Genomic DNA, 144,179 nt, shown 5'->3' on the forward strand with positions numbered 1-144,179 from the left:
TCAAAAAACAAATCATAAAAACAAACCAGGAATCTTTGTTAGGGTGTCAATTGTACTGTGCAGAAAAACAGATTGCTTCCAGGCACATCCGGGCCATCAGCTAAGGGGCATGAATGAAAGTGGGTGTTATTCCGTGTGATGTAGTTTAACACTGTTTCAACCAGCAATAACATAGGCCCTATTGGTGTAATTGTTACATTAAAACTAACAATGACACAAATAGAATTTAAACAACCCCTTGAAACCTTTGAAAATTGAACAAATACTGCTCGATATCCAATATCGTGCTTGAGGTCTCGATATGCGAATTGACCCCTTAATGTGTTGCCCAAACTGTGTCGCTAGAACTAACAGACTAGAGGTAAACATATTGGGTATACACAATAAGTGCTTAATATTTAACTTGCGTACAAATAACCGTGTGTCGTTGCACAATTTTGACAGAAGCTTGGTTTTCGACTTTGTCTTACAACGATAGCTGTTTATTACTTGTGTTTCTGTCGGTGCAAAACAATTCTAAAGTGAAGCGGAAATTATGAATCCCCTTATTGCGAAAATGTAATTATGATTACCACTCTTAAACTGAGTTATTTTTCATTATTCAAACCTTATTGAATTAATAAATTGGGGAATGCGATAACACGTCAAAATATTATTGTCCTCTTCATCAAAAATTAAATAATTGCCACTTTACAAGATGTAGTCGCTATATTCAATATGCCCCAGAGGACAGATTTTCGCGAGAGCTCGTACGTTCTCGAGTTCATCTTGAGTTCAGTATTGAGTTAGGTCTGAAAGCAAACGCTTTCTGTGTAACGAGCTGGGTCATGAAAACAACGCGGTGTCTATTTAATAAACGCTTCTTCCAATCAGGAAAACGTGACTGCCGTTCTGGTATAGCAATTGACCCTGCGATTCGTACATCGCGTAAGAGCTACGCGCTTTCCCAGTGTGTGGAACACTATGTAGGGCTAACACAAGACAGGCACAACTTTCTGTTTAAAACTAACACTGCACTGGTGCTGGGAAGTACGAAACAGCAACTGTGTCAATTTGAACCAAACCCGTGTTAAACTGACTTTGTCTTTATTAGGCAAACGGAAAAAACGGAAAAAAAGAAAATAACAAACAAGAAAAGAAATAAACAAAGACAATACATTTTTTTATGCGATTTTATGTTTACTTTTAATATTTTAATTTGTTTGCAGGGCCCAAATGGAAGTCAGTTATCTTTTACTTAGTTGGCTTACCCTTGGTAAATAAAGGAAATAAATTAATAACCAGGATGATCGAAAGTTACGGGGGGCCGAATTCACAAAGCATCACATTCATCGCCATACAGATTGTCAGTAATACCCTAGTGATTTGTATTGTGACATCACACTTTACTTAGCAACAACGATTGATTTGCTGTCGAAGAAAAACAGTAGATAATCTTAGCTAGTTGTGAAATCGGCCGCAGGGTTAAGTTTTAATTTTACTCAGAGCTGACTCACACTGACTTTGATTCCGAGTCAAGATCCAACTGTTGCCAGCTCGGTCATCCTGATCAACAACAAACAAACAACTATTAGCCTAAAGAAGGGTCAAAATCCTGGATTAGTGTGAATCTGCGTCAACCTGACTCTAAACTGTGTTAAACTATATGCAATCCGACCAATAAGCCTGATTTAGAAACGCAGTGGGATCGGGCCTTTGGGCCACAAATCCTGGTCGATGTTTACCGGGTGTTCTGTGAGTGTATGCTTACGCAAACAAAACTTGTTAGCGTAGCTGCCTGCTTGCTTATGGTAGGTAAGCAGTTTCTAGCAGATGTACAACTTTAACTATTTTCTTGGGTGAAAACAAGTAATAGCATAGCAACAACTCAAAAAGCTAAATAATTACTTAACGTGTATACATTGTTGATAACTATAATAAAACATTAACAATTTTAATCTGACAGTTGTACAGTACATGAACCTGTTTTGGTACATCAAATGAGAAACCATGGCCCAAGGGAAACTGACTGGAAAGTTATAAATGATTTAGCGTTGCACATTAAACCAATTACACGAAAATTTAACAAATAATTACTCGATGGGTCTTAAAACAAAATCAACAGCTAAAACCGAGTCTTACCAGAATTAAGGACAATGCTAAACACTGGGCATGGTACTTCGTTGTGATCCAACCAGTATAGTTTCAAATAGTTTGTTCTAAGATTAATGTTTTGTTTTGACAAGTTCTGTCAATGTTCTATACAGTGTGTTGAAACAACCAGTAGCTGCTTATTGTCCTATAGGCACTTTTAGAGATTCCATGCACATTTTGTTTTACAACAGTATCAGCCTTTTCTTTGAGGGACTGGTATAAAAGTCAGATTTTTGTCGGCTGATAGCTAAAAATTATGTATCAGATCCATACAGACCCATAGTCGGTTCATGAACGACCAAGGAGACCTACAAACATCAGTCGGCTCATTTCAGCATGCAAGGAATTATAGGACCTAGAAAGACCCAGTCGGCTCATTGCAGAACCAAGTCGGCTTAGATCAGAAAGCACTCAAACGATCTAGAAAGACCCAGTCGTCTGGAAGCAGAAATGACTGTGACATAATTATAAAAGGTCGGCTCAAAGCAAAAAATATGTCATACCTTTGCTGTGTGTGTCATATTACATAATAAACTGCACTTAGGCAACGATTTCTACATTGGTAAGTTATAGTCATCCCGATGTTTGAATTTTGCGTTCTCACGAAGCGATTGGGTTGCATCACTAGTTCTGTACCAAATATTATAATTGAATCTAAATGGACGTTCAATGTCAAGACAACTTGATATAATGTGTTTAGGAACAAGCCCTTCAACGCGCACTGTAATCGACAGTCACTGTGTAAAGAAACAAACACTTAAATGCAGTGGACACTATTGGTAACTACTCAGAATAATTATCAGCATAAAACCTCACTTGGTAACGAGTAATGGGGAGAGGTTGATGGTATAAAACATTGTGGGAAACGGCTCCCTCTGAAGTGACGTAGTTTTCGAGAAAGAAGTAATAATTTCCACGATTTTGATTTCGAGACCTCAAGTTAAGAATTTGAGGTCTCGATATCAAGCATCTGAAAGCACACAACTTCGTGTGACAAGGGTGTTTCTTCGTTCATTATTATCTCGCAACTTCAACGACCGATTAAGCTCAAATTTTCACAGGTTTGTTATGTTATGCATGTTGGGATACACAAAGTTTGAAGACTAATCTTGACAATTACCAATAGTGTCCACTACATTTAATACTATACTAACTTGTACAATTGACCGTCCATATATTCGTTATCTATGTTATTTTCGTTCATATCTCGCAACTTCGACGACCAATTGAGCTCAAATTTTCACAGGTTTGTTATTTTATTGATATATTTAGATACACCAAGTGAGAAGACTGGTCTTTAACAATTACTAATAGTGCCCACTGTCTTTACAGAGGGAGTCCACGGACATATCCAGTGTTTGTACCCACTCATTTTACCTATAGTGAGTCGTTTATGAAACGGGGTAGGTATGCAAGTATGTAACCTATTGCAGAAGTGGTATAACATGCCTACAAAGGTGTTCGGCATACAAAAGCTTTTGATGGCGTCATCTTATTTTAAAAAGTCATGTATGATTTTGTTTATATAATTTTCTACACTTAACTTAAGTTCAATCCTGAATAATTATAATATTGAAAAAAACTTTAACCTTTGACTTTAAACTTTTCACACTGCCATCTCCCCCAAAAAAATAAAAATAATAATAATAATAATAATAATAATAAATCAATAAACAAATAAATCAAAACAAAAATAGTTTTTTGACTATAACAATGTTGTTTACTGTCGGATGACACCGTTTGTTTAGTTCGCTCTGCGACAATAAAGACACGAAATATCAATTTACACATCTTGTTTAAATATTAAGGCTATTTTTAACACTTGTATTTCGTATTTTTTTTAAGAAGATTGGAAAAGGTGCAATGCAAACTTAATAATTTAGCTGTGACCGAGAGTCAAACAAAAAAACGCTGTTTTTACTGATCAAATTCTACCATTTATTTTTTACATACTATTTTAAACAAATACAATAAAAAATGTATGTATTATAATTTGTTATCAAATATTAAACCAAATATTGTATTAAATAAACCTGCATTGGGTTCAATTAATTACACAGCTGACCAGGCTAAACGAAGTTTCTCAGATAAGTGAATTTGTCTTTATTGATTGTTATTGTTTTTTTATACGTTTTGGGCTAACTAGTGATTATGTTTGGTCAGATTATCAGGTAGGTTGTTGATGCACTCGGTAACTTGTGAAAATTAATCAGTTTCAACTGAGCCTTTGGCAGTTGACGATTATTAAAAACTCTTATTTATTTAAAAGGCAACTTGCGAAATTAGTCTTGGCATGTCCGTCCCTTCGTGCATGCATTTACAATTTAGGCAACCATCTAAAGATATGATGAAATATATTGTTTGCTGGAACCCGTGCTAGATTGACACTCTTATCATCAGAGACTGTAAGCTTACAATGTGATAAGTATTAATGCAAACACACTTTGCTTAATTCTAGTCTAAATAAAAGCTTACCGAATAATAACTTGTAACCACAATTATTTTTATTTTTTTTTTTCGATGAAATGTTTTCCTCCAGAATAAAGCGATATTATTCGGGGAAATGTATACAGCCAGAATTTAAAACATTGACTTAAACAACAAAATAAGCCCTTTTTTCCATTCGTTTGTTAAAGGCAGTGGACACTAATGGTAATTGCTCAAAAAAGCACACAACTTCGTGTGACCATGGTGCGACAAGGGTGTTTTTTTTTTCTTTCATTCATATCTCGCAATTTCGAAGACCGATTGAGCTCAAACTTCCACAGGTTTGTTGTGTTTTGCATATGTTGAGAAGACTGGCCGTTGACAAATAGTGTCCAGTGTCTTTAAATAATGATAAAAATGTCTGTTATACACTCCTATATCAGACATGTATGGAAACAAACCATCTACACGTTGGGTTTCCTTTATGCAATCGTTACAATCAGTCATGCTCAACACCCTCCATATTTAAGCCCCGCCCATCCCAAAGTTTGGATCTCAAGAACACACCTAGGTATATCTTTGTCAATTAGTATCTGGGTTATTGGTGGTCTTGAAAGCTTTCACGTTAACTTCTAGCGGGTAATTTAATAAACACCAAAACCATCATTCGTACAAATTAAATTAAGTTTATTTTTCTACCGCTCTGTGGACAAAGCTGGTGATTCTTAACCCATTTTTAGCGGTGGACATAAAAACACTCCGGAATCAATACATGATCTAGAAGAAGAGAAAGGGCACTTATAGAACAAGTTAACCTTTTGTAAAAGCAAAAACCACCAAAAATGAATAAATGATTTTAAAAAGACAAGTATAAGAGAGGCCTTCAATTATCGTGAGTTGTTTTCAGCAAACTATAATATTAAAAAGGGGAACAGCTTGAGATTTAGGGAAATTATATGTTGAATTAAAAATTTAACCATCCACAATGACCCTACTAGCTGGTAGAGCAGAATAAATTACATTCCTAGCTGTTTTCGATTGAACTTCGGTTAGGAACATTGCTCAAGGACACACATGTCATAACCGGGGTTTGTACACGCAATCTTCCGCTGAAGACATCATACAGTTTGTGTCCAATGTACTTGACCGGTCACCTACGTCTTTTAATACATAAACGTTTTCTTTAAACTGTTTTGACAAAACAGAAAGTAACTTCATAAAACCACGTTTTATCAACTGCGACTTTCCTTTGATTAACTTATACAAGAATCAGAAATAGAGTCCCTCTCAAAGGAAGATAATGCTCAATAAAAAAAGTCAACAACGGCGATGGTTGTAAAAAAACAGCGCTGTTGTGTTTAGAATGGTTTATTAAATTTTAAGAGGACTTCAATAAATTTGATCAGTGCAGAACCAAAAGTGTGATCGAATTTCAAGAAGGAAAAGTAAGAAAAACTGTCCGGTGTTATGAAACAGGAAAACGAGGGACTTGCATTTCAGCAAATAGAGTTTATATTAGGTTTAGAATTGAAGGCGAAAGACCTTGACGATCGAAGTTCAAAACGTATTGGATATAAAAAAGAGAAGGGTTTCTTTTGAAAAAAAAAGTATTTAGAAGTTTCCGACCATGGGTAATTATTTGGATTACTAAGTCTCATGGGATGTTTAAGTGTTTGAAAAATGCTGTTTACATTGGGGAGGTCTGGACGGTCAATTGTATAAGTTAGTTTGGTATTAAAGGTACACGTTGCCTTGGATCGGTCGAGTTGGTCTTTGTAAAAGGGTTTGTAACCGTTTGTTATCAAATGCATATGGATAGATGTATGTCGTAAAAGTAGAATACAATGATCCACACAAACATGCCTCGAAATTGCACGGTTTTCCTTATAGCTCGTCAACTAACACGGTCGGCCATTTATGGGAGTCAAATAAATGGCCGACTACTTCGCACAGTAAATGGAAAACCACGCAACTTCGAGGCAAATTTGTGTGGATCATTGTATTCTACTTTTAAAACATCTTTCCAACCATGTGCATTTAAAAAAAAAAAAATGGTTACAAACGGTTTTTTATAGACCAACTCGTCCGATCCAAGGCAACGTGTCCCTTTAAAGGCAGTGGACACTATTGGTAATTGTCAAAGATTAGACTTCACAGTTGTTGTATCTCATCATATGCATAAAATAACTAACCTGTGAAAATTTGAGAACAATCGGTCGTCGAAGTTGCGAGGTAATAATGCAAGAAAAAACAACCTTGTCACACGGAGGATGCTTGATTTCTATAATGATTTTGAGTAAGTACCAATAGTGTACACTGCCTTTAAGTCAGAACATCAATTAGTTAATGGTCGCTCGCTCGGTTTATTTGACTGTTTCAGGCAACAAAGCCTGTAAGTGTTTCCTTCTAGCAGTGCATCGTTTCACCGTTAAATTGCGATTGACTTGGTGAATATATTAATTGAAATTAATCCTCAAACTTGGTGTACAATAATGTAACTAGGGGAAAGGTGAACGCCCCCGGCCCCCACCCATAACCAGTGCCTCCCCAGCCCCCCCCCCCCCATGAGATCGAGTGAGAAATTAGAAGAGAGGAATGTTGTTCATATTATTTTTACGGCAAAACCAGTCAGATGTCATTCTTTCGCAAGACCAATATCGCAAGACCAATGTCTCCTGCACCAATTTACTCGAAAAATCTCACCATCACATCCTACCTATCACTTGCTTTAAGTCGAACAAAATTTCCTCCCTAAAAACCTTAGTCTATTTGCGTTTATATACATATGCTAGCTTAGAACGTATGCTAAGTACCTAACTTATGTTTTAATGTTATCATAATGGACACTATACTCGTTTATGTAATAAACTTTGTAAATCGCTTACAGGTTATTATGGCTGTATTTAAGTCGAATAAAATAATTATAATGTAAATATATAATTGTCATTTGTGTTTTAAAGATGGACTATAATGGTACTCCTACATTAAAATCACTATCAGAACTTGTTTATGTTGTGTTCAGCTATCAATTCATTGTTGTGGTCATGTTTTTCTCCAAATAATTTTGCTACAATTTGACCGAAAAAATTTGACCTCGATTCTTCGATTTTGAAATTTCCCGCCCTGTACTGGTTCCCGGCTATTAAACCAACACTGAAATCCAAGCGGATTTGTAAACCAGCGGACGTCATGAACGCGGTCAAAAAATGGTGATGTCATACCCATGAAGCAACGAGAGTAAACAAAGATTACGCCATGTTACTCCGTGTGTTGTGTATGCGTTTTCATCCACACTATAGGCGTGCGTGTGTGCTACGAAGTTTTTTGTTTCTAATGTATCAGCTATAAATACTGCCGACTATTTGGTTGGTTGTGGATGCACTAGAAGTTTCAAAGTTTGTGTAAGAAGCCTGGATCGATTCCGAAATTTAAACCTCTAAGCACTGAGAGAATTCAGGGGGATCTTCTACAACCAGGCCCCAGCCAGTGCTGCTTGTGCATGCTACGACGTCGGCGGGGTCCCTCTGCCGTGGCCCTGGTCGCAAGTGGCCGTGGAACAGCAAAAGAATCAAGTGGCATTACAGAAAAGAGAGGGAGAAAAGCCTGGTAAGTACTTGTAAATAATTTTTACAAATCTACTACTGAGAAACTATCTCCATTATTAATTCAGGCCCAATACATGTACATGTAATTGTAATAAGAAAAATAGTAAACAATCTCTACCCTTTTCATGCAAGGAACAATCATCTTGTTGTCAAATGACACGATGTCATGCTCTGAATCTGACCCGACTACCATAAAATAGCTACATAGTGTATTTTAGAGCTTTAGGCATGTTTATGCCCTGGTTAACACTTTCTGGCATGTTCATGCTCAACCATGTGTGAACACTATATTAATCCATTTAAAAAGTTGATTGTTACAGTTAACAGTTTATTGGTCTCGCTGACATGTATTTATAATGGTCTATACTGGATTGCTGGACATGTATTTATATTGGTCGATACTGGATTGCTGGACATTGTTTTTGCCAAAGCTGCCTAAGAATTGTTCGCTTTTTTTTTTTAAGGCACAGCTCAAAAATATGTTCAAACTCCCATCCATATAATTGCCCATCCATGGTCATTCAGAATTTTTCCCTCCTAATTCAGGAATTACCAATTCCAGAGAAGTTTAGTCTGAAGTTTTCCTATAGCTGTGTTTATTGGCTTGGCACGGTTAATTATGGAGTGTTTACTATATTTGCATTTGTAAAATAAGGCCAGTTCTTTTTCAGCACTAGTTTTTTTATTTATTTATTTATTTTTTGTTTTTATATTTTTTTGTACAGAAATAACTCGCAGCTCTACACTACAATGAGAATGCAGGACGAAGACAATGCAGTACGGAGACATGCTAGCCAGAACTAGAAATGGAGACCTAAGATTCTCAATAGCACTTTAGGTAAGTAGTAGGCCTATGCATGCAAATTTTCAGAGGATCAGATGATTTCTTCATTTTTAGTTTTTCAGCTGCCCCTTTGAAAACTGTTCACGGTGGAGGGGGGGGGGGGGGGGGGGGGGGGTGGGGTGGGGAGGGGATGGGGTGTTAAATCGCCAAGAACAACCCCCCCCCCCCCCCCCACCTGATCTGTACCTGAACAATTTTTGTACTAGGTGTAGATCTGGGGGAGGGGGGTGGTTGGAGGTCATGTTTTCTATTTGACATAAAGAAAACCTGCCCCCTTGGTTTTGTTGCATGTGGACTCCTTTTGTACTGGTTTTGCGTTAACTCCTGTAAGGTTCTTTTCAAAACTACGCCAACTCAGTACATGTCAGTACATGGTGTTACGTCAAACCTTCCGAGATTGTATTTCTGCCTTGTAAATTTTCAAGAAATCCCACATAACGGTTATTTGGTTTTGTTTTTTATTTTTCATTAAACAGATACGCATAGAATGCATGCACAATGCACTTGTTCATTGTCAGCAGGGTGACAAGACATGAAAACTCCTCCATCCGCAGCTGATGTGTAACCCCCGTGTCATTGACATCAACCTTCACCAACCGGAAAAGGATGCAACAGCTTTTTTTTGGGGGGGGGGGTGGGGGTTCAAAGGTAGTGGGTTCAACTTTGTTTGAAGAAAGAATGACCTGTGCCCAATTTCATGGATCTGTTCACCACCAAAATGTGCGCTATGATCACGGTTCTCTGCTTACGTCCAAAAGCTAAATTTCTGCGCTTAATACTTTGTAAGCGTAGAATGCCTGGTATAAACCAAGTATGCACCCATGACCTGCAAAAGGCAAAATTTGCTGGTAACCTGTGAAACACGCTTGACGTAAGCACAGAATTTCCTGCTTCCGCAAGTGTCGATTCTTTGTTTACAGTAAGCAGATCCATGAAATTGGGCCCTAGCTTGTACACATTGATGTGGGTTTTTATTTTATTTTTTATATATATATTTTTTTTTTTTGGGGGGGGGGTAACCAGGGTAGTACAATCAACTTTGTTTAAAAACAGAATGACATGGTCTGTACACAATGATTTTATTATATTCTTTTAATGTACAACTTAATTTACAATTTACAAAGAGAACCACAGCTAACTAGGTACATAACATGGCTTAGGTTTTCTTTTTTTTGGGGGGGAGGGGCGTTGACAGGGTTGTATAGTTAACTTTTTGTGATGATGGAATGTTCAGATGATTTCGCTATCACTAGGCAATCTTTTTTCAATTTTGATATTTTAAACTCAAAAATAAACTATTGTCGTTTGCAAATACATACAGTTTTAGTGTTGTCGTTATTATGGAGGTGTACATGGCTTCTGTTTTTTTGTTTTGTTTTTATATTTCTGCTAACCAAGTTGAATGTTGTTACCATGTTAATCATAGTGTATTGTTGACAACAGGGGACAAGTTTATTGCACATAAGTGCTAAATTAATCAATTTGAACCACACACCTAATTTTATAAGTCATAGTAATTTACATTTTGTGTCTTTCAGAGGGGTGGGTGGTTCAAATTTAATTAATCAATTTGAACCACCCACCCATCTGAAAGGAACACAATGAAATAATATACATGTACATTTATACGTAAATTATTATGGCTTATCAAATTATTTCTCACTCCCTCCGGATCATTATAACTTGGAAAATTGTTACAACTGACGACAAATAAACCAAAGCAAAGCTGCCTAATCCGTTGGTGGATACGAAAATCCTTCCACTGTACTGTACACGAGGGTTTGGAAACGTCCTTCGTGTTGCTGCCATCAAACATGATGTCAGTGGCAGCGGTTGAACGGACAAGATAGTCCTAAGCTCACCACTTGCTGATAATCATCATTGCAGTGTTTTCTGTAAAACAAAACAAAAGAATTCATACAAAATTATTAACAAAAGAATTCATACAAAATTATTAACAACAGATTTGTGGTTTGCATGGTGAAGTGTTAATATTGCATGTGTGTACCTGAATTGCTTTAAAACTATACCCATGCCAGAAGGCAATCATAATCCAAAGTAGCAGTTACATACATGTACATGAGATATTTGTGTAGATGCACATGTGTCAACCACCACGCAGTTACTTGGTGGAGAAAAACAACAACATAGGTTATCTACAATATCAGTTTAAATTGATAATGTATGAATTTTGCCAACAAAGTATAAAACGCAAGACAAAAATTACCCCTCCCCTCACATTTCTACTGCCTAAGTCAGTGCATGTGTTGTTCACATACATGTATTATAACGTGAATGGAGGTAAACAATAAACCTTGTCCATCATGTTCGTTCATGTTTTAATTTAGTCAAGGATAGCCTTCAACTATTTTTGGGAGCAGAAATAAACTGATCAAACGAAGCATCATTCAGTATAATTCATGAAACGTTTTGTGGCCTTACCAGTCTGTCTTTAGCCGTCGATCATCAGGGTTTGGCTCATCGTCTTCGGCCTGACGATCATCGTCCCCGGGCTGGTTAACTACATGTACTCATAACACGTCTTCGGCTTCTCTCTCGTCCGGTGAGCTCCCCTTATCGCTAGAGCCCTCACTTTCCTCTGAAGTGCCTCCCTGAAATGCCTTTTCCTCATCTATACTGTGGTTTTCCCAAGACCCGCTGCCGTCGGACAGTTTCGCTGTTTTTTGTGTCAAAAAAATGCAGCCTATAGTGTCCGATGTTATTCCACATTCAATGTACATGTAAAATGCACGCACACGATCGACCTGACACACTGTGTACAGAGCTTCGGTACGTGGTGTGACGTCACACACTGTGTATGAATGGTTCGTGGGTCACCGGCTTTTGCCGAAACTGAGTTTTCTGGGTCGGAGTACGCCGCGCGAATTTGTGTTTTTTTTTGCATGAAGGTAAAGGTTTTATTGAATACTACTAAAATATCAGTCCTTATTTTACATTTCTTGTACAAAAATAGTAATATTGGCTATATCAATAATCTGTTATAGTCCACCTTTAACTATTTTGATGTAAGGTCTTTTCGCCATTTTAATGATGTCTCGTTTAACTGTTTAAGTAATTTATTGTGCATTTTTTGTAATTATGTTTGTATCCATCTTGTCATTAGTGTTTGCGCTGTTTGATGTGCTGAAATAAAATAAATGACACCGATAGGCAATGATCACATCTCAGTATACATAATACCAGCCAATTCGCACACCCCGCTCCAGCTCAGATACAAGGATTCTCACTAAACCTCAAACCAGATACACACCTAATCATCCAAAGGTTTGTATGCAGCAGCACCAAACCTTTGGAACACTCTTCCTTATCAAATACGTCTTGCTAATTCACTTTCAGATTTCAAAATATCACTCAAAACAGACCTTTTCCATACTTATTACGCTCTTTAGACTATTTATTTTGTTTCACATAGCTTTGTACAAGTATTGTTAATATTTAATTGCTTGTTACGTTGTTGTAAAGCGTTGTGGTTCCTTTTTGTGTAAGAACGCTGAATGGTTTATTCAATGGTTTATTAAAAGTCTATTCAATTCGCTGCCAGCAGCAGAATTACATGAACAGTTACATAGTTAAAAACTTGGAGTAAAACATTACATTACTATTTAAAATTGCCTAAATCTTACACAGAAAAACTGAGAGGGAGAAGTACTGTACACTCATATAGGGAGGAGAACAGGAATATAAATGTTTAGATTAGTATAATAACCCGAGAGGAGGCATCAACGGGGTCGTCTTTTGATAAACAAGTGAACGTTAAGTTTACAGGTTCCCAGGGTTGACAGAAAATACAAGCATGACTCAATTATAGTGACCCATGTTATGTTTGTCAATAGACGATAACTGACATTTGGGTTTATGTCAATCAGGCACGAAGTCTGAATCAACCACTTAACAATGGCTGGTACCTATTAATAGGGATCAAAGAGAAACGTCCTTGACTATATAAAACGGGGGAGTACATCAAAACGTTCGCTCGTGCATAACATGCCATTGTGTTGGCCTGTGTGTATGGAAGTGTAATACAAACTGGTATATCTTTGGAACTCCTTGCCTGGTGCATGTTTCCCTTCATCCTACTAAGAGGAATGCTAATTCCTACTTTCAGCTCCACTGAGTTTCTGCATTTCTATGTTTTCTTCCTTGCAGCCCATTACCTAGAGTTGCTTTCAGCCTTGTTTTGGGCAAACTTGCATAAAAAAAATTAAAAAAAAGGACTTTTAGTATTAGTTTGCAGTATTGCTACTCTTATGCAATCAAGTACATGTATTCTATTCCTATTCAATCAACGTGATCACTGTTAGCACACAATCATAAGGAAACCTAAGTATTGTTTGAAGATTTGTATGTTGTGGAGAAACTAGAAGAAACTATAAATAAATAATGAACTTGCGGGTACAACCAGGTGTAAATCTCTTTGAGTGTTCGCTCTAAGAAAAGCCTGTTTGGTCTCGACGTTTCGAACAGTATACTCTGCTCGTCTTATAGTTTATTTTTATAAAGAAACATGTATAAACAAGGGTGTTTTCTGTGTGAACTTGGAACACCGGGTTTAAAGGCAGTGGACACTAAAAACTCCAAATAATAACTCAAAATAATTATCAGCATACAATCTCACTTGGTTACAAGTAATGGGGAGATGTTGATAGTATAAAACATTGTAAGAAAAAACGGCTTCCTCTGAAGTGACATAGTTTTTGAGAAAGAAATAATTTTCCACGAATTTGATTTTGAGACCGCAAGTTTAGAATTTGAAGTCTCGAAATCAAGCATCTGAAAGCACACAAGTTCTTGTGACAAGGGTGTTTTTGCTTTCTAAATTTAGTTATCTCGCAACTCCGACGGCCAATCGAGCTCAAATGTTCACGTTTTTTTGTAATTTAATGCACATACTGGGATACACCAAGTGAGAAGACTGGTCTTTGACAATTACCAATATTGTCCATTGTCTTTAACCGTTATTCGTCCTCTTAAGTAGACAACACCCGGTTCAGACAGTTGTCCAGAGTCGCTTTTTGACAGTTTGACGTTTTGGAGAAATAAATGAGCGACTGGACGCGTTGCAAGTCCAAAGACTGACTGTTGTAATCATTCAGAACGACTAGTTATAAGTTAATGTGTGGGGTTTGGGAAAAGCTTGCTTTATAGACCAGGAGACTGTTTGTCAAAGACCAGTCTTCTCACTTGGTGTGTCTTAACATAAATATGCTTAAAACAACAAACCTGTGAAATTTGAACTCAATTGGTCGTCGAAGTTGCGAAAAAAAAGTATTGTCACACGAAGTTGTGTGCTTTCAGATGCAAGTTGATTTTGATACATCAATTAATTCCGAGGTCTCGAAATCAGCATCGTGGAAAATTAATTTGTTTTCCTCGAAAACGACGTATCTTCAGAGGGAGCCGTTTCTCGCATAATGTATACTATCAACAGCTCCCCATTATACTTGTATTCAAGTAAGGTGTTATGCCTATAAATATTTTGAGTAATTACCAATAGTGTCAACTAACCAAAAATAAATGTTAAATTTCTCTTTTCTTCTCCGTTCACCTAATATAGCATGCAGGTTTTTTTTGTTTGTTTGTTTGTTTTTTTTTTTTTCTTCATGCGGGTCCCTACATTACTAGCAACACGTTTCGTTTGTTTGTTAACTCTTTCAGGCCGACCTGTAGTTGCTCTTAATTGGTTCTATCCGACTTTGGATCGCCTGTCATACCATCCAGTGCAAATCCCATGACACGGCACCCAAGGAAGTACAAACAAATTAAAGTTTATAGTATCTTGCTCAATGACACAAGTGCCAATATTATGATTAAAACACACACTCAGCAGACCAGAAACACCGGAGCTTGAGTCCAAAGATTCATAACCCGTCGTCCATTACAAGCTGACGTGTCATTCAAATGTAAAACTACTGAGATATTTGTGTTGGTTTTTTTTCCGTCTTACCGACGTGTGTTTGCCCTTCACGTTCAGTATACTTTCCTTAGTTCTGTAAAAGGATATATACATCACAGCCATTATTACTGGGGTCGGATTCGAGCCCATCACGGCCTTTTCCACAGAGCTCGGGCAACTGAGTCTGCTTACACACATCAGTATATCTTTGGGTAAAAAACAACATTTATATCTTTAGTTTTAACCCCGATGCAGTTAATGTCCATCTATTAAAGGCATTGGACACTATCGGTAATTGTAAAAGACAAGGATTTGGTGTATCTTTATGCATAAAATAACAAACCTGTGGAAATTTTAACTCAATTGGTAGTCGAAGTTGCGAGATTAAATTAAAGAAAAAAAAAACATTGTCACATGAAACTGTGTGCTTTCAGATGTCTGGTTTCGAGACCTCACAATTTAATTGTGAGGTTTCGATATCAAATTCGTGTAAAATTATGTCTTGCTCGAAAACTACGTTACTTCCGAGGAAGCCGTTTCTCACAATGTTTTATACTACCAACAGCTCCCCATTACCCATTATCAAATAATGTGTTGTGCTAATAACCATTTTGAGTAAAAAATACCAATAGTGTCTACTTCCTTCAAATGCTGAAGTATTTTTTTTCCCAGTGTTTTGGAACAATAGCTGTTCTCAAAATAGGAAGATCTCCGTTTGTCTCCGAGTGCATTTCGCAATTTTCAAAACCTTGTTGTCATTTAAAATGGAATTTCCCTCAACTTCACCGTCTCTTTTGTATAAATTAGTTCTAACAAATAAACATAGTTTTCTTTTGTTTCTTTAGTACACGGTTGATTTACTGTACGTAAATAAACTCAAAGTCAATAAGGCTAGAATGGTTCCATTTAAAGTTTCACGTCCAAGGCTTCTCTGTTAAAATAAAAACTTTGACCAAAGACTCCACATCAGCCTTCGAAGAACAGTGATTGATCGATCTGTACACTTTCTAAATCTTTAGGGAAATATTAGAACAGCTTTGAAGATTTGATTATAAACTTGACAACGAAAGAACGTACGATGAGTTCGAGCGAGCGAATTCATTTCATTGCTCTGATTGTGTGTACCTTAATGCACTTTTCGTGGTGCGTGGGTAAGTCAATACGTGTTTGTTTCATTGTAAATAACAGAATTGTGGGGGTTGGTGTTGGACTTTTTTGACATCCATTTTGGTTCGTACAAAGCCATTGCTATTATTGTTCGATATAAGACACGCGGTTTTGCACTCTTCATCGAATACTTTTCATTTAGAATTTGAATATTTAATAAGGGAACCAATGTGTAGTGAAGAGGTTTTCAACTAGTCATTTAATCCCAACGAGGCCTGGTTCTTGATAATTTTTACCGAGACGAAGTCGAAGTAAATTATAATATAGAACCAGGCCTCGGCGGGTTTAAACCACTAGTTGAAAACCGATTCAACACACTTTGAATCCCATTCATAAATACATTTTCGGTCAAAAACAATATCACTTTTTGGTCAAAAGGTAAAATAAGTGCAAAAAATATAATTGTTAAATGATTTCTTTCAACACAACACCCCTCCAGCTATGAAATGGTAAAGCCCTCCGCCGCTTTCGGGTAAACAACTCCTTATCAGGCAATACTGTGCGCGTCGCGCGTATCGCGAGATGTGGCACATCTGTTTCAGCCGTTGCTCTCGACCAACAGGAATGAAGAAATTGTCTTAAAAGAACAGGTGCAAGGTCGCGTGTCACGCCCATGAATTAACACTTGGTACCGGTCATAAACACATGTTTATACACACCCACGTGATGCGCTCTCCACCAATAGGAATAGCGAAACTGTCTGAGGTATTTATGAATTAATGTGTGTATAATATGTGTCTACTTTCTTTTCCTCTATTCAATTTGAGATATTTGACATCGAAAGTCAACTTTTTATTTGGATATTTTTGAAATTCGCTCGGGTTTTCACAATAAGGGTCTACTTTGCCTTTTTGATGTTAGACAAATGGCATCCACTATGTCTATTAGAAACTCGACATTTACTCATGTATTTGAAGGGTGAATGTCTATCTTTATTTGTGAAATTGGACTCCGCGCGATAATTGTCTACTTTTTGTAAGTGAATGTTCCAAAGTCCAATATCGAAAGCGAATAAAGACATTTGCTATACAGATGTGAATGTCAAGCGTCCAATATCAAACAAACTCTTAATGACATTAGTCCCTCACTGCATTCATCGTCTCTCCCCAAAAACTGACGCTGTTTCGTGCAACCTCTGTCATTTAAGATGAAGTCAATATTGGTATTGTTGGTGGGTAACTAAAATAAAAATAAAAAGCATTCGTGGAGTTGTGTTGTCTATGAAAGAAAATACATGTGAAGTGCAGTTAGTATGCGGGAATGGGGGAATACATAGCAGGCTCACCACAGCGTTTTAAGTGCATAAATGAAAAGGTTAACTGTATCATATTACATCGATTGTTTTGTTGTTACTCAAAACAGGAAACTACATTTCGAATGTTTGAAAGTTGCTAATGTCCTTGCTTTTAACTATCCTAGTATAATATACTCTGGGAACTTGTTTTGTTTGCAAAGAATCAGGTGCCTCGACGTTTTTGTTACTCGGTCCCCACCTTACCGTGTATTCTTAGAAAAATATGAATAATATAAAAAACAACAAGAAGTCCCCACAACAAATTGTGCAGAAATTTGACTCGACTTTTAATTATAAAAGATCGACAGAAATCATTAGCAACCATGACCACATTGGCATCTACTCCTCGTGCGGAAATCGGGATACCCCAACCTCGTCCCCATGGTTTACTTTATTTTCAACGATGTTTATCATAGTAAACCCTGGGATGGAAACTCCTGACTTGGACCCTGATTGGACAACGACTTTACAATATTAGAATATGTTACATATTCATAGGTACAGACAGCCGCCGGCAACCAAGACTGTACAAACAAGCTAAATCTGGTACCGTACTACGAGATTATGACGAAGATGTGAATTTTTGAAAAGTAGCCAGACTATTTGCATATTGCATACATTTCCCAAAACAAATGTGGATTTGCAAATGATCCAATACCTGGTTGAGAGAGCGGTCAACCTTGTAACCGCTCGACACACCCTGGGGACGAGGTTGGGGATACCCCTTCATTATCATTAATGATAGGCATTTATATCATCCACTAAGAGCTTGGCTGTTAGAGCAGCAGAATGCAAGAGGTTCCCGATCGTTTGTGAAGCAATCTTGGTTGAATTGCACAAAGTGTCAAAAACAGGATTGGACCCACACTCTGATGCTGACAATACTATAGCTGCTTTGGTCCGATCGACCCAGACCGGTCGGTCAGGACGTAGAACTGTTGTAATAGGATATGAGAGTGTTGCTTTAACGTCAACCGTTTCTCGTGTAGATAACAACATAACACTACAACTTAATTACCGAGCGCTTATTTCATCAACTTGAATAAACGATCCAGCGTGTGAAATGTCTGCATGGTTGCTATTTCCCCGTGGTATGTCGGCAGTACAAGCTGACAAGTTGTTTTTGCTTATTGAGTTACCGGTATGATTTGTTTGCATGTCGGTGTTGTTTACAGGTCCAACAGTTGCATTGGTTAAAATAAACTTAGTGTTAGTAAATCAAGTTGTAAAAATTAGTTTATTTCAAAGGAATATTATATTATTGTTTTTGTTTTGGGGTTGTTGTTTTTTTTCTCCATATTTTCATGAATAATTGTAAACAATTTTTAAATGTGGTTCAGCAAATTAGCTTTTCTACGGCTTCAAGTCTGGAAGTAAAACTAGCTCGGAAGGTCAAGTGATTATTCAAACCACTTTATGGTACAAACTATCACGCAACTCAATTTATTTATTTTTGTAATGCTCAAAAACGGCTAAATTTGATGACTTTTCTTTTAAGGACTGCTCTTCTCCATTCCTGGAAGACCTTTAAAGTCATACTTTGGTATATTATTTAGCCAAATTAGCCGAATTCAGCCGGTTTGCCCCTGTTACATATTATTCAAGTTTTATTATTCATTTAATTGTTGTTTTTTTGTAAAACAGCGCCATTAGCGGCGGACACTGGCGTTATAAAGGTTCCATTCATATGTGTTTGTACTACATCAAATCATTTCAATAATTTATATTGTTGTCCCTTTGTTTATGATCTTCCGTAGAATTGCCTCCTGCGTCAATAGACTCATCGACAGCCTCGTCATTCAAGATAAAGTGGCTGTCCGCACCCAACCCAGCGTACTCCATCAAGCAGTATGAAGTAACACTACAGTCCCCACCGGGCATGACAACTGATGGGACCCCGGTTCGCATCACGGCCTCTGCCGGGGCATCTTATACATTCAGTAATCTGGACTCTGCTACGGAGTATGAGGTGATTGTGGATGCTATCAAACAAGATGATACGTCTGCTGAATTAAATATCCATACCTCTGTATGGACGTGTGAGTATTCTCAAGACTGGGTTAATTGATGGTACATTTTCTTTATCGGGATAAAGGTAATCTCTTTGTTATCGGGATAGAAATAACACACTAGTTTTGTACTGTATTTTCGTCAGAATGTTTTCTTTGTTGGGGTAGAGGGTTCGGGTTTATTTAATTCACCCTTACATAAACGTGTGACAACAACAACAATAACAAAAATTACAACGGCAGCGAAAGCGACAGCGAAAGCGACAGCGACAACAACAACAACAACAACAACAACAACAGCAACAAAAGCAGCAACAACAACAAGAACAGCAACAACAACGACAGCGACAGCGACTTCACAAAGAATAACAACAACAACAACAACAACAACAACAACAACAACAACAACAACAACAACAACGACAGTGACAGCGACTTCAACAACAATAACAACAACAACAAAAACAACAACAACATCAACAACGACCACGTACTGATGTACAAATTAATTAATTGTTTTGTCACATGTGTTAGATCATAGGGCTATGTAGCTCAGTTGGTAAAGCGCTAGCACAATACTTCGGAGGTCGTTGGTTCGATTCCTATTTTAGTAAATTTGTCGAAGTTAAGCCACTGATCAGAACATGTTTAAAAGTCTTTATAGGTTTTCTCGGCCAATTTCAATTTAACCATTAAGCTATTCTATTTCGCGCGAAATCGAATGCTACTGAAAAGAGTTATTCGATTTCGTTTTATGATTAGTCAAATGTAACGTTGCGTCATTCGATTTAACAAAATAAACATTCAATTTAACAATTCATCAAAGCAGCATTCAAATCGTAGTCGCTTCATGAGGCGTGTGTGTCTCGAAAAAGAATGACGATACGCTAAATTGAACAGAGTGCCAAATGAGTTTGACTTGACTCAAAACGAAATTGAATGGCCGAATTCTGAATTTGAAACGCAGAACAACTGGAGAGGCAAAACAGCTTTAATTTGAAGGCAGGAAAATGAAACTGGCTGCTCATTTGCCGAATTTGACCGAGAAAACCTAAAATAGAATCACGATAGTTATCTTCTTTTAGATTGTTCGATATTTACTTTCGTCTGGTATCGTTACAGTACCATACCCACCAACTAATGTAGTCTACCATCGCGTAAGTGACGACAACGGCACTCTGACGTGGACTGCAGCAGCGCCCCCATTCGACGAATATGAGCTAGTCGTAACCCCAGCGGGCAGACTGGGGCAAGTGCACAGCATCCCTAAACAAGCCACTGGCATAGCGCTACCCAATTTGCTAGCTGGACTATCATATGATTTACAGTTTACTTCTGTTGTACACACCCCGAATCGAGTAATCAGGAGTGAAGCAGCAACGGTGCAAATAGGTGAGAATAAATTTATATTTTGACATTTGCATATTGGATTTGATTTGATTTAATTATCTAAACGTGTTTTTCCTAGGTGGGGTATACAACAATTGTAGACAAAAACAATTTGTTTTATAACGCCCCGAACATTTATAAATACTGTACTATATTAGACGACGCGAATACAGATTGCGAAAAATTTTACTGTGCTGCATGTAGTGTCATATCCGAAATGGTTACAGACTATTAATTTATCACCCTCGTACACGCAACGGACGTCTGGAACTGCACGCCTTGTGACAGTAATAGAAATTACCTCCCCCTCGAAGACTACGTTACTTCAGAGGGAGCCTTTCTCACAATACGATTATACTGTCAAGAGCTCCCCATTACACTTTACCAAGTAAGATTTTTTTGCCAATAATGATTTTGAGTGATTATAATAAGTGTCCACTGAATTTAAATGTACTAAACTAATTGTGTCAATATTATTCCAATCTGATTGCAGCGGTTTACACATTAACAGTCACCACGATTACTGATTCAACTCTGCTTCTTCGATGGGAATTCAGTCCAGATGTTGGCATCCCTGAAAATTACAGATTTACTGTAGTGGACGCATTGGGTTTATTTCCTGCAAAGGTGAGACATTGATTAATTGATTGATTGACTGGGTGGTTGTTTGATCAAGTAACTGATTTAATTTAATCTGACAAAAATACAGCAAAAACTTGGCAAACAATACATACACAACATCAACAGATTAAACAAAGTAACACCAAAAATACAAAAAAGGGTTACAATTCACATCAATGAACACTGTTTTCTGCAAATTAATTATCAAAGGTGTTTGTCAACAACACCTTCAACCACACATGTTTATGATAACATGTCGGTAGTGTCATTGTAATTGTTTTCGTCAAAGTCAATGTAATTAGTATTGCCGTTGCCATCGTTAGTATCAACGTTACTTTGTTTTCCTTGTTTTCTGACAATACTTAAACAACCATTAAAGGATGATCTCAAATAACAAACATTACAGTTTTCTTATAGCTGCAGTCCATAGGCAACATAAAAAAATACAACGAGTCTCTTACCTCACGTTAAAACATGGTAAAATGGATGTTTCGGAGTGTTCAAACCCAATTACTGGAAAATCGTCAGTGGCGTCAATGGGTCATTATAATAGATAAGCCGTTTTTGACTCTCGGCTGAAAAAGCCGCGCGGCTGAGTGCATTTTTGACTCGAGTTTCATTACTGAATGGTGTCTACGATGTCTATTTGGCCATAAAAAGTTAATAGTTGAAATAATATTGAGATCATCCTTTATTGGCTATTTAAGGTACTGATGTTGTTGTTGTTTGTCAGTAGTTGTTGTAATTTTCATTGCCAATAATATTAGTGCCGTTTTGTTAGTTTAAAACTCAAATTTATTCCGTTCCTATGGTTGTTCATTACACTCTCTTCGTACATTTTTTGTTTCATTTTAAAACCGTCACTGTTTTGTCACTTATCCTTTTCGTTTATGTATTATATCAGACGTCCTCGTGGACGTTGTCAGAGTTTCCTGGCAGGCTTGTTGTTGGCTTAATCCCCGGCACTGAGTACGCTGTATCGGTAGCAAGCATATCTAGGGGAGTCACAACCACTGTTGCTTCGCTGAGCCAATCAACAAGTAAGTAAATATAATATTAATATTAATAATAATAATAATAATACTAATAATAATAACCTTACTTATATAGCACTTTTTACAAAAGCGGCACAAAGCGCTTACGAAATACAGCAGCAGTTAAACAAAAAGTATGGTTATACAAACATGATCTCAAATATACTCGCAAAGCTTTACTTTAATTTTGTTCATAAAATTAGTGTACACATATTGACTGGCAATGAGGTAAATAGTGTACGTGTATTCTACCGAGAGACTTTGAGTGACAAGAAGCGGGAACTGTATTTGGGCCTCTCTAACTGGTCACTCACAGGCCCGAGGGGGAATAGACGTACACACCGAATTATGTCAGTCAATATGTGTTTTAGAACACAGCTCGGTTTTAAATATGAAATAAGAACATAAATCTGAAAAATAAAGGAAGTCTCAGTTGCTGTTCACGGTTCAAGACAAAAGAGGGCGCTGTAACCAGGCACTATTGTCAAAGACTAGTTAATGTTCCCCGCTTCCATTAAAGTAATGCATGCTGACATTCATTGCGCTGACATGGCACCAGACTATTATTTCGTCCATCCTCAGTTTGGTTACAATGAGTTGGAATGGAGTAAAATCAAAATGGCCAAACTGTGATAAAGGTATACTGTCTAAAAAGTTATTGTTTGCAACTCAATCATTACAACAAATATAAAGTTTAACCATCAAAAATAACCAAATCCTGTCCGTCTCCCCTTTTAGTACATCTTTTATTTATTTACATTTAGGGCCTCGACCGCCCTTTCGTATCACACTCGAAGAGAATAACGATGGCAGTCTAGCCCTCGACTGGTCCCTATCAACGCATGGCAATGTGGACAACTTCGTTATTGAGTACGGGCCATACGGCATAGAGGACTCATTGCAACGGGTCGTCCTGGCGTCAGATGTGGTCCATTATGAAACGCCACCAATAGTTGATGAAACACTTCAGTATACGGTCAGGTTGTATTCGTCCATTGGACCGAACCAAGAGCTACTGAGCGTTGAGGGCAACATCACTGCGACTGGTAACTTCTCGTTGGTTGTCATTCAATGTAAGTTAAAATGAAGAAAGTCCAATAAAACTAAAACGAGATTCGCTCCAGTCTTAAAGATGCTATGTCAGATTTGTTGTCCCAACCATTAAAAAATAGATTTCTTTGAGTGAATGGTATTTCAACGATTATCTCCCGCTCTAACGAAAAAAAAGTTTAACTTTTACGTGTAATGGTCAGGAACCATGACAAAAATTTAAAACGTTTCTTATAAAACACATAAGAAATGGTCACGTGATATATTGTCGGGATCCCGACAAAAACTAATTTTGAGCACTTTATTTCACTGCTACTAATAATTGGCGGACTTTTTCGAGCAATGGCTCAAATGAAAGCTTGTAACTTTCTCGACCCCCATCAAAACATCTATTGAATTTTAAGTCAAAATTTTGGGGTCAAATCGTCCAAAAATCTGACATAGCATCTTTAATTCTGAGAAGCGCTACTGTGGTGATGTTTCTCAAACGGTGTTTTCGTATAATATAGGGGGTTTTTCTCTTTGCGTGGTAAAGATTCACTCCAGTCTTAAGGCGATATTTTAAACGCGACAGTTTTTATAAAGGTATTCTCGACAGTATTGGCCACAGTCTACATGTTTTGTCCACGTATCAGTTACTGTGTCTATTGACAGTAATTTTTCAAACAAGGTAAAAGTGATATCCAAAATTGATTGGGCCACTTAACTGAAACAAGCTTCCTTCTTACACAACTTCATGCTAAAATACCAGTTGCCTTTCAAAGGAAACTCAAAGCCAGTTCAAACCCTTCTCCAATCCACAAAGCGTTCTTTTTACAATTAATTTCAACTGTGACACAGGTGTAACATGTATAATTAATGTTTGTCTGCCTCGAATTTGAAAAAAATAAAATAAATCACATTTATGTTTAAAATTGCAAGCTACACAGTGATCAATGTTGACTTGTTGTAATTATATAAGCTATTAAAAGAGCACAAAGATCATGCCACATAGTTTAATGTTCGGTATTGTTTTCATGTTTGTTAACAGCTTGTCGTTTCCGTCCGTGTTTGAATGGCGGTTGGTGTACTGCAACTCCAAGCGCAGATTACAGATGCGCATGTCGGTCAGGCTTCACGGGATTAGAGTGCGAGATAGTAGGTAGGTATAATTGTACGTCTTAAAGCCACCTGACACTATTGGTAAATGTCAAAGACCAGTCCTCTCACTTGGTGTATCTCAACATGCATAAAATACCAAACCTTTGAAAATTAGAACTCAATGTGAGACTTTTGGGACGCTTGGTGGCAGCAGACCTCCAGGTAAAATCCATTGTTCTCGGTAATGTGCACATGCTCAGAACTACGTAAACAATGGAAATTTACCTGGTGAGTCTGCTGCCATCTAGCGTTCCAAAGTCTCCAATTGGTCGTCGAAGTTACGAAAGAATAATGTAATAAAAAAACACCCTTGTTGCACAAGTTGTGTGGTTTCAGATGCTTGATTTCGAGACCTCAGAAACAAATGATAAGGTCTCAATTTCATACTCAAATATTTACGTGATAAAATTACTTCTTTCTTAGCTGTTTCTCACAATGTTTTATGCTATCAACACATCTCCATTACTCGTTACCAAGTAAGGTTTGATGCTAATTATATTTTGAGTAATTACCAATAGTGTCCACTGCCTTTAATTACCCCTAAGATGAGTCATGCAGTTAACCTTTTTGTTTGTGTGTGTATAGCTTTCCTCGTAATCAAGAGGATTGCAATGCAGTTCGGTCAGGTAGGCTATAACAAACCAGGAACCTTTAATAAATTAGGACATTTTATGGTCCAGGGTTCGGGACAGGTCATTGGTTAAAAAAAACGTGTACAAAACCAACGGAAGCTGTTGAGAGTTAAGAGTATAAACAAATACGGACAATAGGGTACACAGTTCGGGAAAGGTTCACGTTTTGGAAAGCGTGTACAAAACCAGTGGGATATTTAAAAAAAACAAAAACAAACAAACAAACAACATAACAGGAACAATATGAAATCCACGATTGCATGCGAATGCAAACCTGTCAGCGTGTAGTTGTGGTGGGGTGTGGCAGAAGATAATGCCCCCCCCCCCCCCGGCCCGGAGAATATGTCAACCTAGACGGAGAACTATGTACAAACTGCTTCTGACAACGCCGTCTTTTAAATCATCCTCTTTCTGCCCATTATAGTTACCCAATATTGGGGACACAAGAGATGAAAGAGATTGGTGGTGCGTTTGTGGATGGAAGGTTGTTATTGATGGCAGGATTAATGAAGTTTGGAATTATATCGACATTTGGGGCGAGTGGGGAGAGAAGAGATGGTCAAGCTAATGCTAAGCTTTTGCAAATACTACAGCTTTGCTCACTCGGGTGAGCCCCTGACAAGAGCTAATCGAACAATCACTGACCCTCTCGCGGTGACGTTATGCACCTCGGGCCAGCCCCAAGGGACCCGTTCCACAAGCACAGCACTGCGGGCTGACCCGGGTGAGACCCTGGAATGACGTGGATAGAGCGCACCCACTTGCTCAATGTTGAACAGTACAGCTTGTCTTATCAGTTTTACTTATCTTGAATTTAATTGTCTTTTTCAGTAATAGACCCCTGCGATACTTACCATTGTGAAAACGGTGGACATTGTGTTATAGTCACAAACGAGGACCATTCTAAAACCCCTGAGTGCAACTGCCATCCTGAGTTGAAAGGCAAACGCTGTGAAAAAGGTAAGTGTTTGTGCAGATGATTATCAAGAAATGGAATACGAGCAGAGTTTACTTTTCGAAACGTCCGAGACCAAGCGGCTCTTTTCAGAGCCAACACTCCCTCACATGGTTGTACCCGCAAGTTTGTTATTCATATGTGTACACTTATTATCCACACCATGCAAAGCTTCAAACGCTTTTTAAGAAAGTGAAGCACTTGTTATCCTTATTTGGCAAATAGCTGTTTAAACTCCATGGTCAAAAGTTATCTTGCCCGGCTTGGTCTTCACGTTCTCGTCATAAAGAAACCGCCTTCGGCCGGACTTTCGTTGTTCAATGCTGCAGGGTTTGCCTGGTCGTGGTTTTCCCATCTTCGTTTTGTAATGCTAGTAATTTTTGAAATCATAAAGGGAAGGTACACTTTTGGTTACTCAAAACAAATATTATTTTAAAAACTGACTTGGTATGCATTGGAGAGCTGATGATAGTATATAAAACATTGTGGGAAACGACTCCCTCTGAAGTAACGTAGTTTTTTGAGAAAGAGGTAATTTCTCACTAAAATAATAAAAGACCTCCAGCTAGAAGTCTTTTATTCCTATCTGAAAGCACAACAATTCGTCCAACAAGGGTGTTTTTTTCTTTCAAATTGAGCCCAAATTTTCACAGGCTTGGTTTTTTTTTGCTTATGGTGGGATACACTAAGTGAGAACACTGGTCTTTGACAATTACCAAACATGTACAGTGCATTTAATATTAAAGGAACACGTTGCCTTGGATCGGACGAGTTGGTCAAAACAAAAGCGTTTGTAACCGTTTTTTATAAAATGCATATGGTTGGAAAGATGTTTTAAAAGTAGAATACAATGATCCACACAAGTTTGCCTCGAAATTGCGTGGTTTTCCTTCTACTGTGCGAACTAACATGGTCGGCCATTTATGGGAGTCAAAATTTTGACCCCCATAAATGGCCGACGTGTTAGTCGACAAGGTAAAAGGAAAACCACGCATTTTCGAGGCATGTTTGTGTGGACCATTGTATTCTACTCTTACAACATCTTTCTACCCATATGCATTTTATAAAAAACGGTTACAAACGCTTTTCAAAGACCAACTCGACCGATCCAAGGCAACGTGTTCCTTTAAGAGAGTTTGATGTAAAGGCCGTGTCCGAAATAGCGTCGAGGTATAGGACATCCTTAGCAACACTCTTAGCAACGGTCCTAGCCGAAGCTGTAGCCGCCAATTCGGATAGAGTCTATCAATAATGTTCTGTTGTTTTTGTTTTTCTTTCTTTCATATCACAGGAAGTGAAGACAACTCCGATGGTTTGGTTATATGGATCGTAGTGTTCAGTGTATTAGGCACATTGCTTCTCGTTGTGGTTATCTTTGCCCTCGTCACCGCCTTCAAGAAGAAAAGGAAATCTAATACTCCACAGCTCATCAGTCCATACTAAAATGTTTTGATACCCTCTTTGGATCAAGTTTAGGCCATGAAACGGATCTTTATACTCAGTGTGAATGAAGATAATTTGTAATATTTTTCTGTAGAAAATTTAGTTTAAGCTTTTTAGACCAAAGAGTGAAAGTCACAGAGCATTAATAATAATGATTTCGAAGTCTTGTATTACACACGTATCTACCAAACAAGGTACTCAAGGCGCGGAGTATATACAAACTTTCAGAAAGATAGGTTATTGCAGTGATGATTTAAGAGACCCAATTATGTAGCACCTTACAAGGGTGTACTATGTGCTACGGCGCATGAAGCAGCCACAACCAGGAACACGGGGCGAACCCCTTCTCTTTTCGATAAGTTCACTGGGTTGTTTTACATGCGTCCATTGGCGCCAACGGCTTAACGTCCCATCTGAAGGACGAAGAATGGTTAAGTGTCTTGCTTAATGACACAAGTGTCACGGCAGGGGATTCGAACCCACACTCTGCTGATCAGGAAAACCAGAGTTTGAATTCGGTGCTCTTTAGGCAGTGGACACTATTGGTAATTCCCAAAATAATTATTAGCATAAAACCTTTCTTGGTGATGAGTAATGGGGAGAGGTTGACGATATAGAACATTGTGAGAAACGGCTCCTTCTGAAGTGCCATAGTTTTCGAGAAAGAAGTAATTTTCCACAAATTTGATTTCGAGACCTCAGATTTAGAAATTGAGGCCTCGAAATCAACCATCTAAACGCACACAACTTCGTGTGCGGGGGTGTTTTTTTTATTGAATTATTATCTCGCAACTTCGACGACCGATTGAACTCAAATTTTCACAGGTTTGTTATTGTATGCATATGTTGAGATACACCAACTGTGAAAGCTAGTATTTGACAATTACCAATAGTGTCCACTTCCTTTAACCGCTCGGCCAGGACATTTCCATATTGTGTCACGTAAATCTGTTGTTCATCCTTAAATAATGTTCGTCTCCTGAGACAAATATTTTTTTTAGTGACATTGTTTTACTCTCTTTTCAAAACTACATCACCTCGCGTTGGCGCACTTGATTTTGCGAAAAGGTCAACTGCATTTGACTTGCAAAACTTGAACAGCGCCCTCTTTAGGTCAAAAGAGTATATCAATGGTTTGGTCTTATGCGAAGGGCAAGCACTGGTGGTTTGTTCAACCAGCGAGCGCGGCTATTGCTAGAGATATATCGGCAAAAGATTAAAATTTACTGTATAACCAAATGTAAACCAAGAACTAATTGAACTTCAGAATCGTTCCTTTAAAATATTAAAGGCAGTGGACACTATTGGTAGTTACTAAAAAATAATTATTATCATAAAACCTTTCTTGATTACGAGTAATGGGGAGAGGTAGATAGTATAAATCATTGTGAGAAATGGCTCCCTCTGAAGTGACATAATTGTCTAGAAAGAAGACATTTTCCATGAATTTAATTTCGAAAACTCAGTTTTAGGGTTTGAGGTTTCGAAATCAAGCATCTAAAAGCACACAACTTCGTGTGACAAGGGTGTTTTTTCTTTTCTTATATCTCGCAACTTCGATGACCAGTTGAGCTCAAAATTTCACAGGTTTGTTATTTTATGCATATGTTGAGATACAGCAAGTGAGAAGACTTGTCTTTGACAATTGCCATCTGTGTCCAGTGTCTTTAAAGTAGGGAAAGCATTCATTTTTAATAACATCAATGTACGTTGATACCATACTAACACAGTGTAGGTTTGTGCTTGCAAAAATAAAAAGAAAGAACACATGACATATAGAAACAGTTTAAGTCTTCAAATGAAAAAAATAAATAAAATGTACTGACCAAGCTGCTGGGTATACTTATAGCATGAGCTCCTACAGCAGTTTGTTGAGTGTGTTTATGTATTAACAATTATCTTTGTTTTTTTAGTGAAAAAAAAAAGAAATAATATAAACCAGAATGACACGTTCGCCACGTTCGACACGTCCGAAACGATGACAGAATAGCCAGTTAATTGTACCTTGCTTGTGTCATTAAACTGTGTGCATTGCAATCCCCGGTCGACGCTACAGTATAAATTAGTTCATGTCGAGTGTACGTGATAGACGTGTGCTCTTAAAAGTGAACTTTAGCTCAATTTATGATTTTAACGGTGACGGTCGATCAAAGCATAGAGTAATCCCCCCTTGTTCCAATTTATTTCAGTTCATGTAGAAGCTGCTTTCACCTAGTTATACCACATTCAAGTCCACAGTGGGAAAAGTACACAGCATAAAAGCATGACTTGTGCCCTGGGGAGATTGGTAACGAACCATGCATGACTTTCAATAACATTTCGAAACTGGTTGCTATTGTACATTCTCCATGCCTGCCGTACAACTCTCTGTTAAATGTGGCGGCTTCTTAAGGTTCTGTATCCAATAACTCACAGAAAAGCCAACTTTAATAGTCCGTGTACTAGCGAAGTATTCTGTATTAACACGTTAATAAGGGAATCAGTGTGTGGTGAAGAGGTTTTCAACTATTGCTTTAAAGGAACACGTTGCCTTGGATGGGTCGAGTTGGTCTTTGAAAAGTGTTTGTTATAATATGCATATGGGTAGAAAGATGCTGTAAAAGTAGAATACAATGATCCACACAAACATGCCTCGAAATTGCACGGTTTTCCTCAAACCTCGTTGACTAACACGGTCAGCCATTTATGGGAGTCAAATTTTTGACTCCCATAAATGGCTGACCGTGTTAGTTCGCACAGTAAAAGGAAAACCACGCAATTTCGAGGCACACTTGTGTGGATCATTGTATTCTACTTTTAAATTATCTTTCCATCCATATGCATTTTATAACAAACGGTTACAAACGCTTTTTTATAGACCAACTCGTCCGATCCAAGGCAAAGTGTTCCTTTAATCTCAACGAGGCCTGGTTCTTGATAATTTTACCGAGACGAAGTCGAGGTAAATTTTCAAGAACCAGGCCTCGACGGGTTTAAACCACTAGTTGAAAACTGATTCAACACACTTTAATTCCCATTCATAAATACCTTTTTGGTCAAAATCATCAACACTTTTTGGTCAAAAAGTAAAATAAATGCAGGAGTTAAAATTGTTCCATGGTTTCTTGCAACACAACACCCCCCCCCCCCCTCCAGCTATGAAATGGCAAAGCCCTCCGCCGCCCTCGGGTAAAAAACTCATTATAATGGAATGTTGTGCGCGTCGCGCGTATCGCGTGATGTGGCACAACTATTTCAGCCGTTGCTCTCGACCAATAGGAATGAAGAAACTGTCTTATAAGAACAGGTGCAAGCTCGCGAGTCACGCCCATGTTTCAACATTTTTTACCGGTCATAAACAAAGGTTTATACACACCCACGTGACGCGCTCTCCATCAATAGGAATAGCGAAACTGTCCGAGGTATTTATGAATATGTGTTGAAATGAAAATCTCAGCAGTCAGGTAGGGACTGAAACCCAATTACCCTGAATCACAACAGTCTGAATCCGACGCACTTGAACATCACCAGTAGTTGTCAAATGAGAAAATGTGGTAGACAACAAAAGTAACACTGGTAAACACTCGTGACACAAAGACTGATTGACCTAAACTTTCATAGGTTTGTTATTTATTGTACTTGTTGTGCGTCACATGAAGTGTGACATACTCGTAATTGACAATCACGATCCAGGTGTGCTTAAAGGCACTGGACACCTTTGGTTATTGTCAAAGATTAGTGTTCTCCCTTGGTGTATATTAATATTAGCTGTATCCAATCATACGCACAGAGAAAAAACTTTGAAAGTTTGAACTCAATTGTTCGACGTCGAAGTTGCAAGAAACAATAAAGAAAAGAAAATAGGCGAACAAGTTGTGCGCTTTCAGATGTCTCGAATTCGAGACCTCAGCTGGGGTCTGGAACTCATTTCAAATATTTCAGTGAGAAATTACTTCGTCCTCAAAACTACGTTACTTCAGAGGGAGCCGTTTCTCTCAATATGTTATACTATCAACATCTCTCCATTGCGTGTTATCAAGTAAGTTTTTATGCTAACAATTATTTTACATAATTACCAATGGGATGCAGTGCCTTTAAAGTCGGAACTCTCAGTACCAACCATTCTTGTTGCCGCTTCTATAATTTATGACACACATCAACGAGCTTTGGAAATAGTATTGTATATTTTTAATGAGCTGGCTGCATAACCCTTTTCCATATTCAAAATTCTTGAACACAAGGCATTGATCTAGTTGTGCTCATTGTACAACGTAGTTCGTGTGAGCTTGTGAGGGAAAAATGCACCATACGACTGGCATTTTGAAAAAGGGGTTAAGGTAACCTGCTCGTTAGCCTCCAGCGTTTTCTCATACTTTTGAAGCCTTTAAAGGAACGTGTTGCCTTGGATCGGACGAGTTGGTCTATCAAAAGCGTTTTGTAACCATTTGTTATAAAATGCATATGGTTGGAAAGATGTTTTAAAAGTAGAATTCAATGATCCACACATATTTGCCTCGAAATTGCATGTTTGTCCTTTAACTTTGCGAACTAACACGGTCGGCCATTTATGGGAGTCAAAAATTTGACTCCCATAATAGGCGGACCGTGTTTGACGACGAGGTAAAAGGAAAAACACGCAAGTTCGAGTGATACTTGTGTGGATCATTATATTCTACTTTTGAAATATCTTTCTAATCATGTGCATTTTATAACAAACGGTAACAAACGCTTTTCAAAGACCAACTCGACCTATCCAAGGCAACGTGTTCCTTTAAAGGCAGTGAACACTATTGGTAACTACTCAAAATCCCCATGCTGGACCCACACTCTGGAATGACTTGCCTCTACAAATCCGCAATATTTCTAACATCAATACTTTCAAGGTTAAGTTGAAAACCACTTTGTTTAATCTCGCCTATATGTAACTGGTATATTTGTCTTATTGTCCTTGCTGTGTGTGGTTCCCCCTCCTGTGCGCCTTGAGCACCTCATTTTGGTGGATTTTGGCGCCCTATAAATATTCTTTATTATTATTATTATTAAAATAATTGTTAGCATAAAGCCTTACTCAGTCACAAATAATGTGGAGCTGTTGATAACATAACACGTTGTGAGAAACGGTTCCCTCTGAAGTTACATAGTTCGAAGAGAAGTAATTTTCAACGAATTCGATTTCAAAACCTCGAGATCTTAGAATTTGATTTTGAAGTCTTGAAATCAAGCATCTGAAAACACACAACTTTGTTATCTCGCAACTTCGATGATCATCTGAGCTCAAATTTACACAGGTTTGTTATTGTATGCATATGTTGAGATACACCAAGTGAGAAAACCGGTCTTTGACAATTACCGATAGTGTCTTTAAAAGCTTCCTGTAATTTAAGTTTACCTCTACACATGTTACGTTGCTTAGGTATGTGGGACTAAGTTTGAATAATGAAAACTAATCATTGTACATAGCACCATGATGGTTTACAATGTGTTGTCGCGCAAAATGCTATCAATGCTGTCACCCCTTCTGGTTCCGATAACTGCAGACGGAGTTCTTCTACTTTGGCGTTACACAACACACGGGACCAACGGCTTTACACGCATCCGAAGGACGAAGCATCATGGTTATAAGTGTTTTACTTGCGGACGCAGGTGTAAAAACTGATGTTCGAAACCACACTCTGCTGAACAGAAAAAAAAACAGAGTTTGAATCCAGTGCTCTTAACCGCTAGGTTATGACACGCCAGATATGTAGAGATTCTGTTGCGCTGAAACTTTTACATGTGACTTTGTTTGTATACTTCTTAACAACCTTTATAAGTACGCTGCCAACCATCAATTGACCCCACTGCAATCAACGGTTTTGAGACAGGAACAAATTTTATCGGGGGTTCAAACCTGAAATGGAAAGGCAGTTAGAACACTGTTAACGCTACTGTGTTAGTTGACTTGGTTATTTGTAAAAGAAATTGTCAATCTTTTATTTATATATATAAATATTGTTTTTTAAATTGGTGTTATTGTTGAGGTGTTTAAGCTATGCATACGAAGTGTGGACCTGTGATAAAAAAGATCTACATTGTAGACACTTAAAAACACAATTGATGGAGTTTACAAACTTCCATGACTTTTGTTCATGTGTTTAAATAGCTCTTATTGTTTTATATTTTTTTCTCAAGTTAGCAAATCGAAGGATTTCCACAACGAGTGTGTTCAAAACAGAATAATTGTGTGTGTTTTTTAGAAGTGCGATTATCATTTATTGTGTCTACCTCACATAATTATGTTGTTATGCTATACATTATACTTGTTGATCAGGTCGTGAACCATAGGCTACATAAAACACCAATACTTGTTTACACTTCTGTTCTTCGATAACCTATAATGTTTTATCCGAGTGCTCTAAGTTTATATTAGAACATGACGTCATTGTCATGGTCCAGTGAAGTTCATTGTTATTGTTACATCAAAAGGGGAAGTGTGGAGGGAAAGTCCCTTGTATTCAGACCTTGGTAAACAATACCCAGTCAACCATGACGTTCCTTTATGCCGTTCTTTGCTCGCAGCAATGGTCCTTTGTTGGTCCATCAACCAAGTTCACATAACTTTACTATGGTTCTCTTGCGAGAGAGAGAGAGAGAGCGAGGTTGTGACGGTGTTACATTGGGTGTAAGTGTGAACTGTACATTTTATCAGTACATTCTACAGCCATCAGTTTGTGCGATCCAATGCTCAAAGACCTTCGCTTTATGGAGCCAAGGATTATAGCTGAATCCATGTGACCTTACAAACCAACTTTCCTTCAACTACAGTTGTAGTTGTGCACTCCAAAATTAACCAAAGTTTCGTCAGTTGATTTGTATTCATGTTAAGCATATCTAATGATACATTATGGAGAACTACACTTTTAAGTGCATGTGACATGGTTATTCTTCAATGGCGTCATCGATAGTGAACTCCATTCTTCTTTTGCTTGTGGTCGTTGTGCGCATGTCATGGTGTAATGCGCAGGACAGCAACTCTGGTAAGCCTTCTGAAAACAGTGTATAACCATTGGGTTAGGTCATGATTTAAAATATTTTCGAAAGAATTAAGTTTCCGGGAGCTTGTATATGTAACGAATCGTCTCCATCTGGTGGCGTGATGTGTTCTTCCTTTATATCGATTAATGTACCGCTTAATTAGTTTAGATAAATATCAGAGTTTGATACAGAAGAGGGTTCATGGATATTTACTCGGTCTGCTGTCACTGAACATGGAATTTCTCGAGTTTCACAACAAACAGTAATTAAAGGCAGTGGACACTATTGGTAATTGCTCAAATTAATTATTGGCATAAAACCTTACTTGGTAAAGAGTAATGGGGAGAGGTTGATAGTATAAAACATTGTGAGAAACGGCTCCATCTGAAGTGACGTAGTTTGGGAGAAAGAAGTAATTTTCCACGAATTTGATTTCGAGACCTCAAGTTTAGAACTTGAGGTCTCCAAATCAAGCATCTATGCATATGTTGAGATACACCAAGTGAGGAGACTGGTCTTTGACAATTACCAATAGTGTCCACTGGCTTTAAAACTTACAGACCCAAAGAAACTTTATATAATAATTGTTGGATTGATGTTAAAATAAATAGTTCGGTGGCTTTCATGTTTAGACTTTGTCCTAACAATATATTATAATGACAAGAGTGGAGTGAACATAATCTTTACGTGCACCCTTGTTTCCACTGAACAGAAACATGTTTAAGTGACTGGATAGTTGTTTGATATGACCGATGTCAAATAAAGTTTTTCAATATAGGTTTTCTCGGCCAATTTCGGAAAATGAGCAGCCAATTTAACCATCAAACTATTCTATTTCGCGCGAAAACGAATGCTACCGAAAAGGGCCATTCGATTTCGTTTTATGATTAGTCAAATGTAATGTTGCGTCATTCGATTTAATAAAATAATCATTCAATTTCACAATTCATCAAAGCAGCATTCAAGTTCGCATCAGTCGCTTCTTGAGGCGTTTGTGTCTCGAAACAGAATGACGATATGCTAAATTGAACAGAGTGCTAAAGGAATTTGAATCTACTCAAAACGAAATTGAATGGCCGAATTCTGAATTTGAAACGCAGTAACAACTGGAGAGGCAACACAGCTTTAACTCAAACGCATGAAAATGTAATTGGCTGCTCATTTTCTGAATTTGACCGAGAAAACCTTTAATAACAATAATAATAATATTTAAAATTTATATTGCGCCCTTACATACAAAATGATCAGAGGCGCAGAACACTTGTTAAAAAGCACAGAGTGGAAGAAAAAGACAAAGAAAAAAGACTGGTCACCAGGCCAGTGCCCAAACAAAAGTATGGGGATACGTCTGTCCCGCCAACAGAGAACTAATTAATTACTTATTGCATAGGCCTATCTCTGCTGGCATCGGTAATGTTTTGGCCTTATCAGGAGACAGACGCCTCTAACCCTATCTATGCTAAATTTCTAAACTAACTGGCAAGGTGACCATAGAAGAAGACATAAAAAAGCTAAAAAGTGCTATTAAAAAGATTGTCCAAAATCGAAATAGCAGAGTACACTACGTGAATGTCCAATAAAGCAATACAATAACAATAAGCATTTGGTGTGCACACCGTTATGAATGTCAAATGTTGAACAGGAAGATATAAAGGAGACTTTGGCTTTTGGGTGTTTTACACTTTTATAAAAGGCAGTGGACACTAATTACCCTAACAAATTATAACATAAAACCTTACTTGGTAACGAGTAGTGTGGAGCTGTTGATAGTATAAAACAATGTGAGATATGGCTCCCTCTGAAGTAACATAGTTTTCGAGAAAGAAGTAATTTCGAGACCTCAGAACTAGATTTTGAGGTTTCGAAATCAAGCTTTTGAAAGCACACAACTTACTGTGACAATGACGGTTTTTTTTTTCTTCTTTCATTATTATATTGCAACTACGACGACCAATTGAGCTCAAATTTTCACATGTTTGTTATTTTGTCTGCGTATTTGAATGCTGCTATGATGAATTGCTAAAATTGAATGACTATTTTGTTAAGTCGAATGACGAAACATACATTTGAATAGTCAAAATCGAATGACCCTTTTCAGTTGCATTCGATTTCGCGCGAAATAGAATAGCTTGGAGGTTATTAATGGGCTGCTCATTTTCCTATAAAAAAAAAATCACAAACAAACAGCAAGTAATGTGTTTACACAATGGTTATATATATATTTTTTTATTTTATTTTTTTACTTTTTATCCTGACTCGCACAATGGATTAAGGTCACGTTTCCACACATTTAATTTTCCCTGTATAGGCATGTATGATTGATCTATGATTGATCAAACAAAACACGACTACTCACAGTGGCTTTATATAATGTTTCGTTATTTATCACCGTTGCTTTTGCTGTTGCAGATCCAGTTCCCAACCCGCCGTATGTAATAGGACTCCCGGTCGGTCTTGTGTTGTTACTGGTTGCAGTGGTGGTCTTATTTTTGGTGTGGAAGAAATGCTGCCGTACAACGGTGAGTCACTCAGATTACCCTTTCGCCCAAAACTGCTTACTGAAAAAAAAAAGTTGTTTGAAATTGTTGTTAATAAATCATGGGCGCATGGACCGGACCACTTTGCAAACTTACCCCATCTTTAATTTTTTTTTGCTGCATCCAGCAACAATACACCTGGTCGGCATTGCCGGAAAAGTGCAAGAAACGTGCAAACTCACGACTAGGACGTTCGATGCTCGATCGAGGCAAACGCTGCCTCGATTGACGTCAGAAAAGGGGTTGGCGGAGTCACCACCACCCTAAACAACTTTAGCTATTTTTGTTTACATATAAATCGTGACAAACAATTGCTAAAACAGAATATTTTCTTGTTTATCAACTGTTATGTTTGGAGAAAAAAATATATATATTTCCAGGTGACTATAGAGCTTGTTTCAGCCCAATAGCTAGGTGACACTATGCCCCATGTGGTAGTTGATTTAGGTCAATAGCCAAAGTCAGTTTTAAAGGCAGTGGGCACTATTGGTAATTGTCAAAGACTAGCCTTCACAGTTGGTGTATCTCAACATATGCATAAAATAACGAACATTTGAAAATTGGAGCTCAATCGGTCATCGAACTTGTGAGATATGAATGAAAGAAAAAAACACCCTTGTCACACGAAGGTGTGTGCGTTTTGATGGTTGATTTCGATACCTCAATTTCTAAATCTGAGGTCTCGAAATCAAATTCGTGGAAAATTACTTCTTTCTCGGAAACTAAGTCACTTCAGAGGGAGCCGTTTCTCACAATGTTTTATACTATCAACCTCTCCACATTACTCTTTACAAAGTAAGGTTTTATGCTAATAATTATTTGGAGTAATTACCAATAGTGTCCACTGCCTTTAAACTGATTGTGTATACCTTACCCTGAATTGACGTTCTGACCTGCATTTGGGCGATGTCTCATAAACAAAACTTAAAAAAAAAAAAACGTTGCGGTAGGGGACATTAATAAAACGCACCCTGAGCGATAAACTCGAAACGCGAAGTTAGACTATTTAGTTCTCATCAAATCTGACATTTCAGAGAGAATTATTTCAATGGTATTTTCTACTATCATCATTTTTAGACCGTGTAGTTAAATGTAATTATGTGATCTTTACGTTTTTTGTTGTTTATCAATTCTGTAACGTTCCTTTAATAAATGTTGTTAAAATGTATATTTTAGTTCCGTGTCTAACCATTTAAAGATGACTGTCCAACTTTAGAGCTTTGATAGCGTTTATAGAGCATTGCAACTTTATGATAACTATTTCTGAAACCTGTTAATTCTGATTTTCGTTTTACAGACCAATGTTGAGTCGTCACGGATGGCTGATAGGCATGCGAGATTTCGTAGTCTCCCACATATTTACGCTGACGTAAGTTGTTCAGAAAAAAATAATAATAATAATAATTGTAGAGGCACGGTAGAAGACCATTATTTAAGTAAAAACATTTTCCTACATTCTTCACGTCAATTTGTCGTTTGTTTCTATTTAAAAGTTATTTCATTTCAAGTATCATTTGGGCCGAATTTGCAGGTGATATGTTTTGCTTAAAGTCACCTGGAAGTGGTATTTTGTCAAAATAAAGCTTTGGTCACTAAAACATGTGTTTTGATTAGTGGAATATGAACAAACAATTAACTAATTTTGAACCAAATTAGTTTCCATGTTATTTACAATAATTTGAAAGAAAGCCCGACCCGAGAGAGCGCTGTTCGTGACGTCAATCGAGGCGCGATGAATCGCATGCAGTGCCAACACAGGATAGTGACGCTTCGCGCAAGCTAAAAGCATGCCGTCAAAGTTGAAACAATACCTGACTTTTTTTCACGTTAGGCAAATGCTCATTTAGGTTCGTCACGTCTTTCAGGTACCTTTTTTGACTTCCCCACTAGCTGGAAAATTTGTTGGGATGGCGTCATGTTTTAGAAAAGAACGTTTTCTCTTCATGTCAAAATGTGTAGTGTATTCCGGAATCTCGAAGCGATACGGCTCGAAGTGTTTGCTGCACAGCGCTGGAAAGACGTCGGACCGAACCACTTTGCAAACTGACCCCATATTTAGTTGTTTTGGTGCATCCAACAGCAGTACACCTGGTCGACATTGCCGGAAAAATGCAATAAGGACTTGATTGTACTTGCACGTACGTGTGTTCGATGTTCGAGGCAAAGTCTGCCTCGAATGCCGTCACAAAAGGGGTAGACGGAGTCCCCCCCCCCCCCCCCCACACCAACTTTGTTTATCTTTTTAAACATTCAAATCGTTAAAAGCAACTACTCAAAAATATATTTTATTGTTTAGAAACATATACTCTAATGTTTGAAGAAAAATTATATATATTTCCAGGTGACTTTAAGGGCTCTACACTCTACCCACACTCTGCCGATCAGAAACACCAGTGTCCTGTATCTTTTATTTTGTCTTTTTGTCAAACAGCCTTTAACACTCACCGATGACCCAGCATACGATTCTACAATAACCGTAAGTCGACGCAAATTATAGTTGACATTTCTACATTTTGAGTTCACCCGGATCCAGGGTGACAGGGGACCTGCGCTCGTTCTCGCAAAGAGCTCAGATTTATATTAATTGCAAACCAATCTTGGTCGCATAGGATTTTATCCAACATCTCGAAATTAAATGTTTTCTTATGCTCTTCTTGTGGTGCTGAATGCGTACTCAAATAAAAATCTTATTTTAGTTTTATCTTTCATTCAAAAATGAAATTGATTAACTTTTCAATGACTTTACCTTTGAACAAAAAACTCGATGGTTGACTTGGCCACACAAAAAAAGAGGGCACATCTTTTTTTGGGACAATTTGTTTTAAATGTTTGTCTATCCCTGACGGCCTCTGCTCGTACTTTGTATTGACATAACATACAAACGAAAATACAGATAAATTAAAACAATTAATAATATTGAACGCTAGTGTTGTAAACACAACTCAAATTATTGTATTGTTTATGATTATGATAGAAAGGAAACGGCTCGCAAAACGCAGGATATCAAGTTGAGAACGAGGTAAGTTGAGTAATATTTAAAATATTTCTTAGCATAAAACCTTATTAGGTAACGAGTAATAGAGAGCTGTTGACACGGCTCCCTCTGAAGTATGTAGTTTTCGAGAAAGAAGTAATTTTCCACGAATTTGATTTCGAGACCTCAGAATTAGATTTCAAGGTCTCGAAATCAACCATCTAAACGCACACAACTTCGTGTGACAAGGGTGCTTTTTCTTTCATTATTATATCTCGCAACTTCGACGACCGATTGAGCTCAAATTTTCGCAGGTTTGTTATATTACGCATTTGTTAAAATACACCAAGAGAGAATAGTCTCTCTTAATTACCAATAATGTCCACGATCTTTAATACGCAAAATAATTCCTGTACAAGTAACACCAACAACCAATATGGCGCTGATTCTAAGCAATGCGATACACATACACAAAGATAGGCATTATTATACGTTGGCGGCCATCTTGGCTGTTTAGATTAATATGAAATTGTGCCCAGAGTTTCCCAAATGCAGTGGTGGATTTTTGTAATTATGGCACTGGAAATGGTGCCCATTTGACCATGTGACCCGAAATCCGGCTCAGATCGACTCGTAATCCGGGTGAAACGTTCCCTTGGATTCCGAATCATGTTACCTGCAAACTCGCAAGCCGGCTCAGATTGAACCATTGACTCGAAATCAATCCAAAATCCCCTGACTCCGATTCCAGCTGAAACTGACTCGGAATCGGGCCCAAAGATTGTGTCAGCCTGACCCCATGCTCAAAATACGGCTCAGGTTAACCCTGGATCTCGAAGTTAGGGGATTCGGACTTCAAGTCAGTTCCGACCCCTGGAGATTCACAATACAGTTTTAGCTTGTGTAAAACATTATCACTTCGAATTGTCACGCAAGTGTTTTTTTTTCTTCTTCTTCTTTCTTTCAATTTCAGACTGAAAATCCATATTCCACCAATTTGCCCGTGCTTGAGCCTGGTAACAAAACACCACAACTGTCAGACCTGATGCGTAAACGACCCAGTCAGCCAAACGTGTATACCATTGAACAAGGGGTATGTATACATTTCACAAGACTTCTCATACAGAATGCTCCGAAAAAGTTATCACATTTTTGGTAGTATTGTATGCAGTCCCTAGGAAGCAAGAAACAATTATAACAAATCTCTTACCTCAAGTTTAAACACTCTAAGGCAAAATTCTTAAAACGAACAAACTTATGCGACAAAGGATTCGTGAAGTCATCGGCGGCTATTTGATGTGGAAAATAGCGCCCTCAATTGGACAAAGCTGGAAATTGCGCCAATGACGTCAACGGGTCATTGCATATTATTATCATAGATAAGCAGTTTTTACCCTCGGCTGATAATGCCGAGCGGAGTTTGAGCAGAGGGGGCGCTGCAGTTTAACAAGCACGCAACATTCGCGGACTGTACGACCATGCGTTTGGTGTGAATTATATTGACATACTACGTCCACAGGTTAAATCCTTCTGCAAACCTTACCTCAAATCAATACCAATTTTCTTAAAATTATACCATGCAACTGTCTTGCTAAGATGTTGTTCCCGAACCGGTGGGCCCCACGTGCCTCTGAGATGTTCTGCAGGCTTTAAAATCTACAAATTATTACCAAGTGGCAGCAGCCAGGGTATGTTTGTCTTGACTTAATTTATAAAGACTTCATTTCCATAACCTAGTCAATCTGCTGCTACCCAGCGTCCAGAAATGTTTCTCGTTGATACCAAAGACATAGGTAGAAGTTTGTTGTAGTATAAAATGATACTTTCTGTGAACCTTAAAATTATTTTTTTTACCAAGTACGCGGCTGCCCATCCGCCCGACTCAATTGTTTAAAGTAGAGATCACTCGAATTATGAAGTTTGTTTGTATGATTTATATGTACATTGCAACTATGCATAATGTATAAGGAGTAAAACCATGCACTAAATTGAAGCTTAGGCAACGTTTAAATACACTCTTTCTTGATTAAAAATTGTGCAAGTTCACCAAAGACTGTTATCGCCAAAAAATGCGCCGTGTTGTTGACCGCATGAGGGCGCTCTCAGTATATTTGTTTCACTTTCGGGGGGTACACGCGAATCGTCCTGCACACTTTTAATTGGCGTTCTGTCACTTTTGTGGCGCCGTTGTTTAGTTGCTTTAGAGGTTGATTATAACGGCTTCTTTAAATAGTAGACCAGCCGAACTTTAAAAAAATAATGCTCTAGAAAAAAAAAACGGCATAGTTTGTTAGTGGCTGGCATCCATGCTAGATGTATGGATCATGGGCTCGGGAAGACGATGAGGGTGGATGCCCAGCTTGATTTGGAATTTTAAGGTCATTTTGGGGTAAAAAGGTCAAATTTTATGTCAAATTTATTCACATTTGATAGATCTATCCATAAAATGAATTTTTAACTTTTTGTTGATACTACAAACCTATGTAATTTACGTATAAACTTTGACATTGTGCACAAATGTATAGCAAAACGAAGTGTCAAAGTGTGATTTGGCATGTCAATTTCATGATGAAACTATATTAAATGGATAGATCTGCCGCCTGGGGTAAAATTAGGCGCAAAATATAAAAAAAAGGCACTTTTTGACCTTAAAATGATCTTACACGAAGTTGGTATTTGATTTTTTTTTTTTTTTTTTCAAAACTGCCTGGGTACATTCACCTTTCCAAAAAAAGGTGTTTGAAACATATAATATCCACCAATGAGCTGGGGAGTGCAAAAAATGCTGGTCTACTAAAAATGTACACTTTTCAAGATAATCACACTTTTACGTTTTGCTTTTCTATACGTTTGTTTACAAGGTCAAAGTTAATCCGTTAATTACATACGTTTATCATATCAACATTAACGTACAAATACATTTTATTGATAGATCTTTCACTTGGGGTCAAGTTTTGTGAAAATTTCAAAAATGCAAAATTTTGGCCTTAAAATGAGTCGTTACGACCCCCACATGAAGGTGGTATTTGAATTATTTTTTTTCTTCTCAAAAACTGCCTGGGTATATTTACATTTCAAAAAAAGTTGTTTGAAACCAATATATGCACTAATGAGGATGGGGAATGCAAAAACAACTCAAAATGTACCCTTTTCAAGATAATCACACTTTTACACTTCGTTTTGCTATACATTTGTGCACGAGGTCAAAGTTTATACGTTAATTACGTAGGTTTGTAGTATCAACATAAAATTAAAAATACATTTTATGGATAGATCTATCAAATGTGAATACATTTGACACAAATTTTGAAAATATTGACTTTGACCTTTTTTGACCTTTTTACCCCAAAATGACCTTGAAATTTAAAATCAAGCTGGGCATCCACTCTAATCGTCTTCCCGAGCCCATGATCCATACATCTAGCATGGATGCCAGCCATTAACAAACTATGCCGTCCAAAGTGTAATTTCACACTTTGGCTGGCCTTCTAATAGTATTTCCTGTCCGTGAAGGGTTGATGTATAAGGTAGTACTGTATTCCATTCGTTAATAATTGTTTTGGGTATGAATTATTAAAACCATCGGAATTGGCTCGTCCCCAGCGCCTTGCTTTAACCAAAGGCGCTGGGATGAGCAAACGTATCATGCATTCATTGGTTTTATAGTGCGCAGTCCCATCATGCATTACACTCACACTGCACCATAAAAATTATTTCTATGCACTGTACGCATGACGTACTTCCTGAACAAGAATCTGTGCAAGCGATTACCACCGGAAGTGATACAAATTAAGTCTAAGGCCGCCCTCACGCAGTCGAAAATGCGTCGCATTCTACATTATTTACAATTATACCTTATAGTTTGCATGAAGCATTACCGTAGTTGTACACCAGCGTTGTACACCAGCAACAATGTTTTGTCCGTTGTGGTTTGAAACAATTGCGTTCTGTTGCTTTAGTTTTATATGCAATGATTGGTAAGGTTTTATTGCATATTTCATATAGCTGTAACACCTTGTGTATGCTGTGTTTATGTTTTTTTCTTGGAGAAATTGTCTTGCGAATTGTTTCGCTTGGTTGTTCTTTTTGTTGATGTATTTGTCTGTTCTTTGCACCTCTGCCTGGGCACTGCTGGTTTTTCGTAGACCTTTTGTGCCGATCCGACAATAATGGAAGAACCATTGGACGCCGAGAACTCATTCCAAATAGAGGGCGCTACCGTGGATGACTCAGCTACTGACCGGAAATCTCTTGCTATTTCTGGTTTGGTAGACAAATCACACGAAACAGTCGTAGATGCAACACCACGCTCTGTAGAGGTAAAAGTAGTGTGCTACTTGCTAATATGCATTGTTTCTTAGCGATCCTGTTGTAAATGCTTATCTTTGTGTCTTTGTATTTTACTGTACTTTTCTTTTGTATTGTTGCGTTAAAAGATCAAAGTTGAGTTGGGGGGTTGACGCAAAATGAAAAATCAATATAACTTGAAAAAGGAGATCCATTTTTCCCCCTATCATGTAAGGTTATCATCGTTTTGAAGTGATGTTTAATGCTTTGTATAGTATGAAGAAAGAGAACAAACTATAACAAGAAATAATGAAAAAATAGGGTACTACCACGTTACAAATCTTATTTGAGTCAGAGTTGACTCTGAAATAAGTCAATTTGGTATCGACGTTTCAAACAGTGTGCTCGTCTTCTGTTTTCCCCCTGAAGACGAGCTGAGTATACACTTCGAAACGTCGAGTCGAAGTGGCTCCTTTTCAGAGCCAACACTTCATATCAAAAACAGATTAATGCATGGTTGTACCCGCAAGTTTAGTAACATTTATAGTTCATTCTTACCTTTTAAAGTGCATCTGTTTTTAGCATACTCGGCTTATTCTCGCCGCCGTTGTTTCCTTCTAGATAGCACACAGTGCCACACTAGAATCTATTCCGGATTCGGAACCTACTCAAGGTGAAATTTTGCAACAATTCCCCTCACGCACGTGTCCTGTTATCGACACAAACGATACTACACACCGAACAGACAATCTGGCTCGGGGCTCGGTTCCTGGCGTCAGTCAACATTTCGAACATGATCAGGACCCTGAGCAAGACCGGAATCTTAATCCGGTTCCGGAACAGGAGACCGATGCCTTAACCATCATCGTTCCTGATGTGTCGTCAGTCAGCCAGGAACCATTGAAAAAGGTTAATAAAAGTCTGACCAACAATAGTCCGGAATGCAGCTACGAAATAAATGTCAATGCGGTTGATTCAAAATAAAATACACTAGTTAAGCATTGCACATCCAATTGTCAAAAACAACAGTCCTGAAAGCGGCTACGAAATAAAAATTAATGTGGTTGATTCAAAACAAAATACACTAGTTTAAAACTGCACATCCAGTATGTCACTTTATAAAAGACGAAAACTACAAAGAACAAGAGAAACTGCTATTGAAAGCCGTAGTAAAAAAATAAATAAAAAAATAAAGAAATTATGTACAATTGCCTTCTACTTGCTTACTACCAGACCCCAACTCCTCGTGAATTTTGACTGGCCTTAATTAAAGTTCGTTCTCGACAGACTGCGCTTTTCGCTACTAAAGATCTTGCTGGGGAAATGGCTGTAGAACCAATCTTTTTCATTGGGGGAACCGGATTCTTGTTTTGTTTTTACCCTTTTTTTCCCCCTTTTTTTTTTCAAAGATGCTCCTACTTTGTATTCGCTATTTTGTAGTCGCTAATTCGTAGCAGGGTTAGAAATACATTTCTTGAAATCACAGCTCAGTGTTATTTTTTATTTTTATTTTGTTTTCCCTCAACCTTTACACGGTTTTTTGCTTTAAATTGTGTCAACAATGCAAGCATTGTTTACCAATAGGCAGAATTGTGCACTGATCTTCTTTGTAGAGAGCCATCATGTATAATTATTATCCGATCCAAATTAACAATAGGCCTACATAGGGTAATAATGACTAACATTGCTCAGAAGAAAATTTATTCTCAGTTTCAAATGTTTTGTGTAAAAATGTATCTAACCTATTTGCCTTTGAAGGCAGTCCTTTGCAGTTTTCTTATCAGAAGTTGGTTTTATGGCCTATAATCTTAATACAGATTAAATAAAATAAACAACTTTCCGCCACTGCACTAACACTACGTTCTGAATTCTCTTGTTAAACAACATAGCCAACTCCAGTGCCGAAGCCAAGGAACTCAATTACAGGAAACAACGTGAGTTAAAAACTAAAGTTACAAATTAGAGGTGGGGGTATCGAATGATGTTGCGATCTTTGCATGGATGTTGATAATAAGAAGGAACTAATCAATAACTAATAAATGTGTGGGTAAAATCATTTTTAAAGATGCTATGTCAGATTTTTGGCAGATTTGACCCAAAAATTTTGATTTCAAATTCAATAGGTATTTTGATGGGGGTCGAGAAAGGTACAAGCTTCATTTGAGCCATTGCTCGAAAAAGTCCGCCTCGAAATTAGTTTTTGTCGGGATCCCGACAAATATATCACAAGACCAATTCTTATGTGTTTTATAAGAAACGTTTAAAATTTTTGTCATGGTTCCTGACCATGAAAAGTAAAAGTTAAACTTGTTTTCGTTAGAGCGGGTGATAATCTTTGAAACAAAATCACTCAAAACAAAATCTATTTTTTAAAGTTTGGGGCCAAACAATCTTACATAGCATCTTTAATGTGCCGTTTGGTCTCGAGGTTTTCGAATAGTATACTCTACTCGTCTTAAAATAAACACTCATAAATACCTCGGACCGTTTCGCTATTCCTATTGGCGGGGAGCGCGTCACGTGGGTGTGTATAAACTTTCGTTTATGACCGGTAACAAGTGTTGAAACATGGGCGTGACACGCGAGCTTGCACATGTGCTTATAACAAAGTGTCTTCATTCCTATTGGTCGAAAGCAACGGCTTAAACAGTTGTGTCATATCACGCGATACGCGCGACGCCCACAGCATTCCCTTTGAAGGAGTTGTTTACCCGAGGGCGGCGGAGGGCCTTACCATTTCACACCTGGAGGGGTGTTGTAATGACAGAAATCATTGAACACATTTATAATGTTTGCATTTATTTCATTTTTCGACCAAAAGTGTTGATGTTTTTTGACCGAAATGGTATAATGAATGGGAACAAAGTGTGTTGAATCGGTTTTCAACTAGTGGTTCAAACCCGCCGATGCCTGGTTCTTGATTAAATTTACCTCGACTTCGTCTCGGTAAAATTATCAAGAACAAGGGGTGGATTTCACAAAGGTAGTCCTAACTTAGGACTAGTCCTAGGCAATGCTAAGAGATAGGACTTGTCCTAAGTTAGGACCATCCTAACTTAGGTAACTTAGGACCAGTCCTATCTCTTAGCATTGCCTAGGACTAGTGCTAAGAGATAGGACTGGTCCTAGGTTAGGACCATCCTAACTTAGGTAACTTAGGACCAGTCCTATCTCTTAGCATTGCCTAGGACTAGTCCTAAGTTAGGACTACCTTTGTGAAATCCACCCAGGCCTCGTTGGGATTAAACTACTAGTTGAAAACCTCTTCACCACACATTGATTCCCTTACTGAAACGAGCAGAGTATTAGGTTTGAAACGTCGTGACCACACTGGCTATATTCAGAGCCGACACTCACACTTACGATATTTAATACATTTTTGCACTTGCATGTGTCTTTATGTGTATTTTGTTCTTAAAGGCATGAGTGGACACTGTATTTTATTGGTATTTGTCAAAGACTATCCTTCACAGTTGGTGTATCTCAACATATGCATAAAATAACAAACCTTTGAAAATATGAGCTCAATCTGTCATCGAACTTGCGAGATAATAATGAAAGAAAAAAACACCATTGTCACATGAAGGTCTGGCGTTTAGATGGTTGATTTCGAGACCTCAAGTTCTAAATCTGAGGTCTCGAAATCAAATTTGTGGAAAATTACTTCTCTCTCGAAAACTATGGCACTTCAGAGGGAGCCGTTTCTCACAATGTTTTATACCATCAACCTCTCCCCATAACTGGTCACCAAGAAAGGTTTTATGCTAATAATTATTTTGAGTAATTACCAATAGTGTCCACTGCCTTTAATGGCAACAAAAATAAGACGTCGAAATGATCAAGTTCGAAAGTGCGCCTAGACTTGACTGGCCCGACTAGACTGCACAGAAATCATAGAGCACAGGGAGACTGGTTCGAGAGCTTCACAGTTTCTGAGCCCAATTTCATAGAGCTGCTTAGCATAACAAAATTGCTTAACATGAAATTTCTTCCATGATAATAACAGGATTACCAACCAAATTTCCACGTGATTTTCAGGATAAGCAAACAACAGCTGAGTACCAGCAACAAGCAATGAGCAACAAATGGAAATTTGGTTGGTAATCCTGATTCTATCAAGGAAGAAATTTCATGCTAAGCAAATTTTTGTGCTTAGCAGCTCTTTGAAATTGGGCCCTGGTCAGGCCACCCGAACTTGCTCATGGTAATCTTGCTGTCGCCGTAGTTGCTGATGTTGCTGCTGTTGTTGGTTTTATTTGTCTTTGGTAGGGGTTAGGGTTGAATGAAGCAAAGACAAACCTCAATTGAGAACATTAAAGGCAGTGGACACTATTGGTAATTACTCCAAATAATTATTAGCATAGAACCTTACTTGGTAACAAGTAAAGGGGAGAGATTGATGATACAAAACATTGTGAGAAACGGCTCCCTCTGAAGAAACGTATTCGAGAATGAAGTAATTTTCTACGAATTTGATTTTGAGACCTCAGATTTTGAAATTGAGGTCTCGCAATCAAGCATGTGAAAGCAAAAAACTCCGTGTGACAAGGTTTTGTTTTTCTTTCATTATTATCTCGCAACTTCGATGACCGACTAAGCTTACATTTTCGCAGGTTTGTTATTTTGTGCATGTTGAAATACACCAAGTGAGAAGAGTGGACTTTGACAATTACCAACAGTGTCCAGTGTCTTTAATTTGTGCAAATATTGCTGCAGCTGCTTTGTTGTTTTATTTTAGTTGTTAATTGTTATATAATTATTTTGTTCGTTACTTGAAAACAAAAATTAGTTCTAAATCATTGATTTAGTTTTTATTTTCGCAGCCTGATGTCAGTAGTGAAGACCACCGAGCTAAAACTGAGGAGCCGATCCAATACTCTGACAATGTAAGTAGTAATAAGAATAATAATAATAATGGAGTCCTATATAGCGCCGGTATCCGCCACAAAAAAGGTGATCGTATCTGTCTGTAATTTGGCGGTGAACTTTAATACTAAGAAATCAAGAAAGCATCACTAGTTTATGCATTGCTTCGAATTATTTGCTCAGTTTTGTTTTGTGCTTTTTTGTAAGGGGTGGTGATTGGGGGCTGAAGGAATATGTATGTAGAGGAAAATTCACAACATATGTAGCGGTGTGATAGCAAACCATGGCATAATACCTAGTGGGACCACCAAGAAAACATCTGGATGACTCGATAGTTTGCATGATGAAGAATTTTCTTTTAAGGACATGCAAAAGAGAGAAGCAGGGCCGAAACGCATACAAGTTGTTTAAAAAAAACTAAAATATTATAGCCTGTCTCCGTGTCGAGTAAGAATCCTGTTTTAAAAGCAAGCTTTGAAAACGTCGGATGCCGCAAGTACATATATATATATATTTTGTTGTGGCATCAGCCCGGGTGTGGAACCAAATCCCACTGACTGTCAAATCGTCTCCATCCATCACAACATTCAAAACAAACTTAAAATCTTACCTGTTTAGTTAAGCATACTCACACAATCCTCGGTCTTAATTTAGGCGGATACCGGCGCTCTCCGAAGTGTTCTTTGTTATTATTTATTATTAGTTAAGAAGGGGAACGAATTTTTAAAGGCAGTGGACACTATTGGTAATTACTCAAAATAATTATTGGCATAAAACCTTTCTTGGTGACGAGTAATGGGGAGAGGTTGATGGTGTTAAACATTGTGAGAAACGGCTCCCTCTGAAGTGCCATAGTTTTCGAGAGAGAAGTAATTTTCCACGAATTTGATTTCGAGGCCTCAAGTTTAGAACTTGAGGTCTCGAAATCAACCATCTAAACGCACACAACTTTGTTTTGCAAGGATTATTTTTTCCATTGTTATCTCGCAACTTCGATGACCGATTGAGCTCAAATTTTCACAGGTTTGTTATTTTATGCATATGTTGAGATACACCAACTGTTAAGGCTAGTCTTTGACAATGACCAATAGTGTCCACGGTCTTTAAGGGATAACAACAAGAACAGCTTTATTTGGACAAAAACGCAAGACGGATTTGAGGGAAGTCGTGAGAAACAAAGAAACCGAGTGCCTAAAGACAGTGCTTGGCCCAGTTAATATTTAGCAAAATAGCGATGTGTTTTTGGAAGTGCGGAGGCCAAGTCACAAGAGCAAATTTGTAGACACATAAATGATCTCAAAATAAAGTTGTGCATGTCACGATATTTTGATTCCTCTATATGAAGCCCAAAATGAAACTTATTCATTTTTTGCTGAAATTAAGTTGTTTAGTTAGTTTCTAAAACATGTTTGTGTTTTTCTTTTATTATAGCCTTATCTCCCGCCAAAACCAAAGGTAAGTTTACACTTAATAACCATGTTGAACATGTAAGCAAACGTTAAAATGAAGGAACTGAAAAGTTTGTAAAATCCTTAAAGTTTATTTCAACTGTTTTAACTTAACAGTTTAAAGGTATTATGAAATGCATATGTTAACTGTAACAAAACTTGTGGGTTTTTTGTTTAACTCTATGGTGTTTTTTTTCCCTCGACTTCGTTTTTATAACCATAAGAACCTTTAACAATCTCAACAAAACTTGTGTTTTCCTAAGGAAATGTTTTAATAGTAGGACTAACTTAAAGTACATTTTGTAGTTTCATTGTTGCTGCTGCTGCTGCTGCTGCTGCTGCTGCTGCTGCTGCTGCTGCTGCTGCTGCTGTGGTTGTTTTTGTTGCTTTTAAATCGTTGTTTCGTAGATTTCGGTATGTTTATTGGCTGCTTGTTTAACATATTTGTTGTCCGTAAAGCGTATTGAGCGTATTTTGAGGCGGATTTTGTCGATACATAAAAGTTTGTATTGGTATTATTTTGTTGTTATATCATTCATAATTAAAGATGCTATGTCAGATTTTTGGCCCCAACCATTAAAAAATAAGATTTGTTTAAGTAAATGCTATTTCAAAGAGTATCTCCCGCTCTAACGAAAACAAGTTTAACTTTTGCTTTTTATGGTCAGGAACCATGACAAAAATTTAAAACGTTTCTAATAAAACACATAAGAATTGGTCACGTGATGTATTGTCGGGATCCCGACAAAAAAAAACTAATTTTGAGCACTTTATTTCACTGCTACTAATAATTGGCGGACTTTTTCGAGCAATGGCTCAAATGAAAGTTTGTAACTTTCTCGACGCCCATCAAAATACAAAAGTTTGGGTCAAATCGGCCAAAAATCTGACATAGCATCTTTAATAATATCATTCTCCTGAAGACGAGCAGAGTATACCATTCGAAACGTCGAGACCAAACCAGCTGTTTTCAGAGTCAACACCTACTTAAATAAGATTTACACATGGCTGTGCCCGCAAATTTAATATTTGTTTATAGTTTCTTCATATTCTTCTCACATTAAAGGCAGTGGACACTATTGGTAATTGTCAAAGACTACCCTTCACAGTTGGTGTATCTCAACATACGCATAAAATAACAAACCTGTGAAAATAATATGAGCTCAATGGGTCATCGAAAATGCGAGATAATAATGAAAGAAAAATTATCCTTGTCACACGAAGTTATGTGCGTTTAGATGGTTGATTTTGAGACCTCAAGTTCTAAATCTGAGGTCTCGAAATAAAATTCGTGGAAAATTACTTCTTTCTCGAAAACTATGGCACTTCAGAGGGAGCCGTTTCTCACAATGTTTTATACCATCAACCTCTCGCCATTACTCGTCACCAAGAAAGGTTTTATGCCAATAATTATTTCGAGTAATTGCCAATAGTGTCCACTGCCTTTAATAATCTTTGTTTCATTGTTTTGTTGTTTATTTCTTTATTTGCATATTAGTTGTCAGCCCGTCCCAAAGCGACTGCGAAGCCCCGACTATTTTCGCCTCGTATTGACATAGACGAACCGAACGTAAGTTAATTTGGTCGAAATTCTCTATGAACCAAGCATCCTTATGTTATTTTGACTGTAAAACCATAATTAGTGCAATAATTGTGAAATGGTCTAAACAACAACACTTCACCTTCTTGGTACATTTCCTTTCTGGCACATTACACTCCTCCACTATTTTTTTCGGTCCTCACTTATAACATCAATCGCTTGAATGTTCCCCGAGCAAACAAAGTTCCGGGTCAAAAAACGTTCACTGTGGCTAAGCCAATGATTCGGAACACCTCCACATTGCCCTCCATATAACTGCAATTCGTGAAGCCATAAAGTTTTACCTTTTCTCATGTTAATTTCTTGCTTGTTCGCTTTGATCCTGTGGAATAGCGCTTTTTTTTAAATGTTGTTCTTATGTCTTGATATTCTTTTTATTGTAAACCACAATGGAAAATGACTGGGTAAATGTTTTAATGATTAATGGGGTTGAACACAGAATTGACTAGATAGAGTAGGATTCGAACCAACGACCCCCGGATTAACGATCTATTAATGTTTTTATAAGCATATTTTTATATTAAAGAAACACGTTGCCTTGGATCGGACGAGTTGGTCTTTGAAAAGCGTTGTAACCGTTTTTTATAAAATGCATATGGGTAGAAAAGTGTTGTTAAAGTAGAATACAATGATCCACACAAACATGCCTCGAAATTGCGTGGTTTTCCTTTTACCTCGTCGACTAACACGTCGGCCATTTATGGGGGTCAAAATTTTGACTCCCATAAATGGCCGACCGTGTTAGTTCGCACAGTAGAAGGAAAACTACGCAATTTCGAGGCAAACTTGTGTGGATCATTGTATTCTACTTTTAAAACATCTTTCCAACCATATGCATTTTATAAAAAACGGTTACAGACGCTTTTGTTTTTACCAACTCGTCCGTTTCAAGGCAACGTGTTCCTTTAATACAATTTTAAAATTGTTATGTGTATGTAGTTGCTGGGCACCTCTGAAAAACAGTGTTTCACTGAGAGGTTTCCCCAGGGTAAAGAAAAAATAAATAACGTGCCGGCGCTAGCAACTGAGCTATCTAGCCCTATGTTGGCGGTGTCACTATTTTGTCAATATATTTATTCTTTTTAAAGGCAGTGGACACTATTGGTAATTACTCAAAATAATTATTAGCATAAAAACCTTACTTGGTGACGAGTAATGGGGAGAGGTTGATGGTATAAAACATTGTGGAAAACGGTTTTCTCTCAAGTACCATAGTTTTCGAGAAAGAAATAATTGTCCACGAATTTGATTTCGATACCTCAGATTTAGAACTTGAGGTCTCGAAATCAACCATCTAAACGCACACAACTTCGTGTGACACGGGTGTTTTTCTTTCATTATTTTCTCGCAACTTCGACGACCCACTGAGCTCAAATTTTCGCAGGTTTGTTAGTTTGTGCATATGTTTAGATACACCAAGTGAGAAGACTGGTCTTTGACAATTACCAATAGTGTCCACTGCCTTTAAGCAGACTTAAAAACAAAGTTGGCCAGGGGAATTACCCAAAGAGGAGTCTACAGTTGACTCTATCATGACCGTTCTATTATATTTTGGGGTTGTTGTTCACTTTTATACTTTCTTTCCGTTACTGATGGCGTTAGAATGACACGTTGACTTCAGATGATTAGATTGTCTTCTTTGGGCTTAAAATAAGTTTTCTAAACAAGACAGTTGAAATAAAAGGGTAGCGACGAGTTCTTAAACGGCCGTTTAAAACCGGCAGGGTCGTTGCCGTGTGATAAAGCCCCGAGCAACGAGCCTGCAAAATTTTAAACGGCAGTTTAAGAACGAGTCACTACTCTTTTATTCCCATTCATGAATGCATTTTTCGTTTAAAGGCGTAATAAAGTAAGAAACTGTGTAAAACTTATCCGTTTTCCGACGTTCCTGAGCTCTGTACGTCCGCATTGTTATAACTGATACGACAGTTTTCGGATCAGTTCGTGCACGTAGTTTTGGTGCAAGGCGTTCTCGTTTTCCTTTCACACACAGCGTAGCCAACTCACCGACAGCGCCCGCATCGCCCGTAACGAGAAACGTCTTGCACCAAGACTAGCCCGTAGTATCCGAAAACAACCGGTTATAAACAGAGCTCCAGCTGGTCATTATCAACTGTTTAAACATCCCCACGTGACGCGCTCTCCACCAATAGGAATAGCGAAACTGTCTGAGGTATTTATGAATGATATTTTAAAAGTAGAGCATAACAGTTCACTAACATATTCTCCCAAGTGTTGTGTTTTGTGTAGTTTTATTACAGAACCCTATCTGCCATTGAACTTTTAAGAGCCCATTATTTTGACTCGACCTTATGGCGACCATTTCCGCTGCTTGTTATTCAATGTGATTCTGTAATCGCTACTGTTTGTGTGTTCAAAAATTACGCCTATTTTAATTCGAGACCGTGGTCACTCAGGAATAAACTCAAAATAGTAAACAAGCATGCACAGTTTCAGGAAAAAAAATCCAATAACCGAAATCGGCAGGGTTTTTACAAAATCAGTTATAGTTTTTAAAATACAACTTCATCTTAAAGGGGAAAATTCGTTAAAAAAACGAATAAACATGAGTATATTAATAATAAGAAGAACGAGTCTTATAAAGCACACGTATCTACCAAACAAGGTACTCGAGGCGCCGAGTATATACAAACTTTGAGATAAGATTATTGCAGTGGTGAATTCTGAGACCCAATTAATTAGCACCTTATAAGGGTTTACACGGTGCTACGGCGCATACAGCAGCCACAGCCAGGAACACCGGGGCAAACCCCTTCTCTTTTCGATAAGTGCACTAGGTATTTTCACATGCGTTACACATCACATGGGACCAACGGCTTTACGTCCCATCCGCAAGACGAAGCAATGGTTAAGTGTCTTGCTGGGGATTCGAACCCGCACTCTGCTGATCAGAAACACCAGAGTTTGAATTCGGTGCTCTTAACCGCTCGACCACGCCACAGTATGAACGTTCTAACCAGTAATCTTACAGACTGAAATAAAACACTGATCTTGTTATCATTTACATCCTCAGCCTCCACCACGACCAGCAAGATCCAGCATCGGAATAGTAGGTTACAACTAATTAAACTTGTTACACAATTCCCCAGTGTTTAAATATTTTGCATAATAACAATAACAATAATATTATAGGTATTTATAAAGCGCCTTTAACAAAGATCAAAGCGCTGAACAATTAAAGACAGTGGACAATATTGGTAATATTATCAAAGACTACTCTTCACAATTGGTGTGTCTCAACATATGCATAAAATAACAATCCTGTAAAAATTTGCACTCAATCGGTCGTCGAAGTTGCGAGATAATAATGAAAGAAAAAAACACCCTTGTCACACGAAGTTGTGTGCTTTCAGATGCTTGATTTCGATACCTCAAATTCTAAATCTGAGGTATCGAAATCAAATTCGTGGAAAATTACTTCCTTCTCGAAAACTACATTACTTCAGAGAGAGCCGTTTCTCACAATGTTTTATACTATCAACCTCTCCGACTCGTAATCAAGTAAGGTTTTATGATAATAATTATTTTGAGTAATCACCAATAGTGTCCACTGCCTTTAAACAAGAACAATGCAAAGAAACAAGAAAAACAAATTAACAATGGATTAATGACGAGGCTGACTGAATAAGCAGGTTTTGATGTTTTTCTTGAAAATGGCAGTAGAAGATGATTCCCTGGTTAGTTTAGGTAACTTGCATTTAAAGGCAGTGGACACTATTGGTAATTGTCAAAGACTAGCCTTCACAGTTGGTGTATCTCAACATATGCATACAATAACAAACCTGTGAAAATTTGAGCTGAATCGGTCATCAAAGTTGCGAGATAATAATGAAAGAAGAAAACACCCTTGTCACACGAAGTTGTGTGCGTTTAGATGGTTGATTTCGAGACCTCAAGTTCTAAACTTGAGGTCTCGATATCAAATTCGTGGAAAATCACTTCTTTCTCCAAAACTAAGGCACTTCAGAGGGAAATGTTTCTCACAATGTTTTATGCCACCAACCTCTCCCCATTATTATCACCAAGAAAGGTTTTATGCGAATAATTATTTTGAGTAGTTACCACTAGTGTCCACTGCCTTTAATATTTTTTTCCCGCATACAAGCACATACGAAATACTTACATGAACAAAAGAAACCAACAGCCAGGATACGCCCGAAATTTAAAAGGCTTGGCGAAAAACTTTAATATTGATACCACCGGTTCTTTTCAGAACCACCTCTACTCATTTAGAGAGTATCATTACTTGATGTTACCATTCTACCCGCAGCCCATGCGTTAATAAGGATAATAGCCTAGCATTTTGTGTGTTTTTTCATGCGTGACCTCGGTTTGAATATATTAGTCCAAAGGGCTTCTGAAATTCAGTCTTTTTTCGGCCTTATCTGAAAAGAATTGACAGAAATTACGTGACCCTCATTCAGCTCATAGTAGACGGGCTCTTTTGTTATTGACTAACGCTGGCCTTGCGGTCGGGGCACCGTACCCACGAAAAACAGCAAGCTGCCACATCAATGGATGATGTCATCGTCAGCCAATCACCGTGCAGGAAAACCATCCTGTTTACTGGGTTTTTTTTTTTTTTCGTAATGTGGGTTTTGGACAATACCGGTGGAAATCGCTGTATCCTGACTGGACTAACTACGATCCGGTCTCGCTTTTACATTTCCGGGGAGAATATGAAATAATCTATCCATGGGGACTATTGCCGACATTCATATTGTGAAAAATTTGCCGTGTTTTTGTGTCTTGTTTTCTCTCTTTTTGAATCCATTTTTTACGTACAATTTTCTCTTTTTAAAATTTGAGTTGCACCGATTTCTTTCATACATAACGACAGATATGCTCTTCGTTTCAATTTACTGGTACATTATTTGGGTTGAGACTTTCAGAAAAGGCCGAATATGACCGAATTCCAGAAGCCCTTTTGAATAATCACACAGAGGTCACGCACGAAAAACGATGCATAATTTGCAGATAAAAGGAAAGAAATTTAGTGGCTTGCGGGTAGAATGTTACTGCAAACTCTGAGTATACCTTATTACCACGATGCAAAGTTTCAAATCGTCTTTAAATTATATTGTTCTTCTCATGGTAATTGAGTTTTAAATGACCAAAAGATTCAAGGCGAGCTTTGTCTGTCTTGAAAATGTTTTTGTTTTGTTTTGGGGGGTTTTCTTGGTAATATAGTCACCATCGAAAGTGGACCAGGTCGTGCTGAAAGACGCCGTTATTGAGGCAGTCAAGGGAATGAAACAACAGGTAATAATAACAATTCCGAAGTCTTATAGCACACGTATGTACCAACAATGTTCTCACGGCACTTAGTAGATACATTTTTTTTACAGAAAGATTTGATTGAAGTTATGAATTATGAAATCCAAATTAGCATTTTTTAAGGGTTTACACGGTGATATGGCACATTTTGCAGCCACAGCCAGGAACACCGGGGCGAACCCCTTATTTGTTTGATGTGCACTGGGTTTGTTTAATGCGTTATTCAACGCACGGGACCAAGGCTTGTTCGGTCCATCCGAAGGACGAAACAACTAATGCAACCATTATTTGTTTTATATAACGCAAAACACGGTACAATATTGTGTTTGGGCCACTGTAGTTGGATTTCCCATGTTGTGGTACAATTGCAGTCTTGTGTGACTTTTGTTCAGTGTTAGGAGATCAGTGCATTCTGTTTGATGATTGTGTTGTTTACTTTTTGACCACAGTCGGTCTCTGGAATTAAAACTCCCGTCCACCTACGAGCTGAGGATATTGAACCAACTGCAAAAACGCTGGACCCAAGCAATCCCGTAAGTTAAATAATTCAGCTTATTGTAATAAATTATTTTACTAAGTTCTAAATTATAATCACTTTATTATATAAATCAAAAATTAATATTCTTTACATCTTTTACATCGTTGCGGTATCCGCTGCCAAAATATAGGATTCGAACTGCCTCTTGCTAACGGGCAATCTCGGTAGCCTAGTTGGTAAGACACTGCTCTAGAATCGCAAGGGTCATGGGTTCGAATCCCCCCCCGGATAATATTCTTGTGATATATTTTTTTTCCACATGACTCGGGAAAGTACTGAGTATACAGTGCTAACACACATCGGTGTATATGGGTAAAAACAAATTAAAACACTTGATTATAATTACAATGAACTTTAAGGGGGAAATCGGTAATCGAAAATTTATTTGCTTCCGATCAGGGCAATCAAATGTTCGTAACTTTCATGAAAGCGTCTTCAAGCATCTTTAATTAAAAGCAGTTGACACTATTGGTAATTACTCAAAATAATTATCAGCATAAAACCTTTCTTGGTAACGAGTAATGGGGAGAGGTTGATAGTATAAAACAATGTGAGAAACGGCTCCATCTGAAGTAATGTAGTTTTCGAGAAAGAACTAATTTTCCGCGAATTTGATTTCGAGACCTCAGATTTAGAATTTGAGGTCGCAAAATCAAGCATCTGAAAGCACACAACTTCGTGTGGTAAGGGTGTTTTTTATTTCATGCTTATCTCGCAACTCCGACGACCAATCGAACACAAATTTTCACAGGTTTATTATTTTGTTGCATATGTTGAGATACACCAAGTGGGAAGGCTGGTCTTTGACAATTACCAATAGTGTCCAGCCGTCTATTTCACAAAACTCTTACTAACTTAAGACTAATCTTAGGACTTAGGACGAGTCCCAACCCTGCACTGTAGCATGCAGACCTTAAGATTGATCCTAAGTTAGGAAGAGTTACTCGTCCTAACTCGAGATAAGACGAGTCGTAACTCTGTGTTCTTCTCCCATTTGACTTGGTTTAGGATTTCATCGACGCTGTCATGCAGAACTACCTATCACTCATGTACGAAGTGTCCAGAGAGGAAGAGGAGTATCAAACACAAATGAAAAGGGTAAGTAATATTGTAACCGTTTTCACACTTTTGGGAAATAATAATAATATTTTGAGAAAAACAAGTTAATGAAGTTGAACTATTCTTAAAGTTATTGTTTCGGACACGGTTTGTCATTTAAATGTAATTTGACATCCTAAACCATGCAAGTTATTTGGGTTTGTCTGTGTAAATTTAATTATAGAGTTAAAACATCCCTAATACCTCTGTCTGAAATGTCATATTTATGAGAAATAAATGGTATAATTTCGTGTTAGGAGTTTATCGCTCTGTGAGCGTTTTATTAATTTTATTTGTTGGCAATGATGTCATGCAAGTGTAATCGGTTTAATAACCCAGATGGCCGGTCAATCTCAAACTTCTACAGGTTTGTCAGTTTATATTATGTATAATATACATAATGGTGGATTACATAAAGTGCTTACACTTCAAGCATCTGGGCCCAATGTCATGGCTCTGCTTACCGTAAGCACAGAATCGGCGCTTACGGAAGCAGGGAATTCTGTGCTTACGGCAAGCCTATTTCACGGGCTAGCGGCGAATTTTGGCGTCTGCGCGTGCGTATACTCCACGTTACTATGCATTTTACGCTTACAAGGCTAGCGCAGAAATTCGGCGCTTGCACGTAAGCTGGGAATCGTGATGGTAAGCGCAGAGTTCGGCGGTAAGCAGAGCCATGAAATTGGGCCCAGTTCCGTTAGCAAAAACCAGTTATGTAGTGTTCCTTTAACTAATTTTCTCATACAAGTAAAAGTGTTACTTCAACCATATGTTCCCGATTAGTAGTTGGGTTCCTAAAGGTGAACCATACAACTCCTGATTCACGGCTCTCAAGCCTTTAAAATCTTAAAGGGAAGGTACACTATTGGTAACTGTCAAAGAACAGTGTTCTCACTTGGTGTATCCCAACATGAGCATAAATAACAAGCCTGTGAAAATTTGAGCTTAATTGGTCATCGAAGTTGCGAGAAAATGATGAGAGAAAAAACACTCATGCTGGACGAATTTGTGTGCTTTCAGATAGGAATAAAAGACTTCTAGCTAGAAGTATTTTATTATTTTAGTGAGGAATTACTTCTTTCCCAAATCTATGCTATTTCAGAGGGGGCCTTTTTACACAGTTTTTTTATACTATCAGCAGCTCTCCAATGCTTGTTACAAAGTCAGTTTTTAAGTCAATACTGTTTTGAGTAATTACCAAACGTGTACCTTCCCTTTAATGCCACCATCAATGGAAAAGGGAACAATTGTTAATTGAACAATTGATCGCAAGTCTCAAGACCGGGACTCGAACCCACCACGCCCTTATGTGAGGTTTTTTGATAGGATATTTTTGTTTACCAACAGCACATACAAAGATTTCCTGTAAACTTACTTTTGAACCTCCTCCTTAAAAATCGCACTTTCAAATATTGGCACAAATCCAGTGGATGCGTAATATTACCATATAATTTGCATTCTTTAACAGGAACTGGAGAGGATTGAATCTAATACACTGACTGTTGAACCCCAATTGGAATATCGGCGTAAGTCTCTCTCAGCCCAGTTGACTCTGAACATGAGTAGAAAGGTAAGAATAATGATGCAATGGCCCTTTTCGAAACCACAGCTTTGGCTTTGGATTCAGCTTCAGGCTCCTTTCCCTCTCGTTTGGAACCCTGAGCGCGTACGCAAAGCACGCACATTTTGTCAAAACAACCGCGGGGCCAAGCCAACCTGAGCCATAGCCAAATCCGAAGCCGTGGTTCCGAAAAGGGCCTATGTATACCGAGCATGAACATCTGACGTCACATTTCGAGGCTGGTGAATAACGCCATAGACCTGCCTCCAAACACCGGCGTGTATAATCACATTTGAGCTACATTCGTTTCACAGAGAAACGCGATCAAATTTTATTGCGTACGTGACATCAGTCTGTTGGAGATCATGTAAACTGCATGTTCATCAAATTATATCATTGTATCCAATGGAATCACATGATTTGAGGAGCAGGGACCTGTCTTTCTCAATGCGACTAAAGACAGGGACTCAGTCTGTGTATACCCTTCACCGATCATGAACTCTCACTGCGGTTTTAATAATATTAATAATAATGATAAGACTTGTATGCGCACATATCCACCCTGCTGGGTGTTCAAGGCGCAGTCAAACCAAAAAACAAAACAAAAACAAAAACATAACACAAAGAAAAACAGACACAACAAAATTAATCCTTGAAAACCTGTGACATAAGATAAGTTTTAAGAAGAGACTTGAATTTTGCGGTACAAAGACAAGATCGAAGATTAAGTGGTAGAGAGTTCCACATGCGTGTTTGTTAAACACGCGTCACGTGTCATCCTTTACGTTGTAAGTGTGTGATGCCGCGACTATCCATAGGTAAGGACAACCCAGAAATAAACAATATTGATTTGGAAGGAAAGAGTTAGGGAGGCCAAAACAGAGTTTCAAGTCATAAAAAGAAGTTTCGAAAAATATGTTATCATGTAAAAACGTACTATAACCAGTTAAGAGAAAATACCATCACTGGTAAATACCTTTTACAAACTTAGACAAAAATCGTGACATTATTTTACTTTTTTCTGAAAAACGACAGCACCTCAGCAGTTAATATTTTAAGGAAAGCTTTCTACTATCATTGTCTTTAAACTGTGTGAGTTTAATGTGAACTTGTGGACAATGTGTTTTGTGTTACAAAAAGTACACAAGCGTCGATTTGACAAAACTCTTCCTAACTTAGGATTAATCTTAAGACCTGGGACGAGCTTATAGTTTCGTACCAAAATGAGTTGAACCCATTTAACTCATCCTAAGTTAGTTATTCTTCGTATAGCTCGAGATAGCACATTTCGTGAAATCGGCTGTTGATCCTTTTTGACGCAAACCAACTCACCATGCATTGCATCAAATCCTATACGCACCTACGTTATTCTATTTTCATAGACACATCGTGACTCTGATGTCTACGTGAACCAGTGGAATAAGTCGTGGGAGTTTAAGCGAGATTACCTGGATGTGGATATGACCACGCCCCTTGGGGAGGGGCAGTTTGGAAAGGTGTACAAGGGCAAGGCAACAATGTTTCAAGGTTGTATGTGCGACTTGGATGTGGCGGTAAAGGTCATGAAAGGTCAGTTCTTGAGAATCAATTTGTAATTTAGATTTTTTTGTCATCCCATATTTCTTCACTTCACCGCAACAACTTTGGTGTTCGAACTGACAGCATGCCACAAAGGCTCTGCTTTCTGCAAAAACAATTACATTTTTTTGTGTTATACTAATTTATGTTAATTTTCCAAATCGATACAAAATTATTTCCCTACTGTTGAAAAAAAAGCATTACCGAATGCATGTAGAAAAAGCAAAATAGAGTACTAGGAACAAAATAGGAAACATTTTGTCTTTATTGGATTTGCAGTTGTTTGTATTTTGTACGAAAAATTTACTCTTTTGTCGCCAAAATAATTCATTTTTAACATTTTCACCGACAAATTCTACACTTTGTGGAAATGTTTTAATGATTCTTATTTTTTTATCAATCCAAAACTCGATGTAGCTCTACGAGCACAGTTTTTGCATTACCAAAACGTACCTTTTTCGAAAACTTCCACTTTTCCTTCAAAATCGAAACATGAAAATAATAATGTAACTAAGGTCTGTGTTTCTCTATCTCAGTTATTTTTACTAAAAGTTACAATTCAACAAATCAACATTTAAAGCCATTATACACTTTCGGTTAAAATTTTTGTCCAAGTCCCACACTTCGTGTATCACAACTTATATATAAAATAACAAACCTGTGAAAATTTAGGTTCAATCGGTCATCGGAGTCGGGAGAAAATAACGGGAAAACCCATTCTTGTTTCCGCGCGTTTCGCCGTGTCATGACATGTGTTTAAAATAAATCCGTAATTCTCGCTAACGAGAATCTATATTGTTTTAATGTTTTTCTCAAAAAGTAAAGCATTTCATGGAACAATATTTCAAGAGAAGTCTTTCACCATTACCTTCTGTAAACCCTATAAATTATTTGTAAATCTGTGATTTTTTTTTTTTTTTTTCTTTCTTTTCTGTACCGAAAGTGTACAATGGCTCTAAGTTGTTCATTTCATGACACTCATTCTTTTAGCTTCAAAAAAAAGTGTATACACTCAAAGAAAAAGAACTGGTGGAGGTCGATCTGATAAGCCGAGGCTTGTAGTTATCAGCATGTGTCCATACGGAGACAAGATACATTTATTTATGTATTCGATCAGGCTTAAACATCAAAAACACACATCATTAATGAAGAAACCGGAGGATTTAAAAACACTAGAAATACAATTACAGACAGAAAAAAAAGATGGAAACAAAACAAGCAAACAGATTGCCCAAAGGTGAACCAAGTCACGGTCCAAAGGGGCAATCCCCTTAGGTTTGTAATTATAACATCAAGGAGACATGAACAATAAAATAAAATTACCATTGAAAACATAAGCAAGAGGAGGGCATTTAAACAAATTAAAAGTTACAAACAGAAGGACAAACAGAGCAGGTACGAGTATAAAACAACTTTCAACAACAACAAAGCTTAAAGGCACTGGACACTTTTGGTAATTACTCAAAAAAATTAGCATCTTAAAACCTCATTTGGTAATGAGTAATGGGGAGAGGTTGATAGTATAAAACAATGTGAGAAACGGCTCCCTCTGAAGTGACGTAGTTTTCGAGAAAGAAGAAATTTTCCACGAATTTGATTTCGAGACCTCAAGTTTAGAATTTGAGGTCTCGAAGTCAAGCATCCGAAAGCACACAACTTCGTGTGACAAGGGTGTTTTTTCCCATTAATATCTCGCATCTTCGACGACCAATTGAGCTCAAATTTTCACAGCTTTGTTATGGTATGCATATGTTGAGATACACCAGCTGTGAAAACTAGTCTTTGACATTTACCAATAGTGTCCACTGGCTTTAATAAACTAAAATGACAATTTTATTATGTATAGTATAAATGAAATAAAATAATCAATATTTATCTTTTTCATTATTTACTTATTTAAAAAGAACAATGATGACATACCTGGAGTTTTATTCTCTCTTCGGTATCAATATGTGAAAACACACATGGTATTAATTTTTACACCCCTACCTGTTACACTGTTCCATCCTACTATCTCAGTTGCTCTTTTTCCTTCTAGATGATGTTGGCAATGATGCTAAGGATGAATTCTTGAAGGAGTTGGCCATTCATACAATCCTCAAACCCAACCCTCACGTGGTGCAGCTTATTGGCTGTTGTATTCGAGATGGTAAGTTAGTCTAACTGGTTATTACATTTTTACATGCAAAATAATTTCCGCCTCCCTGAGAGTGGGACATACATCGTTCTTATGACTTGTTTTAGTACTCATTTCTCAAATACTACTTCCCTCAGCAGGTAACATTTTTAAGTGAAGCTTTCTACTACCATTATCCTCAAACTAAGTAAGTTTAGTGTAAATATGTGAACAACAAGCACACAAAATCCTTTAATTATATCCATGTAGGGCATACAGATCAAATTTTACCCATCATTAATTGCCATAATTGTCATTGTACAGATCCTATTTTCATCATAACCGAGTACCTCTCTGGTGGAAACCTCCTGCAATACCTCCGGGATCGACCATCCCATCTGACCGGGCGAAAGTTTGTCCAACACTACGTCGCTAAGTTTGGTCTTCATATCGCACGTGGGATGGAATACGTAGCCAGCATGAAAGTAAGTTGATGTGTGTTAACTGATACTTGACACTTGCTATCATTAACTGTTTTGTACAGCACTATATTGACAATCTAGTGCGGTAAATAGTTGTATTAGTAGGGTCATATCTTTGGATTCCGTGACCATTTTTTTGCTACCTTTTTTTCTCGATGGATTTGGCTTCAGGAACCATTTAAAAGGAAAATTAGCTCCTATGAACCTCTGAAATGTGATAGGAACTTTTTTTATTGCGCAATATTCAAAATGGCCGCCGACGCCATCTTGAAAAACATAAATTGTAATAGCTCTGGCACCAGATGACCTAGATGGACAAAGGAGATGTCCTTTTCCACTATATCTGACATGACAAATACACTGGAGTGGTAATTGTAAGGTTTGGGGGCCATCTTGACTTCTAAATCCAATATGGCCGCCGACGCCATCTTGAAAAACATAAATTGTAATAGCTCTGGCACCAGATGACCTAGATGGACAAAGGAGATGTCCTTTTCCACTATATCTGGCATGACAAATACACTGGAGTGGTTATTGTTAGGTTTAGGGACCCCCTTGACCTCTAAATCCAATATGGCCGCCGGACGCCATCTTGAAAACCATAACTTTTATTAGCTCTGGCACCAGATGACCTAGACGGACAAAGGAGATATCCTTTTCCACTATATCTGGCATGGCAAAGACACTGGAGTGGTTATTGTAAGGTTTGGGGACCATCTTGACCTCGAAATCCAATATGGCCGTCGGATGGCATCTTAAAAAACATAACTTTCATTAGCTATCGCACCAGATGACCTAGACTGACAAAAGATATGTCATTTTCCACTAAATTTGGCATTACAAGTCTACTGGAACGGTTATTGTAGAGAGTGGGGATCATCCTAAACCCCAAATCCAAGATGGCCGCTGTCACCATCTTACAAATTATGAATTGTAATAGCTGAGGCACAAGAAGAGCTGTACAAACAAATATGGTGTAATTGTCCACTATTTCTGGCATTACAACTGATTTTAACTGATTCAAGCACTCTCGATACATACGGGCAAAGGACTCGCTGTGTAATCCTTGCATTGGCCCAGGGCCAAAGATGACCAAGTGAGACCTAAACCAGAAGAACAGACTGTGCCAGGGTTTTCAGGGCTTCAGCCAACATGTCAAAACCAGAGGAAAGTCGAGCAATTTCATACGACTTACCCCAACCCACTTGATAAGACGATTTATTTGATGTGATGTGTAAACTTGGAAAGCCAATCAAAGAGAAAAATATGCCTTTCGCAATAATTGTTGGTGACCATCCTGTAAACTTTCCACAAAATCATACCTTTCACGGGACCTTTCCACATCAATGTCACTCATCTACGCTATATTCAAGAGGTTTAAAGGGATCTGGCATCTTAGATGTTTTGGTTGCAGCGGGTGTCATTGCAGATTGTTCTGTTATTCGGGCCCTTCGTGGGAAAAGAGCGGGTTCGTGCCTGTATAACTCTACTACGAGACTGTTCCGTCATGCCAGGACAAAAACACATGACTTGAAGCGTATTTGCTAAGCGTATTGAGGCTTTCTTGCTAAGCTCCGACTTTCAAACAGTGTTCAAGAACTTTCAGATTCACATGATGAACTTAAGTACAATGCTGATCTGATTGACCTACATGATTGTAGTTGACACTCTCTTCAAGGACTTTGAGGGTTCCCAACAAGCAGAATACTGGATTTCCTTCATGGAAATGGTGGAGATTCTGACTCAAAACGAGCAACTGGACAGAGTTCAAGTCTTCACTCGACCTCATGCTTCCATGGATGTGAATCTATGACAATGACACGTATGGTCGGCATCTTCCCGATTTTACGAGTTCAAGTCTTCACTCAACCTCATGCTTCCATGGATGTGAATCTATGACAATGACACGTATGGTCGGCATCTTCTCGATTTTACGGCAGTACTTGATACCCTTCCTGAAGACCAGGCTGCATTCAAGGAATATGGTATGTTGCGCACTCAATGATTGGAAAACCTTTCATGTGTCGCCCTTGACATTTGGATAGAGCCAACAATGAATAAGGGCTCTAAGCTGATATCTAAGCTGAAATCTGGATGACTGGCAATTCCAAACAATGAAAAGCAACTCCTTTCAAAGACTCGAAATAGCAAGCATCAGAACTTTTCAACTCGAGAATTGCAGTAAGGATGGAGGAAATGGAGTGTAAAGCTTTGGCCTCTGTTCTCTGGCTGGTCGAAACGAGTGGTGCCCAATCTTGAAGACATCCTGCAGCATCGTGTTGTGCCTTGCAATCTTCAACGTCATGCCATGCGTAAGACACAGAAAAGCAAGCTCCCGCAAAAATCTCACTTCGATTGCCTTTCCAGAGCCTGATGTATTCACATAGATCATCGATATGGGCCTCATATGGCGCTTGACCATTCCTACCACTGAAGACAAACTGCCAATCAGCAATTTTTTCATGAAATCAGAAGATTTCCATGCTCTCCTGAGCACACGTGAGAACAAGGCAAGATCCGCCTTCAAGTTTTCCTCCAAGAAGCTTTCCTGAGAACAGCAGAGTCAACCAGTATTGAGATAATCTACGTGTATAGTAGGCAGCACTGCTAAGAATCTCACAGGCAGTCTGATGCCAGAGCTTAATATTGTGCCCATGCAGAGGCAGACACTGCCATATTCACCATGTACATTGTGCTTTGTTCTGATGGCTACTCAGAAGCAGTCATTTTTGATACTGAGAACACTGACAACTTTGTACAAGTGGCATATAATTCTCAGAATACATCAGGGCTCATGTGTGTGTACAACGCAAACATCAGCTTATCAAGCCACTTCCATCATACCACTTTATGTTCTTTGGGTGTGACAATAACTCTGGTTTCTATGGATCAATCGGGTTGAAAAGTCCAAAGAGGCACAAGACCTGCTAGCAGTATTAAACAGCTCCCTGTGACACAAAAGATTATCAGCAATTTGGAGCAATTTGTCATACGTGTATGGCAATTGTAAAAGCAAGGCCCTGGGAGAAGTCCGAGCTGCCAAGTGAAGAGTGCAGGAAAAAGAGCACTCTTTGGCTTGTGCCTGACTTGGACAGTCTCTGTCCACACTTGGAGCGTGCATACTTATTAAGTTAAGAAGTCACCCCCTCACCAATAGGCCATGGGTTGCATCTTGCAAATGGCTTGTGTCTGCCAATCCGTTATACTAAGCCCCCCATTCCCTGATCCATGTCCCTACCAACAAACCCGCAGACACATGACAACAGTGATAGCGGTAGCGTAAGTGAAAAGTGAGATAGGTTGTGATAGTGAAGCTGCTATGATGTGAATCTTGGATTTAGAGGTAAGGATGACTCCAGAACTTTGAAAAACATTTAAAAATTAATTTGTAATGCCAGAAATAGTGGGAAATGACACACTATTTGTTCTTATAGCTCTTCTTGTGCCACAGCTTTCACATTTCAAATTTTGAAGATGGCGTTCGGTGGCCATATTGGATTTCGAGGTCAAAATGGTCCCTTACAATTAACACTCCAGTGTATTTGCCATGCCAGATCTAGTGGAAAAGGATATCTCCTTTGTCCTTCTAGGTCATCTCGTGCCAGAGCTAATGAAAGTTATGTTTTTCAAGATGGCGTCGGCGGCCATATTGGATTTCGAGGTCAAGATGGTCCCCAAACCTTACAATAACCACTTCAGTGTATTTGCCATGGCCCATGCCAGATATAGTGGAAAAGGATATCTCCTTTGTCCGTCTATATAGGTCATCTTTGTGCCAGAGCTAATGAAAGTTATGTTTTTCAAGATGGCTTCCGGTGGCCATATTGGATTTAGAGGTCAAGATGGTCCCCAAACCTTACAATAACCACTCCAGTGTATTTGTCATGCCAGATATAGTGGAAAAGGACATCTCCTTTGTCCGTCTAGGTCATCTGGTGCCAGAGCTATTACAATTTATGTTTTTCAAGATGGCGTCCGGCGGTCATTTTTGATTTAGAGGTCAAGATGGCCCCCAAACCTTACAATTACCACTCCAGTGTATTTGTCATGTCAGATATAGTGGAAAAGGACATCTCCTTTGTCCATCTAGGTCATCTGGTGCCAGAGCTATTACAATTTATGTTTTTCAAGATGGCGTCGACGGCCATTTTGAATATTGCGCAATAAAAAAAGTTCCTATCACATTTCAGAGGTTCATAGGAGCTAATTTTCCTTTTAAATGGTTCCTGAAGTCAAATCCATCGAGAAAAAAAGGTAGCAAAAAAATGGTCACGGAATCCAAAGATATGACCCTACTATATTTGTCTGTTGATACATCACTGTTTTATTGCTTTGAAGGCAGTGAACACTGTTGGTAATTACTTAAATAAATTATCAGAATAAAGCCTCACTTGGTAATGGGGAGAGGTTGACAGTATGAAACATTGTGAGAAACGGCTTTCACTGAAGTGACGCAGTTTTCGAGACAGAAGTAACTTTCCACGAATTTGATTTCGAGACCTCAGATTTAGAATTTGATGTCTTGAAATCAAGCATCTGAAAGCACACAACTTTGTGTGACAAGGGTGTTTTTTTCGTTCATAGTTATCTCACAACTTCGACGACCAATTGAGCTAAAACTTTCACAGGTTTGTTATTTTAGGCATATGTTGAGATGCACCAGGTGAGAAGACTGATCTTTGCAATATTATTACTATTAGTGTCAAGTGTCTTTAATGCGTTATAGCGCTGTTTTGTTTTCTATTGCGATAAATCGGCGTACTGTTGATTTACATCGCCATTTCTTATTGCGCTATTTCGCCCTTTTCAACCAATGAAACGGCAATGTATATTGTTAGGTTGTTGTTTTTTATCCAAAGTTAAATCAGATGTTTCTCGAGTTTTCTACGTGAACAAAGATCATGTAACACATTTATCAACAAAATTTAATTTCTTGAAATTCATAAGATGGTGTAAATTATTATTGGTATTTATTTATTTTTCGATGTACATACTGATTGTTGGTTTGAACAGGAAAAAAAGTCATCTCGAAAACGATGTATTTAGTCCTTAATTCGTCACCATCTTCATGCCCAGGTATTTTTCTTTAGCTGCGCCAAGCAGGAACTCTGTATCACTAAATATTAGTTTGTCTTTGTACCATAACATTCAAATCTCTGCACACAAAAATTATCTCATGTCAGAGGTTGTCAAGGACTAGTTTTGTTGTGTTTAATTTATTTGTATTTTGTTTTCGTTTTGTTTGGGGGTGGATTGTGTGCATTACAGGCCGTTATCGTTATTATTACTATTAAAGTCAAAACGCTACTCTTCTTTACTTATGTTTTGGGAAGAATTCATTCTCACCTCATTTTATATTTTTTTTCTTTTTAGATCGTCCACCGTGACCTCGCAGCTCGTAACATCCTCATCAGCGAGCACGAAGTCTGCAAAGTGGCCGACTTCGGCTTCGCTCGGGATATATTCGGCTTGGCCTACTATCCTAAATCACCCGATGTAAGTCGTAGGTATAAGGAGAATCAAGTAAGGTTAACCGTGTGCTCGGTTGACCTTTCCACTGTTGGTTAACAAACCCCGTAGGTTGGTATGTTAGGAAAAAAATGCATATTAGTAAGTATTAATAGCCAGTTCTGGTGTAGCGCTTTTCACACCCGAGGGCTTCTCAAAGCGCTTCCATCATTATTACCCCTGGTCACTGGGCCTTAAATAATTCCCTAAACCACCGTACAGTCTGGCGGCAATATGCGTTACTCGGCTAAACCAATCACAAGAACCATCTCTGCCCTCACAGGTAGCCATCTACCTCTGGGTGGAGAGTAGCAATGGTAGTTAAGTCTCTTTCTCAGGGACACAAGTGTCACGACCGGAATTCGAACACACACTCTGATGAACAGAAACATCAGAGCTTGAGTTAGGAGTACCGAACTCAAGCTCTGGATTGCATTAGTGCTAGCAGATGCTGTGACCATATTTGACTAAAGGGAATCAATGTGTGGTGAAGAGGTTTCAACTAGTGGTTTAATCCCAACGAGGCCTTGTTCTTGATAATTTTACCGAGACGAAGTCGAGACGAAGTCGAGGTAAATTATAAAGAACCAGGCCTCGGCGGGTTTAAACCACTAGTTGAAAACCGATTCAACACAATTTGATTCCCATTCATAAAAACCTTTTCGGTCAAAAACATCAACACTTTTTGGTAAAAAAGTAAAATAAATGCTAAAATGATAGTTGTTCAATGATTTCTTTCAACACAACACCCCTCAAGCTATGAAATGGTAAAGCCCTCCGCCGCCCTCGGGTAAACGACTCCTTATAAGGGAATGTTGTGCGCGTCGCGCGTATCGCGTGATGTGGCACAACTGTTTCAGCCGTTGCTCTCGACCAATAGGAATGAAGAAACTGTCTTATAAGAACAGGTGCGAGCTTGCGTGTCACGCCAATGTTTCAACACTTTTTACCGGTCATAAACAAAGGTTTGTACATACCAACGTGACGCTCTCTCCACCAATTGGATTAGCGAAATTGTATGAGGTATTTATGAATGTTGATTAAAATTAATACATAACATGATTGGTTGCATTGCAATTACATGTGACGTTATTTGTCAATGTTGCGGTAAGCATGACATACGAGGTGTATGCCTGAAAAACACTATGTGGACTAACTTGCGTCATACAGGGCTATCATCATAGTGTTGGGGAAAAGTGTTCTTATTCAGTGTATAGAACAAAGGGATGTCCACACAGTGACCGCAAAACAAATTTGTGTTGTAACGTTGCTCTAGTGTTTTTGTTTTATGATTCTCATAAGAATGGAACAATGTAGGACACAAAACACAATGTCCACATAATAATAATAATAAAAATTAAAAAAAAGGCAGTTTACACTATTGGTAATTACTCAAAATAATGTTTAGCATAAAACCCTACTTGGTGACGAGTAATGGGGAGAGGTTGATAATATAAAACATTCTGAGAAATGGCTCCATCTTAAGTAACGTAGTTTTTAAGAAAGAAATAATTTTCCACGAACTTGATTTCGAGACCTCAGAATTAGATTTTGAGGCCTCGAAATCAAGCATCTAAAAGCACACAATTTTGTGTGACAATGGTGTTTTTTCTGCCATTATTATCTTGCAACTTCGACGACCAGTTGAGCTCAAATTTTCTTAGGTTCGTTATTCTATTTTATAAGAAGAAGACTGGTCTTTGACAGTTACCAATATTGTCCAGAGTTTTTAGTTTGAAGATAATGATGATAGAAATGTTCCTTTAAAATACCACTTGTTATGACTATGTACATTTTATGATTGTTACGATGGTTCCCTGTATTACTCAACAGAGAGCACCGATACGCTGGTACGCACCGGAAGCCATCATGGATGACATGTTCAGCACCAAATCAGACGTGTGGTCATATGGCATTCTCCTTTTTGAAATAGCAACGCTGGGTAAACATTATTCTCTTGCTTGTTTTCGCTTTATGTCAACATTTTGTTATTCCTGTTTTCGTCCCAATAATAACTTCTGATGAACAAACCCTATGAATTTGAAATCACAGTCTCAAACAGCGACCTCAATGAAATCAACAAAATACCAATCAGGACCCTTTTTCATAGAGCTGCTAAGCACACAAATTTTCTAAGCATGGAATTTGTTTCTTGATAAGCAAACAACAGCTAAATACCAGTTACAAGCAATATGCAACAAATGGAAATTTGGTTGGTAATCCTGTTTTTATCAAGGAAGACATTTCATGCTTAGCAAATTTGTGTGCTTAGCAGCGCTATGAAATTGGGCCCGGTTGGCTGACAGTTTTGTGTTGCGTGGCACGTACATTCGTCCGAAGTGTTTTCCCAAAAGCAATTTTTGTTCTGCTCATTATAATTGCCATCAAATTGCTCACAAATCTTTATTTATGTTATGGATTCCCTTTTTTATTCGATTGAGAAGTAAAAAAATTAGCCATTGATAAGCATTACGACAGTGGCAATTTGATAGTGCAGCAAAAAATGCTTTCCGTAATTTACCTTAGCGACGTTGGGCTATAAGTGCAACACAATTCAATTCAGTTCAATTCAATTAAATTAAATTCAATTCATTTCTTCACAGATTATAAGTAAAAAGTGAAAATTTTTGTCCCTGTGCGCAGTAAAAACATTCAAATTCGATACTCGAATACAGCTACTGTCAAATCAGACACGTGGGTTCAAGTTTAGTATTAGTCACTATAAGAGGTTTTTTTGTGAAGTCACATTAATTTCGTTTTGAGTTGTCGTTAGAGACATACGTGTTGAACATTGTTGATGCTATTATGTATGCGTTAATTTGCTATTTGTTAATTTTATTTGCTCTTGTGATGAAACCGGTTGATTACTTCATTGAGTTATATACAGTCGTTAGTATTTGAGCTGAACCAAATTTCCACCCATGTACGTCGTGGACAAAACCGTACATACATTTACAGATACCAACCCAGATCTAACGTTATGACAAACTGGAGCCGCCTGTTATTTTTAGAAGCTTTATCGAAATCTTCAACTATTGAGAGCCTTACTGAGTTCCAAAGTTTCCATTAACCCTCCCCTGCAAATCGAAATGGAAGCTGTAGTATTTGGAACATAAAACTATTTGTTAACAACTTCAAATACGAAAAATAGTTAATGGCCTGGCCTAGCAGAGTCTTTCTCGAAAGCTGAATGACAACACAACAAACATGAACAGGTAACTAAGTGAAACATAAGCAGTGAAGTGGAAATACATGAATGGGGTTAGAAAGCATACATAAAAAAGCAGGGGGTAAACAATGAATAGGGGGACAAAAAGGGGGGGTGAAGAGAAGGGACTGGCGTGACCACAAGTAAGAAGATGGAAACACAAAGGACAACATCAAGGGTGGTGAGGTTGAGTAAACAGTTATTAGTAAATGAGGCTATGGGGAAAAAAAGGAGACGGCAAAACAAAAGGTTTATTAGTCGTTTTCTTCTTGGATGTTCAGACCATGGGGTTGAATGGTCTGGAGGCGTCTAATCCAGAGTTTCTCACTACTCAAACGCACAGTCTCTCTGTGGTTGCCTAGTGCCTCTATGCCCTGTAAGATCATGTCAGAAATTGAGTGATTAGGAAGATTGAAGCAATGACCTACAGGTGTATCTAGCTTTTGGGTCTTGACTGTAGATCTGTGGCTGTAGAAACGCCTCTTGAGTGTAACTTCAAATGCGCTTACATCCACCTAGCTGGGTGTTCAAGGCGCAGTAAAACCCTCAACAAAATGAGTCGTTCCAAACATGTGAGATAAGAAAAGTTCTCAGAAGAGAACTTGGGTTCATTGAGGAAACGCATGGTACTGGATCAAAAATTCCTTGACGGAGTCATTCCTGCATATATAAGTCATTGGGCTGATCCTTATTGAAATATTATATAAGGAACAATGATTAAATCTGCTATGAATGTACATGCTCAACCCATAGGTAAGATACCGCCTTACAAGGGCATGGACAACAACCAGGTACGGTTCAGCGTCTCTGCTGCCAGGCATCCGAAACGTCCAATCAACTGTGACAACCTGCTGTAAGTCTTGCAAATCACACTTTAATATTAATATAATATAATAATTTGGGGGCTAATCATCCTTACTCGCAGCTAAGAGCTGAATTGCAAACGACGCGGCTACAACGTGTTCGAGAAGCTGGCATGCAAGGGCGCCTTCAGCTGCCAGCCACATCAACCCATTATGAACACGGAGCACAGCCAAGATCAAAAGTGTTTGATTTTTCCAGAGGGGGGAAAACCGGATGGTCTGGAAAACCCTCGTGGCACAGCAGAGAGCCGATGCACAACTCAACTCACATATGGCCCCGACCGGGAATCGAACCGGGGTCACCTTGGTGAGAGGCGAGCGCTTAACGCACAAGCCAACCTTACCCCATACCCACCGCTGTTCAGAGCTCTACGTCGAGTGCCAAATAGTTTTGCGCATGCGTGAGATTTTCAGAAAGTCCAACATTAGATAAATTATTCACAGCAGTGACCCCATCGCTGTTTTGTGCATGTTTCTATGACTTTAACGATGAGTTTTGTTGGCGTTTGTGAGTAAAATTGAATTTCCCTGATATTAAAACAATGTTTGTTGTAGAGGAAAATTATTATTCTATCAAATTATTCCGTTTATATAGTAGCAAACCCTCTGGATTAATTAAAATCAGTGGGATTCCACCAACGTTTTTCTGACGCGGCCCACATGTTTCACATACAAACTAAACAAACGCATACAATGCACAATGTTTATTACAGTTTGCACACGTCACAAAAAGCGACAGTTGCCCAATGCTTGTGTACTTTACTCTTGATAAAAATGCTTCACCAGAACGTCGTCATGTGTTACAAAAATAAACAGGGAATTGTTTTCAAAGGGTTTGCTCTCTCAATTTTGAGTGGAAAACATTAGTTGTTATATATTTCTTACGTGTGAGGTCTATTTCTCAACAAGAAAATTCACATTACGTAGATTTTGAAGGATCAATTCGACTCAAAATCCGACCATCGCAACTAACTTCATTGCATATTCATGTTTAGTTTTCCATCTTGGCTTTTAATTGGTCAAAAATCGCGATGACCCCAGATCGTTTTCAACGGTTGAAAGGCTACGTTTTGTTTACGATTTTGACTCAAGAGAGCGCTCTTTAACAACTTCGCACATGCGCAAAACTAATTGTCAGCGAGTAAGCAGCGGTGTACCATAATCATACATCACATGCTTACAAGAGCCACAGAGCATGGATGAATTGTACACAGCCTAATGGAACAAAACATAAACTCTTATTTTTTATTGAGATTGCACTGTCTAATGCTTATCATTTTTTGATATGATGAAAGGGGGCACATCTCCAAACTTGACCAGCTTTTACTTTCATAACCCTTGGATTTATGTGGAAATTATGGCACAAAGTAGCAACTTTCCCATATGACCAGTGCAGTATCTTGCCTGCCAGACTAGCCAAAGAAAGTACAAGGTCGCACTTATTGTAAACAAAGTTCACGTGGTCTATACGGACACCATTTGAAATAATATGGCTAAATTTGTGGCTTTTCAGGGTCATCCTTGTGCAGTTTTTCTTTAATGTGTTCTATTTTGGTTTATCTAACATTTCATTATCTTTTCTTTTGTTGTATTTGTTGCATGTACTTGAATTACTTTTATCTGAAAACAAAATTCAATCAATCAATCAAAATGTTGCTGGTAAAGAAGTCAATGATGCATCACAATGAAAGGCAAGTTGTACGTTTGTTTGCCAATCCCAATTATAATGACAATTAAAACAAAATCGTCTGAAGCCTACAACACAAATTTATTTTGATATTAAGAACATAAAAATGGTGGCACGGTTAACATGTAAAGCCCTTTCATATGATGTGTAGATTGTTAAAATAGCTTTTGTGGTTGAGGAAATCGGAACTGATGAATAATCACGACTAGAGAAGAGACTAACTAACCTGAAGGGGAATGTTTGTAAAGGTGACCCCGGTTCGATTCCCGGTCGGGGCCATATGTGAGTTGAGTTGTGCGTCGGTTCTCTGCTGTGCCACGAGGGTTTTCCATACTATCCGGTTTTCCTCCCTCAGGAAAAAGTCAAACACTTTCGATCTTGGCTGTGCTCCGCGGTCATAATGGGTTGATGTGGCTGGCAGCTGAATGCGCCCTTGCATGCCTGCTTCTCGAACACGTTGTAGCCGCGTCATTTGCAATTGAGCTCTTAGCTGCGAGTAAGGATGATTAGCCCCCACCCCCCCCCCCCCAAATTATTAAATATATTATATTAATTATAAATTATTATTATTATAAAATTGCTCTTGCATGAAACTAAAGCATTACAGTGTCGCGGCCGAGCGGTTAAGAGCACCGAATTCAAACTCTGGTGTTTCTGATCAGCAGAGTGAGGGGTTCGAATCCCAAGCCGTGACACGTGTGTCCTTAAGCAAGACACCTAACCATTGCTTCGTCCATCGGATGGGACGTAAAGCCGTTAGTCCCATGTGTTGTGTAATGCATGTAAAAGAACCAAGTGCACTTATCGGAAAGGGAAGGGGTTCGCCCCGGTCTTCCTGGCTGCGGCTGATGTTTTATGCGCCGCAGCACCTTGTAAACCCTTATAAGGTGCTAAATGATTGGGTCTCAAAAATTCATCACTACAATTTACCTATCTTTCTTGAAAGTGTGTAAATACTCAGCGCCTTGAGTACCTTGTTTGGTAGATACGTGCGCTATACAATACTTCGATATTATTACTAATATTACAAACTATTCAACCAAATTTGTTTCGAATACTTTTGTAATGATCTGGAATTTAACGGAAAATGCTAAAACAAAAAGGTGTATTCAAGGATTTAGGTGCTTTTTGTAATACAAAACAAAGTTTCCACATATACAATAAATTAACACGGTTTGAAGAAAATTATAGTACAAAACTTCCCTTAAAATAGTACTTACCTATATGCTTTAGTTTTTGAGACGAATATTATTTTAGCAAGTAAAAACGTATTAATACCGTAATGGTAAATACGTTTAAGCATGTTCAAAATGAGACGAAAATTATTTTCGTGATATTGGTTTACTCATTTCTCACAAACTTGAAGCCATTGGACCCTTTCGGTAAACAGTATTGTCCAAGGCCCACACTTCGTGTATCACAATTTCTATATCAAATAACAAACCTGTGAAAATTTGGGCTTAATCGGTCATCGGAGCTGGGAGAAAATAACGGGAAAACCCACCCTTGTATCCGCGCGTTTCGCCGTGCCATGACATGTGTTTAAAATAAATCCGTATTTCTCGTTAACGAGAATTGAAATTGTTTTACTGATATCTCAAAAAGTAAAGCATTTCATGGAATAATATTTCAAGAGAAGTCTTTCACCATTGCCTTCTGTAAACCCTGTAAGTTATTTGTAAATCTGTGAACTTCTGTACCGAAAGGGTCCAATGGCTTTAATTACCTCATCAAGTATTATTTAAAGGAAATATTTCTTCCACCATTATATTCAAACTGTGTAAATTGAATGTAAATATGTGGACATTGTGTTTTATGTAAGACAAAAATACCCAGCCCCTTTAACTGAAAGCTTTAACTATTGCTTTAACAGTTTAGAGACGTATACAGCTTTTAATAACGTGTTACATTTTACTTTCAGCTTTCAAATAATGGAGAAATGTTGGGCAAAAGATCCCGATGACCGACCTACCTTCCGTGAGCTGGTCATTATGTTTGAAGGAATCCAAGGCAATTACCCAAAACCAAGGTAGGTCAAAGGCATTGTTAGTGATTACTCAGAATAATTCTAAGCATAACAAATTACTTGGTAAAGAGCAACATTAGTCATTGTTGGAAACGGTTACCTTCGAGGTAACAAACTTTTTGAGAAAGAGGTAATTTCTCACTCAATCAAATACAAGACTTCATCAGTAACCTTCAGGCATCTGAAAGCACACAGCTAGGTATTCAACAGGTTTTTATTGTATATTAATTTTGGTTTTTACCCGTACACCGATGTGTGTTAGCACTGTATACTCAGTACTTTCCCGAGTCCTGTGAAAAAATATCACAGGCATGTTACTCGGGTGGGATTCGAACCCACGACCCTTGCAAATCTACAGCAGTGTCTTGCCAACTAGACTACCGAGGTTGCCCGGCAGCTAGAGGCAGTTCGAATCATGTTTTGGCAGCGGGTACCGCAACGATATACTAGATGGTTTTTATTGCACTATTTTCTTGCAGCTTTGATAACCAATTGATCCCACATTTTCACTGGTTGGATACTTTATGTATATGTTGGGATATACCAAGTGAGAATACTGGTCTTTGACAATATTAACAAAGGTGTCCGGTGCCTTTAAGTGGATTGATCGTTACTGCACTATTGAAAATAATTTGTCTCAGTTCGTTGATTATACACGTTGGCTTGGGGGAAGCGCTTTGGGCTTTAAATCTCAGTTTCTGTTGATTCTGTTGGTAGGAAATAATTATTTAAAGTAATGTAGAATACAAATATTTAACAAATATCGTGTGGCTTACTGGCTTAGAGACATTTAACCCTGCATATGCCAGATTGCAGGCGGCAACGCGTGGTCGTACGGTCCGCGACCGTCCAGTGACAAATTATTGCGTGCAAAGCTGATCTTGGCTGCTCACAAGCTCTGATAACATGGTATCAACAGAACAGACTAACACATGTTCAATGAATCAAAAGAACCCCTCAAAATACAAAGCAAAAATTCATTGCGTCTGTGCATAATGTCAATGTACACTTAGGGTGTTTCATTTGTCAGTGTGTGTGTTTTCAATGGGGCTTCAAAATTAAAGGTGTCTGTAGGCTGATGACTCACCCTAAGCAAATTATGCTGGTAATAGTGTTATCCAGCTAAGTTCCATTAGAGAACTAGTAAAATGTCGTGATTTTTGACCGTACCGTTAATGCGTAACAACATTTTTTTACAACTGTGAAGTCACTGACCGCCCCATGCTATAGCGCAGGGTTAATACTTTCTTGGGGGACCTGGGGAAATGGAGATATGTTGTTTATTTTATGTTATCACTTTAAATTTACCTTTATCTTCCATTTACATTTTTATCCTAACAGTGAAACCGATCTTCGTCCCTCCGATCCTAATCCCCGTCGAGAGGTCAATACCGAATCACGTCAAAAGGTCAACCCTGATCCCCGTAACATTGGCGCTAAACCTGATCTCCCTCCAAGATTAAAGATTAACTCCGTTCCAGAGATTAGGGTTAATCAAGAATCAGAGGTCAGCTCCGATCCCCATCACGATGACGGCTCCGATTCCCATCACGAGGTCAACTCCGACCGCCAATCAGAGGTCAACTCCGATCCCCAATTCGAGGTCAGTTCCGATCCACATTCCGAGGTCAGCTCCGATCCCCATCACGAGGTCAACTGCGATCCCCAATCCGAGGTCAGATCCGATCCCTATCCTGAGGTCAAAGACAATCCTTCCACGGCTAATAATAATCTGCAACCAGACATTATTTTTGGTCTCAAACTAGAAGTCGATACCGTTCCCAGTTCCGAGCTCACATCTGATCGTGATTCCGAGCTCAATCCCGATTCCTATCCCGAGGCCGATCCTGATTCCCTTGCAGAGATCGTCACCGATGACGTCAGTCCGGATGGAAGCGAAATAGACGAGGAGGAATCTTTTTAAACCCGTGACGTAAAAGTCACGTGATGCCTCAGTCAATGCACATAATGGTCAGCTTTTTGCACCTAGTTGCCAACTAGACAGAGTTTCTGCGCTAGGAGTGTCACCTTGTGTTAAACATGGCGCATTATAAAGCCATTGGACCCTTTCGGTACAGGCAAACAAGAAAAAGTTCACAGATTTACAAATAACTTACAGGGTTTACAGAAGATAGTGGTGAAATACTTCTCTTGAAATATTGTTCCATGAAATGCTTTACTTTTTGAGAAAACAGTAAAACAACATCAATTCTCGTTAACGAGAATTACGGATTTATTTTAAACACAATGTCAGACACGGCGAAACGCGCGGATACAAGGGTGGGTTTTCCCGTTGTTTTCTCCCGACTCCGATGACCGATTAAGCCCAAATTTATTTTGTGATTTGTTTTAAATCGGTTTCAATTTATTGTTGTCGGTTGCTCTTCTAAATTTTTTTATTTAATTTCATTACAGGCATTCAAAATGATGCATGCTCCCTTTATACTATTGCGTTTTCGTGCTTACGTGATTGCGTTACTCTCATAATGATTAGTAGCAGACATTCTACTGTTTTAGTTTTAACAATTTAAGTATACATTTAACATTATTCAGTTAATAGTCAACTACCTATACAGTCTTTTTACAATCGATAATATTGATTTGATGACTGCTGTGTTTTTTTTTTCACTATTTAATGATATTTGATACTGTTTAAATGCTGTTGTAGAATAAATGATTGATTATATATAAAAAATATCCGAAAGCGTTGATCGTTTATGTAATATTTGTTGGTTATATTGTGTAACTATTTTCTCTTAAATATTACCTTTTTGGTCAGCTTTCGTAAGTCTTTTTTGTTTGAACTTGAGGTATTAAGTTTTGATGTTTTATGTTTTTATAAACTTTGCATTTTGTGTTTATTCCCTTACTTGAGGTTTGCTTTAAGTTTTTAATTATTTTTATACTTATATTTTGTTTATATGTATATGTTTTGGTGTTATTTTAATTTTAATGAGCTAGGTCTGGGAAGGCACAACATTTTATGATTTTATTGCAATTTTTGGTTTGTAATAACAGTAGTGCGATTGGTTATATTAATATATTTGTAAACACAGGCCTTTACAAAAGTAAGTTCACATACTGGGTCCGATGTATTTGTTTGTATATATATATATTTTTTTTTTTTTTTTTGCGGCGGTGTTTTATAATTGTACACGATAAAATAACCGTTTATTGTAATTATAATGTTACTGTTCTGTTGTTAACGCACACAAGTGTGTTTATGCCTACAACTGCGGACATACTATTGTCCCTCTTTTGCCGATGATTTTGTAAAATGTTCCAACTGTTGCCCTCTCCCGAGCCGAGGACCTCATTGTCCTCTTTTGTTATAGGATCCCGGTTTGAATGTGTGTACCTACTCATATTGTGTATGCAATATGTACAGTGTAAATAGTTGTGCATCAATGAATGCGTTTCTTTCTATTCGCATCACTGTTTATTTTAAAGCGATGGACACTATTGGTAATTACTCGAAATAACTATCGGCGTAAAACCTTACTTGGTAAAGAGTAATGGGGAGAGGTTGATAGTATAAAACATTGTTAGAAACGGCTCCCTCTGAAGTGACGTAGTTTTGGAGAAAGAAGTAATTTTCCACGAATTTGATTTCGAGACCTCAAGTTTTGAAATTCAGGTCTCGAAATCAAGCACCTGTGACAAGGGTGTTTTTTTTCTTTCATAGTTATCTCGCAACTCCTCTTGTTTGTTGAGCCGCTTTGTTGCAGCGTGGAGGTACAACAAAGCAAACTCCCAGACATGACGTCAGCGGCATTGTCCTTTGACTCGCGCCGTCAACGGCAGAAGTGTTTTTAGTTTTTCAAAACCTTTATGTGTGGGCCTGATTTTTTAATCAATAATTACGAAAATTTCAGAAGTGTACACATATCAAAATTACATTAAAATGGTTAACAAATGCATTATAAACAAGTTAAAATAACATTTTCGTTGAAGACAATCCGCTCAGGTAGCTGTTTAAACTTTAACCACTTCCTACAGAATAATATCACATCAAACTGTTCATATTACTTTCCAATACGGCAGAACCCTCATCTGCCCACACTCCGTCTGACGTATAAATGTTTATGTTATAATTTATTACTCTTTAGACTAGATTTCGTAATAAAGATCTGAGTGATAATAATTTTAAAACTGAAATGATTGAGCCATTCATTTATTTGCTTGCTTAGTTGTCTTATTCAAATTGTTGAAATACTTGAAAGTTTGCATTATTATTAGTATTAATATTTATTCAGCCATTTTATAATGAACAATAACAATACATGTAATTGCAAATAAAATTATAGTAAAAGGAAAAGAGATATAACTACAAATTTGAGATAACACTCTATGAAGGCATACGTGAGTAGGAGATACAATATAGTAAGGTTTAAAGTGACACCATGCATTTGAGTATTACTTCAAACTTTAAGAATTACATTTAAAGTATGGTGAGATATGCGCCAGCAAATTGAACTTTGTATACTGGATAACTGCATGTAAAATAAAGTGGGATTTACGCAATGTACAGAGGATTAAAGGGATGCTGCAGTGAATTCAAATAAAACAGTTAATTTTGCTGTCATTTTTTTCTGATATATGTATTGAACATCAATAAAATGTGTTTTGTTTATTCCCGACATATCTGACTTGCGTAATTTTAGCGAATAAGTCATGTCCCCCCTCCTTTTTGTGGATTGTTACCGCCCCCTACCATCGACGTCACGTCGGGAATTCAAACATAACGTCGGCAAAAAGAGTCTGGTCCCTAGCTTCACGCGCCTAGGTACCAGGCCACACAGTGCACACGTCTCTATATGCACACAGCCAGGGGGGCCGACGGCTCGGGTTACCGACATGACGTCACGTTTGTGCAAATGGAGGCTCTCTTTTAGGGTCGGGGTGGGTTTCCCTTATCTCTTGAAAACCATTTTTAAAATATTTCAGGTTTAAAAAGTCATGTTTAATCGTTTAAATGAGATATAATCTAATTTGCGGTCTAATGTAGCACCATGCAGGCCTATCTTGGGTAAGATTTGAATCTGTGCTTTTTGGAGGTAAACTCCAGTAAGATTTGTGGTATCAAGATGTACATCAAAAAGATTTGGAATTTTGAGAGCTGCGGTAACACCGTCTGAAAGGGATTTGTATAGCTTTATAGCGGGGACACAATCTGTGTAGTTTATGGTAATACCATATGTATGAGTAGGATTTGAAAACGTTGCAATGCGGAGATTTTTTTTTTTTTTTTTTTTTTTCAAGTCGCCAGACACACAAGGCCTTAAGGCCACTTCAAGGTGTGGGCTATAATTATTTTTGTCCATAGGCCGTTGCCACCTACTCCTAGAACTGAATCATGGTTACCCCTTGTGTAGTCCATACGGATGTGGGCTTGGGTATCATCAGTCCGGGATACAATAGTGTAAGGCTTGCAGTAAGACCATGTACATGAACAGAATTTGAAACTTTGCATGTGAGGTGTGCAGTAACACCGTGTACATGAGTAGGATTTTAAAATGTCATATTTTAAAGGCACTGGACACTATTGGTACTTGTCAAAGACTAGCCTTCACAGTTGGTGTATCTCCACATATGCATAACATAACAGAACCTGTGAACATTTGAGCTCAATCGGTCATCGAACTTGCGAGATAATAACAATGTTGTATACCATCAACCTCTCCCCATTACTCGTTACCAAGAAAAGTTTTATGCTAATAACTATTTTGAGTAGTTACCAGTAGTGTCCACTGCCTTTTAAAAAGAAATAAAGTAAAAATGTATAAACCAAACAAAATGTATCAACCAAACAATATAAAATAAAGGGTGGTCAGAATAATTTGCTGCTTTACTCAAATACACCGATGTTTGTGTGTGCACTTTCTGAGTTCCCGAGCTCTGAGAAAAAATACTCAGGTGGGAATCGAACCCACGACCCATGCAACTCTAGAGCAGTGTCTTACATAATAGACCACAGAGATTGCCCTGAGGAAGGGAAGATCGAATCCTTTAAACACAATTGTGTGAATAAAAAGGAGTTTTTAGTTGCTTTTGTAACTAATTCGATGACCAATTGAGCCAAATTTTTTCACATGTCTGTTATTTTAAGCACATTATGTTGGGATACATGAAGTGTATTGAAATCCTGTCAACCGTCACCCGACAATAAAACATTGGCCTACACAGGACATCCACTAACCTGTGGATACACTGCATATAAGTCTGGTCATCGTGTGTACCCTAAAATAAATTGCTGGCAAACATTTTGGTTGTGCTTATTTTGCCCTCCTGTTGCCCTCGACTAGTGCAAATTTTATAAAATCTGCGAGGGGTGCAGCTCATCCACCCGTCCCGATAACCCTAAACGCACAACCTTACCCCAACCCAGCACCCAACCCTTCCTATACATACGTGGTAATGTGTCGAAAGGGAACAACCAAAAGAAGACCTTTTGTTTTGCATTTGTTAAAACCCACTTTTTTTTTTTTTTTTTTTTTTTTTTTTTTTTTTTTCATCTGTCTACTTGAATAGTGTTTAATAGTCGGCCATTTGTATTCGGAGCGCGTTGTCTTTTAATTGATAGGTATAATACACACAACGTGATTGAATAGCCGATTTATGTTCACTCAATCTTTAAACGGTCCGATTTTTAGATTTTTAGGTCAGGCAAATCTGATTGACGTAGGCTTTAATGTTCTCAACTTCGATTTAGTTGTTTACCCATCTATATATAATGCAATTAAAAGCCGTTGATTGACAGACTTACGTCCTTTTTTACTTTTCATTGAATGATGATAATCATGAGAATCATTTATCCAGAGTTTCTTGCGTTGAGCACTTGTGGGTTGTTGAGCAGTGAAGTCGACAGCATTCGTTTGATATTTTGACTGGTAAGTCCGCTTTTAGCTCTACCGTAAATGTATTTGAAAATAATCATTTCGCTGGTGTTTGTGTCTCTGTTTTTCTTGAACGAATTGTGAAAGGAACATTTCAGAGTTGGTTGTTGCTGAACAAAACAGTTGCTGGCATTGTAAGTACTTTATGTGACTACCCCCCCCCCCCCCCACCCACCCCATCCATAAACTGACAAACACGTATCAGTTGGAGATTGATTGGGAATCCTTGGGTCATGGGAAAGAAAGGGAAAAACTTATTGCAGTTTTTGGCATCGAATGAAAAAATGGTTAAAACGCTCACTGAGCGATAAACTCCAAACGGGAAATTAGTTTTATTTGGTTCTTTTCAAATCAAACAGCAATATTAAAGGCAGTGGACACTATTGGTAATTACTCAAAATAATTATTAGCGTAAAACCTTTCTTGGTGACGAGTAATGGGGAGAGGTTGATGGTATAAAACATTGTGAGAAATAGCTCCCTCTGAAGTGCCATAGTTTTCGAGAATGTGATTTCGAGACCTCAAGTTTAGAACTTGAGGTCTCGAAATCAACTGTCTAAACGCACACATTTTCGTGTGACAAGGGTGTTTTTTCTTTCATTATTATCTCGAAAGTTCGATGACCGATTGAGCTCAAATTTTCACAGGTTTGTTTTTTATGCAAATGTTGAGATACGCCAACTGTGAAGGCAATTCTTTGACAATTACCAATAGTGTCCACTGTCTTTAAGGGATGTTTTCTAGTGTCATTATCATTAGACCATGTAAGGTTTAAGTAAGTCTGTAATCTTAGAAGAGTTTTAAACTTACCAATCAGTAAAGTTTATATGACTTTGATTTGGAACATATCGGAGTGAGAGCTGGTGTGCATTTAATGATTATAACCACTGTTAAAACCTAGTCAGAGCCCAGTCTTTACTGCGTAGAGTTACTTGATTGCAGATTACTATGGCCGCTGTTATGGGGATAATACATGGTTTGGTTATACGATATAAGTAGAGGAAGGTTCCACTTAGTTGCTGGCAAGTTATTATAAACACCAAGCTGGCAACAGCCAAACTCTCTTATACAAACATTGGTTTAAAAACGTCTATCCTTATGAATTGCACAAATCAAGAAATAGTGACTCGGTATAAACTAGACAACAATATTTAATTATAGTTGTTTTTAAATCGGCGGTTGTGTTCCAACCCATAATATTGCTTATGAATTGCACAAATCAAGAAGTAGAGATTCAGTAACTAGACAACAATATTTATTCTAGTCGGCGGTCGTGTTCGAACCCATAATAGTGTGATTGCAAGTGCTGCAAACGGTCGGCCATTTTGTGGATTCAGACATCGACAACTCTTCTTCCCTAAAAATACCATTTCTATTTGAAGGAACACGTTGCCTTGGATCGGTCGAGTTGGTCTTTGAAAAGCGTCCTGTAACCGTTTGTTATAACATCGATATGGTTAGAAAGATGTTGTAAAAGTAGAATACAATGATCTACACAAATACGCCTCGAAATTGCGTGGTTTTCGTTTAACCTCGTCGAAAAACACGGTCGGCCATTTATGGGAGTCAAAACTTTGACTCCCATAAATGGCCGACCGTGTTAGTTCGCGACGTAAATTGAAAACCGTGCAATTTTGAGTGATACTTGTGTGGATCATTATATTCTACTTTTAAAATATCTTTCTAACCATATGCATTTCATAACAAACTGTTTCAAACGCTTTTCAGAAACCAACTCGTCCGATCCAAGGCAACCTGTTCCTTTAAGTTTAAGCCAGCAAAGAGAACACTCTTTTAAAGGCACTGGAAACCATTGGTTACTACTCAAAGTAGTTGTTAACATAAAAACTTACTTGGTAACAAGCAATGGACAGCAGCTGTGGATAATATAAACCTTTGTGAGAAACGACTCCCTCTGCAGAATAAGACTTTGAGGTCCCGAAATCAAGCATCTGAAAGCACTCAACTTCGTATGACAAGGGCGTTTTTTTCTCTCATTATTATTACAAGCAACTTCGACAACCATGCAACTGAGTTCAAATTTCTACAGGTTTGTAATTATGTGCTTTTGTTGAGATACACCAAGTGAGAGGACTTCTCTTTGACAATAACCAAAGATGTCCAGTGTCTTTAAGGGACGAATTCAAAATTAAACAATCGGTAACTCGGGGTAAATCTTCATTTCCCCACCGGGGTATTACAGAAAAATGCAGAAAAATGTCATTTTGTTAAAACCAACATTTTTGTAACGGAATAATGCATTTTCCATCTTCCTGCGAACAAAATCTGCATTTTCCTCCCTCCCCCCCCCCACCACATATTTAACCATGAAAACATCCTTTCGGGCAATAGTAATTTGGTTTACTTATGTTGTCTCTGACAAAAATTGCTATTGTGTTCCATTGCTATTGGTATTTTTCAGCTAGCAATTAACAGACGCAATTTGCATCCCATTGTGTGTTTGTTCATTTGATTCTTGTCACTCTCTGTAGGCCCTACTTAGAGATAATTGTAGTTAACTTAACTTTGCCACAAATGTGAATTGGAAACCAGCAAAGCTACGTTTGACCTAAAGTTGTGTTTCATGTTTGGTTGGGTTCTAAATCATCAGTGGACACTTAAAAGCCGACATAATTGACAGCGCAGTACTTAACGATTTGCATAGCTTTATTAGTTGGCATAGTTAAACAAAAAAATTCAGTAGGATAGGTGGTTTTTAAGAGTCAGTTCAGGTAAATAATTGACATAGTTGCTCACGGTCAAAAAATGAATTTTTTGTATACTTTGTGGGTGGAAGGGCCTTGGGGTGCAAGTAAACAAAATTGCATTTTCAATTCTATATATAGCCCGTTGCCATGGTTACGGCTCATTTGTTTTTTGGCCATTTTAGGCCGATTTGGGGGTCTGAAAAACTGGTTTTAAGCTCATATTTACAAATCCACCCCACCAAAATGCAAACCTTTTATACCACTACAAAGTATCATCCTTGGTCTTCTTTGAGAAAAAAAAATATTGCTTTAAATATCACCCTTGTGCTATTTTTGCATCAGGCATTACAGTATGTTTTTAGAACTTGCAAAATCGACATTTTTACCCTATTTTTGGACCCCAAAATGTCAACTTGCCAGGGGTCTCTGTATTAAAGACAACTTGTAAGGAATACAATTGCCCGAGTTTTACTTACCAGAAATAAAAAGACAAATTTTGGCCCTGATCAAAACCGAAAGGAAAATATTCTTAGACCCCTGAAAAATGAAATTTTGAGGGCAAAAAATATGGTAAAAATGGTGATTTTGCAATTTCTAAAAACATACTCTAATGCACGTTCTAAAAATAGCACAAGGGTGAAATTTATAGCAATATTTTTTGTCTCAAGTAAAGCCAAGGATGATACTTTTTAGTGATGGAAAAGGTTTTATGAAATATTTTTGTTTTTTGGTGTGGTGGAGTTGTAAATGTTAAAAAAAAAACAGTTTTTTCCGACCCCCAAATCGGCCTAAAGTGGCCTAAACACAAAATAACTGTTACCATGGCAACGTGTTATATTATGATTTGAAATGTAAATGTTGTTTATTTGGACCCCAAGTCCCTACCATCCACAAAGTATAAGAAAAATATTCATTTTTTTTTTTTTTTTACCGTGGACACGTATGTCGATATTATGTGAAAAACCCTTAAAAGGCATTTTTCACGTTTTGGGAAAAAAGTCTAGTTTTGAGGCAGTAATGTCACAACAGGATACAATTGCCCTAGTTTTTGACACCACATATGAAAATACCAATGTTGGCCCTAATCACAGCCAAAAGGAAAATTTTCTGAGACCCCTGGCAAAATGACATTTTGGGGTCCAAAAATAGGGTAAAAATTTCGATTTTGCAAGTTCAAAAAACATACTGTAATGCATGATGCAAAAATAGCACAAGCAATATTTTTTTTTTCAAGGAAGGCCAAGCATGATACTTTGTAGTGATATAAAAGGTTTTTTGAAATAATGTTGCATTTTGGTGAGGTGGAGTTGTAAATATGAGCTCAAAACCAGTTTTTCAAACCCCCAAATCGGCCTAAAATGGCCAAAAAACAAAATGAGCCGTTACCATGGCAACGGGCTTTATATAGAATCGAAAATGCAATTTTGTTTACTTGCACCCCAAGGCCCTTCCACCAACAAAGTATAAAAAAAAATCATTTTTTGACCGTGAGCAACTATGTCAATTATTTACCTGAACTGACTCTTAACTGTAGGGTGGGTTTCAGGGGACATTCTTTGTGGCAGGACGGCTTTGTAGAGGTACTGGTCACCTGTTTCTCCTCGCCACTCACTGGCTTGGTATTTTAAAGCTATTTTGATTCATTTCTCTTTATGTATCGTCTTGTACGTTTATATGTTTATGCCAGTGGTAAGTCTAATAAAACTAAAACTAAAACACGTACTACAAACATGTTAATGTCCTACCATGAACGCTTGCGGATCGTTGTGCAGTTACCTGGAAGTTGCTTTTCATTATCTTCAAACCAAAGGTTATAGAGCGCTCTAGAACATTTGTTTCTGAAAGACAAAAGGCTTGATGACGTCACTTAATTGTGTGGAAGACAGAGAACTATTTTCCCAGGGGCCGTTGCGGACTCGACAACAACGACGAAACAGCTTGAAGCTGGGCTAGTACACCCGGTTGCTACCCTGGTTTTAAGACACCGGGTGGGATACCAGGGGCGGTTTGCAACCGTTGAAGAAAACATCATATGCCTAAGTCACCAAAGGACACTTAAAATCCGAACGAATTTACTGCACAGTACTAAATGATTTGCATACCTTTGTTAATTAGCATAGCTATGGATACAATGGCAAGACTCAATACAAACATGTTATCCTGCAATCAATGCTTACGAAACGTTGTGCAGTGAAATTGCCTGAAAACGCTTTTAATTCTTCAGGCACAGGTGGCCTCATAAGCCCCACTTCAAGGTGTGGGCAACAAAGAAATAATATTCCAGGGGCCGTTGCAGCCATACTCATGGGACTGAAACAGCATTACCCCATTTGCAGTCATTACGGATGAAGGTTTGGGTATCATCAATCAGTAGAACGACGGGCACTACATCCCCCAACTCTACGAAGTAGTCATGGTTTTGCTTAAGGACCCGACTGTCACGACCGGGACGCGACCCCACACTCTGCTGATCAATCACCAAAGGCTAGGTTGTAATATAAGCGTCTGCAACGATCAAGAACTGTTTGCAAATACCTACTGTAACGTACTGCCAGGGTCCTTGTTTGCTCTGTAGCCAAATGCAGACAGAAAAACAAACAAACTCAAATTCCGTTTAATATGAAACACACCGATTTATTTAATACTTCGAGAAGGACAACTTGTTCAATGCTCACTCACTGAACTCAACATTTGATCTGTCTACACATCTTAATCATACACAATACATTGTATAGAAAAGGCGCCAAAACAACGCATCCGGTCCGCGCACCTGGATAATCTCTAATAATTATGTGTTATGTTATACATCATCGATAGTTTGTCCAATCACAGAATAGTTCACCAAAAGTTCAAGCCAGCTGCCGTGGGAGCGTTGTCCTCCAAGATCCGGCGGGGCCACTCCAACGCACCGGCGGGGCGCACAGTTTCAGTTCGTTACATCTCCCCCTCCTTAGAATCAGCCTATTCTCCGGAATAGCTGCAACAGCTTCAATACAGCAGCACATTCATAAAACAAAACAATTTATTGGGTTTCCTCGGGGAATGGTGATCGATGACGATTCTAGTCCACAACTTGGGGACACAGAATCAAGCAAGGATCCACGATCGACGGGGCTACCCTCAACAACACATTATTTACAGGTTTATTTGTTATCTACTTGAAAAGCAAAATCATTTCAATAACTAGTTTTGTCTAGAAAACAATGATGGTGTCCTCAAAGGATGTTGATCAATGTTGTTTCTGGTCCCCAAACTGGTCACACAGAAATCAAACAAAGATACAACAGACCAATGACGACGACCCGACTAAACAAAACAACAAAGTGTTCCACAACAGTTCAGTGTTAGATCCTCAAAACAAAACAATGTCCATCCAAGAGAGGACTTCTCTCCAGTCATTGTTCGTCGTAAACTGTTCTAGCTTCGGCGCCTTCAGCCGCGAACTTGGGTCATACGGTCGAACACTTGACACATTCTGTTTGGATTCCGTGTGTAGTGCCGGTGGGTCCTTGGTCGTTGGTGTCGGCGGATCCTCTGTTCATGCCGGCGGATCCCCTGTCCATGCCGGCGGGTCTTCTGTCTGTGGTGCCGGCGGGTCCTCTGTCTGTGGTACCGGCGGATCCCCTGTCTGTGGTACCGGCGGATCCCCTGTCTGTGCCAGCGGATCCCCTGTCCATGCCGACGGGTCTTCTGTCTGTGGTACCGGCGGGTCCTTAGTCTGTGGTGCCGGCGGGTCCTCTGTCTGTGCCGGCGGATCCCCTGTCCATGCCGGCGGATCCTCTGTCTGTGGTACCGGGGGATCCCCTGCATGTGGTACCGGCGGATCCCCTGTCTGTGCCGGCGGATCCCCTGTCCATGCCGACGGGTCTTCTGTCTGTGGTACCGGCGGGTCCTCTGTATGTGGTGCCGGCGGGCCCTCTGTCTGTGGTGCCGGCGGGTCCTCTGTCTGTGGTACCGGCGGATCCCCTGTCTGTGCTGAAGGATCCCCTGTCCATCCCGGCGGGTCTTCTGTCCATGCCGGCGGGTCCTCTGTCTGTGGTGCCGGCGGGTCCTCTGTCTGTGGTGCCAGCGGATCCCCAATCTGTGTGCCGGCGGATGATCTGTCTGGAGTGCCAACTGGTCCCATGTCTGTGACACTCCCGTCAACGGTAGTTGCTCTGTTTGCGGTGTATCCAGCACCAACGGATCCCCTGTCTTCTGTTGTGCTCCCTGCACCTTCGGATACTCTGTCTTCAGCGGCCTTCCTCAGTGTTGCTCCCTGCACCGGCGGATACCAACCCGTTGATGCTCCCCGCACCAACAGGTATCCTGTCTTCGGTAGTACTTCCTGTTCTCTCGGCCTTGTCTTCTGTGATGCGTCCTGCACCAGTCCGTATCCTTTCTTCAGCTTCTGTGATGCATCATGCATCCGGGGATCCGTCGGTGCCGTCCTTCGTTCCGGCGGGGCTGCTTTTGCTGGTGGATATTGCCGCTCCAGCTGAGCTGCCGTCACCCGAACATGACGGTCCTGCAGTTGATTGTCCAATGTCGTAGTTTGTGTCCTGTCAGTTTGTTGGTCGATGGTGAGATCAGTGTGCTCCGGCGAGGCAAGTTGCACTGGCGGAGCCGTCCACAACGGCGGAACAGTGGGCGTTGATGAAGCCTTCCACACCGGTGGAAGTGTAGACGTGGAGTTGAGGGACAAAGCAGTTGGATCAGGGCTGGAAAATCCATCACGACCACGAACTGCAATCCCACTGGCAAACGCCATGCAGGGCAATGTCGAGGGACTAGGGACCACATCAACAGTAGGGCATTCACCGCTCGCAACGGCCTCCCTACTTGTGGTCGCCATATCCACACAACAAAGCCCAGCATCGGCGCCAGCCACGGGACCACAGGACGGGTTTGCGTGGTGCTAACCTGCACTCTGATCCTCACTGATGGCTAAGTCACCTCTACTCCACGTCGCTTCTAATCTGGCAATCGTCTTCTCGAAGCATCTTCTGTGATACGCATCAACGACTGGTTTCGTGTCCCATGGATTCTGTCCATACTCAGGTGTGGAAATAGGAAATAGCTGATCCAATAATCTGCCGTGCCAAGGAGGCTTCCAACTCCCGAATGTCACTCCTCAATCCAAAGATGGCGTCCACAATATCAGCCGATGATGTGTACTTCGTCGTCATGTTTCAGTAGTGTTCAACATTGAATTGAGTCAAATATCCCACCAGCTGCCACCATTGTAACGTACTGCCAGGGTCCTTGTTTGCTCTGTAGCCAAACGCAGACAGAAAAACAAACAAACTCAACATCCGTTCAATATGAAACACACCGATTTATTTAATACTTCGAGAAGGACAACTTGTTCAATGCTCACTCACTAAACTCAACATTTGGTCTGTCTACACATCTTAATTATACACAATACACTGTATAGAAAAGGCGCCAAAACAACGCATCCGGTCCGCGCACTTGGATAATATCCTACAATTATGTTATACAATGTTATACATCATCGATAGTTTGTCCAATCACAGAATAGTTCACCAAAAGTTCAAGCCAGCTGCCGTGGGAGCGTTGTCCTCCAAGATCTGGCGGGGCCACTCCAACGAACCGGCGGGGCGCACAGTTTCAGTTCGTTACACTACTATCGGTCTGTTTGTAATCGGTAAACACACCTTCGAGGTCTGTAATTATAAAGACAAAGAAAAGCAATTGTATATTATCGTAAACCAATTTCTAAATCATTGTTCAAAGTCAGATGCTGCTTAAAGGCCTTGTTACACCTGGACGTTTTAACCAGCGTATGCCGACGTATGAACATTTCGCTAAAATGTTGGCATACGCTGAACTAACGATGGATGTTTGGGCAAATACGCTGGCGTCACGTCGAATAAGTTATGAATAAAGTTTGAATAAATTAAGAGCACGCTGAAACACGCTGGTATACGTCGTTATTTCTAACCTAAGAGTAACGTGCTTTGAACCTTCGTCGAACGTATTTGATGTGTTCCGGACGACCAGAGAACTTACACTGCAAATCCGTTGGTCAAAAACTTTTTTTTCAAATATCAACCGACTACATAATTGGGCATAACCTATCCAACAGTGGTTAGGCAATAACGTTTAGGACGAAACAAAATGGTCAAATCATTTTACCCAACTGTTGTGTAATAACTTTTGACCACTAGTTGGGCAAGTTTGCTTACCATTATGTTGGTTAAAATTTTAACCGTGTTGGGCAAAGGTAAACGTGTTTCTAATTTACAGCCACCGTATAATGGCGTATTGGCAGCGTTTATGGGAATCGACTTTAAAAAAAATGGGTTCACAGGAGGATTTTTACGATGTCAAATGCAGTTTTTATTTCAATCGTCGAGAGGCGACCTCTTATTAGGCAGCTACATGTGAAAGTCGGCAATACGCTGCCGCGCGCTATGCAATAGTTAGACTATCGTATGACATACGTTGTAAACGCCGGCAACATGCACGCTGCGCATTCGTTGGTGTTCATATGGATACAGTATCTAAACGGTATGGAAACGTTATATGCAATTAACTACTACGGTATGTATACGTCCAACTCGTTATGAACACGCTTTGTATACGGTCAACATTTGAAAAAAAAACTTCGATAGTTTAGCGTACGCCAACGTTTAAGAGAAATGTTCATACGTCAGCATATACGCTGGCTTAAACGTCAATGTGTGACAGGGCCTTGACACAGATACAGCTACTGCTGATGTTGCTACTGTTTACTGCTACTGTTTACTGCTTCTTCTGGGCCTAATAAACTTTCCGTGTTTGATTGATGTCCATCTCCTCTCCTCGTGTGAGAGTAAAAACCAAAATTAAAACTTAAATAGGTTTATCCAAAAATTACGTCGTTGTCAGATTCAGGGTCACCTTACATCCCTTTAAATGAATCATTCACAACATCACACAACAATCCTCGCGTGAGTGTGTCCATCTCCTCGCACTCAACAAAATTCTAAAACAGTTTAAGTGACCCAAGAAAAACTAAACGGTTTCTTCATGTCTACTTAGGTTTACTTTTTTTCTTACAGCCCAGCGTATCTTTTTACAAATGAGCTAATTGACGTTTGACATCATGGATAGAGCCGCGTCCTTTATTTGCATTCTTCTAGCGTGGAGCTCACTATCTCATGTGGCCAAGTCACGTAAGTAGTTGTTTTGAATTAGACACTACGAAAAAGAATACAAGTGACTCGTTGGCTCCCCTTTAAAACCTTTTTTAAAGAGGGCAAAAGAAGTGACTTATTGGGTGACATTGGTGAAGTACGGAGACAAGGAAGAGGAGGGGGAGAAGGAGAGAGAACGAGGAAGGGGGGTGAGGAGGATGGAAGGGGAAAGAGGAGGATGGGGAAGCAAGGATGACAACTATAATTGATTATATAACTGACATACAGATCATTTTTATTTGATTGGTGAAACTTACTTCACGTGACATTCACTATTACTCACATCCGCACCGGCGATCAAAAAGACCTAATCGCCCATGGGGAATAGCATTTCCCGTTCAACAGTTATAGGGTCATCCTTATTCCCAATGTTTTGAGCAGTTCAGCGCTGCCGCGCCAATGATAAAACAAAGGAGCACCTGTGCAAAAGGCTGTGATCCGATTTGTGCATTGCTGCCGCTACGCAGTGCTTTATGATTTTTGGTTTACAGTAATTTGTGTGATTTTTCATAATGCTATACTTTTAAAATACATCAAATGACAAAGATCTAAATCTCAATATATATTTGGTTTGCGATAACACCATGTGTGTATCTACTTGCCAGGTAGGGTTGTTCTTAGGGAACTAAGACTTCTCAGTTCTGAAAAGAACTGTTCTGCTTTATAACTATTACCAGGGCGGATGGTATAGATATACTGGACTACTACTTTAGCTTATAGGATCGTAATAACTGTACTGCCGCGGAGTCAGTTCGGAATTGGTCTCAACGTTTCGACTAGCTTGCTCTAGTCATCGTCAGATACACACATGGTGTTACCGCAAACCAAATATATATTGATACCCCACCATGCAATGCCTCAAATCCTATCTAAATCTCAGTTATGTAAAACAAATAATGAGTGGCTTTAATACGTGGAATGGAAGGAACACTATCGCTCGGTAAAATTAATGTGGAATGTTCCATTTTACTCGGCTTACGCGGCTTTGCCTTGCGATAATATTCCTCCCATTCCACTCTGAGCCACTCAATATTTGTATACTATTCTACGATGGTGTGTAGTCCCATGACACCATCAGAAAACAACTCAATTACTTACGCCATGGTACTGTTTTAAACAGTACGTTTATATTAGTGATCACTTTTAGAGGTTATAATAATAAACGGTGTTGTATTTGTAAAGAGAGACGGGAAGGTGAGAGAGCGGGTCCACCACTCAATAAAGGACGAGCATTTGCCAATTAATACATTTCGATAACAATAAATTCACAAGCCAATGATGTTTATATGAAAATCTCTTCTATACAGGTTTTAATACTTCCAACCCATAGAAAACAAACACAAAGTTACAACACTACAGTATACACTGCATGTAGCCTATATTACATAGTGCACAAAGTTCACATAAAGGTCAGCACAAACAGATGCTAACGGACGCACGTGTGGCGGTTCTGCCTGGCAAATACACGGTTTTACAAATAAAACGATCCAAATAGAGAGCTACAAAATTACAATAATTTGATGTGGGTCAAAACACAAAATAATACTCACAAATATCTCTTAGACCTTATCCCTCCCAGATAATAGGTTTTTGGAGCATGGCCAGAGCCATGCTCCCTAAACAAATAGAGAGAAACACAGACCAAATAAATTAGTTGCTCTTCCAAGTCAAAACTATAGAAAAAGAGGGTGATTAACACGTGACAATACCAAAAGTTAACTTTGAAAAAGTCAAACATTGAGGGCGCACTTGGTGGATCCCTACATATACAAGACTAATAAATATACTGAGTACATGCATGTATTTTTCTGAATTAGCTCATGAATTTTTTTCAGCATTTGAAACCCAGAGTTCATGGTTACGAACACTTTTATATTGAGGTTGATTTGTTATTCTTTTAGAATCGCTGTGCGGCTCGCCGTCTATCAACGTAACTGACGACGTCATGATAGAACTAAGTATTATAAGTCCTGGGTCACACATATACACATGTGTATGGTTGATTACTAGTAGTCCTGGCTTGATAACAACGATCAATTTGACTCGCTTGAGTTCTGCACCGGGCCACCAGATCTTAATTGGAGAGGGACACAACCGTTCGGATTCATCGTCTTTGGTGAATGACGTTTATAAGCAGAATCATCATGTTAAGCTAGTTTTCGTCAAGACAAATGAAATTTGGATTCAATTCTCATCTCAGTTGTTTCATGGGTATTCCGTTAACGAGACCATAGTTCTGTTTGCGCAGAACTACACTGGATGGAAAGGTTAGTTGTTGTATAAAGTAGTGAATAATAATAATAGCAACAACAAATTATTATATAGCGCATTTCACAATAACCGTATATCAACGTGGTTTATATTAGTGCCCTGGTCATAGGGCCAATAACATCCATGTAATGTTTCTCAGCTCCCTGGGGAGTATACAGCCCTGAGCTGCCTATAAGGCGCTTGTGGCTTTTTCATACACAATATCAACCTCTACCCTCACAGGTACCCATTTATTCCCCTGGGTGAAGAGAAGCAATTATAGTAAAGTATCTTGCTCAAGGACACAATTGTCACGACCGGGATTCGAACCCACACTCCGGTGAATCAGCACCAGAACTTGAATACGATGCTCTAAATCACTCGGCCATGACACTCTACAATGATAAAGGATTATAAATTGACCTTGAATCTGACAACTTTGTATTGTTTGGAAGAAAAGAACAAAAAATAGTTTTGAAAGGAAGTGTAGTCTTTGGAAGCTTTCAAGCGTTCCAAAATACGGCCATTTCTAATTTAACAACATTCAAATAAAATATCACTTGATTTGATTCAGCGGAGTGCGATGGAAACCAGATGCTGTGTTTGCCTGAATTGAAGTGCCTGTCACCAGATGCTGTTTGCGATGGTACGTTCGACTGCTCAAATTACATCGACGAAATTGGTTGCGGTAAGTTACCATCATGTTTCAAAACTTGTAAACTTATGTTGTTATGATTATGAGTATTGGTGGTTTGTTTAGCGTTGTTTTAATCCATATGCATCGATGTGTGTAAGCACTGTATAAATTAATGGTTTTTCAAAACACCCCATGCAGTCCGTAGACTAAAATGCAAAGTGAGTGTTCATCACACTAAAATATTTAAAACGATAAACATATTCATCATTTATTATTCATAACAGATCACGGGTATACACTATAAAGGGACAGTGATTTGGTTACATGGCAGGAAAATTTCTGCCAGCAACATTCGTACAATATCAATGGTAGACGAACGGAGTCAATTAATCAGTTAATCGGACAAATCAATTACTTAACCCTGGCCAGATCTTATACGCCTAAATATCTTTAGCTGATTCATGTCACACGTCATAGAGTAACAGTGGTTCAGCTTCATCTACACGCATTTAATTTCACGCGTTCCTCAAATCAACTGAAGCCATACTTCACTACCTATTTACAACTGATGAAATTTGATTTCAGACGTATGTGGAAATCGCAGCGTTTCCTTAAATTGGAGCAAGCCAATGACAATTTGGACCAAGATAAACCCACATGAACAGATTGTTGCAATTTTCACCGGAGTGTATCCAGATGGAATCGAGTCCTCAAAACCCACACCACTTTACAACTTGCATGTAAATCAGGACACAGGGTCAGCCCGTATTGACTGCGTCTGGGCAATACATGCGCCTAACGGGACGAAGATTAAACTTGAAGTGTTTTACTACAAAGGAGAAGGCATGCTCCTCAGCGTTTTTGACGGGAATGATCCTGTCTATGGAACACCAATCCTGGTCAAAGACTCACCGCCTCATCATTACGAGGGTCCAGTGTCTGTGCTTTCTCACCAGCCACAAATGACGATTGTTCTGAGAAGTATGAAGGAATCATCATACATCAGTGAAGTGAGACTAGTCTTGACACCTTACGAAACCATTGGTAAGATAAGAAAACAACTCAAATCAGTTCATTTTATTTTTAGTTGTCCTGCAATGGAGGAAAAGGCCTTAGCGTACACACAATAAAAACCAGAAACTACTGAATGATAGATAAACTAATCAATAAACCACATAGTATAAACCACAATGGAATCAAATGGAAGCGAGTGATTATTGTAAATAACGTCTGGAGTGAGGAGACTGACAACGTATAATTTTGACTATGTTTGTTAATGCAAGTCGCCAGACACACAAGGCTTGAAGGCGTGTGTGCAACAATTACTTTATTCCAGAGGCGATTACCATACACTCCTAGTATAGGGCTGAAACAAGGTTACCCTTTTTCCATCCATTTGGATGTAGGGTTGGGTATCATCGATCCGAAGGCTGGCTGTAAGTACAGAAAGCACTACCTCCCCAATCTTACGTAGCAAGTGTCACGACCGGGACTCGAACCCACACTCTGTTGATCAAACACCATGCTTACATCCGGTGCTTTTAAACGCTCGGCCATGACATGCCTTGTAGGGGTTGAGGTACCTAGCGTCCCAAACGTCCCCCATTAAGTTTAGTAGATTGAAGGAACTTCTAAATATTATTTTTCAATGACATCCACTTTCAGATTGTAAAGACGAGGAGTACACATGCTCGTTTGGTGTAGAGTGCCTCCAGTCCACGTCTCAAGTTTGTGATGGAGTTAGAGATTGCACTTTCAGTGAGGACGAGTTTGGATGTGGTAAGTACTAACAACGAAAACGTGTACCAACGAAAGCCGTTTATCTTTATACTAATGTAGTATATAGACGTGGATAATCCAAGTAACACGCGTCTTCCTAAACACCTGAATTAAACAAGTCTTACGAAATATCTTAATTAGTTGCTTAGCTATCCTTGTGTAACTACATAGTTACACGAGGATAGGACAGTCTAAACTTATTGACCGCGATGTCCCTATTGTTAAATACATTGTGATGTAGATAGGAGGATTGCGCAACAACATGAACATTGTGATAGGCTTCAGTTTTAGTGACTACTAATTTATACGCATCTAATGGGTTAAACGGCCTCGTAGTTACGGCCCATACTGTTTCACCATGAAGCTCAAACACCTCACAATTAGACTTGGATATAACTTTTCAAAAACCAAGGTGACGCTTTGTTTACTTAACATGTTGTTGTTGTTGTTTTTGTTGTTGTTTAATAGGTGGTTGCGATTCGATGAATGCAAGCTGCACTTCTGGAGAATGCATACGCCCAAGCCAAATATGTGACGGTCATTTCGACTGCGCCGATTATACAGATGAAATGATGTGTGGTAAGGATATTTGAGTTTATGCTGCAATGTCTTGTGCTTGTGTACGAGTCAATGGAGACTGATGGATTTCGTATATCGAACCATCACGGGACGGCAGACGGCCTTAACCCGCTGCTGGCTGCCCACCGGTCTGCAGCATGTACACCAAAAAAGTGATTTATGTTTATAAGTTGTACATCTGGGGTTGCCGCCGCCGCGTGTGCCTTGGTTAAAGGCTAGCTGCAGACCCGTGGGGCACCCGTGTAAATCAGACATTCATAAATACCCCAGACAGTTTTTCTACTCCTATTGGTGGAGAGCGCGTCACGTGGGTGTGCATAAACCTTTTGTTAATGACCGGTCAAAAGTGTTAATTCATGGACGTGACACGCGACCTTGCACCTGTTCTTATAAGACAGTTTCTTCATTCCTATTGGTCGAGAGCAACGGCTGAAACAGTTGTGCCACATCACGCGATACGCGCAAGGGCCGCGGAGGGCTCTACCATTTTGAAGTTGGAGGGGTGTTGTGTTGAAAGAAATCATTTTACAATTGTAACTTTTGCATTTTTTTTTTTTTTTTTTAACCAACAAGTATTAAGTATGTTTTGACCGAAAGGGTATTTATGAATGGGAACCAAGGTGTGTTGAATCGGTTTTCAACTAGTAGTTTAAACCCGCCGAGGCCTGGTTCTTCGTCTCGGTAAATTATCAAGAACAAGGCCTCGTTGTGGTTAAACCACAAGTTGAAAACCTCATCACCACACATTGATTCCCTTATTTAAGAAAGAGACATTTAAGAGAGAGCGAGGGGAAGATGGGAGACCGGGTAGAGGGGAAAGACGGATAATTAATAACAGTGATATAACTACTACATTTATAGTAATCTTTAAAGGCAGTGGACACTATTGGTAATTGTCAAAGACTAGCCTTCACAGTTGGTGCATCTCAACATATGCATAAAATAACAAACCTGTGAAAATTTGAGCTCAATCGGTCATCAAAGTTGCGAGATAATAATGAAAGAAGAAAACACCCTTGTCTCACGAAGTTGTGTGCGTTTAGATGGTTGATTTCGAGACCTCAAGTTCTAAACTTGAGGTCTCGAAATCAAACTCGTGGAAAATTACTTCTTTCTCCAAAACTGTGGCACTTCGGAGGGAGCTGTTTCTCACAGTGTTTTATACCACCAACCTCTCCCCATTACTTGTCACCAAGAAATGTTTTATGCTAATAATTAGTTTGAGTAATTACCAATAGTGTCCACTGCCTTTTAACGAATTTCAGTTTCGTTACTATCAAACATTACAGATACGTGTGGCCCTTCTGAGATTCTGTTGACTCTATATTCACCAATACACCTTCTAACATTCGAGGTTTCTCCAGATCTTTGGTACCACGGATTACTTGGCGATGGTACCGACTTTTATATGCAAAGAGGCGAAAGACTTGCAAAGGGTTTGAGCTGCATATGGCGTTTGAAAGGACCAAATGGAACAAGCTTCCATATGGAACTGGATAGTTTTGATGCAGACGATATGATATTGATAATTCTAAATGGACACGAACTCGTCAATGCAAGTCAAGCGTTAGTTGTACATTCGGGTGATTATCCTTACGGGAAAGTAATTGTAGACTCAATATATTCAACGATGACGATTGTTGTCAAAAGTAAAACGGCAAGTTCTACCTTAAGAGGGTTGTTATTCCAAGTTACAGCAACTGACATTAAAGGTAGGATCTTATACATGTCGCAGACATTGTTTCATGTTATTTAAATGTGAGAACTTGGGGTTCTTTAGGTGGCAGCATACTTACCAGGTAAATGCATTGCTCTTGGAAACGATAGCATGCTTGTAACTACGTAAACAATTGAAAGTAACCTGGTAAGGCCGCTGCTGCCACCTAGTGTTCAAAAGTCTCCAACCGACGAATTTAATTTGCATCGGGGATCAAGCTTATTACTTGTTCTACTGTGGCGTGTCATGGCCGAGCGGTTAAGAGCACCGGATTTAAGCTGTAGTGTTTGATCAGCAAATGGTGGGTTCGAATCCCGGTCGTGACACTTGCTACGTAAAGTTTGGGAGATAATGTTTTCTGCTCTACCGGCCATGCTTCGGACTGATGATACCCAAGCTTACATTCGTATGGACTGTACAATGGGTCACCCTGTATCAGCCCTAGGAGTAGGTGGCAACGGCCTCTGAAAAAAAAAGATTGTAGCCCACACCTCGAAGTGGCCTGTAGGCCTTGTGTTTGGCGACTTGCATACAAAAACCTTTATATTCACCGTTGAGTGTCACGTACATGTACGGTAGCATCTTTCCGAATTCTGGTTGTGTGATAGGTTGCTAGGTGGACTTGATTGTACTGTTTGTTTTTGGTTTTGTGTAACTTTTTATAATGCTTTTATTGGTCCTGGTCCTGGTCATGGTCATGGTCCTGGTCCTGGTCCTGGTCCTGGTCTTGGTCCTGGTCATGGTCCTGGTCCTGGTTCTGGTCCTGGTTCTGGTCCTAGTCATGGTCTTGGTCAGGGTCATGGTCATGGACCTGATCATAGTCATGGTCATGGTCATGGTCATGGTCATGGTCATGGTCATGGTCATGGTCATGGTCATGGTCATGGTCATGGTCATGGTCATGGTCATGGTCATGGTCATGGTCATGGTCATGGTCATGGTCATGGTCATGGTCATGGTCATGGTCATGGTCATGGTCATGGTCCTGGTACTGGTCCTGGTCCTGGTCCTGGTCCTGGTCCTGGTCCTGGTCCTGGTTCTGGTCCTGGTCCTGGTCTTGGTCCTGGTCTTGGTCCTGTTCCTGGTCCTGGTCCTGGTCCTGGTCCTGGTCATGGTCATGGTCATGGTCATGGTCATGGTCATGGTCATGGTCATGATCATGGTCATGGTCATGATCATGGTCCTGGTCCTGGTCCTGGTCCTGGTCTTGGTCAAGGTCAAAGTCATGGTTCTGGTTCTGTTCCTGGTCGAGGTCATAGTCATGGTCCTGGTCATGGTCATGGTCATGGTCATGGTCGTGGTCCTGGTCCTGGTCATGGTCATGGTCGTGGTCATGGTCATGGTCCTGGTCCTGGTCCTGGTCCTGGTCCTGGTCCTGGTCCTGGTCCTGGTCATGGTCATGGTCATGGTCATGGTCATGGTCATGGTCATGGTCATGGTCCTGGTTTTAACTTTCATAATGTTGGTTAAAATTGGTATTGCATGAACAACAACATGTCATGATCCTGGTCCCGGTCTTGGTCATGGTTCTGGTCATGGTCATGGTCATGGTCATGGCTTTTACTTTCATTATGTTTGTTAGTTGGTATTGGATGAACAACTACATGAATTCCACGGTCATAAATTACGTTAGACTAAAATAATAAACCCACACAATACAACCATCTGATGATTAAACACATTTTATTGCATTTCAGACTATTGTGATTCACCAAACATTCTAGTTGGAACAACTCCAGTCGATCTGACGTCACCACGCTATCAGCGGATAAGATATTCGGTTTCATTAGATTGCTGGTGGGAAATCTTGACTTCAGACTTAGTAACTGTGGTGACGGTGTCCGTACAATATTTTAACGTTGAAGAGAATCGTGACTTTGTTTACATGAATGGCACCCTTCTTGATGGACACACAGCGTCCTTTCAACTAAGTGGAACCACACAACTGAAGTCTATTTCATTTACCTCATCGAAGACAATTTATGTCCGTTTCAAAACTGACTACTACTACTTGAATTCAATATTGGGATTTCTTCTACAACTTAAAGGCTCCAATGGTAATACCACTGGTTGTTATAAACACATTATTGAAGTTCAATTATAGACAAAACATTGTCTTATTTTAATGTTTGGGAAGTGATGTTTAATGGAATCGTTTATCATTCTTAAAACATTTCTTTCAAAGAATGAACCTGACATGTTTTCGAGAGTGACTTGCGCTGCTTCCAACAAACCTTAAGAAACAAGCTAAAAGAGGTTGAACACGTCGACATTCACTCTATACTATAGGCAAAAGAAGCGATCAATATTGTTAATAGGTTTGTTTTTTATAACGTTAATGGAATGAGGTTAACCTTAACTTCAATGACTTCAATGATCCAGATTAAATATGCAATAGCAAGAAGTCCAATTAAAGTAATGGAAAAAAACATGTCATATCTTCATCATATCTAATATTGAAACTCCTTTTTTAACCGTTTTGTCGAAAATGACGAATGAGCCAAACAGCCATGCAAAATTACTGTGTGTGTTGTGTTTATCTAATTCTGATTTCAAATGTACGGTCAATATTATTTAACAAAATTATTAAACCTTATTAATCAAAAGACCTCCTTTGACGTAGTCTCCAATTCGTAAAAAACGGGGGAAATAGATTTGCCTGTTTTGTCACCTCGTTAAAAAAGTCATACCTGTGTTTTCGTCCGCCATGCTACTCCAAATAAATCACTGAATAAACAAAATTATTGTAAATTTAGTGAATTACTGGTGTACTAGTGTAGTGCCTACTAGTGTACTAGGACACTACTGTGCTTATAAGGTCCTGTTCCCATAAACATGAATTTGTAGAAACGGAAGAACATATTTATGATTTTGTGAATTTGTCAATTCGTAAAAATATTTAATGGTAACAATATTGCACATGTTGCATTCTAGATACAACTTATTGTCACTCGGAGGATGACTTCGATTGTAGGAATGGGATTTGCGTCGCTGCAGAAGCAAGATGTGATGGTAATCCTGACTGCCGATTCCGTCCAGAAAGCTCATCTGCAGATGAAGAGGGTTGTGGTGAGGACCAAAGTTGATGATGAACTTGCATTATTTCTGGAGGTTCAAAAGCTTAAAGATGTATCTAGAGGATTTTGATCCCGAATGCCGCAGCATTTATCTACAATATAACGTGTCATTTAGGCTGTGATCACCCAGTATACAATTTTTGCACACTGTGACGGGTTCCATGGCGTGTTGTACACCCGAGGGGGAAATGGCACCCGTGGCGAAGCTGAGGGTGCAATATCCCCTCGAGGGTGTTCAAAACCCATGATCGCCAGTCACAGCGTGCAACACTTGTTTTGTTATACCTTTGTTATTCCTCTTCTCGAAGTTCTGTTGTCATCTTCAAACGTTATTACGACGGTATATTCTTTTAGTAAGCAGACGAACAAGAAACAAGTCCTCGAATCCGCACTGAGTTGTTTCGTACACAGCGCTGGAAATCAACCAACGGGAACGATCAAAGTGATTTACGCCGGTGTACATCACTTTTCGACCAATCACTTTTCGACCAATTAAACTTCACAGTTTGTTACCGAGGTATAACAATGTCGGTAGAAGCCCGCCTCATGTAGACGCCATTCGTTAAAGGCAGTGGACACTATTGGTAATTACTCCAAATAATTATTAGCATAGAACCTTTCCTGATGACGAGTAATGGGAAAAAGTTGATGGTCTAAAACATTGTGAGAAACGGCTCCCTCTGAAGTGCCATAATTTTCCACGAATTTGATTTCAAGACCTCAGATTTATAACTTGAGGTCTCGAAATCAACCATCTAAACGCACACAACTTCGTGTGACAAGGGTGTTTTTTTCTTTCATTATTATCTCGCAAGTTCGATGACCGATTGAGCTCAAATTTTCACAGGTTTGTTATTTTATGCATATGTTGAGATACACCAACTGTGAAGGCTAGTCTTTGACAATTACCAATAGTGTCCACTGCCTTTAATAATAATCCTTGCAGTTCTTGGTCATGTTGTTCTGACCTGCATAAACCCTGACGTCATCTGTCCATCTTCTTCTCTGTCTAACTGTTTTTCGATCCATTATTCTTGTTGTCCAACTGTTGTAATTTCTTCGGATATTGTGTCCAGCCCACCTCCATTTAGCTTGTTTTATGTGATGTCTCTCAAGCCCGGTTCATACTTCCTGCGAATGCGAATACGAAGCGAATTTGACGTAAATTTGACGTCTCAACCCTCCTCTCGCAACGTTATTCGCAAGTGAGTTGAGCAGCTCAACACAGTGTGAATTTCGTTGCGAATTTGTGACGTCAACATTCGTATCGTATTCGCACTGGTCCTTCAGTTCTTATAATTTCCTGGGATAAACATGCAGTGACTTACACAATCCATATCATTAAGTTCCTATGTGTCCGAATTGATGCCATTTGGCAGCACGCTCTTGTACATTGGAGCGTCAGCCGCGTGTGTGCTCTTTGTATGGGCAATGAATCTCCTCTTTGAATGGGAAAGCAAGGTCAAAGGTACGTCTGGTAGGTTTCTGTCAGGCAGGCCCGTATCCGGCGTTATTCACGAGCCTCGAAGAGTAACGTCAGATGCTTACCGACCTCTAGGACCTGTGCTCAATTTCATAGAGCTGCTTAAAGCAGAAATTTATTTCTAAACAAACTCCTGCTTAGCAGAAATGAGCAGGATACCAGTCAGAAGTGGTACATGTCACATGGTATTTTGGCTGGTTATGTTATTCTGGTCAGCATAATTTTGGTGTGCTTAGTTAATTGTAGTGCCAATATGAATGTGACATAGAATTGCAAGTCATGGTGAACGCAAAGGGGGCTGCGTATGTTTGATTACCTATTTGCTGCTATGGTTAGCACAACAATTTGCAATTAAGCAGGGCTATAAAATTTGCTCCTGGAAGTTACCTTTCAAATTAACTTTTGACCTTGCATACCGATGCATCACACTAGTTGCGTTCGCTAAGCTTTCCCGGTGTGGCGGTTTTAACTTTCCGCCGTGCTCAGTTTTCCGAAAGACCAAATACGCATCATCAGGTGACCCTTCTCGTGGTGACGTCATAGCACCTCGGGCCAACCCCAAGTGACCATGTCCAAAAACAGGACACTCAGGGCTGGTCCGAGGTGCTCTGACGTCACCACAAGAAGGGTCACGATATGATGCGTATTTTTCCAGGTGGAACGTGGGTAAATATCTGCACACGTTCGTCCTGAAAAAAAATACGCCACTTGGATGAGCACACCGGGGTCGACCCAGAGAAGTTAAACGAACGCAACCACTGTGTTTAATTTGGTTTCAGAGTATTGTGTATGCGTCATACATTAATCCGGAGGTCATTGGTTCGAATCCACTCTAGTCAATTCTTTGTTTAACCCCAAAAATCATTCTTATCATCCTGTAATTTGTTCAAGGTGCTTGTGGTTTGACTTACATTTTCGTTGGAAGCGAACCAATTATCTTCAACTTAACCAGCTACCCCACCGGCTATCCTCCGTCTCTTGACTGCAACTGGGTGATCATTGCTCAGGACTTCAGGTCAGCTGTGCACATTGGAATAAGTGACTTTTTGACAGAATACGGGAAAGACATAGCTGTTCTTAAAGGCATCAATCTCTACGGAGAAACTGTGTCATTTGTGTTGACTGGATCCGTCGATAAACTGCTATCTGTAACATTGAATTCATCGCAGGAAGTGACTTTCAACTTTAGAAGTGATGCATATATTAGTGGGCGAGGGTTTCTACTAGACCTGTATGGCAGCAATGGTAAATTCTCTTACGAGCTTTTTCAATACATCTACCGGTTTTGGGTGCGGTACGGGCACATTTGTATATTTCCTCGAAGAATTTTATTGTACGGCGTTGCTGACTTCAAAACGTTGACTTTTCTTTAGTACTCAATGACATTATGGCAAGAAGAAGGAATATCCCATGTTTAACCTCAAGCATTGGTAACAGCATCCGGTAGGTAGTTGTTTTACGGAAAAAAAATTGGCTGCCTTCGATCCATTCAGCGCAGAGGTCAAGTTGTCCCTGGAAAAACACGAACTACGTGTTTTTACTAACATCTTCGCCCGCTTTAATAGCATTTTTTTTCAAGGATCAATTCTTTATTTAGGTTATTAGATATTATAATACTTTATTGATGTTTGTGAAACAATTGTGTTAACAAATACATAATTATACATAAATATTACCCCGTTTTTTCAAGGTACTGTTAACATATCTTGTCCTGATCCCGATGCCTTTGATTGTGAAGACGGCTCTTGTTTGAATCGAAGCGCAAGATGTGACGGTTTTAAAGACTGCCAAATCAGTGGAGCAGACGAGGTTGATTGTGGTAAGAACTTTACCCTTTTGAAGCTACAAGTTGTACTGTAGTAGTCCCGTAAATTTATCCGCCAGGATAAAGACAGGTAATTGCTTTTCTGAAACAGTTATTTCATTCGATAAAACGTGCAGTGAGGTTAGCTTTCATATATGTCAGTCTATCCGCAGTACACTAATCTCCTTTGTTCTGCAGGGATCTACAGGGATATGCATCGTTTTTTCATGCGTGACCTTCATATTAATTAGTCAAAAGGGCTTCTGGAATTCGGTCACTTCAAGCCTTTTCTGAAAAGTCTCAACCAAAATAATGTACCAGTAAATTGAAACGAAGAGCATATCTGTCGTTATGTATAAAGAACATCGGTGCAACTCAAATTTAAAAAAAAAGAAATTTGTACGTCAAAGATGGCTTCAAAAACAGAGAAAACAAGTCACAAAAACATGGAAAATGTTCCGGTTATGATGTCGGCAACAGCCCTCATTTAGTACGTAAAGAAATTACAGCGATATCCACCGTTAATCAAAATCTCACATTACGAAAAAGTTAACTATTAGTCAGAATGGTTTTCCTGCACGGGTGGTTGGCTGAGGATGATATCATCGACTGATATGGCAGCATGCTGTTTTTCGTTGGTATGGTACCCCGACCACCAAGCCTAAGTTAGTCAATAACAAAAGCGCCCGTCTATACCATGGGCTGAATGAGGAATCAGCTCATGGTATAAGACGGGCGGTTTTGTTATTGACTAACTTACTCTTGGTGGTCGGGGTACCATACCAACGAAAAACAGCAATCTGCATGCTGCCATATCAGTCGATGATGTCATCGTCAGCCAATCACCTTGCAGGAAAACCATGCTGTCTAATAGTTGATTTTTTCGTTATAGGAGTTTTGGATTAACGGTGGAAATCGATGTATCCTGACTGGACTAGGTACGATCCGGTGTCGCTTTAAATATTTTCGGGAAGAATATTAAATAATCTCTCCATATACACTACTTTAGGACCGGTGCTGACATTCATAACGGGACAATCTGTTGTGTTTTTCTGACTTGTTTTCTTCCTTTTGGAAGCCATTTTGTACGTACAAATTTCTCTTTTTAAAATTTGAGTTGCAGCAATTGTTTTCATACAACACGACAGATATGCTCTTCATATCAGTGTACTTCTACATTATTTATGTCAATACTTTTCAGATAAGGCCGAAAAGACTGAATTTCAGAAGCCCTTTGGACTAATTAGTATTCAAACCGAGGTCATGCATGAAAAATCACGCCAACTCGCGCAGATTAATCACAGAGGAGACTTATTATATCGAATGTACTGCGGGTAGACTGATGTGTGGTTTGATTGGTTCGAGCTGACTGTGGTGCAGCTGAAAAAACATCACATGTGACCAATCAAAACACAGATATGAAAAACAAGATAGCACGCCATTTTGATCACAATTCACAACATCAACATAACAATTTTTCGGATTTTTTTCAATTGTGTTTATTCCTAGACAAAGTGACTTGTCCAGGATCTTTCCCGTGTCAGAATTCATTAGCCTGTATTCACATGTCCTCAGTCTGTGATGGCGAATTCGACTGTCCGGATGAAGATGACGAAACACTAGGAGCATGCGGTACGTTTTTTTCCTGTTTTTTCTAGGTGTTCTGCCGCGTATTGCGGACGTGGCCGCATTGACTATTTGGGCATCTATGTCCCTCCACGTTTATCCAACGATGATTGTATCCGATGGAATCAATAGATCTGACAGTGGGGACCTATCTTTATCCTTGCGTATAAAGACAGGGGCCAAGTCTATGGATAAAGGTGCTCGTAATGTGTGTGTTCTTTTACTCAATTAAAATTGATCACAAAAATGTTTAAAAAGTATTTGCACCACAATATCACGAAAGCTCTTGACGTATTGAGCAAACCTTAAACACATTTGTGGGTGTGTTTTTGTTCTAAGTTAAACAAAATTGCCATTTACGAACTCGAAAGTAGGGCATGATAATTTCCGGTCTCCTTAATATGTTTATTTTTATATTTTAATTGACATAGCTGACCGATGTCCGACCATGTGTTCTTGTATGGGCTCTGATAATGGCTATATCATTCAGTGCATCTCGGGTTGGAATCAAGATACTGTAGGTGACATTGTTATACGGACGGCACACCTGTAAGTACACACAGCTCAACCCTCTCTACCCTTTTTTTCTCAAACAAACAACGTACTTCCGCTTGGCCCAATTTCATGGCTCTGCTTACCGCCAAATTCTGCGCTTACGTTAACCGTTCTCCGCTCGTTAAAATGCAAACACCTGTGGTAAAAGCTGTGGTAAGCGTAGCATGTCTAGTAACATTGAGCACGTGCGCACACAAGCACAAATTCCCCGCAAATCCGTAAAATACGCTTGATATACCTGCTTTGTAAGCGCCAATCCTTTGCTTACGTTAAGCAGAACCATGCACTTGTGCTCTGTTGTGTTACTTTTCACTAACCAAACGTATTCTTCCTTTTTTCCTGTAGTAAACTTGCCAATGAAAATATAATTCAACTGAATACGGGAATCTTCAAAAGTTTGTACTACTTGAAATCACTGTAAGTCGCTTGCTGAATATTGTAATCCTTAACTTATATTTATTTTCCCAACGTACCCATAAAGTTGTTGCTAGAGTGGAAAGGTCCGAAATGCAAAACACCTACGGAGGGCCATGGCTGTCAAAGGGGTTTTGAGTTTACATATCACAGCTATACATATCATAGCATACCATCGATTTAAAACCCTTTCCCCAACAGGTATCACAAGTTCCCTTTTTCCAGTTGCAATACCCGGTACAAGTCGGGCGTCCTTGAAATTGCAGACAATACAATTCCATTATATTAGAGCGGACCAGCTCCCAGCGTTTTATCTTTCGTGTGAGCTGTGTTCAAACCCAACCATACCTAGCATACCAAATCTGCCCCATGGCTTAGCATTAGTGCAAACACACCCCACTCGTCTGACCCTTTGTTAAAGTGTAACCGTACCAGCCATATGTGCAGGCCGTTCCGTTGAAGCCTGGCATGCAGTCTGGACAGCTCCGCGGCTGTTAGCAAACCCTAACCCCACACCACCCGTTTAACAGTCACTTGTGTGTTGATTTTCGGAAGTGGTGGTACACGCTACAGGTTTATTGATGGTTGAAGTTTTGTTTGGTGTAGGTAATGTGCAGAACTGTAGATGTTTACACAAATAATAGCCACTGTGAAAGCGCTCACTTTTGAACGGGGTGCATGTTGGTCTAGTTAGCGTACACCACAATCCACGCCTAACTTGCGCGTACCGAGTGTTTGCGATAAGGTCTATGATAGTCAACTTCATAGTAGATACATGTTTTATCGCAATGCAGACAAGCAGAGTATACTCAACCAAACGTCGAGAACGCACCAGTTGCTAAGACAATGCTCTCGAAATGCAAAGGTCGTGGGTTCGAGTCCCACCTGAGTAATATGCCTGCGGGTTTTTGTTTTTTTTCACAGAGCTCAGGAAAGTATACAGTGCTAACACACATCGGTGTAAATTGGTGAAACCAAATGTAATATACCGATTCTGTTATAACTAACACTTGTATTAACCAAAGGGAGTTTTACCTAAATTTGTACCCGCAAAAATATTCATGGTTTTCCGATACAATGACTCCATATTTATCTGACTTGTATGTGTGTGTAATTCTGAATGTGAGTGTATTTGGATTTGTTTGAAATCCTAATCTATACTTGTATTGAACTTTGCTTTTGTACTGTATTCCGGTGGTGTTTAATTTTATTTTATCCCATCTAGAGTTCTGACAAACAACAGCTTACTGGACTTAAACGCCGGTACGTTCTCTGGACTCTTCCATCTCACCTCGCTGTAAGTCATTTGCACATGGAAGTTTGAATGTTTCGAAAGTTTAATATGATCGACAATATATCAGCAAAGGCCCATAATTTAGCGTGTAACATTGATCTTAAAAACTGAAATTTCATCTTGTGTAATTTGAGATAGTTAGGGTTTGTAGGTGCATTGTTTATTACAAAAGCCATACCTCAAGTAGGATCTAAATGAAGTATTTACTAGCTGTTCCGACCTACCGTCGGAACAGGTGTTGTTTTCGTCGAGATTTTTATTATTTTTATTATTATTATTATTATTCTTTGTTTCCGCCTAAAACCCCACAACGTCTGTACAGCGTTTTTGTTCAGGCCCCGTCTCCTAAAGTACGAGGATGAAATAGTTAAATCATATATCAAATTGAAGCTTAGAACAGAAGCTTTACTCTAACAAAACTGTTTTAAAATTCCTAATTAATTAACCACGTGGTCTTCATTGGAATTTTTTAAACTTGTAAACTTGATGCAGTCACTTTCATGTTATTGTGCGATAGTCTCTTTGGTAATACAACACAGTATGTACCTCTATGAGTTGTTGACTTCTTGAGAGGAGTCTTTACTATTTTGTTTCCTATCCGCGTTCTGGACACATTACTCTGTACACGCACAACGTACGGAGGTTTAGGATTTTCGTTAGAACGTGCGTTAAATTTGTCCTTGTTTTTCTAACCGCGTTCTGGACCAATTACTCTGTGCATAGGTTTTCGTTAAAACGAACGTGCGTAATTAGATAGGGGTTTTTGACGACATCGACGTCGTCGTAAATAAACCTAAAGGCATCTAATACTACATTTCAACCCTACTTAATAATAGGCGTTAGCAGTTCATATTTAGTGACAATGGTCGCAAAATCATGAAACGAGAATTATTTCGCCGGATCATAATCCCCTCTGTTGATGCACACATGTAAAAACCCACATTTTTTGCATCGTGCCCTAGAAGGCTAGTGGCCTAGAGACCTAGTGGTCATCAGTCGCGACTACACATCTGAGAATTGCGAGTTCGAATCTCCGTCCGAATTTTTTTTTTTTTTTATCCCCCAAAACTAAACATATATTTCTTTTTGTGATATTTAAGTTTGATTCTTATCTTTATATCGATAGTGTTGCCTTTTCTTTTTCTCAATTGTTAGCCCAACATAACATGTGTGCATGCATGACATGATGATGTTTAAAAACACAGAAAGCGAAAAATGGTGATCATAAGCGCAGAGTTTGGTGGTTAAGAGTTCTGTGAAATCAACTTGTACTAGATTAAACATCAAACCACCGACCAAAACAATGTTAACATTCGTAATTGTGACACATATTTGCATATTTAATTGGGAAATCTTTGTATCACCATATCTCAAGAAGTACACGGCCGTTTAACAGACTCCTTGGGGATTGTAGATTAGACTAATTTTGAAAAACCGTGACCTCAAGTTGACCTCTATTTCGGGGTCAACCGGAAGTGGGACCATATCTCAAGTACTGTACAACTGATTTTCAATTTTTTTTAAGTTTTGGACCCCCAAGGCGTTAAAAATAAACTTTGAAAAACCGTGACCTCAAGTTGACCTCTACTTCCGGGTCAACCGGAAGTGGGACCATATCTCAAGAAGTACACTGCCGATTTTTAGACTGTTGGTAGTTATAGACTCCTTGGGGATCGGAGATAAATTGCAAAAAACCGTGACCTCAACTTGACCTCTTCTTCCGGGTCAACCCAAAGTGGGACAATATCGATTTTCAAACTTTTTTTCAGTTAACCGGAAGTGGCACCATAACTCAAGACACTATTCAACATGTTCAAACTTGTTTTCAGTTGTAGACTCCGTGGTCATTTCAGCACATAATCCAAGCAAAAGAACACGGAACAGCTTTGTGTTTGCTCACAAACACCTAATGTCTAGTTTAAATAGTGTCTGTTCCGATACCCATATGTTTCAACACCCCTTTTTTGCCACAATGCTATTATTGTTTTCCAAATCTATAAATAGAACATCCCACTTCAGAAACAGTCAATTTCAACGTGGTGTCACTTACTGGAATAATCTGAATTCAATTCAATTCAATTCAACTCAATTCAATTGAAATCCTAACCCCAGTCTTCTTCTTTTTGTACGAATCCAGGGACCTCTCACAGAATAATATTTCCAACTTTCAGAGTGACATCTTCGAGGACCTTGTCAACTTGAGAACATTGTAAGCCAACTAACACGAATTTAAAGAATAGAAAACAGGTGTGGAAAGCGGAGCCACGTGAAAAAATGGTGACGACAGGTCGTAAAACAAACCAAGGTCACTTTTAGTGGCAATGTTTTAGTGGCAAAGTTAATACTATTGTTGCTTGTTTCCGACTCTACAAACAAATATTCACTGTATGTTTGACTAGACTTACGTTGAACAATCTTCGAAAGTTCGTTCAAAAATTCATTGGACATCTAGTTCAAAGGTTTAATAAAAAAAAATCTGAAATGCAAAATTAGCCTATCATATCAATAGAAGGGGAATAATATTATTATAGTTTGATTTTAATTTGTTTGAATGTCTCTCCTTGAATGTCTCGCCAATAGGTTGGTTATGGATAACCCGTTACTCTCAATAAGTAGTGGAGCTTTCAACTCATTGGGCAAATTGAAAGAACTGTAAGTCAATACATGATGTTTATGGTCAAACAATAGAGGGCCAATAACCTATAATCATTAAGGTTAAGGCCCGATTTTACACATAAGTATTATGCCACGTTGAAAATCACCATCACTGTCATTTTTGGCTTTGCTCTAAATCAAATCTGAATATTATTGAACTTCATTTTTCACATAGTTTTTTGATCCGAGGTAGATGGACCAATGAAGTAACTACATTGAAGATCGATCCGGGGGCTCTTAAAGGTCTGGACAGTCTGGAAGAACTGTAAGTCTATGACTTTGTGTTTCGGTTAAATCTGTAGCTGTACTGGGGGCTTGTGTGTAATTTCTTGCTCTGTGTTTCGTTTGTGTGGTTGTTTTTTGTTTTTTGTTTTGTTGTGTTTTACTTAGGCTTGTAAAGGTGCTTTTCGCTAAACTTCAGCTATTCTCCTTTCTTTTGAGATAGTGAAACAAGGTGTGAGCGGTTTTTTTGCTCCTTTTTGTTTCCAGGGATGTCTGTTTGTTGTGTTTGTTTGCTGGTTGTCGTTGTTTTGGTTTTTTCTTTTATTCTTTTCTTTTTAAAACGCTATTAGAGTTTTAAATGTACTTTGAATCGAAGCAGTGACTCGTATAACGTTTCCCTGCAATGTCATGTGAAGTCAAACTCCTTGATATCCTAGTGTGGGCTATTCCATTATTGTACGAGCATAGGGGACTGAGGGGCTGAAACAAACAAATTCCATCACACATTTTGTGCACAAAATTGTACAGACATAAAGGCAAACCCAGACGGATCCTTCAGTTCTTTGTATAAGCCATCCTGTGTTAGGTTGTGTGCTTAATTCCAACACCACTCCCCCTACGATGATAGTTTTCAGCTTGCTGGGGTGCTAGTAACTAATTGAGCTTTCCCTTATATATTGCGTATTTCATTGGGGTTTCATTGGGTCACTCCCCTGCAGAAGACACTATACACACAATGGGTGACTTTATGGGGCACTTGGTGACAGCAAACTGGCAGGGTAAATCCAATGTTTTCGGTAATGTGCGCTTGCTCAGAACCATGCAGACAATGGAAATTTACGTGGTAAGTCTGCTGCCACCGAGCGTTACAAAAACTCGTATAATAAAAACGTGAACTTTGGTTATTATTCAGAGAACATCTGTATTTATGTTTTGTTACAGAACATAATTTTATACAAACCTACAATTTGAGTTAATGTTCAATATTGAATTCTTAGATACGTGGATGACTACCGCCTGTGTTGTAGATTCGATGAAGAAGTACCATCCAAAGAGTTTGATTATTCTAAATGTACAACGACCGAGGTGCAACCACCTCTAAACATCTGCGGCAGTCTGATGCGTAATGATCTACTACGAGCGTCTTTGTGGATTCTTGGGTTGAGCGCCCTCATCGGCAACTTCATGGTCATCATCTGGAGATGTAGACGGGGCAAAGAATTACGCGAGAATGAGACGCACTCATTCTTGGTTCTTAATTTAGCTATATCTGACTTGATGATGGGGATTTATATGTTGATTATTGCTATTGCTGATATCTTATTGGGTAAGAGTTATTCCAGTGTTGCGAAGGATTGGCGGTCTAGTGTGGTTTGCAAGATAGCTGGGGTAGTATCAGTGATGTCTAGTGAAGCATCGGTATTTTTTGTCACATTGATCAGTTTGGACTGTTTTTTAAGCATTGTATTTCCCTTCAGCCGTGTTACCATCAGAGGAAAGATATGCAAAGTTATTGTGGTCATATTATGGTTAGTATCTGCATGTGTTAGTATTATCCCGACTGTATTCAGTGGTGATACTGATTCCAAAGTCTACGGTTTGTCGGATGTGTGCATTGGTCTCCCCCTGACCACTAAGGTGTCTAGTTATTCATTTGTAGATAACCCCATCAGTAGTGTGTTTGGTTCAGGTTCAATCGCTATACCGGTACCTGATGCAAGAGAACCGGCTTGGATCTACTCAATCGTCTTGTTCCTTGGCGTCAACTTGTTTTGTTTTATCGTTGTGTTGAGCTGCTACATAGCAATCTTTGTCAAAGTAAAACGCTCGTCTAAGCTTGTGAAGGTAACGGCTCACCGACAGAGGGAAATTAAGATGGCGGTGAAAATGGCTCTGATAGTCGGTACTGACTTCGCATGTTGGATGCCTGTGATCATTATGGGGATTCTATCCCAGGCTGAGATTGCGGAAATTTATCCTGGTATGTACGTCTGGACTGTTGTGTTCATCCTCCCAATAAACTCCTCGCTAAACCCGTATCTCTACACATTCTACTCTAAAATCACTGCACAGAGAGATATAAAGAAGCCTCAACCAAACATGGTAATGAAAAAACACAAGATATCCAACGAGACTTTAGACACTCATGTTTCTGAACAGAATTAGTAGACCCTCTAATCAGGAAAATTTCAAAGATGTCCGAAATTTCCGTAAAATTAAATAAGAGCAAACCTTATTCCCGTGAAAGTTCAGTTACTGCATCGATGTGATCAAAGTCCTTCACATAAAATAGACAACAAAATTATTTAATTTTGATCACCGAAGCATATTAGCAAAATTGTAATGCATGATTGTACGAAGAGACAATTTTACCCACAGTTTTAACATGCCAGAATCGTTCATCATGGTATTAAAATAGGTTTTCTTGGTCAAATTCGGCAAATGGGCAGCCAATTTAATTTCCATGCGTTCGAATTAAAGCTATTTTGCCTCTCCGGTTTTTACTGCGTTTCAAATTCAGAATTCAGAATTAGGTCATTTAATTTCGTTTTGAGGCATTCACATTCCTAGCACACTCATTCTTTTTCATGACACACAATCGTCATTCAATTTAGCAAAGCTGGTTCGACTAGAGATTTTGCTGATTTAATCATTTTCAATTTGTTAAAGAGGCAATCAATTTCGCTCACCGAGGATTCAAATAAGTACGACTAAAGAAATACGAATAAACATATAAACTGTGTAAGGCAAACCATTTCAAAACTTATTTTCTTTATTTTATGTTTCCAGTAGACTTTACCTTTGGCCCAATAAGGGTTGTTTTCTTCTTTATTTTTTCGGGAGACCTTCAATGGTTAACTGACCTAGACCTGACATTTGAATGTGTTTGAATGTTTGTTTGTTTGTTTTTTTATGTTTTTCCAGTTGTTGGTTTTGTAAATTTTCACCAACCATCTGTTGGCGGGCCAGACGTCTTGGCATATTATGTTCAACCGCATGCCTTTAACAATCGTTTAAGGAAACAACAAGTTAACCAAGCGTTTTTAAGACTGCACAAATATCAGAATTGTCATAATTATTTTTAAGGTTATGTTTACTTATGGTCACCTTTTAAATTGCGAGGCCAGCGATAACTGTATAAAATATGTTATTGTAGAGTTAAAACAGTATAGCTCGCACAATGTTTTTCAGTGTTTATAGTAGTTGCATTATTAGTCCCTCTTTCCGAAACAAATTTAACCCTGACTTAAAGCACGTAAACAGAGTCAACCATGATAACAAGTGATGGAGTCAAGATTCGTAACCAGTTTCTTGAATGTGATTATCTGGATACTCTCTGTCAGCTGCTCAGATCGTTCTGACAATCATTGTGTGTCAATCTTTGGCGAGGTGGTCTGGGAGTCTTCCATGAGTGTCCGGGTTATTATGTTTCTTTAAATACGTATATACGTAAATTTGTTGTAATTTTGTCTTTTAATCTTCTCTATATTTCTGGAGGTTTTTAGGAAAGAAATAAATTAAAAACATTAAGTTGTATTCAATCTCTGGTATATTTGCTGTTTTATTATTATATTTTGGTTGAACAATAAAATAATATAAATATCTTACCCATTATTGGAGTATCATTGTCAATGTGGTTGGGACCAACCTAGGCTCGATTTCACAAAGATTGATCTTACTTGCAAATCCGTCTTAACTGCTAAGCAAAGTCCGATGTCACAAAACAAATCACTATGGTAATGACATAATAGATGTTAAATTTGCATCGGGGATAAAGAATATTAATTTTTGTTTTTTTACCCATACACCAATGTGTGTAAGCACTGTATACTCAGTACTTCCCCGAGTCCTGTGAAAAAAATATCACAGGCATGTTACTCGGGTGGGATTCGAACCCGTGTCGTGGCCTTGAATTAACAGTACCTTGCAGTAAACCTAGGGGCGAATTCAAAATTAAACAATCGGTAACTCGGGGTAAATCTTCATTTTCCCCCGGGGTTTTACAAGGCAAAAGGAAGTCGGACCATAACGAGCTCATTATCTACAGGTCAATGAACATTGCTCTTGGGGCCACAGAGAGCCAAGTTTACTTCATTGATATCGCCGCCGGCCGCCCCGCGGTTTGGCAGAGGCTTGGTTAATCCGTAAGTGATACTGTTCAACAATAGACCAGTGGAGTTTGCGGTCCATTGGTTTCTTTAGAACTATTGAGTACCTGAATGGATCAGAAGAACATTTTTTGGAGCAGCCAGGCATCTGTCACTAATCCGATAATCCCTTGCTGACGTAATCCCAAGCGCAAATCTTGCCTTTTGTTAAATTGCTCTTTGTATCCGTGGTCACCCAACCACGACCAAGTTGACCCAGCATGTGCAGACGGATATTCATGACTCTATTGTTCGTATGCAAGACTGTAAATACCCTGTATTACCTCGGGGGATTCTGAAAAAGCCCCCGAGTTACCGCTTGTTTAATTTTGAATTCGTCCCTTACGTGTTTTATTTTTTTGTGGGGTTAGGGTTGTTGTTATTGTTGTTTTTTGTTAGGGTGGTTTGTTTGTTAGTTTTCTTTTGTAGTGTTTTCCTAAGGTTTTTTTTTTAATTCGCTAGACATTTGAATAATAAAGTATCAGCATATTCATATTCTCTTCTAATACGTATTATCTACTCCCTACTTGTTGAATTCGTTTGTGCACTTTTGAGATAAGATAGAGGTATACTTTAGAGGCAAATGTGAGTAGGATAAGATAATCGGCATAATGGAGAAGTCACGTTGTTATGTCTAGAGAGAGAACTAAATATAAGATCTTGGCAATTTTCATTTGAATAAACTATAAATCTTTCTTCAATGCTTAACAGTAGGCAATGTGCAATCGGAAAGCGTTGTATTTTAATAAATGAGTGTACAAAAACCATTATTGAATGACAGAAACGATTCTAAGCAAACCAAAACAGTCCGCTGTTGAGATTGTTGAGTCAGTTAAGAATAATTGACGTGTAGGTCTTAATGTAACTTCCATTTGGTTATTTGTTCATCTATAGTTAATATAATTAAAAGCCGTTGGCTGACGGGCAGACATTTGGTTTATTTACTTCCATTTTGTTTAAAGTTTGATGTGAATAATCATTAGACTCACTTCTGCAGAGATTGTTGCGTTTAACGCTTGTGGATTGTTGAGCTGTGGAAACGACAAGAATCATTTCACATTTTGTTTTCTGGTAAGTCCGCTTTTAACTCTGACATCAAACTATCCGAGCTTATCATTTCGTTTGTATAGGTGTCTCTGTTTTCCTGCAACGAATTATTGTAGGAACATTACAGAATTTGTTTCGTTACAAAACATTTGCTGGCAGTAAAAGCGCTTGATGTAATCAACCATATACATCAATTTACAAACCTGTAGAAGTTTGATGTAAGTCGGCCGTCTGGGTCGCGAGGAAAAAAGTAAAAAAAAAAAAAAAAAAACGATTACAGTTGTGCGGCAGCATGACATCGAAAAAAAATGTATATTTCAGACAGTAATATTTCAAGGGATGTATCCTAATAATTATCATCATCATTAGACCATGTAAATCTGTTTTCTTAGACAGGTTCTGTTCTTACTAATGACATATTGTTCCTTTAAAGGCAGTGGACACTATTGGTAATTACTCGAAATAATTAATAGCATCAAACCTAACTTGGTAACGAGTAATTGGGAGAGGTTGGTAGTATAAAACATTCTGAGAAATGGCTCTCTCTAAAGTGTTTTAGTTTTCGAGAAAGAAGTAATTTTCCACGGACTATTTGATTTCGAATCCTCAGAGTTAGAATATGGGGTCTAGAAATCAACATCTGAACGCACAGATTTTCGTGACAGGGGTGTGTTTTTCTTTCATGGTTATCTTACAACTCCGACGACCAATCGAGCTCAAATTTTCACAGGTTTACTATTTTATGTATATGTTGAGATACACTTGATGAGAAGACTGGTCTTTGACAATTACAAAGAGTGTCCAGTGTTCTCATGATACACTCATGACTTTGGATGAGAACATAAAGGTGCTGATGAGGAGCGTCGGATTGGTGGCTAGCTATATGTTTATTGACCAATACATAGTCCGGTCTTCACTGGGTAATATTTATAGGCCTTGTAACTAGCCATTGTTTATAGACCAAGCCAGAACTCGGTATTCACTACGTGGTAATGCGTGGGATGGTGACTAGACACTGTTCATAGCCCAATCCAGAGCTCGGTATTCACGGGGTGGTATCGACCGTTTGTTTCTGTCACCGATACTTGTCTTATTTGTTTTCTATTATGTTCAAGATGTTAGATAAATTTAAGAATGTTTTCAAGAACTATACACAACTGGGCCACATTAGTTTTCTGGGATATTTGGTAAATGAGTCAATAAATCCACGCAGAACATTACATGAAGGCTAAAGGAATATGATAATGTTTTCATTACACGGTATAAATGGAGGGTGGTTTCACCGGTTCAAGGTTCCAGTGGAAGGCAAAAGGAAATACAAGTTTATTTAAACTATCAACAACGCTCCAGGGGGGCGTTGGATGCATCATGCTGAACCTCGCACCAGGCTGTCACTAAAGGGACACGTTGCCTTGGATCGGGCGAGTTGGTATATTAAAAGCATTTTGAAACCGTTTGTTGTGAAATGCTCCATTGAGTGCCGTGTTTGTTCAATACGTAAGAAGAAAACCGTGCAATTACGAGGCATGTTTTGTGGATCATTAACTACTTTTTAAAACTGTTTTTAACCAAATGAATTTTAGGTTAAGATTAGGTTGCAAACGCTTTTCCTCAGACCAACTCGCCCGATCCAAAGCAACGAGTCACTTATGCTACTCTCAAACTAGGGAAAATATGCTAGCGAATGGGCTTACGAATGGAGTTATTTGACAATCGCTCAAACTTCGCAACATTCGCCTTGTTTCGTAAGCGTTGGTAACAATTTTGGAACGTTCACTCGTCATTCTCACCCTCTTTTCGAAGATCACTCAGTCAAAATGTGGCGAATATTCTTCGATTATGAATCAATTCTTGCGAATAAAAATGTTTACATTCGCGGTGAATTCGCCAAACCATTGCGATTGGATGGTGAATATTTTCATCTTGGTCACCCCTCGGTCGTCCCTCGACCTCTCCTTAACAATATATGACGAATGCTTACCAACGCTTACAATGCTAGCCAATGCCTTACAAATAGGCAACGAGTGTTGCGCACGTCGCGACAAAGCTTACCAACATTTTCAAACAAATGAAGCGATTGCTAGCGAATGTCACGAATGCTTGCGAATGCTTACGAAAGGGCTTACAAACGTTAATAATGACCGTAGGAATTTTACGAATGTCCAGCCATCGTTGCCAATGTCTTGACATTATCTGACTAATTTCCAAACAACGAGTTACGCGGCCGCGATTTCTATAAAATACCGGGGCGAATCTCGCTCTGCCACTTGTTCGTTTAACAAACAGCAATTACTTTTAACTTTACCTTTTATACTCAGTGAACAGCCCTTGGGCGAATGCCATTTAAAATCCGCATTATTTATGTAAGTTGGCGAGACATTTTGCAATACATTTTTAATGGAACTTTAAAAATAACTCGTGTTCTCAAGCATTGGTATTCGTTCGTAAGCATTGGCAGTCCATTGGGAAGCATTCGCAAACATTGGCTAGTGTTCGCAACAAATTCTGCAAAATATTGGCAAAGTATTGGTAAGCCGTTCGTAAAGTTGGTGAAAGTGTTGGTAAAGCATTTGTAACGTTGGCAACAGTGTTAAAGGAACACGTTGCCTTGGATCGGACGAGTTGGTCAAAACAAAAGCGTTTGTAACCGTTTTGTATATAATGCATATGGTTGGAAAGATGTTTTAAAAGTAGAATACAATGATCCACACAAGTTTGCCTCGAAATTGCGTGGTTTTCCTTCTACTGTGAGAACTAACACGGTCGGCCATTTATGGGAGTCAAAATTTTGACCCCCATAAATGGCCGACGTGTTAGTCGACGAGGTAAAAGGAAAACCACGCAATTTCGAGGCATGTTTGTGTGGATCATTGTATTCTACTTTTACAACATCTTTCTACCCATATGCATTTTATAAAAAAACGGTTACAAACGCTTTTCAAAGACCAACTCGACCGATCCAAGGCAACGTGTTCCTTTAAGACATTTGTAAGAAAGGGAACCCGCGAAGGTTACAAACGCCTTACAGGTGCCTTTACGAACGTTACCAACGGTTACGCATGTTTGACAGACGTTAACAATGGCTTACCAATGCTAACGAATGTCGAGGCGAATGACCGTCTTCGCAACATTCGCTGAAATTAACAAACCGGTTTGTAAATTGACCGATCTTCGTAAGGAGATGGGGCGTGACGGGTAACCGCTCCGAATTTGTTACGAACGCTTACGAAGACACGGCGAATGTTGCGAAGTATGAGCGATTGTCAAATATTTTCATTCGTGAGCACATTCACTCTAATATTATTCGCAGGAGTGTGAAACAGCATTGGGAAGCGCTTTTTGCGAATGTTGCGAAAACAGTCATTCGCCGTAGATTTTCGTAAGCATTGGTAGCCATTAGTAACGTTGGTAAAGCGTGCGTAAGCGTTGGCAACTTTCGTAAGCTATTGTAAGACACTGACAATCATTGGCTAGCATTGTTAAGCATTCGTAAACATTCGTAACATTCTGTTACGGACAGGTCGAGGGGTGACCGAGGGCGAACGTGAAAATATTCACTATCAATTCGCAAATTTATGGCGAATTCACCGCGAATTTCAAACATCCATATTCGCAAGAATATTTGCCCAAGTCCGAGAGTAGTATTTAAGCCATCTGGTAGCCTGTATATGGAGAGCTATGTCGTGCATCTGCTCAAAGTCTTTCACGGCGATATGTGCCAAACATAATGGCTTCGCTAAACACCGAATTTTACGTAAAACGATCACCATTCTCCGTTTGCACGGCAAAGTCGATTTGTTGTGCTGGCTGTATAGTACCCCGTTCACACATAGACGCAGCTTCTACTACGATGGAAAGGTTGCTGGGAGCGTGGCCAATCGAAGACCAAACAAGGGAGGGTCTCTATGGACGTGGTTTGGTCGGGGTGGGATCTCCCAGGTCGGGAATCTGCACGCTCTCCCCAAGCTTATTTTGAACAAGTTCAAAATAAGCGTAGCAGTACAGTGTCGTAACCAACAATGAGCGGGGGAAAATCACGGTGGGAACACCATTATCGCACAAGCAGCGTGGTAGTGCGTGGTGAGTTTCAGATCTATGTGGTCGTAATAAAAACGCAGCACCGTCGGCAACCATTTTTAATTAAAAAACTGCTTAGTCGGTATTGGTCTTTGTCAGTAATCGTAGTGGCAGCGAGTCAGAAACACTTTTGCGTAGAAGCAGTAAAGTTGGGCGGAGTCTTCAATCTGCCAAATTGCTTGATTTCCCCGGCGATCATACCCCGACTTGGTAACTTTTTTGAGATCGAGGTGATTAGCATGATCTTCGTAAGGTCATAGTGCTGTTTGGACGGGGTTTAAGCGTAGGATGGCTAGTATTGGTAATGCGGATATTATACAACACCCACAAGCCAAAATTCTTAACTAACCCGTGAAATACGCCTAACGTATGTGGCAAATTCCTTGGTTCAAAAAGCTCAGGCTCTTTGCTTACGGGTAAGTATAGCAATGAAAACGAGAAAAGTCCCTTAAAGCGGAAGACGTGTTCCTGTGTTTCTGTGTTTCAAGAAATGCTTTTGATATCAATGCAAAGTCTGTCGGCATTGTATAGACTATTCATCATTCTACAAACATTCTTTCGTGTAACTTTGAGACAGCAAAAGTGGTAACTTTTTCATTGTGAAAAGCTGGCATTTCGACTGAAATGGCTAGTTTTAATAAGAAGTCACACCACATTCAGGTGTTTTTTTTTTTTTTTTTGAGGGGGTTGTCCAACTTAATTAAGTGGCCAACTCTTTAAGTTCAGACTATTTTTTTTGTGTGTGTGAAACGCTTCCCGCTGAAATAAAAATTCCATCTTAAATCTTACAGAAAATCAGAAAAAAAAATAGAATTTTACATGCTGACACAAATTTCGTGTAGAATTTAAAAACCTACACTCGACGCGATGATATTACGTTCACGTTTTACGTGCACAGTATTTGAAGTAGTAGATTGCTGACCATCTTGGAGGACTCGAGGATTGTTATTGTTATTAGGTTGTTTATTGTGCGATTGGAATTTCGTAAAATTTTAAATAAAACAGCAAACCTGCGCTCTGTGAGTCGATTCATGTAATTTTAAGGCCTAGTAACTATTTTGTCATGGTGTGTGAATATTTGACTCCAGTGCCGTAATATTAAATAAGGGCCTACAGGTAGCGTATTTGAGTATCCTTGAATAGTAAACCAACTAATCAACGATGCTATTTAGTTAAATGAACACGTTGCCTTGGATCGGTCAAATTGGTCTTTGAAAAGCGTTTGAAACCGTTTTTTATAAAATGCATATGGGTAGAAAGATGTTGTAAAAGTAGAATACAATGATTCACACAAACATGCCTCGAAATTGCACGGTTTTCCTTTTACCTCGTCGACTAACACGGTTGGCCATTTATGGGAGTCAAATTTTTGACTCCCATAAATGGCCGACCGTGTTAGTTCGCACAGTAAAAGGAAAACCACGCAATTCCGAGGCAAAATTGTGTGGATTATTGTATTCTACTTTTAAAATATCTTTCCAATCATATGCATTTAAGAAAAAAGGCTTACAAACGCTTTTTATAGACCCACTCGTCCGATCTAAGGTAACGTGTTCCTTTAACTTGCACTCCCCTTTGATTTTTGACTCAATTTCCCTATATATTTTTTCATTATAAATAAACAAAAGAACCAAACATTTGAAGCGAAATGATAATAGCTAATCTGTGTTGTTGCGACGAGGGCAAGTGGACGGAACATGACGTATGCCGAAAGAAATGTCTGCTCAACCCAACCGCCCCGGTGTATAAAAAATAACAGCAACAATACAACATAGTATGTTGAAAACGACATTGCTCTTTAAGTTATATTAATTTCCTAGACCAGGAGACGTACCTTTTGAAATGCCTCCATGATGAATACTTCAGAGGAAGTAATTGTTTAGCATTGAAGAACAAATACGAAGAGAATCCATTACACGCGTAATCAAACATTAATATAATAAACAGCTCGGCCCATCTACGAACGACAGAACATTTCTCCCTTCCGTTGAACGTTCATTTTGGGTTGCCGGCACAGTGCAGCGGTCCTGTGGACCGTTTTGGGTCGCCGGCACAGTGCAGCGGTCCTGTGGACCGTTTTGGGTCGCCGGCACAGTGCAGCGGTCCTGTGGACCGTTTTGGGTCGCCGGCACAGTGCAGCGGTCCTGTGGACTGTTTTGGGTCGCCGGCACAGTGCAGCGGTCCTGTGGACCGTTTTGGTCGCCGGCACAGTGCAGCGGTCCTGTGGACCTTTCCAGCGATCCACATGATCGCGGACATGTGCCAAGAAAAACGTTCTTTTGCGCTAGGAACGTGCCCGATATTTAATAAGCTCCTAAACTACCATGGGATCACCTTAAGGGGATGCTACTTTTTATTTCAGATATCAAATGATAAGCCGCAAGAGGAACTAACTTGTGGTTGTGTGTCAGCTAGCAATAGTTAATACAGCCGGCAATTGACAGTAGAATGTCTGTTGATTTGCATTCCCTTATTTTGTTTGTGTTGCGTGATAAAATTTAAGTCGCCAAAGACTTCATTTCAGAGTCATCGAATAGGGCGATTTTTGACATAAATTCGTGTTCCATTACTTTGGTTGTATAGAAAATAACACTATTTAAAAGTGGACTATGACAGCCACAGATCCATTCATTTGCATCTGCTTATTTGTTTCTTATTCTATGCTCAATCTAACTAGAGTGGGCCACATATTTGTTTTTGAGATGGAGCGATTTAACATAAAAAGCTATTTCTGTAATTAATTGTCAGCTAGCAATTAAGGTACATTATATTTGCATGTCCATGTTTGTTTATTCACTGTCTGCATGCTCTGCTAAAAGAAAATTATGCTTATCAAACTTAAGACTTGGTTGCTGTAAAAATCAAAGAAGTGGTGGCAGACTTTCAAAAATGGATTTCGTTTATACTTTGCACAAGTGAAGGCCATCAACCAAAATGTAAAAATAAACCATAATTTAGCACTTTTCATGAGTAAAAATTACCGAAAGTTGAGGGCTTCACTGTGTGAAAACCAAATAGTGGACCTACCTCTCAGCTGGATATAGTAACTATAGATCCTTAATCTTTCCAAAAATGCATTTTACCAAAGTACAGTTAATTGTGAATGGAAGATTCCATTATTTCAAAAAGGGGTGTTTTGATGAAAAGTCAACTTGGGAAATATAGGGGGTTGCTAAAATTGTCAGAAGTCCCAAAGTAGCATATTTAGGAAAGTTTTGCTTCTAGGCGTGAAAGATAATCTACTGGTCTGTAAGAATTAAAAAAGTTTTGGTATTTGTTGTACTGGGGAGCAGTGCTGCCTCAAACTTCGTGCTTTGGGGGGGAAAAAGGTGTTTATTTTCAAATTGTATAACAAAAAATATGATTTTTTTTTTATTGGATCTTGTTTACTCTTTGCACATGTTAATTCGTTCAACCAAAGTGTAAAAAGAAAGCATAGTTTTTGCATCCGCACTTTGGTTGCCATGGCAACGGTTAAAAATAAGAAAATTGCCATATTTCATCTAATTTAGCTATTTTCATAAGTAAAAACTCCCAAATTAAATGACCTGCCTCTCAACTGAATATGGTTAATATACATCCTTGGTCTTTCCAAAAATGCACCTAACATAGGTACAGTTAATTGTGAATGGAACATACCATTATTTCAAAAAGGGGTGTTTTGAACAAAGGTAAATTTGGGAAATAGAGGGGGTGGCTAAGTTTGTCAAAGTCCGACAGTAGCATATTTAGGAAAGTTTTGCTACCAGGCTTGAAAGATATGATAATGGTCTGTAGGAATTTCGAAAAAAAAATTTGGTATTTGTTGAACTTGGGAGCAGTGTTGCCAGTTTTTTGGCAATTGTATAGATTTAAAGTTATAAAAAAAATGCTCTTTTTAAGACTTTTTACATGCTGAACAACGATGTTGATTGAAAACACAGGCACACAATATAGCAAAGCAACTTACAAGTATATCAATATAACTTTCAATTGTATAAACATGCATCACAAAGACAATTCTGTTGTATGTTTGTGGTCATTTACGTTTGGCTATAGCAGCTATACAATCATCAAATAATGTTCGGTATTCTTGACAAATGGACGTTCACAGCTCTTCGTTTGAACATCAAAAATGTCTTACACGTCCTTAATGCGGCGCACAGGCATCACATAATCAGTGACTGTACAATTAATGGTTACGAAAATCAATTAATTTCCAAGTTCCTTAAAGACACTAGACACTATTGGTAACTGTCAAAGACAAGTCTTCTCACTTGGTGTATCTCAACATGGTATGCATAATATCAAACTCGTGGAAAATTACTTCTTTCTCGAAAACAATGAGGGGGCCGTTTCTCACAATGTTTTATACCTTTAACCTCTCCCCATTAATCGTTACCAAGTAAGGTTTGGTGCAATAATTATTTTAAGTAATTACCAATAGTGTCCACTGCCTTTAATGGAACAAAGCCGGATAACACTATACCAGCCGAATTAGCTGGGGAGAGTCTTCGATACAATTGACAGTTATATTTTTATTTTAAGTTGCTTTGCTTTAAGGACAGTGGACACTATTGGTAACTACTCAAAATAATTATTCGCATAAAACCTTTTTTGGTGACAAGTAATGGGGAGAGGTTGTTGGTATAAAACAGTGTGAGAAACGGCTCTCTCTGAAGTGCCATAGTTTTGGAGAAAGAAGTAATTTTCCACGAAATTGATTACGAAGTTTAGAACTTGAGGTCTCGAAATCAACCATCTAAACGCACACAACTTCGTGTGACAAGGGTGTTTTCTTCTTTCATTATTATCTCGCAACTTTGATGACCGATTGAGCTCAAACTTTCACAGGTTTGTTATTTTATGCATATGTTGAGATACACCAACTGTGAAGGCTAGTCTTTGACAATTACCAATAGTGTCCACTGCCTTTAATTTATCCTGTTAGTTTTTTTCAATCAACATCATTGTTCATCATGTAAGAAATGCCATTTTAGAGAATTATTTAGATCTTGTTTATGCAAATTTTACCATCTTTGAGACAGTGTCACAGTTGCCCATTTGTGCTCCCCAGACATGAAACACAAATAATCACCCAATCACAACCGAAAAGGAAATACTCTCTGCAGGAAACTGAAGACACTACAAACTTTCCTACTACTAATGATGTGCAATTGGAATTTAAAAAGGGACTTTCAACAAAGGAAAGCGCTGTTCACAGCGCTTTGTAACGCATTGTCAACAAAGTTTGATATGCTTGGGAGCTGGGGAGGGGGGGGGGGGGGGTATAGAATCAAAAACTTAGGTCATTCAAAATATTCTTGGTCAATGTTGGGTAGTCCACAAGGCTACAGGGTGCTAATGAAAGGTACCGGATTGATGGAAAACTCAAAAAATAAAAGTATTATTTTATTAATGTTATTATTTCAATCTGAAGAAAACAACTTCAAAATCCCTTTTTTTGGTTAAGGCTGTACTGTTACAACAGGATACCATTGTATTTCTTAAATTTATTTTCTCAAAATGGAAGGACCAATGTTGGCCCAAAATATAACCGAAAAGACAACATTTTGAGACCCCTGGCAAATTGTCATTTAGAGGGCCAAAAATAGGTTAAAAATGCTGATTTTACAATTTTCTAAAGACATGCGCTAACGCTGTTCTAAAAATAGCATAAGAGTAAAAGTTAAAGCAAGTATTGTTTGTCTCAAGTAAAACAAAGGACGACTCGTTGTATTGATGTGAAAGGTTTTATTAATAAAATGTTTAAAAAATGCGCATTGGCTGGGTGGAGCTGCAATATTTGTTTATGCTAAAATACAGTTTTTCAGAAAAAAAAAAAAAAAAAAAAAAGCTAACTTTCCGGCAAAACTGTGTTCGCGCACTTCAAATACCAAAACATTTTATTGCATTTTTATGTAGGTCGGTACCTTATCTTCCAACTATAAAAGTGTCATAATCCACAAAGTGCCACTTTCGGACTTATGGCCCAATTCAATACCCCTATTTTTCGCTATTAGAAAATATGACAAAACACCCCTATTTGAAATAGTGGTTCGATCCAAAGTTGGTCGCACACTTAATTTTTAAAAACACTTTCTGAAAGAGTAAACGTGGTTGTGCAACATGTGTGAAAGAAAAACTTCAACGTTTTCCCATTTAGACGTACCAGTACTTTCAATTCACCTATATTTCAACACTTAAAAACTGTAAAAACTTGGAAAATTTGCTGAAAATCTTATTTTGACCGTAACCATGGCAACCAATGTCTGATATAACTTTTTTTTTTCATTTTCGTGTTTTGTGTACCCATACCTACTCGTACATGGAGTTTTGCCAAAATCCATTTTTTGAAGTCTGCCAACATTTCAAAAATATCTTTGATTTTTACAGCAACCCAGTCTTAATAGGCAACCGATTTGATTTGGAATTTAGCAAAACTAAATTGGACCTAAGTGTTCCACTCATTTGTTTGCTTGTCGTCAGTAGACAATTAAAAGCCGACAGTTGACAGCATACAACTTATTTGTTGTCCTGCTTATTTGTTTCTTATTCTTTGCTCAATCTAACTAAAGTGGGACACATATTTGTTTATGAGATGGAGCGATTTAACATAAAAAGCTATTTCTGTAATTAGTTGTCAGCTAGCAATTAAGGTACATTATAATTTGCATGTCCATGTTTGTTTATTCACTGTCTGCATGCTCTGCTAAAAGAAAATTATGCTTATCAAACTTAATAGGCCACCGATTTGAATTGGAATTTAGCAAAACTAAATTGGACCTAAGTGTTCCACTCATTTGTTTGCTTGTCGTCAGTGGACAATTAAAAGCCGACAGTTGACAGCATACAACTTATTTGTTGTCCTGCTTATTTGTTTCTTATTCTTTGCTCAATCTAACTAAAGTGGGCCACATATTTGTTTATGAGATGGAGCGATTTAACATAAAAAGCTATTTCTGTAATTAATTGTCAGCTGGCAATTAAGGTACATTATATTTGCATGTCCATGTTTGTTTATTCACTGTCTGCATGCTCTGCTAAAAGAAAATTATGCTTATCAAACTTAATAGGCCACCGATTTGAATTGGAATTTAGCAAAACTAAATTGGACCTAAGTGTTCCACTCATTTGTTTGCTTGTCGTCAATGGACAATTAAAAGCCGACAGTTGACAGCATACAACTTATTTGTTTGAATAACAGTGTTAATTAGACAATGGCAAGACTCAAAACAGACAAGTTGTCATGCCTCGAACGCTTGCGGATCGTTCCGCAGTGAAATTGTCTAGACGTGCTTTTCATTCTTAAAACACACTTCAAAGTGTGGGCTGCAAAAAACTATTGTCAAGGGGCAATGCGCCTCTCTTGAAATTTATGCATGAGTACGTCATAATTCTAACCCCAAAAAAGAGGCCATCGGCCACTGAAAGGGGTGGCGAACGTGCGCCTACATTTTGGATAAGAAATATGACGCCCTGCGTGAATATTAAGAGAGGCGTTTAACCACCTTCTCCTTGGGTTGAGAGGGGGTAACCCCTTTAAGTTCAATACGACTGTATGTGTGGGTATCATCCATCAGAAGCATGGCTGGTAGAGCAAAATGCACTACCCGGAAGTGACGTGGCCGAAGGGTTTTATAAAAGCACCGAATTCAAACTCTGGTGTTTCTGACCAGCAGAGTGCGGGTTGGAGTCCCAGTACTGACGCGTGTGTCATTAAGCAAAACACTTAAACATTGATTCGTCCTTCCGGATTTAACATAAAGCTTTTGGTTCAGTTTGTTGTGAAACGCACTTAAAGGAACACAGTTGCTTAATCGTAAAGAGATGGGGTTCACCCGTAGCACCTTGCCTTCGATGTTAATATTATTATTATAACCCCCACCCCCACCCCAATTTTACGAAGCAATCATGGTTAAGTGCTTCGGGACACGAGTGTCACGGCTGGAAATCGAACCCACACTCTGCTGATCAGGAACACCAAAGCTTTATTCCGGTGCTCTTCACCGCCAGCCCATGGTATAAGCGCTATGTGAATTATTACTTTCTATCGGTTTTTTTTTTCTTCAAACACAGATTCGAGGTCTTCTCCAGTTAGTGCTGCTTCTGATTCTACTCTTGCTATCCGTTAGTGCCATTGGTACTGATTCGCTACTGATGCTGCTGCTGCTATTATAATTGTTGATGATATTATTATTACTGATGCAGCTACTTTTACTGCTGCTATTTTCCGCTAAAATGCTACTACTGATGTTTCTGCTGCAACCATTTTTGCTGCTGCTGCTGCTTTTGCTGCTGCTGCTGCTGATGATGATGATGATGATGATGCTACAGCATATACTGCATTTGCTATATTGAGATTGATAGTGTTACTGGCACTGGTACAGCTACTGCTGTTGATACTGCTTTATCTGCTAATGATGAAGCTACAGCTGTTGCTGCTGTACTGCTCCTTCTGTGGCTGCTGTTGTGCTGCTATTTCTGCTGCGTATAAACTTTTGTGGTTGTTTCCTTCTCGTCTCACTCCAAAAAATTCTAAACTAGTTTTTAGGGACCCCCCCCCCCAGGAACACTCGACTAGTTATTATGGTTTTGTCTAATTAGGTCTACTGTTTTTTCTTACAGCCCAGCTTACCTATTTTAAATGAGCTATTACTAAGTGACGTATGACAGCATGGACAGAGCCGCATCTCTCATTTGCACTCTGATAGCGTTGAGTACAATATCTCATCTGGCCAAAGCACGTAAGTTATTGTCTCGAATTTACACTATGAAAAAGAATATCGGTGGTTGCATAGCTCCCCTTTAAAGCATTTTAAAGGGGCCTAAAGAAGTGACTTGTACTTTCACTAAATATATTAGGGACAATAACGAAGAACACACAAACGGAGGAGGGGAGGTGGTTGACGCTGTACACTTTACCGATTCGTGACATCATCCTGAAATTTAATCTGAATTACCATGTGCACGCAGACGACACTCAGCTATACATCACGTTTAAATCTTCTCAAGAAAACGCCAATGCATCTTTTGCAAGAAATGCATCCAAGAGATTCGACGTTGGACACAACAAATTTTCCTGAAGTTAAATGATGATAAGACAGAGTTCCTTCTATTTGGGTCACGTCAACAGTTAACTAAGGTTTCAGTGACATACATCTCCATCGGTGATGCTCGGATAGCTCCCTCGCTGAAAGCGCGGGACTTAGGGGTTATTTTTGATTCATCGATGACACTTCAGCCACACATCAACAACATTGTTCGTTTATCATCATATCACATCAGGAATATAGGTAAGATTCGCAAGTACTTGGACAAAAGTACTTGGACAACAACCAGATTTCCCGTCTTCAACTGCTCCAAAATACTGCTGCCCGCATTGTGACACTGTCTAGAAAATCCTGTTCTATCACCCCCATTCTGAAACAACTACATTGAACCCAAGTCTCGACACTAATGGGGAGACAGGTCTTTTTCTTCAGCTGCGCCACGCATCTGGAACTCTCTACCACTTAATCGTCGATCTTGTCTTTGTACCGCAAAATTCAAGTCTCTTCTCAAAACTTATCTTATGTCACAGATTTTCAATGACTAATTTTGTTGTGTCTGTTTTTCTTTGTGTTGTGTTTTGTTTTTGTTTCGTTTTTTGGTTTTACTGCGCCTTGAACACCCAGCAGGGTGGATATGTGCGCATTACAATTCTTATTATTATTATTATCATTATTATTATAACTATTAATAACGAAGAGCACACAAACGGAGGAGGGAGGTGATGAGGAGGGGAGGGGTGAGATGGAGGAGGGATGAGAAGGAGTATGGGCAGGAGGAGGGGGAGAAAGAGGAGGAGGGAGGGTGAGGATGTGAAGAGGGGAGGAGGACGAGGAGGAAGAGGAGGGGAGGAGGAGGAGGAGGAGGAGGAGGAAGAGGGAGGGTGAGGACGTGAATAGGGGAGGAGGAGGAGGAAGGAGAGGAGCAGGAGGAGCAGGGGAGGAGGAGGAGGAGGAAGAGAATGGGGGAGGCATAGATATACCCTCATTATCTGTATTTTATGTCATATACTTTGTCTTATCGATGTTCAACTGCAGATCAGTTTTTTGACATTGTGTCCACCCTGTCATAAACCTCTTATGCTTGATTGATTAACTGTGTGAGTAGGGCAATGTCATCTGCAATGTCGAGGTCTGTGAGTAAAGTAGTTCCTACTATCATGCCTTGTCTGTTTTACTTTAATTAAAAGCCTAATTAATGTTTACCCAGCAGAATCTCAAAACAGCTCAACTGGGTGCACAGAGTTGATTATTCCCCGAGTGAACTCAACAAGGACAGCCAACCGTTCGGCTGGTGGTTTTAACTGTGTGATTGCTCGAACTCTTGATGACCTACACTTACAAGTGACATGCCAGTATAACGACAGTAACGCAACACGGGGACTGCAATTGGGAAGCGTGGATGACAACTATAATCTTACCTTGTCTCGATTATTCTACGATGGCTTGTCCAGCGACCCATGTCTGCCGGAGCTTTTCTTCTCGCCAAGCAATAGTATACGTGTTTCCGGCCCCGGTGTGTTGTCATGTGATTTCAAAGCAGTGACAAGTCAAATAGGTAATAAAGCGGGAAGTATCGTATGAAGAGGATTTGGGAAAACACAGTCTAAAAGCTTTCCAATACACCAACAGCAAACCACTCAGTCACTTACCCCGTGGTGTTGTTTTTAACAGTACGTTTGTGATCATGATTATTATTGGGGTTAACATAACCCGTAATAAATGTTGATGGATAAAAGGACCAATACTTAAGATAAGCATACCGCATTTAATTGTCAGTAATAACTCATGATATTGTTCCAGCAACGGAAACCCCTGTGTTCATGTTTAAGAAAAGAACACTTAATATCTAGTTTTATTTGGTATTCTTTCAGAATCACTGTGCGGCTCGCCTTATATCAACGTAACCGATGACGCCATGATAGAACTAAGTATTATAAGTCCTGGGTCACACATTTTCACATGTGTATGGCTGATTACTAGTAGTCCTGGCTTGATAATAACAGTCAACTTGACTCGCTTCAGTTCTTCACCGGGCCACCAGATCTTAATTGGAGAGGGACACAACCGTTCGGATTCATTGTCTTCGGTGGATGACGTTTATAAGCAGAATCATCATGTGAAGTTAGTCTTCGTCAAGACAAATGAAATGTGGATTCAATTCTCATCTCAGTTGTTTCATGGGTGTTACGATAACGAGACCATAGTTATATTTGCACAGAACTTCACTGGATGGAAAGGTACACTGTTGTGTGATATTTTGATAAATTTTTGAAAAGGGGTACAAGGTGACCCTGAATTTGACAACTTTGTATTTTTTTGATAAACCCTGTTTTAATTTAAATACTGTATTTTTATTTTTGAGGCCCGGACTCACTGCACTGATAACGAGAACGATAATGATAACGATAACGACGCAAAGAGAACGTACTCCATCGGTTGAATGAGCGTGTGCGTATTCTGCGTGGAGCAGTTCAACCAATATAATGCGTTCTCTTTGCGTCGTGATCGTTATCATTTTTGTTAATATCGCTGCAGTGTGACTCAGCCTTTACGCTGGTATGTCTTGGCACTGTATAGCAATGCAATTTAAATTGTCCGTTGTTCTGCACGGAAATGTAGTATTTGAAAGCTCTCTCATGCTTTTGAAAATATGACCGATTATAATTAAAGTATTCGCTTGATTTGATTCAGCGGAATGCGATGGAAATCAGATACTGTGTTTGCCTGATTTGAAGTGCCTGTCACCCGATGCTGTTTGCAATGGTGTGTTCGACTGCTCAAATTACATCGACGAAATCGGTTGCGGTAAGTTACCAATATATTTAACAACTCTTAGTTTTCTGTTGTTATTATTTCATGTGCTGTTGGTGTGTTTAGTGTTGGTTGTACCCCTATGCACCGATGTGTGTTAGCACTGTAATAATGGTTATTGTAACACAAAAATCCTGTGGCAATAACCACAACAATACGGAGCAATGAAACACATTAAAAACCAGTATTTCTGCTTGACCGTTCCTGACCGTTTTATTCCAGACGTCCAGTCTTTATAAATTCACAGATCTAGACAAGGAAAACATCTCCCCGCGAGCGGGTTTCCCAATCTTCCAGCAGGGGGCCAACCAGCAACTAGCTCCACCGCGGAGCCGTGCTGGCGCCCTCTACTGGCTGATTGGCACGAATGTTATTCAAAACACGCCATGCATAGAATGAACTGCACAGTGTGTGTACATCACATTTAAATATCTTATAATTATAAAATACAGAGTTTAGATTCTTCGTTTAAAAGTCATATAATTTAATAATCAAGTTTCTACGGGGGACTAGTTGAAATCAGTACATGCTGACATTATTTCCACTGTTCCTGTCTTTGGTATATATTAGTCAGCTCATGTACCTTGATATCCTAAGCTGGGCCATGCCACACGTCCTAGAGAGGGTTTCAAACAAAATAAGGGGTAAGGTGGTTTGGTTAGTAGGGGCAGGAGAAAGTTTGCCAGCATCCATGTACAAAATCAGTCTTTTATTTGGCAATTAATGTGTTGTGTCCTTGGTTTAATACAAGTGCGCCCTCTAGTGTTAAGTTTGTTTGGGGTTACGCCATCTTGGATGGTTGAGTTGTTTTACATGACATGAGGTGAGCATGATAGCATACTGTTAACTAACTTCTCTGCGTCCTTGTTAATTCCTTACTGACTACATTAAATAATGGTAGACAAACCAAATTATACCAAACATGTCATGGTATCATACGCTTGACCTGGCCATCCGTCCAAGAGGGGGTATTGCTTAACACTGGTTCAGTTTCATTCAGGCGCCTTGTCAAAACCTCCCAGGCGTTCCTCCGCTGACAGTCTGCGGACCGGACAGCAAATACCGCCGTTGCTAAGGACCTCGGACAGTCCGCTGAAGAACGGCCATGTGCGTTGAAGCGCGGCGAAGTTAATGAGCTATCCTGGCCGGGCGCTATTGTTAGTATAACAATAAGTCTCATGAATAAACAAGTTGTATTTTCAGGTCATGAATATCAGCGGCTTGGACGCGGACCGGCCGCGCTCTTCCAGAACAATACATTTTCTACTCATGAATAACATCCTCCTGGAAGCGGACAGGCCGCACCGACAAGACAATTACACCATCCAGCGCATGTGATAATCAGGGAACGATTGCGCCTGTATCACATCGCAATTTGTGATGCAATTTTGATGATTTGCTATGCAATTGTAAAAAGTGCATCGCAAATAATTTGCAACATTTATGCTTGATACAAAAATGTCGATTTTTAACTTGAAACCATTCACATTTAGTCAATTTTCCCGCAAGAAAAACGATGCTAAATAAATAAGAAATCACCGCCGCCGCGACTACTAAATGTTTTCTTCCATGATCTTGAATACAATATGCTGCTCTGGCAGTAGGGCAAAATCGACAAATGAAAACATTCGTTACGCGCTATATATGTAAATTCAACATCCAATAGAAACACCGGTTTCTTAAACTGTGGCTCCCCCCCCCCCCCCCCCCCCCCACTCAGACATTGGACAAACCAGACTATCTGGTTGTTTTGACATGGAGACACACTCGCACAGGTGTGTAGATTTGTTTATTGGTGACGGTGACTTGGGATTTTATAAATAAGAAACTAATGTTTTCCGCTTGGAAAGTAAGAACGAACAGTTAAACTTGTCCCCTGGATACTCTGACCCACTTGGAACGGAGTTTGCACGTAGCCTGGAACTTTTGTCAGTCGAAGCCGGGAATAAAGACAACCATTTTTAAAATTCATGTTTTGGTTATGTAGGCCCAACCAAGTCATAAAAATCACACATTGGAGGAAATGGATTTTAGTTACACATCCACCCTTACTTTGCTTTTTAATCTGCAAATTAAGGTAAAACCATTGTTAACCACCTACGTTCCTCCGCGGTTCCGCCGGTCAGCTCATAAGCTGGACCTTACAATGGCCGACCGGTCGCTCCGCGGAGCCCTCGGAATATTCATGTTTATTGACATGTTAATGAGCCGTCGTGGCCGTGGACATGCCAGGTTGCTACGGGTTCTTTTGTTACAAAAATCCGCGGACTCCCGCAGAATGCACGCGGAATGGAACGGCTTGGAGGTTTTGACAAGGCGCCTTACACGCATTCAATTTCACGCATTTCCCCAAATCCACTGAATCTAAACTCTACTAATTTACAATTGATGAAATTTGATTTCAGACGTATGTGGAAATCGCAGCGTTTTTTTAAATTGGAACAAGCCAATGACAATTTGGACCAAGATAAACCCAAATGAACAGTTTGTTGCAATTTTCACCGGAGTGGATCCAGATGGAATCGAGTCCTCAAAAGCCACACCACTTCACAACTTGCATGTAAATCAGGACACAGGTTCAGCCCGTATTGACTGCGTCTGGGCAATACATGCGCCTAACGGGACGAAGATTAAACTTGAAGTGTTCTACTACAAAGGAGAAGGCATGCTCCTCAGCGTTTTTGACGGGAATGATCCTGTCGATGGAACATCAATACTGGTCAAAGACTCACCGCCCCATCATTACGAGGGTCCAGTGTCTGTGCTTTCTCACCAGCCACAAATGACGATTGTTCTGAGAAGTATGAAGGAATCATCATACATCAGTGAAGTGAGACTCGTCTTGACACCTTACGAAACCATTGGTAAGATACGAATATAAACGTTTTTATTTTTATCGTTGTACGTGTGTATGCCGTCTCATGGGGCTACATGTATAAGAGGTCCTCACATGTTAGCAGTGGTTCTGCTAATTTATACTCCCTAAAGGACTGCATATTGAGGTAGTGCTATCGTCAGGATGGGTATCATCAGGTTATGTAATAACTCAAAACTTCCTGAGAGTTCAAGATATGAACAACATGTATTTCAATTTCAAGTTGAACACTATTTATAATTAAGTAAAAATAAATATCACTATCAACAATCTAATTTGACTTCCTATTTAAGGATGCCGGTTGTGATTTATCCTGCCGGGAATCCCGGTTCTTACAAAATAAATCGAGATCCCGGTAGGAAACCATGATGTTGCTGTGAATTCCTTCTTCCGGCCTGAGTCCGGTGGGATCCCAGCTGATTCCAGGGCCCAATTTCATAGAGATGCTAAGCACAAACATTTGCTTATCATGAAGTTTCTTCCTTCATAAAAACATGATTACCAACCAAATTTCCATTTGTTGGATATTGCTTGTTACTGGCACTCGGCTGTTGTTTGCTTATCCTGAAAATCATGTGGAAAATTGATTGGTAATCCTGTTTTTATCAAGGCAAAAATGTCATGCTAAGCAAAGTTTTGTGCTTAGCAGCTCTATGAAATTTGGCCCTGGTCTTATTTTAAATGGAATCCCCAGCTGTGACACCTGTGTCCATAAGCAAGACACTTCACCATTGCTTCGTCCTTCGGATGAGACGTAAAGCCGTTGGTCCCATGTGAGGGTAACGCATGTTAAAGAACCCAGTGCACTTATCGAAAAAAGAAGGGGTTCGCCCCGGTGTTCATGATTATGGCTGCTGTATGCACTAAGTACCTTGTAAACTCTTATAAGGTGCTAAGTGGGTCTCAGAATTCATCACTGCTATCTTTCTGAAAGTGTGTATATACTCAGCGCCTTTAGTACCTTGTTTGGTAGATACGTGCGCTATATAAGACTTGTTTACAGAAAGTATGCACACGTTTGCAATTACCTTACACTGCCCACACGTCCCCAATGAAGTTTAACAGAATGAAGTGTACTTCTCAATAATTTTTTGAAATGACATCCACTTTCAGACTGTAAAGATGAGGAGTACACCTGCTCGTTTGGTGTAGAGTGTCTCCAGTCCACCTCTCAAGTCTGTGATGGAGTTAGAGATTGCACTTTCAGTGAGGACGAGTTTGGTTGTGGTAAGTACTAACTACGGAAACGGTGTACACATACTGTTTCATCAAGAAGCTTAAACACAAAGGCTGATTATAGTTTATTTGTTTTTTGTATTTCGTTTTACTCATCTCGACTCAATAAGTCGATGCAAATCGCCTTACACTGAACATGGATGTATTTCTACCTCCATGCACTGAACAAGAATTATAATTAATTGAGATCCACAGTAAGACTATAGCCTCAACATCTGACAATGCACTTCGGTGCTATTGATTCACGCCAGAGATCAGCCTTGAGCCTACATCAATCCCCGTCCTTAGGCACCTTTGACCTTCCAATTATTTCACATGGAGATTCACAATCAAATCCTACGTACATGGTTACATATAAATCAAATGCATAATCGATAGTGCAGATTACGCCAAACACGGCCATTTATATTGCACAGTGACCTACTCTACTGCGAATAACAAGAAAGGCAAAACAAAAAAAAGAGAAAAGGAAATAAAAATACACAAATAATGAATTAAATGGGTGAAGTAAAAAACAATGTGGTTTCAAGCATCACCTTGGACCAATGAAAACACAGATATTGTAAGACGTACTTCACTGCTCGTGTGCCCAATGAAATCATTGTATCCAACGATTGCAATCACTGGTTCTTGTAAACCAATATTTGGCGGATAAAGACGAGCAGTCTACTGTAATGTACGTGCTTAAGTGTAATTGAAACCCCATAAATAAATAACAACACTTAAGTTGCCTCACATTTCGACCCAGTCAGAATCTTTCAAAAACTACGAAAAATAAACTTGCGAAGTAATGTTTTTTTTTTGTTTTTTTTTTGATAGGTGGTTGCGATTCATTGAACGTAAGCTGCACTTCTGGAGAATGCATACGCCCAAGCCAAATATGTGACGGTCATTTCGACTGCGCCGATTATACAGATGAAATCCAGTGTGGTAAGGATTTTTGAGTTTATGCTGCAATTTCATAATTTTGTGTTACGAGTCAGTGATATTAAATAAAATAAGATTAGCCATTTTCATTGTTGGTACAAATTTCGGTTTAATTTGCAAACAGTTTCGAGAATCAATGATTTCGAAAACAGTGTAACTTAAAATGCAGTTATCTCCAAACATGAAAGTTTAGCTAGTGCACAAGCTAAATAGCCTTATAGTGAAAAACGATGATGACGATTTCTTCCGCTTTTCACAACCGAAAGGCGTCCCCGATTTCCCCCTGGGTGGCGGAGAGAACCAATAATAGTTAAAGGAACAAGTTGCATTGGACCGGTCGAGTTGGTCTTTGAAAAACGTTTGTAACTGTTTTTTATAAAATGCATATGGTTAGAAAGATGTTTTAAAAGTAGAATACAATGATCCACACACTTTTTCTTCGAAACTGCGTGGTTTTCATATAAACTTTGCGAACTAACACGGTCGGCTATTTAAAGGAGTCCAAAATTTGACTCCCATAAACGGCCATTCGTTTTTGTCGACGAGGTAAAAGGAAACCACGCAATTTCGAGTGATACTTCAGTGGATCATTACACTCTACTTTAAAAATATTCTACTTTCTAATCATGCATTTTACAACAAACGGTTACAGACGCTTTTCAAAGACCAACTCGATCGATCCAAGGCAACGTGTTCCTTTATTAAACTATCATTGCTTCTCTCCGCTAGACCACGACACAATACATGGAGGACCCTTGTTGACAAACAATTATCATAGGAACAAACAAATAATTTTAAGTACTATTACAAAATAGTGATAACATGTGTTGAAGGTCAACCTAGATACAGAGGAGTGGACAAGAAGCCATGAGGTCTGACAAAATTCGTTCACGTCAAAAAAGTAGCGTAAAATGAGCTTCAAGACAACCGCTCTTGAGAGAGGGGGTTTATCGAGAGAGAGAGACAGAGAAGCGTGGATAATTAATAACTTTGCTATTGCTGCTACATTTAGTATAACCTTTAACGACTTGAAGGAAATGTACACGTTTGGTAATTACTTAAAACAAATATTAACTTTAAAAATGACTTCCAAACGAGCAATGGAGAGCTGTTGATAGTATAAAACATTCTGAGAAACGGCTCCCTCTGAAGTAGCATATATTTTGAGAAAGAGGTAATTTCTTACTAAAACAATCTAGCTAGAAGTCTTTTATTTCTATCTATAAGCACACACATTCGTCCGACGAGGTTGTTCTTTCTCTCATCATTTTCTCGCAACTTCGATGACCAACTTAGCTCAAATTTTCACAGGCTTGTTATTTTATGCTTATGTTGGGATACACCAGATGAGAAGACTGGTCTTTGACAGTTACCAATTGTGTAACTTCCCTTTGACAAATCCGTTCTTATCAAACGTTACAGATACCTGTGGATTTTCTCCTTTTGCGTTTGTGCCTGAAACTGCATTGACCACATACACCGTAATACTTGAAGTTGCTCCAGATGTTTGGTACTACGAGAGATTTGTGTTCTTTACTCACTACCCCTTCCGAAGACTCGGTAGACTTGCCAAAGGTTTGGACTGCATATGGTTAGTGAAAGGACCACGCAAAACAAGATTCCACATTAGACTGGCTGCTTTTTCCGCAGGGGAGGACGATATGATGTTGATATTTATAGATGGACACGAACTCGTCAATGCAACTCCAGCTTTAGTTGTACATTCAGATGCTTTTTGGAAAAAAACAATTTCTGTAGACTCAATAGATTCAACGATGACGATTGTTGTCAAAAGTAAAACAGCAAGCTCTACCTTAAAAGAGTTAAGATTCGATGTAACAAAACATTACATTAAAGGTAGGAACTAATACATGTTGCAGACGTTTGTGCGGCACCATAATGTAGCCCGAGCCCTAACTGTAGCCCGGACCTACATGTAGCCCCAAACATGTACCTAAATGTAGCCCGGACCTAAATGTAGCCCGGACCTAAATGTAGCCCCAAACATGTACCTAAATGTAGCCCGGACCTAAATGTAGCCCCAAACATGTACCTAGATGTAGCCTGGACCTAAATGTAGCCCCAAACATGTACCTCAATGTAGCCCGGACCTAAATGTAGCCCCAAACATGTACCTAGATGTAGCCCGGACCTAAATGTAGCCCCAAACATGTACCTAAATGTAGCCCGGACCTAAATGTAGATTTGTTTTTTGGGCAATGAAGCACATATTCCCAGCAAAACAACATGGAACAGCTTTGTCTTTGTTCACAAACACTTAAAGTCTAGTTAATATTGCGCTTGCTGCACATTGCGGCACAAATCTTGAGGATCCAAAAAAATTCTCGACAAGTGTCGTAAATGGGTTTGAGGTGCGACTAGTCGAGTAGTAAATTTCACTAGTCACCCAGGTCTATCATGATGGGAACTTGCTTCATGAAAATTCTTGTGCGAAAGGGCTCAATGGCATGCTCTGCTCTGCTCTGGAAGCAAATATTCAGTGCTTAGCAGAAGTGGTGAATTATGCGCTTAAGTCAAGCTAAATGTGTGCTTCCAAGCTTGCACATTATATTCCGCGCTTGCACTTAAAGCGGAAAATGGTGATCGTAAGCGCAGAGTTTGGTGGTTTTCAAAACCATGACATGTTGCTCTGTAAGTAGGTTTGGTAAGGCCTACACTGACAAAAAAAACACTAGACATTAAGTGTTTGTGAACAAACACGAAGCTGTTCCGTGTTGTTTTGCTTGGATTATGTGCTTCATTGCCCAAGGAATATATACTGAAAAAAGGTTTCAAAAAAGTTGTGTAGCTCTTGTTATAA

General features: G+C 39.0%; 1 protein-coding gene and 1 long non-coding RNA gene across 4 annotated transcripts; both read left to right on the forward strand.

The window, feature by feature from the left end:
• Positions 1–7,516: 7,516 nt before the first annotated feature.
• Positions 7,517–10,558, forward strand: LOC139943057 (uncharacterized). Its single transcript, XR_011786740.1, has 3 exons — positions 7,517–8,166; positions 8,891–9,003; positions 9,486–10,558. It is a non-coding gene; the product is annotated as an uncharacterized lncRNA (long non-coding RNA).
• A 23,751-nt stretch (positions 10,559–34,309) lies between these two features.
• LOC139942908 (uncharacterized) lies at positions 34,310–82,872 on the forward strand. Of its 3 annotated transcripts, XM_071939726.1 has the most exons (25): positions 34,310–34,652; positions 37,060–37,169; positions 38,485–38,556; positions 39,619–39,663; positions 40,162–40,206; positions 41,135–41,254; positions 44,307–44,480; positions 45,070–45,357; positions 46,338–46,382; positions 49,272–49,334; positions 50,746–50,769; positions 52,261–52,332; positions 55,397–55,432; positions 57,574–57,645; positions 58,110–58,193; positions 59,207–59,296; positions 60,765–60,866; positions 62,240–62,426; positions 64,474–64,584; positions 64,876–65,036; positions 70,407–70,529; positions 72,375–72,483; positions 74,503–74,602; positions 78,221–78,328; positions 79,667–82,872. In XM_071939726.1, the coding sequence occupies exons 1-25, from the start codon at positions 34,565–34,567 to the stop codon at positions 80,247–80,249; spliced, it is 3,012 nt and encodes a 1,003-aa protein (XP_071795827.1). In that variant the 5' UTR covers positions 34,310–34,564; the 3' UTR covers positions 80,250–82,872. The 3 variants fall into 3 exon arrangements, with proteins under 3 accessions (XP_071795827.1, XP_071795828.1, XP_071795829.1); XM_071939727.1 differs by lacking the exon at positions 45,070–45,357; XM_071939728.1 differs by lacking the exons at positions 44,307–44,480; positions 45,070–45,357.
• Positions 82,873–144,179: the final 61,307 nt, after the last annotated feature.

The sequence above is a fragment of the Asterias amurensis genome, chromosome 10, assembly GCF_032118995.1.
Source record: "Asterias amurensis chromosome 10, ASM3211899v1".
NCBI lineage: Eukaryota > Metazoa > Echinodermata > Asteroidea > Forcipulatida > Asteriidae > Asterias > Asterias amurensis.

Excerpts from the sequence above, each read along its gene's own strand:
- LOC139942908 (XM_071939726.1), top strand. The coding sequence starts at position 34,565 with ATGGCGTCATCGATAGTGAACTCCATTCTTCTTTTGCTTGTGGTCGTT. Across the intron at positions 40,207-41,134 it reads GATATCAAGTTGAGAACGAG|ACTGAAAATCCATATTCCAC; the intron begins GTAAGTTGAGTA and ends TTTCAATTTCAG. Across the intron at positions 62,427-64,473 it reads GGCGGTAAAGGTCATGAAAG|ATGATGTTGGCAATGATGCT; the intron begins GTCAGTTCTTGA and ends TTTTCCTTCTAG.